Source organism: Centroberyx affinis, unplaced genomic scaffold (assembly GCF_046629955.1).
Source record: "Centroberyx affinis isolate AG114_WGS23_722 - 3 ecotype Tasmania unplaced genomic scaffold, CSIRO-AGI_Caff_v1 ptg003711l_1, whole genome shotgun sequence".
Classification (NCBI taxonomy): domain Eukaryota; kingdom Metazoa; phylum Chordata; class Actinopteri; order Beryciformes; family Berycidae; genus Centroberyx; species Centroberyx affinis.
In genome coordinates, this window is record NW_027281601.1 from 174,178 (window position 1) to 316,732 (window position 142,555).

General features: G+C 43.5%; 8 protein-coding genes across 14 annotated transcripts; 3 read left to right on the top strand and 5 right to left on the bottom strand.

Moving 5' to 3' along the window:
- The first annotated feature begins 10,080 nt into the window (after window positions 1-10,080).
- Window positions 10,081-79,568, top strand: elmo1 (engulfment and cell motility 1 (ced-12 homolog, C. elegans)). 3 transcript variants are annotated; one of them, XM_071540747.1, is made up of 23 exons: window positions 10,081-10,294; window positions 18,570-18,727; window positions 23,962-24,002; window positions 24,313-24,385; window positions 24,511-24,561; window positions 24,810-24,979; window positions 27,838-27,873; window positions 29,743-29,842; window positions 30,949-31,100; window positions 31,240-31,318; window positions 32,634-32,675; window positions 33,038-33,088; window positions 33,672-33,794; window positions 34,684-34,812; window positions 36,334-36,438; window positions 37,732-37,840; window positions 52,755-52,891; window positions 69,099-69,262; window positions 72,529-72,641; window positions 76,605-76,712; window positions 77,145-77,227; window positions 78,454-78,531; window positions 78,855-79,568. In XM_071540747.1, the coding sequence occupies exons 2-23, from the start codon at window positions 18,650-18,652 to the stop codon at window positions 79,053-79,055; spliced, it is 2,223 nt and encodes a 740-aa protein (XP_071396848.1). In that variant the 5' UTR covers window positions 10,081-10,294; window positions 18,570-18,649; the 3' UTR covers window positions 79,056-79,568. The 3 variants fall into 3 exon arrangements, with proteins under 3 accessions (XP_071396848.1, XP_071396849.1, XP_071396850.1); XM_071540748.1 differs by lacking the exon at window positions 32,634-32,675; XM_071540749.1 differs by lacking the exons at window positions 27,838-27,873; window positions 32,634-32,675.
- Window positions 79,569-91,832: 12,264 nt separating this feature from the next.
- On the bottom strand, window positions 91,833-109,418 carry LOC139662132 (calaxin-like). Of its 3 annotated transcripts, XM_071540739.1 has the most exons (28): window positions 109,346-109,418; window positions 108,967-109,125; window positions 108,629-108,733; window positions 108,367-108,518; window positions 108,103-108,207; window positions 101,941-102,087; window positions 101,706-101,789; window positions 101,326-101,440; window positions 100,254-100,993; window positions 100,000-100,119; window positions 99,703-99,823; window positions 99,395-99,501; window positions 99,132-99,217; window positions 98,860-98,992; window positions 98,351-98,447; window positions 98,076-98,246; window positions 97,804-97,958; window positions 97,520-97,706; window positions 97,180-97,346; window positions 96,735-96,869; window positions 96,569-96,633; window positions 96,246-96,388; window positions 95,932-96,035; window positions 95,548-95,724; window positions 95,077-95,325; window positions 94,490-94,684; window positions 93,781-93,911; window positions 91,833-92,283 (listed from the first exon to the last, which is right to left on the bottom strand). In XM_071540739.1, the coding sequence occupies exons 1-28, from the start codon at window positions 109,410-109,412 to the stop codon at window positions 92,202-92,204; spliced, it is 4,299 nt and encodes a 1,432-aa protein (XP_071396840.1). In that variant the 5' UTR covers window positions 109,413-109,418; the 3' UTR covers window positions 91,833-92,201. The 3 variants fall into 3 exon arrangements, with proteins under 3 accessions (XP_071396840.1, XP_071396839.1, XP_071396841.1); XM_071540738.1 differs by lacking the exons at window positions 108,103-108,207; window positions 108,367-108,518; window positions 108,629-108,733; window positions 108,967-109,125; window positions 109,346-109,418 and adding an exon at window positions 104,896-105,060; XM_071540740.1 differs by lacking the exons at window positions 91,833-92,283; window positions 93,781-93,911; window positions 94,490-94,684; ... (18 more) ...; window positions 101,706-101,789; window positions 101,941-102,087 and adding an exon at window positions 107,950-108,000 and having other exon boundaries at window positions 109,346-109,412.
- Window positions 105,996-107,885, top strand: rbm48 (RNA binding motif protein 48). Its single transcript, XM_071540766.1, has 5 exons — window positions 105,996-106,121; window positions 106,408-106,598; window positions 106,747-106,892; window positions 107,018-107,580; window positions 107,700-107,885. Exons 1-5 carry the CDS (start codon window positions 105,996-105,998, stop codon window positions 107,760-107,762), a joined length of 1,089 nt encoding a protein of 362 aa, XP_071396867.1. The 3' UTR covers window positions 107,763-107,885.
- A 1,427-nt stretch (window positions 109,419-110,845) lies between the features above and the next one.
- On the bottom strand, window positions 110,846-112,560 carry LOC139662133 (zinc finger protein 135-like). The gene is made up of 2 exons (XM_071540741.1): window positions 112,364-112,560; window positions 110,846-111,868 (listed from the first exon to the last, which is right to left on the bottom strand). Exons 1-2 carry the CDS (start codon window positions 112,554-112,556, stop codon window positions 110,910-110,912), a joined length of 1,152 nt encoding a protein of 383 aa, XP_071396842.1. The 5' UTR covers window positions 112,557-112,560; the 3' UTR covers window positions 110,846-110,909.
- An 839-nt stretch (window positions 112,561-113,399) lies between these two features.
- Window positions 113,400-121,911, bottom strand: sytl1 (synaptotagmin-like 1). Of its 3 annotated transcripts, none has more exons than XM_071540756.1 (15): window positions 121,794-121,911; window positions 120,006-120,129; window positions 118,798-118,949; window positions 118,566-118,689; window positions 118,432-118,489; window positions 118,275-118,311; window positions 118,158-118,198; window positions 117,834-117,950; window positions 117,453-117,619; window positions 117,205-117,307; window positions 116,625-116,786; window positions 116,121-116,199; window positions 115,862-115,961; window positions 114,838-115,043; window positions 113,400-114,190 (listed from the first exon to the last, which is right to left on the bottom strand). In XM_071540756.1, exons 2-15 carry the CDS (start codon window positions 120,125-120,127, stop codon window positions 114,048-114,050), a joined length of 1,611 nt encoding a protein of 536 aa, XP_071396857.1. In that variant the 5' UTR covers window positions 120,128-120,129; window positions 121,794-121,911; the 3' UTR covers window positions 113,400-114,047. The 3 variants fall into 3 exon arrangements, with proteins under 3 accessions (XP_071396857.1, XP_071396858.1, XP_071396859.1); XM_071540757.1 differs by having other exon boundaries at window positions 121,799-121,851; XM_071540758.1 differs by lacking the exon at window positions 121,794-121,911 and adding an exon at window positions 121,667-121,723.
- Window positions 121,597-126,104, bottom strand: cd164l2 (CD164 sialomucin-like 2). Its single transcript, XM_071540733.1, has 7 exons — window positions 126,026-126,104; window positions 125,478-125,564; window positions 125,145-125,237; window positions 125,029-125,055; window positions 124,580-124,739; window positions 121,799-121,940; window positions 121,597-121,611 (listed from the first exon to the last, which is right to left on the bottom strand). Exons 1-7 carry the CDS (start codon window positions 126,102-126,104, stop codon window positions 121,597-121,599), a joined length of 603 nt encoding a protein of 200 aa, XP_071396834.1.
- A 5,284-nt stretch (window positions 126,105-131,388) lies between these two features.
- On the top strand, window positions 131,389-132,381 carry gpr3 (G protein-coupled receptor 3). Its single transcript, XM_071540726.1, has one exon. The coding sequence runs from the start codon at window positions 131,389-131,391 to the stop codon at window positions 132,379-132,381; it is 993 nt and encodes a 330-aa protein (XP_071396827.1).
- A 1,167-nt stretch (window positions 132,382-133,548) lies between these two features.
- Window positions 133,549-142,186, bottom strand: wasf2 (WASP family member 2). The gene is made up of 9 exons (XM_071540732.1): window positions 142,074-142,186; window positions 140,762-140,925; window positions 140,293-140,427; window positions 139,532-139,685; window positions 138,591-138,708; window positions 138,248-138,369; window positions 136,913-137,071; window positions 136,071-136,558; window positions 133,549-135,262 (listed from the first exon to the last, which is right to left on the bottom strand). Exons 2-9 carry the CDS (start codon window positions 140,892-140,894, stop codon window positions 135,105-135,107), a joined length of 1,467 nt encoding a protein of 488 aa, XP_071396833.1. The 5' UTR covers window positions 140,895-140,925; window positions 142,074-142,186; the 3' UTR covers window positions 133,549-135,104.
- Between the last annotated feature and the right edge of the window lie 369 nt (window positions 142,187-142,555).

Here is a 142,555-nt window from a genome sequence, read left to right on the forward strand (position 1 = left end):
AGGAGCAATTTGCATTCACTTGCAGGCAGGCAAAGTACGGTCATGGATCTTCAGATTAGATTTTAATTAGGGCTGCATGATCCTTTTTTTCTCCTTTTTTTTTTTCAGACGAAGTACAAGTAAGGGTAATTTATTTTGAGTACCTTTTTTAAAAACATTTTGGATTTATTTTTTATCAAATGGAACAATGTCTGTGGTTCTTATCAAATCGAAAACATTTTGGTATTGTAAAACAGTTGAAACGCACGCGCCCCAGGCTCCAGCCTGCACCCAAGCGTACGCAACCTACAGTATTGGATTTCTTGGCATCGGGTCATTTCAACGATGCGATGAGTACTTACATTTTAACATGGTATTGGCCCCAGTGCCGATACCAGTATCGCTGCACCCCCAATTTTAGTGATTTGATTGTAATACTGGCACAACAGTGTGCCTTGGCAGCAGAAGCACTGCTATAGTTGCAGAGTTTAGCTGATGTGTAGGCCTTATCATGCCCTGTAGACCTTGTCCTAACAAGCCACCAAAATACCACAAATGCTTTCTGTGTATAGAACTACCATGGGAAAATCTTGTGCATGCAAACAACTGGGTAGAATATACACCTTCTTCCTGTGTGTAGGACTAATTGAGGCTCCCTGATACGATATGGTTTGAAAATGATCCTGGTTGTGTATGTTTGTCTAACTGCTGAGCAGGATTGAGAGTCTGGCCTTGTTGGCCTGGCAGTCATTTGCAGTGGAAATTCCCTGACCCAGGACAACCCAATCCTTCACATCCCATTTAACCTGATGGAGTGCATGTTAGCCGTCACCAGCAGTATGAGCATAGGGAGTTAAGCTCCTATAATGTAACAAAGTAGGTCTGCAAAGGCTTTCTAGTCATCAACGTACCACTAACCTTTAAGCTTAAAACTCCACTGAGACTGTATTCATAACCGTAATACTTGCTGCAATAGGCTGTTATAAGAAAATGCTCAATGTGTCTCTGCATCTGTGTTCATTCAGTTGGAAAAGCAGCTTGTTTTTGGACAAGATGTGCAAAATGACACATGAAGTCTAACAATTACTGCCAGTAATGTCTTTGTTTGCCCATTCTCTTGAGCAGAAAAGGTCTCTTTTCTGGCTTGTATTGTGTGAATGTCCCCTCACTCCCCATCCAAAATGAGTGAAACTAAGCCTTTAGCTACAGTATTGTTCTTGCATAATCCCCGCTGCTCTATTCTGGGTCCTACACACAATGCAAGCCTGGTAGACGGAGTGCTAGGGCTCTTGTTGTGGGTTTGTGAGTGGGTGCTAGGATGGGTGCTAGTAACTTCCCATAGCACCTGCCTTTTGATTTTCATTTAGCACAGATAAGCTGTACCATCATTATCCTCCACATGAACAACGGTAATCCAATTAAGGAATGGAATATCCCTCAACAGCCATATTGAGTTGGCCGGGATGTGATAACCACTGTCTGTATTTTATGAATGAAAAGCCCCTCAGATGGAAACATAAGATCTTTACCTCTGTTGTCTGTGCTTCCATACATGCTCATGTGGTAATGTGAGTGTCTGGAATAACCCTTGGTCTGGTACAATGTGTTTTTCCAGTGGTCTAGGGTGTAGGCTAACTTTAGCGCTTTGAGGAAGTGGGATTTCAGACTTGTTTATTTTTAATCTTTACAATGGTTGAATCAGGAGATACTTGACCTTGATCCTAACAAATTGAAGGGTAGGTGCCAGTTTCAGCATACTGAACGTGTGTGTGGTTGATTTCTTCGAGTTTGTACTGATAAAGATTGATGCGATATTCAGAGGGTTGAATGGAAAATTTATTACGGGCTATTTGGTTTTCCTACTGCTACTTTTATAATGATTACTTTTTATTTCCATAACAGAGTTTTTAGAGTGCTTTTGACTTGGATGTATGAGCCTGGCTGCATAAAACATGCATATCATGAAGGGAAAGAGGTATTGATTTGCCCTACAGTTACAGGGTTTGATTAGTTACACAATGTGGAAAATGTAGCCAGTCACATTATTACTTAATGCCTGTTTTTTCAATGAAGGCCTTGTTTCATAACCTGAACTGTGTCAGTGTTTTTATAGAAGACCGGCAGTTTATAAATGTTTATTTGGTTGTTTGCCTTCTCTGAAATGCACCCACTCAGAAAGAGAGGGGGTGTGTGAGAGATGCACCGATGTACTCGCTGTTCTGGTGGAGTAGTCAAGGTCACTTTATGATGGAGGCGTTTTTCTGCTTGTGAATGGAGAATGCTGTGCTGGTCCCTCCTGATGCTCCAACGCCTCCCGCTTCCTCCAACATACCCCCCCCCCCCCCCCCCCCCCCCCCCACACACACACACACACACACACTCCACACTTGGACAATGGGACTATAGACCTGTTTCCATGACTTCCTTCTCTGACCAACCAAAAAGCGCCATTCATCTCTTCCTGGGTCATGTGACCTGGCAGGGTTTTTGTGTGGTTCTTGCCCATCCCCTCCACACACGCACGCACACACACACACACAGATAGGGGTCCAGTGAACATTTTCAGGGTGGCTTGTCCCTTGAAGCGTGCCCCCAGAGGCTCCAGTCATTGAGGCTGGCTTCAGTGGTCAGTCAAGGGGAAGTTCTGGTCATCGAAGTCGCCACTTAAACATTCCACGTTTCTCCCCCACCCTCCAGTGCTTTTGAGGAATTGTGTTTTGATGTTTTTTAACATCATGAAATGTTGTGTCTTTGGAAACAAGGCACGCTTTTGTGTGCATTTTTTTTTTTTGAGTCTTTTGAGCACGCTCCAGTTTGTAAGATTTGATATTGCATGCTATCAAGCAAGGGACTCCAGCTTTACTTTTGATGACAAAGTGAGGTTTAAGTGAAGGTTTAAGATCCCACAGTGAAATAATTTTCTTTGTAGTTCTTTCTTATCACACTACAATGCTATTGTATGTCCCAAATGGCAATATTAGCTCTAAGTGAGTTGTATTTCTAGGCCTCAACTTCAGTTTGTATATGAATATACAGTCACTTAGTGAACCATGTCCAAGGTAATCTTATAACTGGGGGATATGAATTTTGATACATGTGGACACAGCCCTTTATACATAACTTCTTTTTAAGTGCATTCTGGGGTTGGGTGAAATCAACATGCTAATGCTTAGGATTTGAAAATGAAAGGTTTTAGAATAGTGTAGGCTTTCATGATCTGGAAATAACAGTAGGCAATATTGCAATTTTGCTTCTTTTTTTTTCAATTGTGCAGCCCTAGTTGAAACCCTATCATGAGTTTTTCTGTGACTGTAACCATTGGTAAGAAATGGAGAATATTTGAGTAGTAGCCTTTTTTCAGTATCATGCTGGAATGAATGTATACCACAATAAACATTTGGTTCCATAGTCCGCATGGTGATTGGATCCAGACCCCAGTGCTGCTGTTTTCAGTATTAAGGCAGTCGCATTCCTGATTCCAATCTATTCCTCAAGCATCCTGGCTCTTCTCTCCAGCTTTGTTCTAATGGTGCAGCTATGTAAGTTGATTACTCCAAAGACCCCAAGAGCCTGCAGCCAGACCAGCCGCCACAGAGTCTTCTGGGGACACACGCGGCATAGCAGACATTTTTATCTCCCTAACCCGCATCTCTCCTCATGGTTAAGATGAGGTAATTTGGGGTATAAAAACCACCGTTATCAGCCTCAGAATTTGATCTGAAGTCCATAAAAGCCTTCTGGCGGAGAAGGTCAGAGTGGTTTGGGGAAGAGTATGTAGAAGAGGAATGATTTTTTTTTTTAGGGGAATTTCACGGTGCGGTGTCCTCCATGGTAAACTAGTGCTGTGTTAATGAATTATGAAATTCAAGGTTAAGTCCTTTCAATCCTTTCTCATTCTGCACCCATGCAACCTACCACTAGAATAGATACTAATAATGTGTCTTTGCCGATTACACTTGCCTCCAGTCAGCATGTATGATGTATTTACATAATAGTATATTGATTGTTATCATCACAGCCAGTACTGTGTATGTTCAGACAATTAAATGTTTTCAGTTTTGTGAATTTGTGAGTTCCTGTTGACGTGTGAGAACACGGACAATATTTCCATAACAAAATGCTCCTATATCTCCGTCAGTTTGGAAAACACATACTGTAGAGTGTGGGTGTTTGACCTGGATAGGCGGCTTCCAACTGGGCTGAGAAGCCTGAGAGCAGAAGGTCACACTGTCAGTGACTCACTAAGCCTGTGGGCTCTCTCTCTCTCTCTCTCTCTCTCTCTCTCTCTCTCTCTCTCTCTCTCTCTCTCTCTCTCTCTCTCTCTCGCTCTCTCGCTCTCTCACTCTCTCACTTTCCCTAACTGGCAGTGAAAAGGCTCCCAGGGTAAACACCTAATTGTGCTCCTCTTTTCTGTTTTTAAGCTCTCACTGCCGACCTTGATTCTGACTGATATTGGGTTATGTATGGGGGGGGGGGGGGTGGGGGGTTGGCATGTTATTTTAAAGCTAAAGAGAAAAGAGATTGCGTTTGAACAGAGCACAGTGCCTATTGTGTTTCGGTTAGCAAGGCAATGGAGGAAAAAAACAACATGTGTAATAGTCACCTTACATAACACTCTTGAATATACAAACTGTAAGTGCAACTGATTTTTGCATTTGGATTTCAGAGGATTAAAAGATAAGCAGGCCCATTTTACAGTTTCCTTGAAATTAACAACTCTGGCTCGAAAAATTAGTTTTTTGTTGTTTTTAACAATGGAGTTTGAAAAATGTCCTAATCATTGAAATGTCATGAATTGAGATGGATCAGGATTAGTAATGAAGCTCAATTATGAACAAACTGTCAGCATAAAACTCCCATGTTTCAGCATTTTCAAACTCAGATATCTACCTCAGAGACAAAAAAATGCATGATGATGATGGTGATGACAATGATGATGACAAGCTTTCATCTTCTGCATCTTTAAAAGTGATCAGTATTGGCTGATTTTCTCTCACTGTACATGCAGATTGCAGAACAAGCATGACCAGTTTGCTTTGCGTCACTTTGCTCTATCAAAAGTCATCACTTGTAGGCATCTCACTGGGTGTGTTGGGTCAAGCATCGGGTTTGTTTAACATTATTTGACCATGTAGACCTATTTTGTATTATCATTTTATTAATTTCATGATGCCCAAATAATATTCATAATCATCTGCAAGACGTAGGCTAATCTTGAAATCTGTTTTCTCTATCGAGCTATAGCTAAGTGGCCACAGCTATTTTGATGTGATGGGATAGGGAGGCTAGCAAGTAAACTTTAGGCCAACAATCTTCGTGCAAAAGTGGAACTAGGAACAAAAATAGAGAGCTAGATTTTTGCTCAGATGTGATTGGTTCTTGCATTGCAACCGTCAAGCTCATTAGCATAATATGTGTTTTTTTTTATTTCAACTTTTCTCCTTGCCTTGCAGCCTGTTGAACAAAACAGCCTAGATGGTTGATGGTCTGAGCTGTTTTTTGATGTGCACTGCTCTTTTTTGCTGCTCTTAGCATTTTATGCTATTTTTTTTCAGCAGGCTGGTTCGCGATGCCACTGTCCTGTCATGCCGTACACATGAAGTCAATGGCTTCTTATAGAAAATCAATGCAGGTTGTTTGCCTCATGAAACTGTGTCTGGTGGCAGTCAGCACATTAGCTTCATGAATATGTACCAATTATTATTATCACAAATGATCAGAGCGACTAATTTGAGGATGCTTACACAACCCTTGGGCAGTGAGACTCATCTCATAGTGTAGCTCTGGCTTTCAGGCAGTAAGATGGACCCTGTTGTTGTCTTGGCTCTGGCCCACTTGAGTAGCTAGCTAGCAGGTTGTATTATACCTGTTTTTAACACCTTCGCTCTTCAAATGCAGGCTGTGGCTGTTGTCTCCTCATCAAAAGCCCCTTTCAAACTGTATTAGTTTTACTGGGGGAGTTGCTGTAATTATTCTATTTGTCTGTAATTTTTACAAGTCCAGAAAGCAAGAGGGAAATTAAGCCACCTACCGTTTTTGGCAAACTAAATGGTAATCTTCACATCAAGCTGGTTTCAATTGACGACTGTGTAATGTAATAAAGGCCCCCACACCCCAACCCGCCCAGTATCTTCCTCGGTGTGGGAATGAGGGACTCTATATTTCTGCAGGCTAGTTTGTTTGTCCTTGTAGCTTGTGTTTATTCTTCATTAGTAAGAGCTAAGAGGACAGCTAGCATATGTCAGCTTAGTGGCTAGCCACAGGTAGTGTTAGTGAACAGAGCCAAAGGAGATTGTTCTGTTTAGAGCTTGGTTGTTTTGGGAAGCAGGATATGCTGTGGTTATACACCTACTAGCAAGGTGTTTTTTTGCAAGGCACTGTGCACTTTGAGATGTTATAGGATACTAAAATGTTAATGTTATCCTATTTTCTGTTTTCCAGGGTATATCTAATACAGTCCACGGTATGTTGAAAAGTTTCTACATGGATCAACCATTGGGGTTTAATGATTACTAGTAAAGCATGTTTTTTCTCTAAAACTGGAATAAATTTGGATCTGGTATTGAATAATAGATAATCCTCTGAGGTGTTGTGGAAGATCTTTGTCTGACAACCTGCTCTGCAAGCAGAATGTGGTAATGTGCAGTTTCACTTAATCTTCAAAAATGAAAAAAATGTCTCTGAATGAGAAAAAGGGTTATGAAACACAAGCAACAGAATGTCATCAACACCTGCCTGACCTCAGATTCTGCATTTACATTTTGCATTTTGGGTATTTAGCTGACGCTCTAATACAGAGTAACTTAGAGTTAGTGCAGTAGAATACGTTTAAATCCAATAGTAAGGAGTGCAATTGTTTCTTCAATTGATTAATCGACTTTATATGCAAATTACTGACTTGCATTTGATTAAGGGCTACAATACATAGTTCAACTCAAAATAAGTCAAAATAATTTGAGAAAGAAACTACTCCACATTTTTATTTTTCTAAATTCAATTTCACTATAGCACACTATGCTACACCACTATCCACTATATATACGCCTCTATACACACACAAATTTAAATATTGCATGTCTTTTGAAATTTCAAAAACAAAATACATTATCCTCAAATGAACTTTACTCACTCCAGCCTCTGTGTTTTGTCAGTCAACAGTATGTGTTTTGTCAGTCAACAGTATTTGATTTGAAAAAACACAAGCCTTCATGTTTGTTAATTATTACGTCTAATCAACATTAAGCTCCTTGAACATGGCTTCAACACAGCCAGCCTTACACACTAAGCCTGAATAGCTCCTGATTGGAACAACTTATGAATGAAGCACTAGAGATGTGCATTCACTCACAGGCTTGTGTACTGTCCAAAAAGAGTGGCAAGCTGCTGCTGCTGCCCCTGCGCCAGGCTGAACAGAAAATAATTTAAGTGGCCCGACTTTATAGGACCATGGAACTAATGGGGGAATTTATATACAAAAAAGAACAACTGACTTACATCTATATGGAATAACAGTTAGCAGTACAAACAGGTGGCACCCCCACTGATAGAAACTGAAACTAACTTTATTGCTTATTACTGCAGTCCTGCTTCAACATTAAAGCTGTTTCTTTACCTGTCATAATAAAAATATTGAATCTAAAGTTATCTTGCACTTTGAGCAAGAATGCTAAGGCAATGCTACTGTAATATTTACACATGCTATGATGATCCTCTGCCATCCTCCGCACCAGGATGTTTTCTCTTCAACATCCACGTTCAAGTGCATGCACCTTTTACTGCCATGAAAAAACAACTTCACATTACATTAGCAGCAGCATTAGAGTTTTTCCTGGTGTTCCCACACTTTGCTGTGCTTTGATGTCAGCCTCATATGATACACTGTAAAAGTCCAAAGAAATAAGAGCGGAGAAGCATTAGAGAGGATTTTATTTAAACAAGAGGAGTAGAGGAGGGAGATACAGTGAGGGTGATGTGATTCAGTGACGATGGGACATGAAATATTTCCTGAAGAGATTAGTTTTCAGGTTATGACAGAACATGGAGAGAGTTACTGTCCTGACTGGGATAGGAAGGTCATTTCACCAGCCAGGAGGGAGCAGGGAAGGGCGAGGTAAGCAAGCGGTAGTAAGGCTGGACTATAGCCTGAAGGTATGGGGAATGCAAATCCCTCAGAAGCACAGGCAGCCAGTGGAGGGAGTGCAGGAGGGGGCTGACATGGGGGAATACTGGGAGGTTGAAGACGAGGCGGGCTGCAGCATTCTGGATGGGTTGGCGGGGCTGAAGAGAGCACTTAGGCAGCCCAGCCAGGAGGGAGTTGCAGTAGTCTGGATAGGAGCTGATGACTAAAGCTTGAACAAGGACTTGGGCAGAGTCCCCGGGGACGAGTCTGACTCAGCGGATGTCGTAGAGTGCAAACCTCATTTTCAGGTTGTGGCGGCGATGCGGGCCTCCCATGACAGCCGGTTGTCTAGATCACACCGACGTTCTTGGCAGTGTGGGCAGGAGTCACCGTGTCTGTCTCCTCATCTTCTAAACCGTTCTCCTTGCTCAGGTCTCCATGGCTTTAAGCCTTGGCTGTAATAACACGAGCTAGCCCGCTGGCAGCCGCAGTAACCACGATGGCTCAGCTCAAGCACCACTCCTGCCTTCTCTACACCTCTTAGCTTGGCTCTGAGAGGCATAGGATGGATCGAAACTCAAAATAAGGATTTTAGGTTTGTATTTCTAGTAGGGCTGGGCGATATGGACCAAAAATCATATCTTGTTATTTTTAGGCTGAATGGCGATACACGATATATATCTCGGTATTTTCTACGAAGTGGGCTAAATGTTCAGTTGTAAGTCAAAACCACATGTGAGATGTCACAAGCACTTTTATTAAAACAAGAAGGGTTTCCTTCCCTGTTTTAGAACAGTCTGCTAAGTTCAGAAAATGACATCACTTTACTGTAATGCAGCCTTTAAAACCAGGAAAAGACAACACTTATGCCATATCACGATATTACGATATCCAAAATCTAAGACGATATCTAGTCTCATATCATGATATCGATATAATATCGACATATTGCCCAGCCCTAATTTCTAGCTTGTTGCATTTTGACCAGTGCTGTCAGTCTCTATGGGAGTTTGAGTCAGCACTCAAAATGTTGGATGTTTGCATACAAACCAAGGTTGACCTCAGCCTGGGTGGAGTAAACATCTGTTTTGTGTGTCACTTGCACAGATGGCCTTTGGAGCCCTAACTCGGTCCAACTGAAGATGTCATCCCAGATGCTACAACAGTAAATGCTTCATTTAGGCATTTAGCCTCTTAGCTCATGATCAGTGTTCTTTTGTCACAATATGTTAACTGTCTGACTCACTCTGTCGGCGCCCGCTGCAGGCTCCACTGACCCTGTTGCATCAGCAGTGATGGGGGGAGCCAGAGGTGGAAGTGAAAGCATATGCTGTGTTGGTTGAGTAATCGCCTATTGTCTGGCAGTCTTTGAACAATAATTTATCTTGGTTATAGAATCCCTACTCTATTACTCTAAATTTGATCTGAGAAATATTTTTAGAATTTGTATTTGGTTTTGTAAAGAAGTTTTCCTTTTGTTTCTGTCTCCTGTGGTGTGTTTCATGTCTGTTTCGTGTCTGTCATGACATGAGTGGTAGGTATCTGGTCTGGGATTTCAGTGGAATTTGTTTTCAGGGCAAATCGATGTTTAGGTTTCAATAGTTTAGACTGAAGTCAACGGACTGTCTTGCAGTTGTCTTTGGCTTGCTTTATTAAGGCACATATGGCTCCATCATCAGTGGGCATATTGTACAGCAACAATTTGTTTGTGTAGTTCAACAGCTTGTTTAGCCTTGAATGTCAGAGCTTGTCATTGTGCAGAGAGAGAGAGAGAGAATTAATTTACATGAACTTATAGAGGCCTTATGGCTTCTAACTGCATATGTCTGGATCTTTACTCTATGCCCCAGCTTCCTCTTCCTGCTTGCAGTCACCTTATCTTTGAATTTTGCCGCTTTTTTAGCTGCAACAGACCTGTTTCCTCTTTTCTCAACAAACGCCTACTTCCTCCTTCTGTCCGTCTCTCTCACTCTCTCTCTACTTTCTGTCGCTCTTCACCCAAAGCGAAGCACTGCAGAAACCTTGTGAAGTCTTTGTCTATGGCTTATGAAGCCAAAGGGACTTCGCTTTCAGGCAGCTAGACTACAGTTACTTTGAAAAGAGCCGCCCTCTTTCTCCACTTTTAGCAGTTGTTTGCACGGGAAGCAGGTTGATTTGGAAAAAACAACGAGGCCACTTGGTTGTCAAGGTTTCCGGGTGAGTCCTCATCTCTTCAAGCTGTTTTTTCCCCTGTCTTCTGTCAGTAGCAGGATGCAGCAGGCCTCAGGGTGTGGCTCTCTGTGTGCTGGGCTACTCTCTCCTGCCTCCTTTCCTCTCCAATGTGTCACCAGTGGGCACAGACAGATTGTGGTTACATGTTTTCAGACTGAAGCGGTGAATGTTTCACGCTGGTTAGTTGCTCCAAGATGAGTTGTTGTCCTGTTTGCTGTTGCGTAGGTTGGATAGATTTGATCCTGATTGGGTGGGTTTCGCAGATCCACCCTGAGAACAAAGGAAATGTAAAAGGAGTGACTTGTTTTAAAACGGATCCAGCATTGTGACCATCTCTGACAGGTTATTACATGCCTAGTGGTTTTGGGGGGTGGAAACATAGTGTCACTAGTTTATGATTTTGGAATTGATACAGAAAAAAACAAAGGTACACAGCTGCTAAGTCTTTGCTTTTTCCTTTCTTTTTTCTGCTGTGTTAGAAAGTAATTGCTTGGCGCTATGATGGTTCCAATACAATACACATTAAGGATTAGTTGTGTGCCTATGGGCCTAATCTTGCCTCGCAGATTATTTATTCTTTTTTTTTTTTCTCTCCATGTCTCGGACTGTTCCAATGTTTTGATTCTCTGGGTGTTCTGAATGCCATCCAAGTATCTCTAATTGTTTCTGACTCACTTGTTTACCTCAAATTGCTGGCTTGCTCTGTTTGCAACACACTAATTAGGCTAGACTTGTACCTTGTCCAGCAATATGTTGACGCTCCATTCTTCACTTGTTCCCCTCTGCATGCAGCCTGAGGAATAGACACACACATGCATAGGCTCCAGGGGTGTATGTACACGGTATAAGTTTGTGTTTTCAGAAACGAGAGTCGGCTCGGTGTCCCGTTAGTGCGTTTGTTTCTGAGGCCTCGGCGGGTGGCTGCAAGGCTGTTAATTGCTGTTGAGAGTTGTTGCAAGCCTCTGGCAGAGACGTTTGACAGGATATCCTGGTTGCAGCGGCGCGGAGAGAACCAGGGCAGGTTTGTGAAACAAAGAGCCCTGCTGAGAGGCAGCCAGTCACACGCTGGCCCGGTGAGATTCACACAGCGGAAAGTCACTGGGTTCTGTGGTGGTGGCAGTGCGTGCGCCAGTCCAGCCTTCAGATTTCAGAAGATGTCCTATTGAGGCCTTATGACACGGCTGTTCATATGGTATCCTGCTTTAGTGGTTGTTTGTATGTCAGGGAATTATTTGTCTGAAGTTGTTTTTAACTTCAAACATGCTGCCTGTGTCTCTTACAATATGGCGGTTCTCCCTTTGTTTGAATCTCTGCCATATTTCTTAAACCCCCCCCCCACCACCACCCCTCTCCTTTCCCTTCCTTTTTTTCTCCTTCCTTCATTTGTCACCATTTTGTCAGCCTTTTGTCTTACGGCCAAAGGCTTTTCCTAAGGGATGGGGGGGGGGGGGGGGGGGGGGGGCATAGTACAGAGGCATGAGAAGAATCTTAGTTTCAATTAACTTTCATCAGGCTTTTCCTCTGGGGGCCATGGTGTGTTTTTGTGTGAATATTCTGAATAAACTGAGAGAGAATCTGAACACATGCATTAGTGAAAACAAATACTCCCAAAAGAGCAGTGAGTATATAGAGGGGGGTATTATATAGGGGGTGTTTGTACTTCTGACATGCACACCACTCCTCAAGGGTGTAACAAGACCCTCCTGTGGCGTGTGTGTGTGTGTGGTGTGTGTAGGTGTGTGAAGGCGTCAGGCTCGGAGCAACAATAACTCTCGGTCCTCAGCACTGTGTCAGTGGCCTTTTGTCTCAGCTCTCAGATAAAGGATGGTGCTCTTTTTGTAGGCTCTCTCACACTCACACACACACTCACACACACACACACACACACACACAGGCCCCCGCGGCGAGGCGGGCCCTTTGTAGAGGCATCAGATGAAGAGCTAGAAGGGGTCCTTTTGAAATCCACCCAGCACGTACCTTAACACAGACACGCCCACACACACGCATAGACACAGACATCTACACACACGTTTTTTTTAAATGCACACACTGAAGCACAAGTGTGCACACAGCCCGCATATACACACCCATACACTCTCCCACACTCAAATGCACACAAAATCATGAAGCGTGCAGGCGTATACACACTCCAGGCACACTGGAGGCTAAACACTCGGCTGTGAAAGTTTAAGAGGATTAATTTTCACAGTGTAGGAAAACAAGGAGGGAAGGAGAAGCCTGTGAGAAATTGATTGACGGGTTGACCTCATGGATTGTGGCTGGTTTCATGCTCTGTGTGGGATGTAGGGGCCGAAAACTGTACAAGAACTTTTTATTGCCTGTCCGTTTGGTAGCCCACATTGATCACATACTATCGTTGTTTTATGGAATGTGTTTCTCTGCAAATGCAGACCAAAATTATTTTGACATGTGAATATGGAGGAGAGTTTGTAGGCATAACTCTTGCTTTCAAAGTTGCGCTTGCGCTGCTTTCTGAGTTTGAAGTTCATCAGGGTTGAATGCTGGTTGGTCACAGTGACATTGGCAGTAAAAAAGTGCAGCTTCATGTTCTCTCACACCATTAATGCTGCCACTAAAAGGTGCCAGGGGGAGCTGGCAGGAACGGATGTGCTTTACTTAGATCATGTTCCCCTTGATATTCTCTCTCTCTCTCTGCCTCTCTCCCTCTCTCTTTCTCTCTCTCTTTCTCTCGTCTTGCGTAGTTTCACCAAACGATGTGAATGGGACCAGCAGTAGTCAGGTCAGTTTTATATTCTGAAATTGTATTACATTACTTGTACATCCAGTTGGTCACATTAAATTTGACACACATGCACTCTTACATTAATGCAGAACAGGGTCAATACAATATACCAAACATCATGTTCCTAAATATTAAATTTTTTGGTGTCCTTTTTCTTCTACTTCTCATTTGTAGTTTCTCTGTCTTTCTCTTGCTTTCTTTCTCTCTTCTCTGTGTAGCTTTATTTTGCCCTTACTTTTTTGACATTTTGTAGTATTATTCCCCTTATCATTCCCTCCTCTTTTTTCTGTAATTTCATCCTTACCATCTTTCTATACCTCTATCCACTCTCCATTGCATCACTTCCTTCTTCCCATTCTCTTTCCTCTCACTTTCCCTTGCATCTCTCACCTTCACTCTTCCATCCCCTCTCACTCTCTCTCTCTCTCTCTCTCTCTCTCTCTCTCTCTCTCCCCCCCTCCCCCATCCATCCCTCCCTCCCTCCATAGAAGACACGTCCGCTCACATTACCCATCATGAATTATTGAGGTGAAACCCAGCACTTTTCTGCTGTTCAACAAATCACAGGCCCTCTCTCCCTCTCTGTCCCCTCTCCTCTTACGCTGCGGTCTCTCTTTATCGATGGTTTTGTTCCTTAATTCTGACCTCTGGCAGCAGATCAGTTCACCAGTTTTAGGGGGTAACATGAGATTTATATTTTTTTCCACTCTTTTGGAGATAATCCTTCAGAATTATGGCCCTCGTGACCCAACGGCACATGCCTCTCCGATTATGGCAGGTGGGCGAGCGTTTGAAGTCAGATTAACCGCACGCACACACATGCACATGTACATGCATACACACACACACACACACACACACACACACACACACACACACACACACACACACACACACACACAGAGATTAGAATAACTTTCTGGACTGGAGCCCAGTGCGACTAATGGTTTGATGGTTTCTGCAGTGTGCTATTGCACATGGTGCATTACTGTAATTAAAGAAATGGAAAGATTGTGAATGTGTGTCAAACCAATGGGGGAGAGGTGTGTGTGTGTGTGTGTGTGTGTGTGTGGGAGGGGAGGGGGGGGGGGGCACTGTTGGTCTAGTCTGTTAGGATTTTACTTGACTTTGCGTTCCTTTTGCTCAGATTCTGCACCCTAATCTCTTCCTTGAGTCTGAATAGAAAGAGAGTTGGCAAGCAGGAGAGGAGATTGATGAAGGCATGAAACGGAAGATGTGGCAGGGGGATGGATAGAGAAGGAGGGGGAAAGAGCGATTGGGCAAGCCCACGGGTGAGGGATGACAGAGACGCAGATTGGGGGGAGATGAACAATCAGAGGAGGGAAAGGAAGCAGGGCCATGTGGAAGGATCCTGAAAAACAGGCAGAGTTATACTTTGAATGGAGAAGATGGAGTGAGCTCTGTGCCCTCTTTAGCCTCTTTCACCCTCTGGCAGAGCGAGAAATAAACAAAAACACACACACAACCGCACACACTCAACTAAAGCGGGTTGCGGCCTATCAACTGCTCTGACATGATGAGCTTTGACAGCAGCTAGCTCAATAACAAGGTTCCATTTACAGTGTAAAGAGGTTGGGATGAGATGCCTGAGAGACAGATTGGGAATTGATATACAGCCCCCTGGGCTATAGTAAACACCCACAGTCACACAGAGAATATATGGAGACATACACACACGTAGAAACGCACAGCTGAGCATTTGCTGGTATGTAACATGATTGGCCACAAGTTGATCCCTACAGCAGTGTGTAGATGTGGGTAACATTTCAAATGTTGAGGAAAAACATGTTGATGGAATGAGTGTTGGATCATTTGTGGCCTTGCCCATGGTCTGCTGGTGTGTTGAACCACAGTGTCTCTTGATTACACTTCAGTCCAGTTTCAGGGGATTTACTGTGGTTGTCAGCAATGAGACGTGTGTGTGTGTGTGTGTGTGTGTTTGTGTGTGTGTGTGTGTCTCCAATCAATAAGCCTCAAGGCCGTCCATCTCTGAGTCATCTGTAGTTCTCAGAAGATGATGACAAGGTGCTTGGAACACACACCCACACACACACACACACACACACACACTTACACTCAAACACACCCTTGGACACCCAAAACCAAACCCTCAGTCAGCTTCCAAAACACAATGACACCATAAGAAGAGCAAACACAAAAGCAGGCTCGTATCTTGACTGCACACACAGACAAATACATGCTCAATTTTAAGTTTACTCTCTTTTCTCCTTGTGTTGAAAGCTCTTGACCACCGACGGTCAGAGTGGCAGCTTTACAGCTTTCATTCACCGTCTCTGGTCAACATTGACAAGGATGGAAATCTCTGTATACTAGATGACTAATATCCTAGAATACAACTGAATGAATCACACACTTACACATTCTGTGTGCATGTACAGTAAGGCCTCTTTGTAAGACAGTGTTTTCAAGGCAGTGTTGTTATAATGCCGACCATGGAAACATTAAAGTGCTGCTAATATTCGTACTCGTATAAATATTCCTTGCCCTGTAAATGAGCTCCGATTAGTTAATGGATGGATGATTAGCACTTGTGCTCATCCAGACAGCGTTTGTGTACGTCTACCTCCATGTTATCCTTTCTTTCTCTCTGTCTCTGTCTCTGTCTCTGTCTCTGTCTCTTCTCTCTCTCTCTCTCTCTCTCTCTCTCTCTCTCTCTCTCTCTCTCTCTCTCTCTCTCTCTCTCTCTCTCTCTCTCTCTCTCTCTCTCCACTTGTTCTCTGTTTCATTCCCTGCTGCTTCACATCTCGCCCCCCACCCCGCTTTTCTAAGAATGGAGACCAAAAACACAATTTTCTCTGAACGAGGTTAAAGAAGTGAGAGGCAGGCTGAGAGAGAGAGAAGAGAGATACACAGCTGCACGCATTGAATGACGCTAAAGGCAAAGTTTCTCAGAAAGTACTCAATATGTATGTTATGTAACCACTCTAATCTTCAATTCAAATACACTTAACTCTGTCTTATTTCAATGGAGAAATTCAGATCAGAGGGGTGGAGTGACTCATTTTGGGGAGTTGTGACAAACAAACGTGACTTGAGTATGATGACACGCGCTTTGGAAAAAAAAGATGCAGCCACCTCGCTAGCTATTGATGCAGTAGCTGCCATGGCAACGGGCCCTTGAATAAAGGCTATGTGGATTATTATGGGGTGAGTCACACACACATGCCAGGCCAGACTGATGGCATATACTATCTTTAAACGAATACGTGCTCCTCACACACACACACGCAAACACACATACACACACACTGTCACACATATATATACAGTAAATAGCACACACAATCTGCACCGCTGTCTTGCTCACACACACACACATGCACACAAAAAAATGTGCCTATGCATGTGCACATGTACACCATATAGCACACACACAATGCTGTTTATTAGTTGTCTGTCAGGAATTAGTCCTAGCCTGTCTTCATGCAATATAGATGGAGATTAAATATGTAAACCGTCTTCTCCACCAGGAACTAGGATGATCCAAGCTTTCTAGACAGACTGAGGAGGTGAATTATTGATGGCTTCCTCAGTGGTTTTGGGGATATCTATGCTACATCTTCCACTTTAGAAGTGCGCAGTGGTGATGGGTTTCACTAGACTAGACCCCCTGCAAACACACAGATGCTGCGTTGCCCCGCTCCCCCCTGTGTGGTTTAGAGTGACATAGTTGTGTCTGTGATTCAGTGTGCGCCGCTTTTCCACCACTGGACCTCTAACTGGCTTATCTCAGAAAGCCACAGGGTTCCAGGTCAATCCAGCTGCCTGTTCCTCTGTCAGGTACCATCCTTTTTCTGCCCTCTCAGGAGTCCTCAGCACAGAGAGAGAAGCCAGGGAGGAGCCACCCTGGATTAGAGGCTCAGGCCAAGTGTGTGTGTGTGCATGAAAGAGGAGTGAGTGTTGGGTGTTCTTGTTGGTATGTGTGTGAGAGATTCAAGCGTATTTGTCCAGTGAGAGATTATGAGAGGCTATACTGTGTACATGCGTACTGTCTGTACGCATGGGTTAAAGAGAAGCGGGGACCATAGAAGTTAAAGAAAGTGAATGTGAGGGTGAAAGAAACGTGCATGACGGTTTACTCTGGTGTGTCCGGGTTCCACACCTCTCTTAATACCCCACTTCTGTGCTTCACCAAGCCCTCCACACATCAGAAACCGGGTGTCAAATGAATGTTCTTATCTCTCTCTCCACTCTCTCTGCCCATTGCTTCTCCCCCTCCTTTCACTTTCCCCAGCATCTCTCTCTCTCTCTCTCTCCTCTCTCTCTCTCTCTCTCTCTCTCTCTCTCTCTCTCTCTCTCTCTCTCTCTCTCTCTCTCTCTCTCTCTCTCCTCTCTCTCTCTCTCTCTCTCTCTCTCTCCCTCTCTCTCCTCTCTCTCTGTCTCTCTCTCTCTCTCTCTTCTCCCCTCTCTCTCTCTCTCAAGCCAGTGGAAATGGGGGGGGCTTAGGAGAAGCTCTGGACTGTGACCTGCTGAAGACTAACTCTTTTCCGGTTGAGATCTGCGTGCTTACTGGCTATTGTGGGATACAATACAGCATGTAGCTACATCACTGCCTGTATTTCAGTAAAAGAGAGGGACTTGCTTTATCGCTCACACTCACAATGTTTTTTTGCGTACTTTCAAAAGGACTTACAAAATTAACTGTTCATTTATTTAAGCAATAGTTATGCAAACTGTTTACTCTGGAAGTTTGTGTCTTTATGCTGTGTATAAATGACTTGAAGCACAGTGGATCTTTTAAAACTTGTAACTTTTTAATTCGCTCACCTGCTGTGACCTCATTAGTGGTTAAACTTTTATTTTAATTGCACCCTTGAGTCTATTGTCATCACTAACATTTCCTAATGTTCTATGTGTCAACAACTGCAAACTAAATTAGGCTACCGCTGGAAAAATGTGATCTCAGAGGACAAAAAAATCTTTAGTTGATATATGTGTGGTAGCAGTTGGATTACATTTGAATATGATTTTAAGGCTACCGGTAGGCAAGGAAAAAATGTCATGTGTAGTTGTTTTAATGTTCAATATGTATGTGTGCGTCACCTTGTGTAATTAGGCCAATTAAATAATTTCTTCCCAAACTATAAATGTTATAGGAAAGTGAAGTATTGGTTCAAGGGGTACAGCCTGTACTGTCAGTGTGACGTTATCAGTTGCTCATGAGCAGTCCCTCGTGTGCCACACTGTTCTCATATCTTATGAATTTTTCAGCGGTGCCCTTGTCGACCTTTCCTCCTTACTCATACTGTATGTAACGGTCTGTGAATTTAGAGTAGGCTAATGGATGCACACCATCATCTTGGATAACTAGTCCTAGTTCCTGACTAATGTGCCCCATTTTCTGTCTTGTCCCCCCCCCCCCCCCCCCCCTTTCCTCTTTCCGTCATCCTTCCTCCATCTCTCCCTCCCTCCTCTCCTCCTCTCCTTCTCTTTCTCTTCCCCCTTGTCCTGTAGGTTTGGATGAGCCTCCTGCAGCAGTAGTGATAGCGGTGTGAGGCAGCGCCCCCACACCAACCCCCCCCCACCCTCCAGCCATGCCGCCGCCGGCAGACATCGTCAAGGTGGCCATCGAGTGGCCGGGGGCCTTCCCCAAGCTCATGGAGATAGACCAGGTAGGTGCCTGAGCAAAAAAAAGAAAAAAAATAGAGGAAAAAAACAACATCAATCAACTTGGGTGGGTGTAGCAGTGCTAATGTCAGTCAGTGGTACTGGTACTGGAAACTGGATCTAGTCTCTTCCCTCTTCACGTACCTCCAGATAGTTCTCCCTATAGGCGGTTGGGCAAATATCAAAGGTTGTGCATAGATATGAGTTTCATGAATTCTGCCAACCCTGCTGCAATTTAAGGAGCCATCATATTATTAACACCCGTACCTTCCCTTCAAATCCACAGAAAGCAAAAACATCTGACAGGAAAGTGCTCAGCAACTATCACCCAGGGCGATTATCACCTTACAGATAGTTAACACTATGAATGCGGTGCATGTTTTGTGTGAACGCAGCTCAGTACAGTAATCCCTTGTTGTGTATATTTTGCAGTAGTTGGGTGTGTGTATGTGTGTGTAAGGAGGGGGGATGGGGGGGTTTAAAGGTAAAAAATGTAGACTAAAACATGATATCTCAGACTCCACTGGTGCAATTTTGAGGCAATTTGGATGTATTTTGGCACTGTGTTCTGCTGTTTTAAAAACATTATGCTCATTAGCCAGTGTGGCGGATCAGTGGCGTCTGAGATATGACACATGACAGCATATAGGTCATAAAAGTACTGCTGGTTTTCTATTCTGCCAGGTAGTTTATATTCTAACCATCTGAACATGGACTCATTTAGACCTGGAAGGGTGAATGCAATTAGCTATCTGGCAGAGTAGAAACCTGGCAGTACTCTGGTTCCTGATAATTTTAAATGATCAGCCCAAACAATGACTGCATCATGCGTGGGACACGACATGTTTACTGTTGCCTTGTTCGATTACAGATACAGTGTGTAAAATGACCTGTTCGCTGTGGGTGACTCATGGATGGGCTAATGATTGTACAAGCTATGAGTCACCGTGGCAACTGGAGCCACGATTGCCCCGCTGACTGGATGAACTGTTGAATGAAACACTGAACTGTCGAATGTGTGCACTTCTGTATTTGCCACCAAAGTGCTGTAACACACACTTTGTGGCGCAGGTTGAGGGATGTAGCTCTTGTTTTTAGTGACCTTTCATCTCATTTTCCCTCATTAAGCATTGCTCTTTCAGCCTGAATTGTAAACCTTCTTTCTCTCTAGTTTATCTCTATTCTTTTGCTCTTCTTTAGTTCTTTAGCTACCTCTCTTCCGCCCCTTCCTCCACTTTTCTGTTTTCCCCTCTAATTCTCTTATCTCTCCTTGTCATCTTCACACTATCTTTCCCCTTGTTCCTTCTATCCACCGCCTCCTCCTCTCTCTCCTCCACGTCCTTCCCTTTCTCTCTCATTCGTTCACCCTCTCACTCCTCCTCCCTGTCTTTTGTTGTAACTGTGAAACTTACGCTCTGCCTCCTGCTCTCCTCCTCCACCATCAACCCCCACCACCACAACCACCTCCTCCTCCTCCTCCCTCTGCGTCTCCTCTGTACAATAGGCCCTGCAGCAGCATATGGCTGTCTGAGTCACGCACTGGGGAGTGGGCTTCAGCCGCTCGTGCTGTCAGGAGACCCAGAGAGAACTGTCTGTGTGTGTGTGTGTGTGTGTGTGTGTGTGTGTGTGTGTGTGTGTGTGTGTATTTATTTTTACACTTGTGTCTATGTTGTATGAGTATTTGTGTTACTATTCATGTATGGGTGTACACTTGTGTCATTTTATATGTGCATATCTATATGTATTTTTGATTTCTCTTAGCGCATATATTGCTCCTCTGCACTGTGTGCGTGTGTGTGTGTGTGTGTGTTTACATCTGTTTCAGTGTGTGTGTGATTGTCTCCGCATAAATCACACTGTGATTGCTGTATCTCTCCAAACATCTTCAGTGCCCCAGAGGCACAGAAGTCCAACATTTGTGTTTGTACGCTGGGGAATTGCTACAAGTGTAGACAATGGTACTGAGCGTTTCATTGTTATTGTTTGTCAGGAATGCAACAGAGAAATGGGTGGAGGAAAGGGGGGGGCGGTGCCTGATGGGGGATGAGAGAAGAGAAAAGAGCAGAGGGAGGCAAACTGATTGCAGCTAAAAAAAAAAAAAGTTTTAGAATCAAGCATGAGACTTTTCATATAGCCTAAGTAATATTCAGCGTATGAGTCAAACTGAAGGTGGGAGGCACGCTGTAAAGGCCTGTTGTCTATACTGTTGTGCTCTGTCATTTTTTGTGTGGTAACTTTTGAAACATTTCACACAGTTTGGTCTGAGACAGTATAGAGTTGCATTGATTTTTGACCTCTGTATAGGCCTTTTTATATTGTTGCCTTGTTCATGCCATGGGTTGTTCTGTAGCAAATATTGTAACACCAGTCAACTGAATTACATTATTCTTTTTATTTTAAATGATTTCTTTTAATCTTAATTTTTTAATTTATATCACTCTACTTTTTTAAAAACCATATGAAACGGTTATCAGCTGATGAATGCAGTTTGGCCTAGCTTAGAGTGCCAAAAGTGACCATCAGTAACATCCAGAGTAGTTTTCAACGTGTTTCACTGCTAGAGCTGAATGTTGTAGTTTAATCTAAACATATTGCTGCTGTCTGGTAAAAAACTGTATATCTCTAAAATGTCAACCTTTCATTGCATTGCATTGCACTGGGAATGCATTTTGAGTTTATCCAATTGGTTTTGAAAGGGTTTCATTAGCCCAAGAGGTTGGACAATTTCCTCAACCTATAGAAGACCTTCAACAAAAGTGAGAACATGAAAATCATCAAAATCGGAGTTACGAGGTTTTCACATAACAGCAGCAATATACAACATGCATGTGGCGCATAAGAAACCCACAATGAGAATGAATGAATTATTGCCCCTGAGGGACTTTGCCTTGCATACATAATGACTACATAATAGCACTAAAATGAAATGGGTAAGAAGTAGGAGGAGATCAAATGCATCCCATTATGTAATAATAGTTACAAATGTCTGTGATTAAAGTGCAGATAGTGCTGCTGCCAGCAGTTGTAGTTGGTTAAGTCTGCCTGTGGACAAACTGAATGGCCCTTAGAAGAAAAGAGGTGATGCTCTTGGTACTTGGTACTGTGAGAATAGCGGGAGCTCAAGAACTGACAGGTAGTGTAGGACAACTGAACATGATAAAGTCATATTGTAAGGTTTTATTATAGTTTCTGGCTGACTGCAAGAATTCCCATATCACTTCCCGCCTTTATGCCTCAATCAGACGCTACACAGGTACCAAGTTTCATTCTTGTATTAAAAAGTTCACCATTTCTTTCCCATTTGTACTGGACTACTGTAGGAGAGGAGAGAGTAGTGAAGGTGATGGTAGGGGAGAGGAGAAGAGTAGAGGAGAATAGTAGAGGAGATGGGATAGGGGGGGATGACTTAACTCCTGGATGATGAAAGGGTAGGAAAGAGGGACGTGTATTTAGACCTCGGGGGTAAAGAAGGGATAAGAGTGCAGACGGAGGACAGTGGAGGAGGAGAGGAGAAAAAGAGAACTGGGGAAACTTCACCTAATTTGAGGTGTTGGAGGATATACAGTTGACTGCAGCGTTTAAGTCTGCTGCTGAGATTCAGTGGCAGCTGTGTGGGTGTTTGTGTGCATTGGTGTTTGCAAAGGCTATCTGCCGGTCCTTAAAAAGTCTTAAATACAGTTATTAGAGGTTTGTTTGTTTTTTTTACCATACAATGACAGGTTTCTTTGCAGGTTTCTTTTGTTGCTTAGTAGTGCAATATGCAAAACATTTTTTCCCGTTGTATCTGTTTTGCTAAACACATTTGGACTTCATGCCCCTTAGCATTTAATTTCCGGGTGTCCTTTTTCTTACACTGTCCTTTTTACAGTTATAGAACTGTCATTATCTATGTACAATGGGAAATAGGCTGGTTTTGCCAGTTTTTCTCTTTCATTTTGATTTTCAAATTGGTCTTAAATTCAGTTTGAGGTAGCATTAAAAAAGGCATTTTCAAACCTGCAAATGCCCTGTGTAGTATGGTGTATTTTAGGTGTGTGTGTGTGTGTGTGTGTGTGTGTGTGTGTGTGTGTCCCAGAGAGTCCCAGAGAGCCCAAGGAGTACTGCAGTGGAGAGAGAGTAGATATTGAGTTAATACTGACTGGCATTACACACACAAACACACAAACACACACACACTCCCTCTCTCTATTTGTCACCTCATCCTCGAAATGCATTTTGCGAGCTCTTCTTTCCCTCCCTCTGCTCTCTCCAGTCGCTCTTTCTTTCTATCTGTTCAACAGCCACACTCTTGCCCTCTCTCACTATTATCTACTAACAGCCACTCTCTCTCGTCCTCTCTTTGCTCTTTTCCTGTCTTCGCAGTGTGCATGTTTTCCCTCCATCTTCCTCAATGTGCTTATTTCTCACTTTTTTATTCTCTAGCCTCTCCTTTGTTCACATTACACCCCCCTCTCTTATTCTGTCTCTTCACTGCCTCTCTCTCTCTCTTGTTTGTGCCCACTGTCTTGCTGCTATTATGTTCTCTTCTTCACTACAGCTTTCTCTCTTTGAATCTTGAAACAGCCTTCTCTCTCTCTCTCTCTCTCTCTCTCTCTGTCTCTCTGTCTCTCTGTCTCTCTGTCTCTCTCTCTCTCTCTCTCTCGCTCTCTCTCTCTCTCTCTCTCTCTCTCTCTTTCTCGCTGCCTAGGGGTAGACCCTATTGAAACAACAACAATACAATCAAATTATCCATGGTCCTCAGTATATCGTAATCGCATGCAGATGTTTACCAACCCGCTGCGCATGTGTGCTGGCGCGTGCCGTTGTGTGTATGTGTGTGTTTGTGCACATGCTGGTGTGCCTGTGTGTTTTTGAAAAGATTATCCATCCCAAACCATCCCAAACCATCCCAAACCATCCCAAACCATCCCAAACCGCTGACCGAGGGACACGACTCCACCCTTTTGAACTGTTTGAAATGCAACCTGGGCCGGTTATACAGAGCCAGCTTTCCATGAGTCGCTCTGCTGATCTGATCTGGAAGCAGTTTGGCGTTTCAGATGATGACAAATGAAATGGTGCAAGGGACCTGGTCAGCGATCCCACATCAGCACTCGGACAAGTAGGATAAATACAGGCTCCTGAAGAACGGTCTCTCATTGTGCCCGTCCTGTAATATAAAATAATTGTAGCCCACTGTAAGCTGAGTGTTGTTTTAGGAACTGGGGACGTGGACTAAATGTTTTGCTTTTCTCCACAGAAAAAGCCTCTCTCGGCCATCATAAAAGAAGTGTGCGAGGGGTAAGACTGCATGTGCTTGTTCTTGTGTGTGTGTGTGTGTGTGTGTGTGTGTGTGTGTGTGTGTGGGCATACTGTATGTGTGCCTTTGGATTTGAATATAATTCCAAGGACTTCTCGCAAAAGTCTCTCTCTCTCTCTCTCTCTCTCTCTCTCTCTCTCTCTCTCTCTCTCTCTCTCTCTCTCTCTCTCTCTCTCTCTCTCTCTCAGTGTTTGAATTCTATTAGCTGTATTTTACAAAGGATGTTCTCCACTTTGAATACCAAGCATGCAATGTTTTTTTCTACTTTTTTTTTCATCCAATCGCTTTTAGGTGGTCCTTGGGGAACCACGAAAACTTTGCTCTGCAGAATGCTGACGTGACAAATTTCTACATCACAGAAAAGGTTTGGTTATCTTTTTCAACTCCAGCTGTATGATCAATATGCAAAAAAAGGAAAAAAACATTCCAAGGTAAAATTATACCTTAAGTGCTTACTAAGAGGTGCTGTTTCCTGGCAATTCTCCACAGAATCGTAATGACATTAAGAATGGCTCAATCCTGCGCTTGACCACCTCTCCTGTAAGTTGTTTTTTTGTTTGAAATAAAAAAAAGTAAGACTTAAACTTTATGGACACACAGACAGATGCTGCTAATATGTGTATTTGTTGTATTCCTGAGGTGTATAGGTATGTGTGTCTGAGAGAGAGAGCATATGCATATTGTTTGCATTTTGTGTCTGTCCATGTGTGCCTTTCTGCCTTGTGACACCCATGCATCTCCCTCTTCCTCTCCCTCTCCCTCTCCCTCCTCCTCTCCCCTCCCTCCAGTCCCAGAGGGCAGCTCTGCTCCATGAGCAGATCCAGTCGTCCAGCATGGACGTCAAGCTGGAGGCTCTGAAGGACCTGGCCAACTCGTCCCGGGACATCACCTTTGCCCAGGAGTTCATCAACCTGGACGGCATCTCCCTGCTCACTCAGATGGTAGAGAGTGGAACTGAGTAAGTCCATCAGCGGCCTCCCTGTCCATCCGTCTGTCTCTCTCCAGCTGCTCCGGACTTCCTCCTTCCCCGCCCCAGTGTTTTCATCCCCTCACCATTGTTTCACATGCCTCTTTCTCTTTCTCTGATAGATATGATAGGGAACAGTAGGGTGATAGGAAGGATATGGATTTCCCATTTATTCCTTTAATATTCCACACATCCTGATGCATCTATGTGGATTCAATATTAGAGCTTGACTCAGGCTCCCCAAGGGATATATCCTTTTGTGATGCCAAACCCAACTAATGCCTGAAATTGCTAATTAATTTCAATTGATTAATTGCCAACAGTACTATTTCTCAACAATATTTGTGAAGCCTAACCTAAAAAATTGAGAATTGCGTGAGAATTTCAGCCCAACCCAACCCAAATCCATCGTGGGTTCGGACATGAATGTCAAGCTCTATGTGATCAGGTTGTGCTTTAAAGTGTTAAACACACCCCATCTACACAGATCTGAGGTCAGCAAGAATCCAGCAGCTCTTTGGACTTGCACTGTGCATTCTGATTGATCCAGGCAGCTGACTGACCTGCTCTCAGTTCAGTAACAAAACTCGAATCATGGAGTCGAACTGTGTTTGTTATGGGCCAGAGAGATGGGGAGCGGGGTCCATCTGTCTTTGTTGACTAGACCATGATAGTGCTATTGCATACAGCTGGGAATAGGGCTTTGTACTGGCTCCTGACTGCCAAGCAGATTCAAAAGCTTACTGCCTGTGTGTGTGTGTGTGTGTGTGTGTGTGTGTGTGTGTGTGTGTGTGTGTCTGTGTGTGTGTGGTGGGGGCCTTGGAGACCGTCTCAGCTGAAGGTTACAGTGAGGTCAGATGTTTTTCGCTGAGGTGGAATTTCTCAGCCGTGATGCTAGGGGGATGCTGTGTGTGTGTGTGTGTGTGTGTGTGTGTGTGTGTGTGTGTGTGTGTGTGTGTGCGCCTGTAGCATGCTGTTATGCCAGCCAGAGTCAAAGCCCAGAGGAGAATTACAGTGGGAGTGCACACACACGCACAAACACACACACACACACACACACACACACACACACAGCAAACTGGCAGAGAGGGCAGCAGCAGCCAGCCGTCCAGGACGCACTCGTTTTCTGCCTCATGCAATTCTCATTATTCATCCCTTCTTCCTGGGGAGAGACGGGGCAGTTTGAAGAATTGTTTGCTTGCATATGAAGCCGCTGCCTGTTGGTTCCAAAGACACACTTGTGTTGTAACCCCACACTCACACAAGGTCAAATGTGCTTCTGCTTCACTAGAGTCAGAACCCTCACTGGCGCGGAAGACCCAAACACTTGTGTACTAGACACAAACACACACTGACGGACTCGGTTCCTGTCCGTGTTATGACTCTGAGAGCCCATTACACCAGCAGTTAACACCCCAAAGGAACTTTTAAAGGATTCTTTGTGTTCCTTCATGCTCCTGATCCACGGGTATACATTGTTTTTGCCGTTTGGAGCCTATGGGTTCAGATTCCGGTCAGATATTTAATGTCTGCTCTTCAGCAGAAACCACTAAATGACTTCCTATTTCTGGGTGTGGGACAGCAGGCCCCTCTAGCATTACATACATCATACATTTCTACTCTTTGACAGGAAATCGTTGAAGCCTCTCCTCCTTTTTGCATATAATGTTCTAATTAGCAAATATTTGACTCTGTTTGATCTTTCTGCAAGGAGCCGGGAGAGGGAGAGGGAGGGAGAGAGAGGAGAGGGAGAGGAGAGGGAGAGGGAGAGAGGGAGGGAGGGAGAGGGAGGGAGAGAGAGGAGAGAGAGGGAGAGAGAGAGAGAGGGAGAGAGTGAGGGTGTGTATGTGTGCTTCTGTTATGTTTCATCTCAACAAAAGGAGCTTATGAAACACAGATACACACATAGGTATCTGTGTCTGACACACACACACACACACACACACACACACACACACACACACTCATCAGCATGTCTGCCAACCAACTTGATGTAATGTAATTATTCAAGAGGCTTAGTGCTGAAGACTCTTGAGAGCAAAGAAGTGCTGTGATCTAATGCTTCACCCGGCTGTGTTGTATTGTATTCATGTTGTTGAGCTTTCTGTGGAGATGACTTGGCTGCTGCTGCCTAATTGGGCTCCAAAAGTCAAAGTCAGATATTGCCCTCTACTGGCTAAAACCTGGAACAACCATTTCTCCATGTACTTGCTGCACAGCAGTTCAGGAGGTACAGTGCAGCTTCAACTAGCTTATCAAGAAGGGTGGTTATTTATGAAAACATAGGGAAGTGCTTTACTGTTTCAAGTGAAATTCAGCTGAAGTAATTTTTTTTCCTTGATGAATGAAAGTGTTGTTTGGTCATTTCTGTGCACTGTCATCATTGCAAGCCAAGCTTGCTGTGTGTGGACCAGTAAGGTTGGTTGACTGTGGCAACAAACTGCTTTTTCAACTATTTCTGCTTTGCATGCTTTCAGTGTCTGTGAGTTACTGGTTAAAAGTCCTTTATAACTACTATCAACCTATTTACTCTTACTTAGTATAAACTTTATCACATCAAAGTATGAAAATAATTTTCTGTTGAATGAAATGTTGACATTTAATCCATTTTACTTGTCTCTTTAAGTATATACAATATGAAATAATTTGTGTGATGTTTAATAGTTTGGCATGCAAAGTTGTAGCCTGGACAGTTCTTGTGATGGAGTCTGGTCTCATTTTCAAGGATGTTTACGCATTAAACCTGGAGGAATGTGATGTGTCTTGTTCCCTGCTCTGTTCTGGCTGAGACTGAAAGGTTTCGTTGTTTGTTTCCCACCTTGACACCAAAGTTTCTCAAATCTTTGCAGGCGCTATCAGAAACTACAGAAGATTATGAAGCCCTGGTAAGCCCCTCCCCTTTCCCCCGGCCGGGTAACCTCATTGGCTCTGTGCTCTTCCTAACCTGCTGGCCGAGTCTGCATGATTAAGACTCTGGCCCGGTGCCTTATGGGAACATATATATCTGTATTATATAGCCACTTACAGGCTTCCATTTTGAAATCAGTGTCTCTCTCTCATTTTTTGCATGTGGTTTTGGGCAGCAAGGTCAAATTGGAACTTTCTAACTCTGGTTTCTTGGGGTACACAAACTGAAAGAGGACCAAGATTTATCTCTGAAAACCACCTCAAATAAGAAATTAACATTTACCATGAAAGCTGTTAGAAGCTTCTAAACAAGTATCATTACTTCCGGTACAAGTAGTTGCTGTCGAAACTAAATTCTTGGTGTTCTTCACAAGGTGGTCCTGCTCTGGGTGAGGGGATTTTCCATGGCGTTAATAAGTTGATGGGCTTCCTGCGGGTCAGTTATTCAGCTGATCAGAGCGTTCCTCATTAGTTCACTGCACTCTCTCCTCATCATTAGCCCATCCAGTAGCCCTTATCACCATAGCTGGTAATGGGAACATCACAACATCCATCAGCAAGGTTTTCTTGACCACCTGCCTTTTGTAGTCTACCTCCCAAAGTCAAAATTGTAGGATTTCATGTTAGCGCCGTGTAGTGATCTATGTCATCTAAATGCCCAGTGCCATCTGCAAAAGCTTCCTCATCTCTGGACTACTAATTATACCATCTGACTGTTCACTAATCACCTACCATGCCGCAACACTGACCCATGATGCTCTCTGTTGACCCGCTGTCTCTGTAGGACTCTGTAGGACTTGTGTCACTGTCCTTAAAACCCATATCTCCAATTTTTACTTTTTTTTTTTTTTACTTTTTATCAAACTATATAGTCAATATTGCTCCACCTGGGACAATTAACCCTTTAGAAAATGCATTGTAAACTCTTAAATATGTGGGGGAATCAACAGGAACATTAACCAGTTTTTCCTCAATAACTGAAAAGTTTAGATGTTGGAGATACTTGGTTTTTGCTGGATACTGTTGTCTTTGGCACCGTTGCCATCTTGATTATAGTTCTGTAGCTAGGATGTCAACATTTGCACCTCAGCTTGATGAGGCTTAAAAAGGATAATTAACACATAAATGATGACAGGCTGAATATAAGTGCTAACAGTAACAGGCTCAGTGCAGTATAATTCTACAATGCCAAAATTGAACAGTAGGGGTCAGTATTGTAAAATGTTTTGGTCAAGTCATAGGATGCCGGAATAGTTGAGGCTCATTGAACAGTTTTGAATACAGGAATAACCCCAAAGTTTCTTTGCTAATGAAAACTAATTTCAGCTTTGATTATAATTCATAAATTATCTGAAAATTTCTCATTAAATATCTCCAGTACTGTACATGTCTTTTGGATACAACAGCTGTTTTACGTGTACCTTGCTTTGGCCTCCTGTGACTCTTGCAGAGTGACTGTTTCTTCCTGATATCTGTGTAGCTGCATGACGGCGCTCTGTACTGTAGCTCTCTGGTCCTGACTGAACGCCACACTGCTGCCCGGCTCCTGCTGGCCCTCCGACGCTCCCTGCTGTTTCTCCAAGACTGGGCTGTCAGCAAACCTCTCCTTTCCATTTCTTTCTCTCTCTCTGTCTCTTTTTTTCTCTGTCTGTCTTTTCCTCAGCAAGCCTGGTTGTGGCATTGAACCTCTCTTCTTCTGTCCCTGTCCACCTGCTCCCTCTACCGGCCGCTCTTTCCTCTTTCTGCTCCGAGCCAGCTTGGCTTTGCAGCTGTACACAACTCGAGGCCGTCAGCCACAGGGAGGTTTCCTATGGTCTGTGTGTGTCTGTGTGTGTGTTGTCTCGTAGCTTCGGGGACCTGCTGTCCTTCACTCTGACGGCCTTCGTGGAGCTGATGGACCACGGCATCGTCTCCTGGGACACTTTCTCAGTGGCCTTCATCAAGAAGGTCAGCCAAGCAAAAGGCTGTGGTGCTGCCATATGTTGAAAGGCAAAAGCTTTGATTTAGCAGCCACACAATAGCTGTGATGGCTTATGGGATAAATACCAGGTTGAGCACATACCTGCCACTGTTTTTTGTTCATTGTGACATTTAACAAAACAGTCAGAGCTCTGATACAGTCGTTAAGCCATCCTGTGGTGTTTTATGCTTATATCAAAGTAGTTTTATTTGATTTTCTGTATGATTTAGTCATCTTATATTGTCCTGCAAAGACAAACAACAGTAACTACTTTATGTGTTTAAAAGTCAAAGGTCAGGGGTTGGGGTCAGATTGCATGTCACCAAAAATTATACCACAAATGTTATTAAATGATATACAGTCCTCTTCTGCAGTAACAATACTTTTGCCACAACAGGAGATAAACTTGTGCTAAAATACTAAATAATGAAGCAGTGTTAGGTCGGAGGACTTTAGTGTTGAACTTTATGTGATAGACATGAAGGTAAGGAGTAGACGATGGAGAAAGTTTTGTACGTTGTGTTATAAATAAAAATTCCCTAATAAAAAAGCCCCTCAGCTTCAGGTATCATCTCTTCCACTACTGTAATGCTAACTTTTTAATGATACCAGAAGTAAAAACTGTATGTAGGCAAGCAAAACAAATAATCTATTATTATATTATCTATTACTACTAACAGATTGATAGCCCTTGATTCAGTAATCCATGTTAAGATTGCTGAACACATTCTAAATATTATGTGTTTTTATATGGTAATGGTGCAACGACACATTATTTATTGTTTTAGCATCATGATACTTTAGATATGAAATGTCACAACTAAGTCAAAGCACAGCTCTAAATTGGACTTTTATTTCTGGGTTCCAAAAGGATTCAGACATATTAAATTCAGTACACAGTTTTCATAAGTCAAAAATTGTCATTGTAGATTGATGTCTAAAAATCTACTGTCCACTGTCTGAATGCATTGCTGGAAGTTTTTTCTTAGCTGTCTTCAAGTAGATTCAAGTATGATTTCATTTAATAAAGTATTTGGAGTGTGTGATACAGAGTCCTACCCCAGCTGATCTCTCCTGCTCTGTCTCCATGCAGATTGCCAGCTATGTGAACAAGTCGGCCATGGACACGGCAGTGCTGCAGCGCTCCCTGGCCATCCTGGAGTCCATGGTGCTCAACAGTCAGGACCTCTACCAGAAGGTGGCGCAAGAGATCACCATTGGACAGCTCATCCCACATCTTCAGGGGTTAGTAGAAAAACCAGACTGGCACTCCATTGTGTGTGTGTGTGTGTGTGTGTGTGTGTGTGTGTGTGTGTGTGTGTGTGTGACTTGTGTTCAGTATTTATGCATTTAGTGTTGTTTTGTTTGTATTTTCCAATCCCAGGACCGACCAAGATATTCAGACCTACACTATCGCCGTCATCAACGCTCTCTTCCTCAAAGCCCCTGAGGAGAAGAGACAGGTAAGGCCACAGTATGCACACACTGCATACACACACTGTATGTGCATCAGTTCAGGATGCACTGAGCTTTACACTGGAGATTCACATGTTTAATCATTATGCATGTATAAAGATCATGGGAACATATTTACACTTCAACAATACTACAGCTTTTTACTCATTTTTAGACAACTTAATTCTCATATCAGCATTTTTTACTGTATGTAACTGTATATTTGGTGTGTTTGTGTGTTTGTCAGTTATCATGTCTATTGAGGTCTCTACAGTATACAGTAAAACAGTAAAATCTAGCAGCAAAGTAGTGATATAAGTGACTCTAAATGCCCCACCAATCCTCCTTCCCTTTCTCCATCTCTCCCTCCATTCATTTCTGCTCAGATGACATTTTTGCTCATCCATGCACTCACTTCTCCACTCATCTCTCTCTCCTTCTCTTTCTCTATCTCTCTCCCTCTCCCTCTTTCTCTCTATCCTACTGTATGTCACGCTTTGCCCTCAGCTAATCACATGATCCCTTGCATCAGCACCATAGGGTCCAATGGTGTGATTTGACATTAATAATGAATGATGCTAACTCACTGCTTTCCCCCAGCAGCATACAAATTTGAAGACACACTATGCAGGAACAAGCTTTACCGCACCACTGCATACATAGCATACTCATCCTGGTCAGTGCTACATTTACTGAGGCTAAATAAGCAAATTTTGACAGTTTGTCAATGCAGGCTGCACAAAACACATTGGAACATTGGAGGAGTCGGTTGATAGCAATTGTAAGCAACTTTATTGGGTTGTTTTAGATGATAAGTGAGCAATGTCTCCATTATCTCAGGTGCAGGCGTGTGTGGCGATATAAGTTTATGGCAGTCCGTTCCATTTCTGCAGAGAGGCAGTTTTACAATGTGAAGTTATGGGACCGCACCTGTTCATCATGTCAGCTACTTTTATACGTAGATACATCACAGATGACACATTTTAAAACAGGCTATGGGCTAATGGCAGTATAATGGTTTTCAGCTTTTCACCGTGTGTGTTTCTCTGTGAGTGTGAGTGAGAGGGACAGATAGATAGTCTGTGAGTATGTGTGGTAAGGAAGCGACTATCAGCAAAGCTGTCATTACGATCCCCCAGTCTCTCCGTTCTGCTGACTCCGATGCCTTCCCCCTCTCCACAAGTTGCACCACTGACAGAAAAATCTTCTTCTTTTCTTTTTTTTTTAACCCTCCTCTCAAACTCTTCCTCTTTTTCCACATTCATTCACTCACCCTCTCTCTCTGTTTCTGACTTTGTTTCCTCACTGCACACGATATGGTAGTTTGATGAGCACAATGTGGACATCCTTAATTGTCCCCTGACAGTAAGTGCACCCTTGATTAGCACCCTTTGTAGTATGCACTGTAGAAGATATCAGTTAGTGCATTAAATCTCCCTCTTTTAATTGAGTTCTATTTTGGGATGGCTTTCTCTTTTCTTTTCTTTTTTTTATGGCCTGTCACTGCGTACTTTGCAGTGTTGCAGTGGCAATGTTAGCTCTTTTTTTTTTTTTTTCCTTTTACCCATATTCATTTGTCATTTCAAAATAGAGTTTGGTCGGTTTGTTGTGACGTACTTGTTTTATCTTGTCTCATCTTCTTCCTACTCTCCCTTTCTCTCATCTTCCATGCTCTCTCTCTCTCTCTCTCTGTCTCTCTCCTTCTCTCTCTCTCTCTCCCTCTGCAGGAGATGGCCCATATTCTTGCCCAGAAACAGCTGCGCTCCATCATTCTCAGTGTAAGTCTACCTCATCATACCCTTCCCCTCTCCACCTCTCCACTGCATCCATCTCTCTCTCTGTCTGTCTCTCTCTGTCTCTCTCTCATTTCTCTCTCTCTGTCTGTCTGTCTGTCTGTCTCTCTCTCTCTTTCTCTCTCTCTGTCTGTCTCTATTTCTCTCTCTCTCTCTGTCTGTCTGTCCCTCTCTCTCTCTTCTCTCTTCTCTCTTTATCTCTGTTCGGGTGTATGCCTCTGCACCCGCATGATGCATGATATAAAAATGGAAAATGACACCTGCCACGATTGTGTAACTTCTCCCTCTATCTCACCTCTTTGGTTATTATCTACTGTACTCGCTCTCTTACACCTGATCCTCTTTTTCTTTTGTGTCTCCTCTCTTGTTTTGATCTTATTTCTCTCTCCCCTGTCCCCTCATCTGCGTCTTGCTTTCTAATCCTCTTCGCTCACTCCTTCTCACTCCCAAATCCCCTCATTCTCCCTTTCTGTCTCTTTCTAAAATCCATGTCTCCCCTTTCCACCCTACTCTACACCACCCTCTTTGCTCACCTAACTTTCCTTCCCCCCTTCCCTCCCTGGTGCAGAATGTGATCCGGAGCACCAAGCCCATCAACGATGAGATGGCCCATCAGCTGTACGTGTTGCAGGTCCTCACCTTCAACCTGCTGGAGGACCGCATGATGACCAAGATGGATCCCCAGGACCAGGTAGGGGCCGGGGAGGACACAGACAGGATTGAGCGATGGATGTAGTGATGGGTGGTTTGGATGATGGATGGATGGAGGGGTGGATAGATGGGTGGATGCTGGAAAGAGAAAAGAGGAAGATTCATTTCATCTTTGCAGCTAGTCAGAACTAGGGGAAACACACACACACACACACACACACACACACACACACACACACACACACACACACACACACACCAGTGAGATGTTGCAGATTGGCACTGTGCATGTGTTGGACCCCCCACTACTAGTCATTCTTCCTCCTAGAATGGCTTGAGCAAGTAGGAGGATAATAAGTTAACAAGATAAAATGCTTTGTCTCCATCAGCTCCGTTCAGCCTGACTTGGCTAGCCGTAGTGTGCTTGAGTGTCTCCATTAATTAGCAGAGCTATCCAAAGAACTTGAGGATGTGAAAATAAAAAATAAAAATAACAAGTGCATCTCACAAACCTGAAAAAAAACCTAACTTATTTTCAGCACTGGAGTGGAAGAACAGCAAAACAATGCAATGAATTTTATTGTTATTGTTTTCTCCCGGTAGCTTATTTTATTAAAGAGATATTAATAGCATTATGAAAACTAAAAACTTTAAAACAGCAAATACTCTTTTTAGAGTAAACAATCATTAATCTTTTGTGTTGTAGCTTGTGGCCAGGTTTGGACAAGTCTGGCAGGGTTTTGAAAACCAGCAAGGTTTGGCCATAAAGTAATAAGAACAGTGGAGAGGCTGGCTGTTGGCCAGATGGCCTCGGGCACAGCTAGACTCCAGCCAGCGGAGATGAGGCAAAAGTATTCTTCAATTATAAAATGGTGGATGGATGGATGAATTTATGAACAGCGCTTTAATATTCTTCTCTGTGTGTGCAGGCTCAGAGGGACATCATCTTTGAGCTGCGGAGGATTGCCTTTGACGTGGAGTGTGAGCCCAATAACAGCGGCAGCATCGAGAAACGCAAGTCCATGTACACCCGCGACTACAAGAAGCTGGGCTTTATCGTAAGTGTGTGTGTGTCACAGGGCGTCTAAATGTTGCCGTTCTCTGAGAACATTACAACGTTCTGGCTCAGGTGGCCTCAAACTAACCACACACACACAAACACACACATACGCACACACAGCCTCCTCAAGACTGAGATTGGTAAGGAAAACATGAGCTAGTCTGTCCACAGGGGACGGCTGTTAATTGGTTTAGAACAGAGATGATTGTCCTTCACTTGAAAATCTGCAGATTAGATTGTGTGTGTGCTGCTGTCTAGGCATGCCTGGAGAGATGGACTGTGAAAGTGTGTGTGTGTGCGTGAGTGTGTATGTGTGTATTAACAATACTTTTCTCTTACCCATCTTATTAAATTTCTTACTTATGCTTCTCATCTTTTCCTCTCTCTCCCTATTTCGTTCTTTTGTTCACTTCTGCCCCTCTCCCCTCTTTTTGAGTGTGCATGCTTGCATATACTGTATATGTGTGTATGTGTGTGTGTTGTATGCAGTGGTCTAAGTATAGCATGGGGGACTTATACTAAACCCATTGTGGCCTAATGTAAGCCCAAAGCTGTTGAGGGGGTCTTCCTAAGATCCCCCCATCCCCACTCCCACTGCAGTGTGCTCAGCAAAGATAAGGCCTGTTGGAGCGCCTTGCCTCCACTAGTGTGGAGAAAAACCACCCCAAAATCCCTAGTCCGCTTTCCACGCTAGACTGCTCGCAGGCACACACACACACAGACTCTCACACACATACGCACACACACAAGCTCATACCAAAACTCTCTAGATAGACCTTATCATTGGCAAGGTAATTTGTTTGCGTTCTAATGCCTCTGGGTTTTTTAAGTAGGGATTGCTGCACACACTGGAATATTATTGGTGTGTGTGAATGTTTATATGAGGGAGAGAGTATTTTTGAGATGTGTGTGTGCTGGGGGTGGGTGGGGGGGGGGCTCTGTTCCTTTTTTAAGTCTGGTTCATGTCAGGCAAAATTGCACAACTGATGAGCCCGATCCCAGTCTCCTCTCCGTTCCACTCTCTTTTTCTGTTTCTCCATCTCCTCCTCCTGTCACTTTTCTCTTCTCTCCATCCCTCCTTCTCGCCCTTAAAAATGCAAGGTGAGCTCGTAGTGAGTGTTACGTGTGTAGCCATGCGTTTGATGTCTGTTTGATGTCTGCCTGCATGCAGTATCTGGTAGGATCTAAGTATCTTAAGATAGCACTGGCAGTATCTATCTGATACTATAAGATACAGTGAGTAGATGTTGGGGGAAGTGGTAGTCTAGAGGTTAGAGAAGCGGGCTTGTCATTGGAAGGTTGTGGGTTTGAATCCCGAAATGGAAAATTCTGGGTGGGGAAAGTGAATCAGTAATACTCAATCCTGTGCAAGGCACTTAACCTCCAAATGCTTGAATATCTCTAAATAAATAAAGGCCTGGCAATATCTGTTTAAGTATCTAACTTCAACAATATCTCTCTCTCTCTCTCTCTCTCTCTCTCTCTCTCTGTCTCTGTCTCTGTCTCTTATCTCTATCAGAACCATGTGAATCCGGCCGTGGATTTCACCCAGATTCCTCCAGGCATGCTGGCTCTGGATAACATGCTGTACTTTGCCAGACACCACCAGGACGCCTACATCAGGGTGAGCACACACACACACACACACACACACACACACACACAGACACACGCAGACACTTTCATATGAGCTTATACCTCTTGAAGACACACACACACACACACATACTAAATGGCTGCAGCCCAGTGAGTCCTACAGTGTTGTTCCTCCTCTCCTCCCTCTACAAAAATTCCTTCTGTCCAGCTCACTCACCCATCTGTTCGTAGATTCTGGACCACACCCAAATAGTCTTTCTAATAAACCTGCATTTCTATATGTTGCCCGTTCTATACAATAGAAATGATGTAATTCAGTTCATTCTTTCAGTGTCGGTCCCAGAGTAATAGTGGAATGACTTAAAGCGTTTGTGTCATTTTTATACGACAGTCATCATGAATTTATACTCCTGGTAAATTGACTTATATAATTAATGTTCGCTCAACTGCAGGTGATTCTGTGGGGTTGGACGATATCCATTGGCTTTGGTGATTAGTGTGTGTGTGTGTGTGTGTGTGTGTGTGTTTGAGATTCCACTTGCTAATTCAGGTTAGTTATAAGCACTAATCAGTATCTGGCAGCTCTCCAGCACTCTGCTGTGATTAAAATTGTTTGTGTGTACGTGTGCGGTTGTGTAAACTGCACATGTGCATCTGTCTGACCACGCACCTGCAAATATGTGTGTGTGTGTGTGTGTGCATGTGTGCAGGCCTTATGTTAGCGTGGAGCTACCGGTCTCTTCAATTAGAAGTGAGAGAGGAGAAGGGCTCTGTCCTAATAGTGCCGACTCAGCCCTTATCAATGGACCGCGGCTGACAAAACACAGACTCAAATTTCCCAAATTAAACTGTCACCCGCTGGAATGATTGGGACCCTGATGGCCTCATTTATGCTGCACCACTGCCATCCACATAATTAGAGAGAGAATTCATTTATGTTTTTGCACTTTTAAGTAGGCAGTTTAGGGGTTCAAATCAGGTCAAATAATGACTGATAGGTGGTTTCATGATGGCAGTGTTTATAGAGAAAGGATGAGTAGACAATGTATCACTGGGGTGAGAATTTAAGGTGATTTGAATGTACTAAAAGAAGGTGAAAGTGATTCTAGTAATGTAATCGTATGTATTTCAGTGCAATAAATGCTTATTATTTGGGCTGCTTGTGTCAGATATTTTTCTATTCACACTGAGAATGACAGAGACAGTAAATTCACCATAATACATCATCAAACACTTTACATGTCTTCACTCCAGAGGAGATATTCAGTGCACAATGGTGGACTTGATATATATTCTTCATATTTCTGTTGTGTGTTTCCAGATCGTTCTGGAGAACAGCAGTCGTGAGGACAAGCACGAGTGTCCGTTTGGCCGCAGCAGCATCGAGCTGACCAAGATGCTCTGCGAGATTCTCAAAGTGGGCGAGCTCCGTAAGTCGGCATCTGCACCCAAACACACACCTTCCAGGCTCAACGCGGATGGCATTTCTCCTTAATCTCACTTTATCACATTATCTTCAGAATGAGCGTATAGACGGTGGAGAAATAGCTGAGGGAGTATTTTACCCGCAGAGACGCACACACTGTATAGTTATGTGCACAAAAACACAAACATGCGCACAAACACACTCACAAACTTGCACACAAATACACACATTCCCCCACTGTTAAGATGAAAGCAGCCTAAATTATCCTTAGTAATTGTGCTGCAGGGAGTTCATTATTTAGTGATGCCTGGCCCCCACCGAGCCCCCTCCCAGCCTAATATACTGCCTCTGGGAGGCTCACTGCTCAGGGAAGGAGATGCTGTGCCCACATCCATTCCAAATTGATGTGCCCTTTTCATTTGTCTTTTTTTTGTTTAAATGGGCAAGTTGGTCTCAGTTGCATGCCAGATTGACCCCTGGTGCTCTCTGTAGGGAAGGAGATGGCATTCTTAGTTCAATTTAAAACTGATGTGCCCTTTTCATCTGCCCATGTCTTTTTTTCATGGAGGAGTTGGACAACGGCTGCATTGCAATGCTCTTTACTCTTTGCTACCAATTGCAGCAAGGGCAATAGCCTTTATTCTATCCTGAAATTATATTGTCTACTCCTGTATCTTTGCCTATGGAAGTGCTCAATAGGATATCATCCAAATGTTCTTTTCTCCCATTTGCCCATAAAAGTACTGATAGAAGTGCTAGGCTAGGTTTCATTACAAGATAAGGACAGGCCATAATCATTTTTAAAATTTCTAAGCAATATTGTAATTTTGCTGTCCTCTTTTTTTTAATATGCTCTTATCTCTGCCAGACTCTCTTCTAATGCAAAATGTCTCCACCTTCCTCTCCGCCCTAAATTCTGAGCACACAGAGTTGGTGAAGACAAATGCAGTTAGATCATTCTTTTTACCAGAAAGCTGCTGTCCACACTGTTTTATTACACAAATGTGCAAACGGACTGGCATGGCTTCACCCTGAGAGACAGAGAGGGTGAGTGGAGGGTTTTGGGGGACAGGTGAGCGGGACAGGTAGGCGTTCGCGTCCCCTAACGGTGCAGTCTGACTCTGCGGTGCTGTTTGACGTGTGAACTGGAGAGTGCAGAGACAGAAAGCCTTGCTCTTTGGCTGGCAATGACCTTGCTGACACACACATGCGTATGCACACACACACACACACAGCTTCTAGTTTGACATGCTGCAGTGATCTGGCAGCTCTGTCACCCTGACTCGGTGTGTGTTTGTGTGTGTGTGTTATTTTTACAGTGTGTCTCGGGGCTTCACATTATTCAGTGTGTCTGTCTCATAAGGTTTTATCTGTCTTGAATGTGCAGCTCCACTGCTGATGCCCTTCTGACCCGCTCTTCTGGTGAATTGAAATTACTCCCAATCTCCCCGTCTTAGAAATACAGTTTTGACCTCAGGCACATCAAAACGCTGATTAAGTAACCAGACTTGTCCCAAAATAGGAAAAAGACAGCATCTTTATCTCTGCTGCTTTGCAAAGCATGTAGTGGAAGGCTTAAGCATTAGAGCTAAATCCCCAAGGATGAATGCCAGGCCATCATTTATAAATATGAATTTGTTTTTAAATGACTTGCCTGTTTAAATAGAGAGAGCCGAGTGCAAGTGTGGAGCTTCACATCATTTACTCATAATGATGTAAACAGAATATGCAACCAAACCTAGACCCTCTGCCCCAAAATATTCTGTTGTAACTAACCAGCTGTGATCCTCTTGGTTTTCATGATATACATTGCAATGTACAACATTTTCAAATGACTCTGATGGTGTTGGTGTATTATAATGAGACTGGACTTACCCTGCAGGACAGGATGCTAGTTGAATCATAGCAGTTGAATCATATCATGACCTTGATTCCTAGTACTGGGCCTTTCTATTCCCAATGGCTGTATAATGCCCTCTTTACTAATATACTAATATTTATGTTTGCATATGGTGCGTGTGTGTGTGTGCGTGTGTGTGTGTGTGTGTGTGTGTGTGTGTAAAATGGAACTGAGGGAGGACAAAAAAGAATTGGCAAAGTGAACCCATAATCTGCAGGGAATGACACATCTTTCTGTCTGTCTGGAGATACTGTATGCTGCCATAATGAGATCATGGTCTGTAATCAATAGCTCTGTAATGAACACTCCACACCGCGCGCACACACACACACACACACACACACACACACCTGGTTCAGACGTGATAGGATTCCCATTTACACAAGTAGGTCATCTATGAGAACACACTGGAAAACATTATTTGCATGCAAAGGAGATACAAAAACAAAAACAAAAAAACCCCCAAAAAAATCAGATGCAGCTAAATCATCAGGGACAGGAGACGAGAGAATATATTCAGATTTATTTATATTTACCGTGTCCCAAATCCTAATGTTCCCATTCATCTCTGTCACAAGTTCAGTAAATATTTACACACACACATATATATACACACACACACACACACACACACACACACACACACACACACACACACACACAGAGCATATTATGCATCTCATCCCTATGGGAGTGGGCCAAAGCGTCCCACACAAGTCATAAGCTGCATTGTCGTCTTCCCTTGTAGAGCGCTAAGTGCATTTTCATACACACTCCATTAGCCCTGCGTATATTAACACACACTAATGAATGTATGAGGAGGATGAATGCAATGTGGGGCAGACAGGTGTTGTAGATACTTAGTGAATAATGGCTGGGCATTAGTGGAGAGAGTGTGTGTGTGTGTGTGTGTGTGTGTATGAGTGTGGCGTCAAATGTGATCTCAGGGACATGACCATGCATTTCCCAGTGGTGAGGAGGGAGAGAAATGACGCTCGGTTCTACATTGACTGTCTGTCATCATTTAGTTGACCTTTTAACAGAGAAACAGTGAAATAGCCGGCGCTAATGAAGATGTGAGAGGGGTGTGTCTGTGTTTTGTCAACTCTGAAGGCGTGGTATTTGAGTCATAGTAATATTAGAGACCGTTATACAGTATCTCATAACATAACAAAGTGTAACAATGACATTTTGAATTCTAGCTGGTTATTTTTCTTCTGCACACATGGAAAAAGTCTCTATTTTTGTCCTCCAGTCTCCTCATTTGGAAGGTTTACAGAAATGATGAACACTCTTCTCCTTTCACAAATCAGCCTTGTTGCTGCAGCAGAGGTAAAGCGCTGCTATAAGAAGGTGATCCAGCCTTCTCGGCAGCTGTACCCTCTAAATGATTCATAGTGCAGAGCAAAACCACGATGCAGTCCTGCTGGTGGACACCCAAAACTTCATTAAACCACCTCAGAACGGAAGCACTCTGTAATTCTCCATTAAAAAGTCATGGTTGCCTTTTAAAAACGGTTTCTTTAAAAGCTGTCCAAACCCCTGGTGCAGAAAAAGAGTTCTGTTCAGCTCTTTTTTTTTTTTTTCCTCCTTTCCGCTCCACATCCATTTGTGGATAAAGATAGAAGAAAGAGACAGAGGATTAATCGTGACGGCGGTGACTTTTTAGTGGATCATTTGCTCTCCCCGTCTGTGTGAAATGCCAGTATGGCTCTGGCAGGGGCCAGGCGCTCTCTTCTTGTTTTCTCACGAGGATGAAACGCTGAGGGATTCTGGATTTGCCGGGGGCTGTTGAAGTTGCTTCTCTCCCCCGCTCGCCTCCTCAAGCTCTCTTTCTTGCTTAATTTTTTTTTTTCACTTTTATCACTGTTCTTTCTTTCGTTTTGGCTCATTCTTTGTTCTCTCTGGGTCTCTGAAGAACATCTGTCCCTCTCAGACTTGTAATCCTTTCCCATGCTGTCATGCTCTCTCTCTCCATCCGTTTGAATTTGATGGAAATGACACTACTACAGAAGCAAATGGCAACTTACCATCTTCATAAACAACAGAGCAAGCGGCTCTTTCCGAGCCACTCGACAGTCTGATGCCATGACAGATGTCTCAGTGCTCTTTCAGGGGAAAACAGTTTTTTTCCATTCCACTTGAACTTTTCCATCCGATCCTGACTTCAATTAACGACACCACAGAAAGATGTTTTGACATTTTTCTTTTTGAGATATTTCTATGCAGATTTGGTGTGGAGTGGGGAGGGGAGGGGGCTTGTTTGTGTGAGTCAGCTGTCAGTGCTGCTAGACTGGGAGGACACGACTGCCTCTCTCTCTTCCTTGTTGTTACCCTACCGCCGATCCTAAAAGATTAATTGTCCCACCATGTTCCTCCTGGAACACGTGGCTTAATGGAATCTGCATCGGTCAGGCGCCAAGCCGTGACTTGTCCGACTCCCCTGTTAAGCCGGCCCATGGAATATTTATGGAGTTATTTAGAATGGCCCGGCATGGTGAGTAATGGGCCTGCTTAGTGATTCACCGTGTGGCGTCTCTCCGCCGAGATGGAGAGCCGGGTGGTGAGCCACGACAGCTCTGGCCATGGACACACACATGCTAGCGCTCACACACACACACACACACACACACACACACTGTCGCCCTCAGATGAAACCCTGTATAGCTGCTGAAACGGACCACACACGGGCATGTACATGCACGCATCCACACACACACACATACAGGCAGGCTGGCAGGCCAGGACAGGCTCCAGACTGACAGTCTTATGATGTTCTTATATTCATAACTGTGTCTCCCATCAGAGAGCCATCAGCCAAGGTCAGAACAGAGAGCCATATTCGAGTGCTAGACAGCACCATGGACAGCTCTATCGCACAACGCTGCTCATCAGCGTAGTACACTAGTGCAATGCATCATGTGGAATAGCTCCATTTGGATTGATTTTCTATTTGGGTGTATTTATTGATTTTTATATTGTCTCTGTTCAAGGACAATATTAGCTTTTATGGGTTCCTTTTATTTAAGGTGTTCCAATATGGGCCTTGCGTCTGAAAATGATGACAATAGAGAGTTGTGATGTCCGAAAAATAGGGGTCGTTAAACTTTATCAGTCTGGGAACCAAGCCGAGCGAGTTCAGTCTTGTCCTCCAGAAGATGTTGCTACTTATCCATCTCTGGTGGCTCTCGCATTTGCCTTGCACTTGTTTCACCGTTTGACCATTGCAAGAAAATCTGAAGCCGTGTTTGTGTCTTTCTGTTTTGTGCCATAAAGCAATCCGGTAATTATATGAATGTCTGAATATTAAGGTGGTAATCAAATGATCAAATTCTACACAGCGCCTTTTAAACTATATTAGCACTAAAAATAAACAAGCAACCCATTTTGGGTCACAAACCATAGTTTGAGAAACAATGGTGTAGAGAGGGTAACCTACCTTATCAGTGTATTCTATGTAGGAACCATGTGATGTGTTTGGTTAGTTGAGGTTGATATTTTCTTAACCATCCAGTCACTCTTTTCTACAACAAAAGAGTGACTCTGTGTGTGTGTGTGTGTGTGTGTGTGTGTGTGTGTGTGTGTCTGGGTAGGTGGGTGGCGTAGGTGTGTGTGTGTGTTCATGTGTGTATATGTTGGAGCCCAGCAGGTGGTTCAGAGTCATCCAAACTCATTAACTGGACAACTCCCTCTGTAATGACATTCCTGTGATGCCTGCTGTGCCCAAAAAACACACAAACATATGCACACACACATATATATATATATATACACACACACACACACACACACACACACACACACACACACACACACACACACACACACACACACACACACACACACACACACAAGCTCACAGACGTACACACATTCTTCTCCAACCCCTGAGAAAAGCCACGGTGTGAGATTGAAATGCTGTGATGTGTTTGGACTGGCCCATAAAAAGCCATAGGGATATACTGTTGTAACACACACACACACACACTCACACTCATGGCCAGAGTAAGATGATATGTTTGGACAAGACGTCAGACATTTGGAGTTGAAAGCGTATAGCAACTGATAATGTAATAACTGATGGATAATTTAATAACCTGTGAAAATGTAACAACATCTCCCTTTAAATGGGTTGAAAATATAACAAAACCAAAATGCAATACATTGCTGTATAATGCAGTTACATCACATTATTACACTACCTGGCAACTAACATGATTTTAACTGATGGAATAGTAATATTGACCAATATTGTCTTGCAAGAATGAGAAGACTGTAATATTTCAAGTTATTATGTTATTAGTCATTATTATTATTTAATCATCAGTTAAGAATATGTTACAGGTTTTATAAAATTTCTGTCCCATTTAGATTGAAATTTTTCTTACATGCTGACAAGTCATTGCATCATGAGGCAGTCATTATCAGCTGCTACAGGGCAGAACATGTTGCTGTCAAACTATGAAAAATAGAGAAATAAAGTAAATAATTTGTTGAATCATCAAAGACCAAGAGTAAGATTTCCTAAGAGGACAGTCTTAGGATAAACTTAATCTTCCACATTTATTTTTGAATTACTGGCAGTCCTTAAAGACGTATGTATGGCACTTTATGAAGGAATAGCACACTGAATTATAGTGTATTCAATTTATCGTACATGTTTTAATATATGTTTACATCCTGTCATGCATCATTTTCAACTGGTTCCCTCCCTAAGCAATTACTTCCACTAATGAAGAATGAAACCCTTTCTTGAGAAGATATCAGTGGGCTGAGGATTTATTTCTGGAGCCTAATATTAGTATGCTAACATTAGCATTAGCTGAGCATTAGTTTGGAAACTGATCCCATTTGAAATGACTTGCTAAGTCCCAAGGTTTTAGCTGCTAATCCTCCTGTAAGTCTCCCTCTTTGAATCATGAGAGAAGTGGATGATGGCGAGGGCCGGAAAGGCCAGCGCTGAATTCCAAGTATCCCTCAAGCCGTGACATGTGGATCTGTTTGCCAGTCGGCAGCCACTTCACACAGATGTCAGTTGCAGCCCTGTGTTTAAGGGGAAACTTTCTTCATGGGTTTTCTACTCGGTAGCCTCAGGCATACACCAGCGAAAGGTTTTTAAATTGGAGTGAGCAAATATCAACAACAAACTTGACAGATGGGTGCTTGAGAATCTGAAGTTTGGAGTGTCCTTGGAGGTTTTCAGACGCTCCCTTCTCCTCGTCAGCTCTCACCAGTCCTTGCTGGACTGAAGTGGCGCGGCTGGTGGAGGAAACACAACCCGCTCCATGACAGGAGATGCCCAGTTTCATTTTACTTGCATGTTTTCATACTGTGAGCTTCTTGGATGCAACGCGGCATTGATGTTTCTGCAGTAGCGAGACCGAAGATTCTCTTTGTCAGCTCACACCGGCCTGTCACCACCACTTCCACCAGACTTTTTTTTTTTTAAACTATACACCGTGTTCCCAACAAGCCCAAGCTGTTTTCCCTAAAGGCCTTTAATACTACACCTTGTCGAAGGGAAGTTTAGCTTTGACGTTTCTCACTGTACGCCTTTCACATGTGTTTTACACAAACACAGGCACACACATACCTGCATGCGTGCACACACACATACACACACACACTGCATGACATGTTGAATCCATTTATCTGTGTTTGACTTCTGGAAGTAGGAAAAAGTAGGTTGTTTACATTGTTTTGTTTGTTTTGATAAATGATTCTTTAAATGATGTATACATACATTTATCATTTATGCACATACAGTAGCTATCCGTGTGTGTGTGTGTAGAAGCATGTGTGCATGCGTGCGTACGTATGTACATATGTGCATGCCTACTTGAGAATTCTGTGCTGTTTTGGTATGATAAAATAGTTCTGTTTCTGCGTTTGGGCGAACTCTCACATTTACGACAGATTGTGGTGAGTGTGTTTGTTTGCGTAAGCATGAGTCACACTGTCTGAAGATTTGCCTTCGGAAGTGTCTGGCATGAGGGGCATATTGTCCTCCGTGCTGTAGCCCACATATCTGATATATCTGAGTAAGAGATATGAGCATGAGTTGTATTTAATATTTCTACTAAATATGACATCTGGTAGCACTAACTTGATAGAAAAGTAGCAGTCAGATGCTAATGCACCCTGATGGATTTGAGTAAATAGGAGTTCTCTGAGAGAGCAGATGTACTACTAAGTAGGTTGGATACTTGTCTCAGGCTCTCAGGCCATGTCTCTGACAGATTCACTAGACACACACACACACTGCTCCCCTATCCCTCCCTTTCCCTCTGTCCTCTAATGCGTCTTGACCATTGTTGGGGCTCTGCTTTCTAAAATGGTTTAGTTATGTAATGAGAAGAACCACTGTGGAAATAAGGCTCAGACTTTGCTCTGTTTTCATCCTCATCTACTCTCCCTGCACTTGCATGAACTACTTGCTATATTTTAACTTTAAAATAAATCAATGCTAGGGTAATTCAAAAATACAGTGAACAAATGGTAGCTGATATATTTCTACAAGTGCACTTGTTATGCTTATTTTTGTTCTTGCTGTAGCAGCTGTGATAGAGTTCTGGGTGAATTAGATTGGTGTCATGGGATAAAACAATTGAGATACCTTCTAATGCATTTTTCTCAATTAAAGCAATCCGATTTAGTGAAAAGAGCAGAAAATAGGTTGCTTTTCTTAAATAACTGACATGTTACTAATAGCTTATTTTAACCTGGAATGGGCCCAATAGGCGTGACCAGCGCCTGCACGGTCCTGCTGCGGTGTTGTTTACTGTAGCATGACAAGCACACAGTCAGCTAAGTCATCCAGCCAGCCGCCGTTTGCATCGCCCTCCATACCTGCTGCCTTGGCTTCCTGCACACACGGACAGTGACTGGACCGGAAAGATGGTGCTGACGCTGCTCACTGGAGACACACACACACACACACACATGCACACACGCACACTCCCCTTGTCACAGTTGGACATCAGGGCCTGCTGGTATGGTAATTAGTGTGAGGATGACACCTTTCACTGTGTATTCATCATGTTGCATGGCTGCAAGGTGACTCTGAGGGTTGTTTCTCTTACTTTGTGCTCACACACACACACACACACACACACACACACACACACACACACACACACACAAATACACACATACACACTTGTCTCATCTCGCTGGACCTTGACAGATGTCAGGGTGGCACTCTGCCCACACATCTTTCTCTTTCTTTCTCTCTCTGTCTCTCATACACAGGGACGGACACACACACACACACACAAAAACACACAAAGCTTAGTCACCTCTCTCGTCCCCAGGACTCATCTGTGTGGTGGCCAGTTGAGTAATTAGCTCTTAGTTGACGTCACCGAACCCTCAGAGCCTTCGCATTCAATGGACTCCGATAAGAGCATGACGGGCGACAGCTGTCCCACACACAGTCATGCTTAGATTCACACACACACACACACACACACACACACACACGCACACAGCCACACAATCACTTCGGGGAGCAGACAGTGACCTCTGACCTCAGCCCACCCACACATGTCCTGGGAGATGGATGGATGGATGGAGAGAAAACGGATAAAATGAGGAGAGGAGAACTCCCTGAACCCTGTCGTGCCTCCATCAGGACATGGAGTGGTGTTGGGGAGCGAGGCTTTTCCAACGGTGCTCTAATCTAACTCTTTATAGTTCCGACCATTGACTTGTAACTCAGTATGGACAGGAGGTATCTTACTAGCATTATAGGCGTATAGGCATTATAGGATTATATAGATACATTATAGGTTATAGGTAGGAAACATTGCCACTGTTGTGTGTAAACCTCAGTTCCCCAATTTCTGCATTTTTGTTTGGTTTTACTTGAATTGAATGTCGACATTGCTGGTTTCTATCCTTCAAATTAGTTTATTGACCCTTGGGCTAATTAAACCCATTCAGAACCTTTTGTAAGTTCACAAGAAGCCGGCTAGCCGGCTAGCCGTCTAGTAGTGTGTTCAAGTCCCTGTGACAGCAGGCATCCACCCTGCTGAAGTGTCCTTGAGCCAGGGGATCAATTGAACATTACAAAAAAGGCACAGACATTACTGGGGAAAATTAGCTATTTTTTTTATTTCCCATTCCCTGCCAAATCTGATCTATTTTTCAACATTTGTGGCATATGGTCATAAAATGTTGTCCCTTAACGGCAGAAGACAAAGGCTGCTAAGTCGGCTGTTGGCAGAAGTGCAAGATCTCTGTGGGCATATGGTCCAGCAGAATCTAAACTGGTCATCATGGTGTCCTGTTACCTGGTTTATGGGTGGTACAGACATTTAACATCTGGCTGTGCAGATGGATGAAAAGCATATAAGATAAAGTATACCCACTGCAGTCCATTTTCCATCTGTGTAAATTGTCTGCTCCAAACCAATATGCTTTGCCCGAAAGAGGCATAAAAATAACTGACATTTTCCGACTGTGACGTTTATGGCTGGTTGTGACTTAAACTGAGAGAAAGTCCATATCTACCCTGCTGTTCTGTGCTGTGTCATACGGCTAAAAGTGTGTGTGTGAGTGTGTGTGTGTGTGTGTGTACGTGTTAATGCCCCTGGCCCTGTGACTCATCCATCAAAACGCCTCGGCCTCCTCAGGCAGTTGATGTGTCCAGTCGTCCACCCCATCGCCCGACCGTGTCACACTGGGATCTAACTGCGATGTGATGGAATGCCATTTCTCAGTGGAAGGAAGGAAGGAAGGAAGGAAGGAAGGAAGGAAGGAAGGAAGGAAGGAAGGAAGGAAGGAAGGAAGGAAGGAAGGAAGGAAGGAAGGAAGGAAGGAAGGAAGGAAGGAAGGAAGGAAGGAAGGAAGGAAGGAAGGAAGGAAGGAAGGAAGGAAGGAAGGAAGGAAGGAAGGAAGGAAGGAAGGTTTTACAAGCACGGTTTCCACCAGTTTAGAGACACAGTAGATGGTCAGATAATGTAGCACAGATCAGAATATTGTAGAAGTGCTTAACCAGGTGTTTCTAGCTGTTTCAGGACATGATTCATTTTTTTTTACATATATACGTGTATTTATTTTCACATGATTAAAACATTAGAATTTATATATATAATAGCGATGACAGTAAAAACAACAAGAAGCAGGTGCAGGGAAAGCCTAAAATACTTGGTCACGTGGTTCTCATACCAGATACATGTGACACTTCGTCATTTAAACCAGACATTAGACATACAGGCTTTGACATTTCATTTCACAATCTGTCAATTAATTGAATATGTGATGCATGCACTTGTTTAACATGCATACTGCATCATTTATCAGCATACTGCTAGTCTGAGGTACAGAACAATGATGCCTTGAGCCATTTAAACGGTTACTGTCTAACCACTGGTTTCTGTCTATCTCCTACTGTTACTGTTCTGTATGCAGCGTAGGAAATTAATTCTTTCAACAAGGTGACTTTTTTTCACTCAATTGGAACTATTTTAAGGGCATTTATCAGTGTTAATGGGGCAGTGTCATCATACCCCGAGCCATGTTTAATAAGAGATTAGCTCTCACGCCAGTGTGAAAATTATGGCGCTCTGTTCTACAAAAATGTTATGTAGCATCCTGTTTCGAGGATATTCTTGGCATCCATAATCCTAATTTCAGGAGCAGCTAATGGGAGCATTTTTGCCCTGAGCCCCTGTTGATTTAATACATCTGACTGTACAGGGTTGTCATAGGGTGCAACGAAACGAAAGTTAAGATTCTAGGGATCTGTCACTTTTCTTGCCAATATTTTCAATCATGGATGTAGTTACCACCATGTCACTGTTAAAGACAGAATCTTACACAATAGCCCTTCAGGTGAAAGACATCTTTCAGTATGAACAGAGAACTGTCCCCTTTCAAGCAATCTCTCATTTTCTCCTCTCCTTCTTACTTGAGTCTTGTCCTTTTGCCCCCTTACAGAATGCCTCACTCGAACATAATTCTCACAGTGAAGATGGTAATGGCAGTTTGTGGTGTAGAAAGTGCTCCCTATGGTTCCCCGTTGTCCCATCCATGCATACCCCACAGAGGCCGGGGTCAGGAGGGCTCAGATTAAGGTCATGTTCAGCCTAATGACTTTGAGCCAGAGTAGAGAGGAGCTTGGTGTTTTTTTTTTCAGTCCAGCTGCAAAGCCCTGCCAGACTGACTGGCATCAATCTCCCGATCAGTGGGATGGGAGATATTACTTGTGCAGCAGATGTTTTCATTTCATCATTTTAGCATCAGTGTCAATCAGAATAATTCTGAAGCATTGCTCTGGTAAAAAAAAAGGCCCTTTTAAGGTTACTAAGCCTTAAAGCAATAGTTACCTAATCACAGTAACACAACTTTCCACTCACACAGTGCCATCTCCGTTCATGCAGATAATTTTAAGTGCATTTGTGCAGTGGTGAGAATGATTCAGTCGTGGTATTTCAGCTAGGAATGCTACAAGGAGCTACCAAATAGTGTTGATTTTTTCCCCTCATGTACCATTCATTTATATTATTTTTATTTGTATCTTGCATACAGTCAAACAGTAGATCAGTCTGAAAGGCCTGATACTATAACATTAATTCTAGGCCATACCATGATTTTCTCACAGTTACTAGTATCCCACTCCATACATTCACTCTAGTCTTCTTCATCTCGGGAGTCTGCTTTAAATGAAGCTCAGCTGTGGCCCAGATTGCACCCTCTTTAATTATTTGCTCAGTGTAGGAGAATTATGTTTGTTTGATTAAATATTCAGAGATTCACACTGTAACCATTTGGGAAAGTTATTCTACTTGGCAGTAAGAGTATTAGAATGCGGAACAGTGTTTGTGAGCCTCAACGTGCTCTGGTGTTTTCTGGCCTCATCGTTGTGCTGCTTCAGGTCCTGCTGAGTCCTGCGAGAGGTAATGAAACTCTCTGCGACTCAGCATGCCTCGCAAAGCCTCAGGAAGGAGAAATTTCTGCAGAGCCCCATGAGACTGCTCGCTGTCTGTATCTCTCAAATAAGCCTTGACATGTAATTCCCCTCACCTTGCCACCTCAGGCCTCTGTTGGTCCTATCAATAAACAGCCCAGTTAGCCCAGAGGTCACTCCTAGCTTCAACCCAACCACCCACTCTACCAGTTGGCGAAAAAAGCAATTTGATTGAGGTAAGACGTTTTTTTTTTTGGTATTCACCCTTCCTTCTTTTTTCACCTCTCCCCTGGTTTTTCTGTCTGTCTCTGAGGGCCATGTCCTGTTGACTAAGCAGCCAGTCAGCATCTGTTTTGGCTCACCTCCATTAGTTTCCTGATGGACTGACGGCACCGGTAGCGCAGCTCACCGGATTTCTAGCCCTCTCTTAATCCCCCATCCATCGCTCCAAATCAAGGCTGGGGTCCCAGTGCCCCTGGCCCACGGGTATCATTCATTATGCTGTGAAGTTTCAATTGCCGCCTGACCCCCTCCATCCAATTTCATGGCTGCTTGTGGAGGGCCGGTGCCCCTGCTGCGCCGCTCTGAGACTCTTTAAATGAAGCAAATTTTGGCTCAAGGCTGCCTCTCATCTCACTAAAACAAGAGCGAGAAGAATTTAGTTCAAGTGAATGTCAAGCCCTGTGATTGTACTTCTTGGTTAATATCATTTGGGCGCTCTATCAAGAGCCTCTCAGTTCTTACTTATCTTCTTCCATTTTGCTCTTATTCCAAACTCACACGCAAACACTGGTGATTGAAAAGCTTCAATACATTGCTAATAAAGAAAACACGGCACCTCTGGCTTTGGAAAATGAAAAATATCACCCTAATCCAGTTGGAACAGTGTTGGGTCACGATTTGCCTCCAAGGGCTGCTTTGTTGTTGTTGTTGTTGATGATAAGGTGGTAAATTTTCAATAACTCAAAGGCGTGCACAAACTGTATCTCTGTCTCAGCAGGGAGTTTATGAAGGAACTCGTAACCCTTTAAACGCATCAACTTCCTGCCCCGTCTGTAATGCGCCCCACACACACACACACCCCCAGGCCAGAGTTAGATTATCTCTCATGAACAGCCTGTCACATGTTGTATTCCTCAGTACTCCTCGTCTTCTGTATGTGAAGGACCAATGTAGTTTGAATCTGGATCTCTAGCACGCACAAGCCTGATGATTTAGGCTTTGGAGCTAAAGCCTGGGAATCATTTATCACGATCACAAACCACATTATTCACTTTATCTTAGTGTAATACAGAACCTTTCGGCACTACTATAGTTAGGTAGAACCTACTCTCTGTTGGAATATTATCTTCAGTGGATGGATGGATTTATATTGTAAAATGAAACAGAACACCTATCCAAGTCTTACAGTGAGCCCATGCTGTGTGCCAGGAATTTACCTGATTGAGAACTGTATCTGTGATGTTGTCTAGTTAAGCGATGTGTGTTTGAGGTTGCTGTGTGTGTGGGCTGCTGGTCCCTGTTGCTGTGCATTAGTCAGAGGTGTTCAGGTCCAGGCTAAGGCCCACTTTCCTTCAGGCCCAATTAGATATTTATGAATCCAAGGCAGCCATATGGCACAAGATGCTGAACGGAGGAGAAACATGAAATGTAAATGGTTGGACCTGGGCAAGCCGACTGGGCTCAGGGTCAGACTTTGGGATAAGACTTGTTGAGCTCCGATAAAGAGGGTGCACTGGCCACATGCGTATACATATACACACACACACACACACACACACACACACACACACACATACACACAGACATACACACAAACAAATACACACATACACACACATACATACATACATACATACATACATACATACATACATACATACATACATACATACATACAAACGTATTTTATTTGAATCCCAACCCCCCTGCCCCTCACAAGGCCTGGTGGACTAACATTTAAAAAAATGTTTTGTTCCTAGGAAGGTTAATTGACCCTCCTGATTAAACAAAAATAAAATTTGATGGCTATCATTCACTGGCATTAGCTTTCATCCTAATTTCGCTGCTCCTGTAGGTGACGGTCTGTCTCTCTTGTGTCCACAGCCAGTGAGAACTGCCACGACTTCCACCCCATGTTCTTCACCCACGACCGCTCCTTTGAGGAGTTCTTCTGTATCTGCATCCAGCTCCTCAACAAGACCTGGAAGGAGATGAGGGCCACAAGTGAAGACTTCAACAAGGTATGCTGCGTGCGCGTGTGTGTGTGTGTGTGTGTGTGTGTTGTGTGACTCAAATAAAGTCAGTTTCTTTAGTTGAAATTTCAGTTTTAAACAGACACAAACTTGATAAATTACTCTTGCTTGCAACACAACAAAATTTTGTTCAGAAATAAGATATCCACCATCCTTTCAAAGTAATTGATGGCTGTAATAATAGTAGCTAAACAGAGTCTGTGATTGACAAAATACAATTTTTACAATGGGGCATTTTTGCTATTTTAAGGTGTACTTCAACTTTTCCATGCAGGATCATGGCACATTACGCTTTCTGTCACGCATCATTGACCTTGTACTTCTGTGCTGGACGTTGGCGGGCAGCCGCACAGTCACATAGCTCACTATAATTACAATTATGATAATCATATCTCCAGTTCTGTAAGTTATTAGGATGGCACAGCCTACACACACATGCATATATATGCCAACTCTCCAGGCCTGATTAAGATGCGCAGACATGGAAATGCATTTTTTTCTGTCTGCTCAGATGAGCATGCTCCAGGCATTCCTTTTTCAGGGAGGAGATTGAGAGAGGGAGGGAATTGCATACACATCTCGGGGGGCTTTCTGGATTCTTCATTTTTCTGCATTGTTTTCTTTTTTTTTTCTCCTACTGACATAAAACATTAGCTGCCTCTGTCAGCTGTGCCGCTGATTTAGCTCCCACATCTTCATTTGGAGCTCAGTGGAGGATTAAGATGAAAAAGTTCTTCTAAGATGGCTGATGTTAAGTAGGCTCATTCAGGAGGAGTCTGCGTGCGTTGCCAGACACTGATAGTAACGGAGTGTTTATGACTGATACTGTTGTTGATGTTGTGAATCCAATTGGACTTCAGTTGTAGTAGGCTTTTCCCTGATTTGTCAAGCAAGCAATAATCATTATCTTACTGTGTTAAACACCACACACAGTGACACAAGGTACAAACCGCCCCGTTTCCTCAGTGTTACACAGGCATTTGTTTTAGCCCAATCCTCGAAGAGCACCGTGTTCCTATTTGCTAGCTTTGATCTGGATTTTAAAGGGTGTCTCACATAAGAGGGAGCCATTTCTCACCTCTCTGTTAGCTCTTTGCTCTGCAGGAGCTCTACTCTTAGCAGCCCCATTTGTCATACTATTATTCACATATACATATTGTACGACATGAAGGTGACACTTTAAGTGGGAATAAGTACTAATTCAGCATCTAGCGCCCCCCGTTAATCATTGCCAGGAGTGTGTCCAGGTTAGGTGGAGAGACGGTGAGTGTGCACAAATGAAGTTATACTGGAGTTGCATCATCTTCTGTTATGACGCCGTAAGGTGAGTGATAAAAGACAGTGTGACGTTTCATCAGCCAAACTGATTGATGCTAGCAGCGTTAGAACTTTTTGAGGATAAATTGGATGCTTGCTCTCGACTTGGAGGAAAGACATATATATTGATATGAAAAATGTATTGTTCTTTTGACACCCACTAGAGCATTTTTGATCTAAGAGGCTCTGAATGGAGAATCATAACGTATTGTACCCAAGTTCAGACGCATAAAAAGCGAGTGATCTTCTGTAACGGTTGTTGAATAAATGTTAAATACACCTACAGTCGACTGAAGTCTTCACAAAGAGCCAGCTGTGTTTTCAAATAAGCCAGTAGCTAAAACCTTTGGCAGTGATATAACTTCTCAGCTTGAATGTGTTTTTAATTTTGTGAATTCAGAGCAATAACTAGGAAATACTCAGTCTGTGTCTCTTTGTTTACATGAAGGCTCAGCAGAAGCCGTCAGTGGGAACAGAATGTATGTCAACTCAGATGTCTTATTAATGAATTGAAAGTTTGGGTGACTTGGTGATAGCGGATGACACCAGTAATAATTGGCTTTGGAATGACAAGCACATCTCATGCTTAGCACTAGTTCCGACTACTTGGGGGAGAATTTAACACACACACTCACACACACACACACACACTCACACACACACCTCTCGAGGCCAGGAATCCTATTATCCAATCTCATCCCTCACATCCGTCCCTAGAAGGCGAGAGTCAGTTTCGATTGAGTTGGGATAGATGAGGCTCCTCTCCCCCATCTCATCCCTCCTCATGGTACCTTTGGAGCTGAGCGGTCGGAAATTCAGCAGCCAGCAGCAGCTTGTCAATAGTTAGACTATTTGGTCTCAAGGGCTTCCTATGGGCTAAATACAGCGCTTTCAGCCTCTAACGCAAGCCTCAGTTTGTCAACTTATAAACTGTCAAGACATCAACCCCTCTGATGATATCTGAAGCTGTCATCCTCCACCCCATCATATCCCACACACGCCAAAACATATATCAACAAGAATCTAGATTGTTTATCTGTAACTGAACCAGTCATTGATATTCTTAAGTTCTGCTTATCCCATGAAACAAAAGCCAAACACAATTTATCTCAAGAAGTTTAGATGGTAGAGAGGAGGTAGAAGCCCAAAGTAAACCACACTCGAGCTCTGGTATATGTGCGGGCAAACAACATTAATAACAGTAATAATAACAATAAACTTTATTTATATGGCACTTTTTAAAACCGTTACAAACTGCTTTACAGAGTTATTAAAAGAGATGACAAAGGAAAGCAAGGAATAGCAAAAAAATGAGCACACGAAAAGTAATTACAGACCTAAAAACAAATTTAACATAGGGATAGCAGAGGGAATCAAGAATAAAAGATAGGCTATAGCTCGTAAAATAACAAATAAAACGTAGCAAGAGGAACACAATAGGACATTATACAGAACCTCTTCATAAAAGTACGTTTAGAGGAGTGATTTAAAAGATGATACTGATTTGGCTGTAAGCACTGACTCCCCTGAGTCAGTTATGCAATACTGCCATATACTTACAGTACAATGATGTGATCGTATGTATCGTATGTTTTTATACATGCGTTGTTTAACCATTTCATCATCATTATTGATGAGTGTGATTCATGTTGTTTACACGTGTGTTGGTATCTCACAATACACAGAATTATGTTTAATGCTCTGAGAAAGACTGATAACCAGCATAACTCCGTCATTCCAACTGGTTTATGGAACTTTCTAGCGCAATTAGTTGATTTGTGTTGATCTGTGTTGTAAAAGGCCTCAGTCCAGATATTATCAATATAATTGTCAAAGACTACATATCTGTCATCCTCTCCATATATATTATATTGGTCATGCTAATATTTCTGCAGTAATACACATTATTAAGATTTAGGTGTATTTAGGTGCATTCTGCCTTGCCATCTGTACATCATGAGAGCCACAATGGGAATAAGTTTCTGACTTTAGTGTAGCATCTGCACTCATTTTATTTATCTTTGTTATGTTTTTTAAGTCATATAATGAAATTGTGTTCACTCATATGCCTCTCTTTATTTAAGAAAATGTAATAATTGGCGAAATTATTTTCTTACACAAATATGAAAAAGTCGGTGTGATTCAGCCTGCATCCAGGACACGGATGTATTCCACTCCCAAACTGGCATGTGTACACCCATGTGCATTTGTCCAGATGTGTAAATATGGATGTATATTGTGCTAACATCCGCATGGAGCCATTATATTCTTTATGTACATGTGTGTAGAAATCTAACCCTCTTTTGGATGTGTGGGTGGGTAATTATCTTTGTCAGGGATAATTCTGAGGGCGCCCACTTCAAAACACAGCCAGTGTTCAGCTATATTTCCCTGTAGCTGCTAGCTTCCAGACACTGTGCTATAAGCTTTTGGAGGTGTGGAATACTAAACCACCTTGTCCAGGGTTCATTGATGTTGTGCTGTGGCCTGCGAGTGTGTGTGTGAGCATGGGGTGCATTTCTAAACCACTGATGGCTCTCTCAGCGGCTGGCTCTTCACAGCTGACTGAGCATCCCCCATCCGCCCCATGCGCGCACACACACACACACACACACTCATACACACACCCATACACACAGGCACTTGCATGAATTTATGCTCATATAAGACACAGGCAGGAAGGCATTACCAAAGCTCAACATTGGCACTTAAGCCTACACGCACGCACGCACGCACGCACGCACGCACGCACGCACGCACGCACGCACGCACGCACGCACGCACGCACGCACGCACGCACGCACGCACGCACGCACGCACGCACGCACACACACACACACACACGCACACACACATACACATACACACACACACACACTCACTCACTCCATCCTATAGACATCATACAGTCTGTCTTGCCTGTCAAATGTTTTGAATAGAGTGTTTAGTAAAAGGAGGCATTGAAGAAGAGTGGATATAGAGAACGAGAGTGTATGTATGTGTATGCTGTGTACGTAAAGTGTGTGTATGTGTATAATGGAGGCAGGTCTGATGCTCCCAGGGCACAGCACCGACCGTCAGGCAACCGTTTCCCCTGTTTCCATAGCAACCCCCGTCCAATTACCGCCGCTGCGCTGCACTGCTCTGGCTCCGCTTCGCTAAGATGGAGCCACTTCTCCGCTGCATGTGTGTATGTTTGTGTTCATGTGCGTCAGTGCTTGTGTCTATCAGAAACTGTGTCTTGTACCACTGCCTGCCGTCTCTTCATCCGAACGTCTGTGCTGAGAGCTTCTCCTCCTCCTCCTCCTCCTCCCCTCCAGAAAATAGCCTCCATCTCTCTGCTCAGGCACACACACACACAACATAAAAAAATCCCTCACTGATGTAGCGGCTTGCAGCCACTCACCATACCCCTCCTCCTTCTCCTTCTCCTCCTCTTCTCTCATCCCTCCCTCCCCCTCCGTCTAAACCTCTCTCTCTCTTCACTCTCCTTCTCCCACACACACACACACACACACACATACACACACACACACACCTACCATGTGATCCGCAAGCCGCAGCCCCATTGGCGGCTCTGATCGTGGCGTGTGTCCAATCAGGGCTTAAGCCCGGAGATCAACATAAGCGGAGCAGAGCAGCCTGGCTGATGCTCTTAGAGTCACAGAGGGAGAAAGAGAGAGGTAGGAAGGGAGATAGAGAGAGAGATAGGGAAAAAGAATAGAGGAGGTAGATAGGAGACTTTGTTAGAGAAGGAGGGAGAGTTTGCTGTTCTTTTTAAAAGAGCGGTAAATCCTCTAAAAGAGAGAGTCCAGTAGAAAGACTGAAGGAAGGAGTAGCAAAGAGGAGAGACAAGAGGAGGTGGAAGACGAGCCGTGTTGACAGACGACCCCCCCCCCATATCGTGGCTAACGCTAAAGCTAACCGTCCACAATCAGCTGCACCGTTCTTCCAAGGAGCCATCTGCTACCTCCATCCATCCTTCCATCCCTCCCTGTCTCCCATTGGGCAGTCCAACTCTCCTCTCTGGCAAAAAAACAGGGATTCATCAGTCATTGTGGAGAGCATCACTCGACACTCGCAGCCATGGAGGTGACAATTACATGTAAGTACCAAGAAACTGGCTGAAGTGAGAGAGGGAAGGAAAGAGAGAGAGAGAAAGAGAGAGAGAGAGATACTGGTTTCCAATTAGCATGGATGGATGGAGCGAGGGAAGGTGGTAGTAAAGGAGGGGGAGGAGGGATTGTTTGTGTTGTTGCCTGGCTGCAGAGGAGGAGGGGAGAGTAGGAGAGAGGAGGTGGATGGAGAGAGAGGAAGGAAAAGAGAAGAAAGAGGAAGGAAAAGAGAAGAAAAGGCAGAGAGAGAAGATGGGACAGAGTAGAGTGAAAGAGTAGAAAGAGATAGAGAGAGACAGATGGGGCTGTGCAGACTCTGTGAGGCGTAAGCAGGTTAGACTAGGACCCAGATCACAGCCTTTTCATTAAGACACACACACACACACAGTCACACAAATATAATCTACTAGATTACATTTTCAACCTCTCTCATCTAACACACACACACACACACACACACACAGCTCACACTTCAGGCATTATCTGTATTCCAGTGTACAGTGTGGTGGGGGTTGGGCTTTGTTGTGAATGGGATTACTCCACATCACCAACACCCACCGTTTGTCACCAGAGGAATTCATAGCCACTACTACTGCACTCTACTGCTCCACTCGGCTTTGGATGAGCTTCAACCAGTGTTTTGGCCAGAGGGGTCCGACACGGCGTTAGATTAAGGCCAATCCCAGACTGAAGAGGAACGGCTATGAAATATTGCCAGTGAACATTATTGAAGTCCAGTACCTGGTTTCGTCTGTGTTGCACAGTACACACCACCATTGCATGTGCTTACTGTCATTTTCTGCCTGGCCTTGTACTGTAAAGCTACGTTTTGACTGTGGTTGGAGATACTGTGCCATAACTGGGAGGTTATGGTACAGTACGGTCAACAGCCATTGTGTCCTGTCAAAGCGCCCTTGAGCAGAACTCCAACCTGCTCACTCACTCGAAGTCACTCTGGATAAGCACATCAGCGAAATGCCTGAATTGTAAAACCAAAGGCCTTCTGTTGGCGTTTCATGACATTTCTGCACTGGCCTGGGGTGATGTAGAGTACAGTAGATAATCTGCTTTGTTCAGCCATGTTGAAGAGTGACCTGCCCATGTGGGATTATTCACATGGCAATCCTCAAAGGCCCCAGTGGGACGACGGCTGCCGAGCGACCCTGTCCTCAACCCTCACACACCCCCATCTGCTGCCGGCTGCACCATCACTACACTTGGCCTCTGGTGAATATTTAAGGCCAGCTGATTTGCTATTCAGCGCAGAACGACCATTTCAGTTTAATTTAAGGCTGCGCAGCACAAATCAATTAGGGATGTTTAATGCAAATCAATGCAAATGATTTCTGGCTTTGTCCTTTATTGAAGTAACAGGACAGTGCTACCACTTTGCCAGAAGGTTAACATGCACACATACATGATTAATGAAATGGTTGCCAGCGTGTCCAATCAGAAGCGACGTGACTACAATAATGTGAGTGCAGGTGCCTCCGTTATTGGGCGATACTAATGCCAGGAAGCAGCTTGGGGCAGTTAGTCAAAACGCAGCACACGTTGCCATATGCCAACCACTGTGACTACTGCTGTCGCGCTTTGCATGAAACACTACATCTATGACTGGTATCAGACCACAGTAAACCAGCCCCCTCCCCCACTTCTCTCCTCTTCTCTCCTCTCCTCTCCTCTCCTGCAACGAGACCTGCCGTTTCACATTCCACACAGGTTTTATTTACCTCTCCTACTGTCTCCATCTTCCTGCCCTCTATGCCTCTTTTCCTCCCTCTCTCCTTCAACCCCTCATAGCCCTTTCTTTTTATTTGTCTCTCTCTTTCCTTCTCCCATTCTCATTCTCTCTCAATCTCTCCCATTTTCTCCCATTGTATTTCCCATTCTCTCTCTCTCCCCACTCCCCTCTCTCTCTCTCTCTCTCTCCCCCCCCCCCCCCTCTGTGTCTCTTGACCCCCTCCACCTCTTCTTTCTTCCATCCCTATTGTTAAATTCAGACAGGCTATTTATATCTTTCTGCCTGGCTGCCTCACCTCCCACTCCCTTAACAAGGTTTGCTTTATTGTTCTTGCACGTGTGCGTGTGTGTGTGTGTGTGTGTGTGTGTGTGTGTGTGTGTGTGTGTCTATGTAAGGGCTTGTATGTTTTTATGAGTTTGTTTTTGTTTGTATGCTTTGTTCAAGTGTGTGTGTAGAGGAAGGCAAGAGTGTGAATGCTTTACAACTGCACTGTGTGTCTATGCAGGGGCTTGTATGCTGTTTCTTACTCTTTTTGTCTGTTAGCTTTTTTCCCAAGTGTGTATGTGTGTGTTTGTGTGTATGTGTGTGTGTGTGTGTGTGTGTAGGGCTGCACTGCGCAGCCCAAGGGAGCATCTCTGATCTCAGGCAACGCTGGCCCACTCACACTGAGAATGCCAAAGCTGAGCACACTAATCAGACCGGGGAGATCATCAGCCATTAGCATCAAGCCATCAGAGCTGCATGAGCGGAGATGCAGAGCTAACGTTTTGTTTCGTCGCGCGTCTAGATAATGATACTGTTGTCGCATTTCAGCAACAGCTCACTGGAAATCAGCAGGGGAAGTCAATGGGATGTATACTCAGGTGGATTGGGGGGGAGGGGGGGGTTATGATGTGTGTGTACATGACTGTTTGGGTAGTAGTAGTCCAAAATATGCATAGGCTTCTGTACAGTAGGAGTGCAGCTGTGACCCAGGCTAGCTCCCCAGTCTTGTTGTTGTATCATGCTGCGGTTGCGCAGAGGAAGGTGGACCAAGGAGAAACACCATGACCCACAGACAGGCAAACTGTTGACTAATGGACATGTTTGTCACAGTCAGTCTCCTTGCCTTACAGCACTGAAATTACTCACTTTGCCTACCTGGCCCAAATGGGTGCCGTTTACATTTTTATGGAAACTTTGCCTGACTCCACTGTGCCTGACAGGTCAACCCCAGAAAGGTAATAAAACATATTTTTAGACAGCGTTTCTACCCAACTGTGATGCATTGTGGGTACACTCTGAGATACATATAGTCTTTTGATGAGAGTTATTTCATATAATGAAATAATACCTGTTTTGATGTCCTTGAGTAGAGATTAATCTAAAGCATTTTAGTCATCCCAATGGGATAATTATGCAGAAATTCTCATATTTCATGCAACAGCTGCGCAATATTATTACACACTCATTAATATATTGCTGTACACAAGCCAAGGTCAACGCTTGGCTTTCATCGGCATTTCTTGATAAATTTACAGCAAGTGCCCTTTCCCAGGGGAGTTTGCTCTTAGATCATCCATATGGCCTGTGCTGCATTTCACATGGAGCTGATTGTTGAGAAAGACCTCCTCTGACAGTTTGTCTGGGCGTGCAGCACTGGCCCTCTAAATATGGCAACAACAGCAGCTAGCAGCAACAGCCAGAGCTACGCCTGCATCACTCATGCAGAAGGAAGAATAGGAATGATGGAGGGAGTTCTCCAGGGAGCCAGGCAGGTGTGTTTTGTGTGTCTGTGTGCATGTGTGTGTGTGTGTGTTCATATTTTGTGTGTGTACATGACAGAGGGAATGAGCGTATGTAGAAGTGCGTAGCTCAAGTGAGAACATGTGTGTGTGCCCCTGTCTTGCCTACAATATGTGCTGCTCCCTGCAGTGCAGAAATGCTGTCAAACTGCTCCCTAAGGCATTCACATACAGAGAGAAATAGACTTTTCACTGCACTATGAAATTATATTTGCCCCGTACGACTATATTTTATTGAAACAGTCGAATACAATGCCTGTCATATCCTTACATCCAAACCATTGGGGTAGATATATAATTTAAATTTTAATGGATGGAGGTAGTGCCTCCACATTCAGTTTCTCCTAACAGACTTGGCAAAAAACCATGACAAAGTTGTCAGGAGAGAGGTGAAGATGTGAAGAGATGTGAAGTTAAGAGAGAATTGAACACAAGCTGCTTTCATTGACAAATTGGTAACCTGGCCATTTTGCTGCTTTTCCAATGGTAAGTTTGTTCATGCCACCACCTTTTCACCCTATGAAATTGCCCCCTGACTGTCTCTTGCTTGGTATTTTCATACCCTACATTTGGTCACAAAAGCAATAGAAAGTTGCTACCACAAAAAGCTTTGAGGTAGACCAACTGAGCTTTGACATTATGGAACTATGGAGTGTCAAATCCTAGAGATCATGATACACAGGGAACATTTTACAGCAATGCTGATGGACAATTTTGACAACAGTTGTGGTCAATATTATTTCTTTACTGTTTACTGTTTACCCAGTTGACGATCCCCATCCTTGCTTAAGACAATATTAGCCATCTATTTTGGGAAAACGTTGCTCCTGTATCATTGCCAAGTTCCTTAAAAGTCTTCTCTGTAACCATCAAATCAGTGACATCCACAGCAGTTGACATGCAGAACGTTATGGACTATGGGGTTAGAAAGGCCTTTTTTGAAGCCGAAGCCGGTGGGGGAGCATTTGAAGCGCTTCACTGTGTTGTGACCAAAGCAAAGCCGGCGTGTGTGCTCTGTCAGCCTGTCAGACGTGGATCCCTGTTTTGTTGTGCCTCCCCAAAAGTCCTATCACACAGACCGCGGGGGTGACAGAGAGCAAAAGCTGGCACAGTTGGCATTGTTGGCACAGATTAGTGTCACTACCATTTCATGAATAGAAACCAGAAGTAAACAATATCTGGGTGCCTGGTACTAGGGTGAGTACACATGCAAAGGAAGCAGACCAACAAAGGCTCATCCTTTCCTTATGAATACATGGGAAGATTTGATCCAGTCTAGGCTACTCTCTGGTTGGAAGGCCATTGGAAAGAGAATTGGGATGAACAGACAATGTACAGCCTGATATTATTCAATGGGATTGATGTGTTTGTTGTTTTTTTTGTTCAGTGACATATTAATAATAGTAATTTAACAGTTTTAATAGTAATGTAGCCTTGACAAAGGCAGATTTGCCATTGAAATGTTGGTTTTAATAAATGTGTACATTAGAGGCATGAGACAGCAACCACAGCTTTTTGTTTAAGTTTTCAGTCTCATCAGCTCGCTCTTCACTGGCACATTTTTGCATTTTTATGCAATGCATTTTTATCAGTTTCTAAATTTAATACAACCCATACCCACCCCCTCTCTCTGTGCTCGGTGATAACAGAGACAGGCAGGCTTTCATGTCCATCTCTGTGGCATTGTTTCATATTTAATGACAGCATGGTCAACTTTGAAGGAGATAATTATTAACTGAACACGGGACGTGGTGGCAGGGAGAGGAAAATAGAATTACCATTTCAATGGCAGCGAAATGGATTCCCTATATTCTCTTCGTCTGCTCCTTATTAAAGAACGGGGCGCTCCCAGAGAAGTGTGAGAGTGAGTGCCTCATCTTTGTGTGAACCTGTGTGTGTGTGTGTGCAAGAGAGTGTGCGTGCATGCTTGTTTTGCCTACTTCAAGGCCGAGGTGTGGCCATAAATACAGGAACTCACTGCAGCGACGGTCCCATCATCACCAGATGAGATTGACTTTTTGATTGCTTTCAGGGAGTGTCGGCAAAGTCATTATTCTGTGATTACTACCTGATTATTTGCCCACCAAAGTGCCTCTTCAACACAATCTCCAGATTTCCCGCCTTGGCTTGAGTGGCGGGTGGAGCGTTTGACTGACAGCTGGTAAACGATGTCATTAGCATCCTCTTAGGTAAATGGAGCAGCGGCGACAGTCGATTGGCCGGTGAGAGGGGACAGTAATTTGTCACGGCTGATGCATCGTTGATGATGGATGAGGGGGAGACTCCGGGAGAGGAAGTGTCCGACTGTCCTGTATGGGTGGGTGGTGCTGGTGGGGTGGGGTGGGGGGGCAGAAATAGAGGGAGAGAGAGAGAGACAATGAAGGAGTGTGGCAGAGGAGTCAGTGTGGCCAACTCCTCATTACGTGCACTAGTCGGCTCATGGGACACCAGGGTTTAATTACTTTTGCCGACACTTTGTCTGCTGTCTGTTGCCTATAGCTTCCCTTCAAAAGAGCTGCAAGAGAGAGTGATGGCTGCTGACTGAGAAAAAGGAGGGAGTCTGACAGGGAGGGAAGAGTGAAAGACTGAAAGAAAGAGTGACAAGATAGAACGGGTAAATCTTGGATCAACACCTCTGATGATTGTTTCAGGGCAAGGGAAAGGACAAGCAGAAGGTGAATAAATCTGTGCTAAGATCATCTTTGTTTGACAGCTAGAATGTCGCTAACGCCAGTCAGCTTTCATCCCTCTCCTATAGGATACGCTGGGAATGGTACGTAATGTGGCCGGGATGGTGTTCCTTCATTGAAGCAACATGAAACCAGTATGACTTCTCTTCATTAAAGAGTAGAAATGCTCAGGAAAAAGCTGAGTCTAAATTTACCCACGGAGCTAACTCATCCTGCAAATTTGTATTCAGTGTTGACGTCATCTCACCTCTACCAAGGTGCTCTCTGAGCAATCAGTGGATGAAAAAAAAATTGATAAAGATAAAATATTCATAATGACCCCCCTGCTGTGAAGGGACCATGTGTTCGTATTAAATGTGATGAATATTCGCAGTGTTAATTAGCATGAGTGCAGCCACATGGGCCAACAGAATTGTTTTCCTGCCGGAGACACGGCTGCAAACAAGGCATATTAATGAACATTCCCCAGGGAGGGCGCTGCTGAAATATCAAGGGCTCTGTGGTAGCTGGTCTCTGGAGCCTTCACAAGGATCTGGAAGGAAGCTACAGATGAGAGCGGGACTCACCTTAAATAGCCGAGCACATCTGAATAATATAAAATTCAATACTAGCTAGAGATAGATAAAGGCCAGCAGAAGTCTTGCTGTTTAGAATTTTTTAGAAGCTTTTTGGTGTGGGTTTGCCTACTGTGTGCAATTTGTCAAGCCTTTGTGCTGCAGTCTGATTATATTTAGTGTAAATGATGAATAAACTTAACTAAAGCTTGTGATTTTCACCAGTGATCTGAGGTTATTAAAGCCCATTCTTTGTTGTATTATAATATAATTTGCTTTTGTTTTTAGATAACTTATTGAGGAGTTTTGATAGTTCCAGCCCTGCTGTGTTGTGCAGGAAAAAAATGAGAATGGTTAGCCTACTGTTACTAGACACAGTGACAGGCCATTTGTAATCTTAATGGGAAAATTAACTCGAGACTTAATTATTACCGTGTGTGTGTGTGTGTGTGTGTGTGTGTGTGTGTGCTGTAACTCTACTGTTAGGTGGACACCTGTTTCTCTCCATGATGATGTGGCATAGATATTACAGAGAGGCAGAGAGAGGGACAGAATACATCACTGTCGCCCACCACCCCTCCACACACAAATACACACACACACAAATATGTATACAGAATGATGGAACAGGACTAAACTTGTGTAAGGATGCTAGTTATTTTTCCCATGGCACAGGACCTGTTCGTCAGGGGCTAAATTGAGGTCAGTCTGTCAAGCGGCACTCACTCAGCTCATACTAAGTGAAGCTCGCTCGCCCGCTGTTACAGTCTTGCCAAGCAAAAGGAATTTTTGCCAGCGAATGCTTTGGTTAAAATTACACTGAGTTAGTGAAGCAGTTTTGCCAAACAGATGTGGGATTTATTAAGTTTGGGCAATGCTAACAAAACATTTTGGCTAACAGACTGCTATGTTATGATACTGAAAGACAGCTAACCTACTGGTGGATCTCTTCTTCTTGACAATACATTGGTGAGGTTATCCTCATTATTCCAGGACTGTAATAACTTCAACTACAGCAACAGTTGATGAACACCTAGCTAGGTGCTGTGGGACTGCACAGCATCTGGACTTGTCTGTGTATTTGTTTCCATATGAAGTGTGAAGTAGAGTAATTCAAAGTGAGTCCTCTTTCTGCTTTGGTTGAGGCTCTATCCTTTGTGCCGTAAATTAATCCTGCACAATTTGTGGGAAATTGTACCTGGGGACACAGAATGAACACTTAGAAAGCAACAGAAAGAATAAACCAATTTTCACGGCCATTACACTATCCTATCAAACTTAATTAGAGATATATTGGGTAAATATTCTACATATAGGGGCTTCAACCTAGCCCAAAACTGTACTGTTTTGTTGCTGATGCTCTGACTGAACCTCTATAGTGGTTAGATTTGGATCACACTAGAGAACAGCTCATGTAGCAGTGATGTGATCCTGGGTATAAGCTCAATCAGTGAAGTGTATCACTGACACTACAAGGGTCACGCAGGTTCAACACCTGCTGTTGCAACTTCTTCTTAAAATACATCCACTGATGAATCATCAGTGGCCAAATCTGGTGTATAATAACATGTGCTGTAGTAGGTAACTGCAGAGCTCAGGTGTAGCGTTGGCACAGGTGGTGCCACAGGTGTAGCATTGTTAACAGTGGTGCCAAAAGGCATTCACATGCTTGCTGCTCCAAATAACTCCTGACAGCACTGTTTTCTATTGTGTTTTCCCCCGTTATCGCATGTGCTTATTTTCCAAGGTCAATTTGTTGCCAGTTTTTTAGGCAATACACTGTGATTACCGCCTCTGAACATATTTACATCCCAAAAGATAATCCTGGATTAAATTGTGTAATCAGTTGGAAAATGACTGCGTTTCTTTTTTTTTTCTTTTTTTTTTGTCATTTTTCATTCTGTTTTTGTGGTGGGAGCTGACTATTACCTCTAGGGTTTATCGGATCTAGAATTAGAAATGGGTTACTCCTTTTTGTCGCGCTCTCACCGTGTAGCGCCAACTTCCCAAATAGGGACTTTGAGACCAGGCCACTTCTTTACGCGTTTTATCACGGCGAAAGCGACGCTGATTCGAGAGGATTATCCTTGATCGCCCGTGTCGTCTGAGGTTTTCTGCTTTTTGGCGCAGGGTTGAGGTTTAGGCTTTTCTATATTTCATTTTCAGCGACTCAGCCCATCTATTTTTAATGCTCTCTCCCCCTGGCTCCGTCTGACTAGTGAGAGTCCAGTTTAAGCTCCAGAGGTTAGCGAGTTGATGAGTAATCGCCTCGCAGTAAACACAAACAGCAAGAACAGTATTACATAAGACTATGTTTGGTATCTTAGCTCACTGGGTTTTGGTGAGGTTGTTAAGGTTGTGTTGAGCAGGGTTACAGTTTAGATGAAACAGAATGATAGAGAAGAGGAGCAGTGAACAAATTACAAGGAATTTCCATACACATCTACACTTACTTTTATCCTGAACATACACTCGCACACACACACGCACACACACACACACATACACACACCATCCATACCCAAAGCCTTATCGTCTGTCATGAGTTGACATACTGTGGAGAAGCGTGTTTGCAGCTCTAGAGGTTGGCAATAATTGTTTGTCCTCAAGCATCTGATCACCAAGGCAAGTAGAGAATAGACAAAATACAATACAACAAAATCGAAGAGAACTGAAGAGAAGACAATCTATTTCTTTCTGTCACCTCAGTTTGAACAGTGGATCCGATTCAATGAATCAGCATCTGCAGGCCCAGAGGCGGCTGCTAACAAGGCTGATCCATAATCAGGGCTGCTTGTCACTTCTGCGCTATCTTCACTAACTGAAAGAGCACTGCTCGACTTGGGTAGAAAAATGTTTTGAAGCCTCCCTCTGTTTTGAGGGGAAAGCACTTTTGCAGGGTTATGTTGCATTGTGTTTGAATAATTTCAGCATTTTTGGAATGATTTTTACTCTCAGCCAAGCCCCTTGCGTATAGTTTGAATGAAATCTTTTCACAAAAACGAGTCTTTCTCTGAGTTGTGTGAGTGTTCGAATTGTAATTATGCAAAGCGCAGATAAATTCTCAGAGTACAAGGCAGATGAACGCCGCAACATCTAGACTGACAGGTCCTTTGTTGATGTGCAGCATCGAGGGTCTACCCTGCAGGCTCTCATTTCCTCTCTACGCCAAAACACACAGGGGTGCAGGGCTGATTGGCAGAAAAAACTAACAATGACCACTCTGTTTTTTTTTTATCTCCAATTAATATGGATCTAATCTGTGGAGAGTGAATCAAAGGAGCTAGGACTGTAGGATGATAATGGCATGGAAGTGGCTGTCATTGAAGATTTCAGCTCAACACTGTGTTTGGGCCTTTGGGCTAATTCTGTTTTCTGCTCAAGTTTTTTGTATCGGAGGTGTGTGGGATGGAAGAGGACGTTTGTATTAGGGAGGGAATTAGTGTTTTATCCACTGTGTTAAGGAGCAAATTAGTGCTGTCATAAAGTAGCTCAAACTGGGGTTTAAACCCATCATAAAGAGTTTGTATGCTGGTGAGTGAGGCTTTGTTTGGCTGGTTTTGGTCATGTCATGCTTCTACAGCCACAGTCAAACGAATAGGCCCAGCTGGGGTATTATGGGCGAGTTCTGTAAATGCTCTCCACTGATGCATGATACTGGGCCTAACAGTTGACTTGCTACTATTGAATTATTCCCCTTTGCTCTTTTCCTGTTAAGGCTGAATGCACTAGACTGGATTACAGGCTCCGGCTCTGAAAAAATGCACATCATTAATCTTGTCAGGGGTGGAACAGAACTTTATGCGCTTCCCTGACCTCATCGAAAAGGGAAGCGGTTGGTTTTGACCTGACTCCGTCTTGTAAACCACTCTGTCTTTGGCTGACATAATCTCACACACACACACACACACACACCTACTCTATGCATCCTCTATGGCCCCTGCGTCCGTGCTGATGTCATACCCTCCTCCTCTGCCCCTCTGTTCTGTAGGTAATGCAGGTGGTGAGGGAGCAGATCATGCGAGCGCTGACTCTCAAGCCTAATTCACTGGACCAGTTTAAGAGTCGCCTGCAGAACCTGAGCTACACTGAGATCCTGAAGATACGCCAGTCCGAAAGGATGAACCAGGAAGACTTCCAGTCCCGCCCCATCCTGTGAGTCGACCAATCAATGATCAGTAGGATGGTATCCTGCGTGCTAGGCAAAATCCAGGGATGCACACAAAGGGTTTTTAGTGGTTGCCTGATCTTGCCTGGCTTCTTGAGCCAACTGAAGTGTCCCACAAAGAGCTTGTTGGGCAGTCTAGATGGGGCTAAGAATACGCTGAATTCAATTTGAATAATTGCAGCTAATATTTTATTTATGAATAGGTCTGACAGTTTTGTTCCCAGGAAAGGCCACAAGAAAATGTAAGACATTTTCTGTGGAGTAAGGCATAGTGAATTTCACACTCCATTTTCTCCATGACTCTCATGTCACTGCTCACCACAGGAAGACGTTTAGTGATATTCATGTAGTTAATAATAATTCCCCCTCTCCCCATCTACCTCAACAAGTATACAACCAAAAACAGGAGAAAAAAAATCACATCTGCCAAAAACATTAATAAGCTCTGAATTGCTTCTCTTTATTACTTGTTCTCTTTTTCCATTTGTCAAAACAAATGCCAACTATTGGCATAAAGCACGGTGCACCTGTGCTTTCATTTTGTGATTGAAAATCTGCATTAAAATCAAATTTTCAGCAAATGGCATTCCCAGTGAATACTCCATTAACGACCCTCCAGCTCATTAAGCTTGGAGAGTCTCTAATAGATCATTCATTGACTGATCATGATACAGGCCCTGTAATGGAGAATGTTGTTTTGTCCTGCCTTAATTTTAATGGAGTAGCCAGCACTATTGAAAAATCGCTTCACTGGGAGAGCCTGTCCCTTTGAACGGCAATCAATGCTAAGCCAAGGGCTTATTGAATCGATATTGGAAGGGTAGAGATCAAACTTTAGCAACCAATTAATGCTAGTGGAGAAAGTAAAGTAAAGCAAAAGCAAAGAAAGTAAGGAAAAATCCACTTTAACACACTTTAACACTTAAAAAAACAATTAGCATTCCTGGGCCCTGGAAAAGGAACAACAATTTACAACCTGGTTTCAGTATTTTGAGAAATTATTTTTCTAATGTATAAACATTCATTCAAATTTGTATAGCTTGTTTCCCAAAGGAACTAGGTGGCATAAGAACAATATTCTCTCAAATACTGAAAAAAAAGTGGTTGTAAATGTTTTTTCCTCTTCCAGTAATCACAAATATATTAATTAGGGTTGGGGTTTTTTATTGGTTTGCTTTCCAAGTTATTGTAGGTGGAATCATAAATATCCACAGAATATCCAATATAAAGCTAACTTTACTGCGGTCACATACAACCCACAGCTGAATGCAACAAGCTCACAGCCCTTCACTGGGGGTTGTCCAAAGGCATTCTGGGAAATGTAGGAAATGACTAACTGAAGTGGAAGTAGAAAAGCCAGGTTGAGGGAAAGTGGTTACAACACAAATGACAACACTTTATCACAAAATACCTCCTGGAATGCATTAAACATCACAGATTAATGATGTACTGTAACAGTGTAGGAGTCCGAATGCAGAGTTCAAGTAGTACTGCACAGTTTGATACTATTAGTTATTGTTGTTGACTGACTTTGGACATTTAGAGATGCAATTGTTCAGCTGATGTGGCTCCTTTTACATTTCAGATTAAAGCAGTGTCTCCTGTAGAATGTCTACATTCAAGGCACAACTTTATTTAGTTTTGGTTCCTGTCAGCAAATTTTGGCATAATTAGAAAAATGTGGGTTTTGCAATTTGTGTGGGAAATGTTGTATTTGCATAGTTGCTTACACCAAAAGATTTCAGTTTATATAAACAGGATATTATCAAAGATTAATACAGCAGGTCTACTCAGAACTGCTGAGGAAACATTTATGAGAAAATGTTAATACACAGTTTAACTTTAATGCAGTCTCCAGAAAATTAGAATGGGAAGTGGTTAAGCTTAATTCATTATTGATTCCCAATTCCACTTGTTCTTGTGTAATATTTCACTAATATATGTACTGCCAGTACCTGCTCATTTCCACAAAGCTGTAAATGGATTTTGGTGCCACTTTCACATCTGAGTGCCCCACTCTTTCCACTCCATCTTATAATGGGAACACTTGATACTAACCAAAGAGTGCTTCCCTCGCTGAGGTCTGCCAGCACAAGATCTCAGCCCTTTAACTCAACTGTCTGTGATTTTTCACAATCGCAGGATAGAATCAGTTCCAGTGAAATTATTTTCTGAGATGACCGAGCAGCCAAGCCATCTAAAACTCACGGATGAAAACAATCTCACCCACATCTAGCTCGGTCAGACCAATAGTACATGAAGCTGTTAAGTCCAGCTATCATCATCAATCCCTGCTACTAAATCTGGATGATGAGCCTCGCCATCCCAACTAGCTGTCCTCTTAAACGTGTCAGACTGAACGCCCAACCACAGATCAGTGTGATGCATGGAGTCCATTGATGAGGCAAACAGGGAGACAAGAAGAGGGAGAAGGAAGAGAATGAAAGAAAAGGATATGATCAGGAACACATATAGGGTGGAAATACGACAAGAAAATGGTAATCTCTCATTAGAAATGAATAGCCATTGTGTGTCTCCTGACAAATCCTGACAAAACATGATGCAAAATCACATTTCTGAAAGAATAAAAAGGGAAATTAGGAGGGAAAGAGGTAGAAAGGGAGAGGAAGGACTTTCAACCATGATGAAGGAAAATAAAGGATAGAGAGAAGCACTGCTAGGGGAGTTATTATACATAATTCATCCGGACAAGGGCTGTGTGCTTAGCATTCATGTGCAACACAGACGCACATACATGTACATGCATGCAGAAATGGCGGAGATCCAAGCAGGAACCGGAGCAGCACAGATTTTCACTAATGAGACTTTTGGGGAGCTACATGATGTTTGTGTGTGTGTGTGTGTGTGTGTGTGTGTGTGTGTGTGTGTGTGTGTACTTGCATGCGTGCGTGTGCATGAAAGCATATCTGTGTATTTGGCATGCGTGTGTTCGCAGCCCATCTACCGCGCTCCCTCCTGACAGTCATAATCCAGGGGATTTTGTCAGTCAGATGAATATTTCATGCTGACAGCAGACGTGGTGAATTGTAATAGAATTCACTTCCCTTTCTTAGAGCGTCTGCTAGTCCGCTGCTGCCTGCTTGCAGCACCAGATGGGTGTGGTTTACAGAGCTCGGATAATTCTCCTGAACCAAGAATATGCGTGTGTGAGTGTTTATTTGTTTTCTGCTTTTCTCAATGGTGTGTGTGTGTGTGTGTGTGTGTGTGTGTGTCCCTGTACTGTGGTATACAGGGAGCTGAGGGAGAAGATCCAGCCAGAGATCATGGAGTTGATCAAACAGCAGAGGCTCAACAGGCTGTGCGAGGGAACCTGCTTCAGGAAGATCAGTAGCCGCAGGAGGCAAGGTGAGACACACACACACACACACACATACACACACATACACACACATATATACAAGCATGCAAGCACCAGAGGTTATCCCGCCTCCATCCATAGCACATAACCACATGTGCTTTGAAATCCCTCCACTGTGTCCATGAGGGACCCTCCTCCTCTCTCCTTCCTTCTGTCCCTCTCTCTCTCTTCGTCCCTCCTCTCTGCACCATCCCTCCCTCCCTCCCTCTGTTTGTTTTGTGAGAGTCCCACTGGTATCTCAGAAGATTGTTGAAGCCACAGACTGCTGTGAATCCACACTGTCTTAATAGCTCCCACCGATTCCTCTGGCTCTCTCAGCCTTTGTGGTTTGGGCCATTTAATGACATACTGCCACTCCTAGTTGAACACATGCAGACACACACTACTTTTCTCTTTCTCTCTCTCTCTCTCGTATACATACGCATAGAGATGCACAAACAACTCTCCTCCCTCTTGCCCCTACACTCACAGATAAAAGGCATGCAAAGAAATGCTATGATAGAGAAAGGCGAAAGAGGTATAAACATGCGCATTCATGTACACCGTCGTCAAGATAAATGCCAGAAATTCAATAGAAGCCTTTGAGAAAGGTATGAATTGAAAGAATGACAAAAGAGCAGACTTCAGTAACCTCAGGACCTACAGCATATGGAGTGTGTGGTGAAAATAACAAACCAGTGTATTATCTGTTGGGAGGCTCTTGTTGTATTGTGTTTAAGCATCCGTCAAAGGCTGGAACTTTTAGAAGAAGATGAGATTCTCATGCTTCAGGTGAAAGGCAGTTAAGGACTTCTGATTTGTTTGTGGTGCAAAGCAAACGTTTCACCTGCACTCACCACCACCTATAGACACACACACACATAGAGTATACATTCATCCAACATACTGAGCATTCACACCCACTCAGACTCGCTCCTACACTCCCTTAACTTAATTTTTTAGTGTAAGTGGAGAGAGTATTCCTTCTCAGTGATTCACTGGAGGGGAGAGGAGGAGAGGGATAGAGGGAGAAAACTCAGCAGCCACTTCAGATCGGAGCGTATGGGAATCATCCAGCCTAATATCGTGTTTCACACTTGCTGCCACAAGAGAGAGAGGGAGGAGGAGTGAGAGGGAGAGAGAGGAGTAGCAGTGGTAGCGTTTAGCCTGTATAATGCGCTGCTCTTCACAGTCAAAGAGGATTTAATCTGCCTGAGACCTGATCCCTTCACTCTTCTGTCCTCCCTCTTGCACTTTCCGTCACCCCTCGCTGTCATTTTTCTCTCTGTCTACACATACAAATACATAGAGAAATAAAAAAACCCCACAATGATTCATTGTAGGAGTGCTAACAGAAATGATATTGCATTACTGTCATCAGTGCCCCACAGAAACCTAGTATCTCCAATAAGTCAACTTAAATTGAGGAAAAACGGGTTGATTTTCCCTACTGACACCGATGTGTTTTGACAGTTTACAGCGCATTATCGCTGATTTGTCTTGGCAGCTGTCATCTAGACATTGTCAACTCTGGATTCCGAAAATGGAAAAATTGAAAAGAAAAGCAAAGACGGAGAAAATAGATCGAGCGAGTTGCGAGGTTTCTGCAGGACAGGCGTGCAGGTGGAAAGCATCGCCCAAATTGAATATCTGATTGTCTTCGCTGCTTGTGGTCGGCTGATTTATGCTTGTCTGGCTTTTATGCAGTGGCATGCTGTGAATGGAGTCTCATATTACCATATCATGGTTATTACTTTGGAGGTAGTAGAATGCTTGTCAAAGGAATTGAGAACACATGCACATACATGCACGCACCCACACACATAGTAAACATCAAAACAAAGAGGCATTAGCCATTCAGAAGCGGTAGTATGCAGACCCCCACACACGCCGTATATAACCCAGCGCATGAGCCCCACAGGATTTAATTTAGCACTCTAGCCTGTAGGATTACACTGCCTTTAATCTGCAGCAACAGCACACAGTCTGTAGGCGAGTCGTCTGCCTCCTCCGAGCTGGCTGTCTTCGCCTTGGAGGACACATGAAGGAGTCATTCTCAAGGGCGTCCCACGTCTCCACAACACTCTTGTAACTCCTTCCCTATCTGTCACTCCTCTCGCATCCCACCTCTTTTTTTGGATTCTTCCGTATCACTCTCCTTGTGCATGTGTGTGTACTATTTCCCATCTTCATATGCCTGTCCCTTTCTAATTTTCCGCTCACTTCTATTTCTCTCCCTCGCTCCCCCCTCTCTCTATCTCCCATTCATCTCTCTTCTTCCACCCCTCCATCCATATCTGTCTATCCTTCCCTCCCTCTCCACTCTCTCTCTCTCTTTCCTTCGCCTCTCAGCTCAGAGTTATTTCTCAGCCTTTGTTCTCGGGGCGGTACTTGCATATATCCATGCGTTGACAATGTGAAGAGCACTTTGCCTTAGAGACCTGAGGCAATGCTAGCTCTGAACAGGGATAAAAGGAGTCCCATAGCTCATTGTGTTCTGCACTCGGACCCCTAGTTTGATTCAGTACTGGGAGGTCAGAAGAAATGGGATGTTAAATGTGTCTCCTGCATATGTAGTGCAGAATGTTAGGATATGACCTTGGATTATCATAAATCAAAATATTGTTATTGTCTTTTGCACAATCCTGAATCATACTCACACAGTCCTCAAAATTCACAGATATATTAACTCTCCATCTACTGTTAGGTGTCTTCGCCTTTCATCCATCCTCCCTCCCTCAGCATCTTATCCGGCTATTTCAAAGTCCTTCAGCATGGAGAGAATCCTTTTAAATCAAATTCCTACATCAAATATTCATTTAGCTGCTCTTCAATGGAGATGACTCTTCTTTCTGCCTGCCAGTCTGCCCATTAGAGGGGGAAGTTTCCTGCTAAAAGCCCAGACTGGTGCTGTTTTGAAGATAGAGTACCTGTACACGCAAAGTCTTTTAAGTGCAGTGTACTAACAGGTAACAGAACCTGGAGTACAGGCAATTGTGAACAAGCAAACACAGAAATGTCTGTTGAATCTTATAGTTCGTCCATATTCTGGCTGTTGAATCAATTTTAGACAGTTGTGGTTTTAAGTGCAAATTCGATACAAGAGTGATACTAATGAAATCCAAGAGAGGGGATGCAGATGGCAGCGTCTTTCAGACAAAGGAAAACACATATGCGCTTGTGTACACACACACACACACACACACCAGTCAGGCTGTCAGTTAAGCTGAGCTGAGCAGTCAGTAGTTGATACCATCCTCTCCCTGAGCCCCCTCTCCTCACAGCCGCCACACACGTTTCTACCCGCTCCCCATGGACTAGAGCCACTCTGCACCAGCCTGCCGCTGCCAACTGTCTATTTTCAGCAATTAGGATTTGGACTGTGCCACCCATGCGTGCGCCAGCCAGACCTCCCCAGTCTGTGCCCGCTCTCTGCCAGCTCAGCTCAGTGCCCACCTTGGCATGGCACCACTAAAGAACACCAGGCTCACCGCTGAGAGCGTGGTGCCCGATGCTCTACAGACACAGCTGCCAGTCGCAGGCCTCCGCTGCTGGAGGCTCACTCATGCCATGGGCAAAGAGACAAACGCACCCAACAGGATCAGCAGTAATGCTTTAATAAGGCAGCAGTGGTGCCCTTTGTTGATCTTTACTTGAAAGTCTTTATTTTTGCTTTTGAATTATCATAAAATGATTGATAATGGTCTAGAAACTTTGTGTTTGCTGTCTATCAAAATGTCTTCCTCATGCAGAACATCATAGCCATCTGGATGTTCCTCATTGCTGATTTTTTCATCACAGACTTTTTGCCATGCTAATTTTCTCTCCTGTACATGACTCATGTAATCCCATATGATGTCATATGCCAGCTACTGATGTATTTCATAATTTCTCTAAATCTGTCTCCATCTCTCTTCTCCTTTCACCCTTCTCCTCCCCCCTCTCTCCCTTTCTCCCTTCTCTCCTTCCAGATAAGTTTTGGTATTGTCGTCTGTCTCCTAATCATAAAGTCCTGCACTATGGGGATCTGGAGGAGAGCCCTCAGGGCGAGGTGCCCCATGATTCTCTACAGGACAAACGTGAGTGACCAGTGAAATGATGAGATTTGTTATTGGGATTGATTCCTAGTAGTGCGACACAGTATTTATTTTCATTGTGCTTATTGTGCCTTGTAGCTCACTATATTGTCCACATTTATTTCCTCCCAGTCTACAATCCCCATCCCTGCTGAAGGCATTACTACCCATATAGATGGCCCCAAAACGTTGCCTTATGGGAGGTGACAAGCGATTCTGTCTTGACTGTGATATAACAGCAGTTGGCTTTAAGACGACGTCAACACGGGTTTCAGTTGCGATACATGCACAGTGACAGATCTAGGGAGGATTTTAACTTTTAATCACTCCAGATAAACCAGCAACCCATCTGGGGTGACACAGTTGTCAAGGAGATGTTGTTGTTGTTGTGGCTGTTGTTGTTGTTGTTAACAGAGTTCCTCTGTCCTTCCACAGTGCCTGTGGCTGATATCAAAGCTGTTGTCACCGGCAAAGACTGTCCTCACATGAAGGAGAAAGGAGCCCTGAAGCAAAACAAGGTGTGTGTGTGTGTGTGTGTGTGTGTGCGCGCGCATGCGCGTGTGTGTACACGTGCATGCGTGTAGGTGGGTGTGTTGGGAGAGAGAAAGTGTTTGTGTGAGAGTTACATAACATGACGTCAGTTACATAATTTGGCTTTGGGAAATAACACAATAACTTGCATCTCAGCGCTTGGGGCTTAGCACAGAGAGATGTATCCATCAGCACAATTGCTTAGAATAAAATCGCAGAATAGTCCTTTAGCTGCCAACACGACATCACACAAGAGCCCTCAAAAACGTGTTGACCACTTTTCTTCCTTGTTTAAATGTCGAAGCAACGCATTGCCACGCTCTCTGTGGCACCTTAACCAGGATGAAAGAGCCATCTCGTCTGTGTCTGTGTACACATCAGCCCTTCCTCCCGCACTTTGCCTCTCCAAACCCTCGCCCCCCCACCCACGGGACTGATATATTGGATCTTGGATAAATAGCCTTCAAGACAAAGGAGCTCGCCTCCTCCTTGGTTTGTCTCCTTTATTACCTTGTCGATAAGCGCGGGGCTGGAGGAATGGCCTGAGGGGGGTCTGTGGGCTGTCTACCAGGCCGGTCCTATGGGCTTGTGAATGAGAACACAAGCACATTTCATTACTCACTGTTACAAGGCCAGCCAAAGTCACCTCTGCAGGGTTTAGAGCAGACCGGGCATGTGTACCATTTGTGAGACACGGAGACAGAGGGGGGGGGGCGGGGGACTGACTTGAATTTTGCCATATATGCATGACTCTCCAATAAGATGTCTTGTATTCACATGTTCCTCAGGGTTTTTTTCCTAGAGTAACCCACAGTGGATTTTCTAGGTATTCTCCCCATTTCTTATCATATCGTATCGTATCCCCAATACCCCAGGCATTTTCCCTTATCTTGTATCTCAAGGCATGCCCAGGTATTTCTCTCTCAGATTGGTGCACCCTTCTCCGGTGAGCTGATGAAAGTGACTAACGGAGGGCAGGAGATGTAAGAGGGGAGGGAGATTGCACTGGTTTGGTAGCTTTGTTGTGTAAATCTCACCTGTTTTTCCTTTGTTTTGCTCTTCCTGCACCCGTTCTGTCTTCTACCTCTCCCTGTCACCTCCACCATCTGCATCTCTTTCTTTCCCCTGCGCTCTCTGAACCCCATTTTCTCACTCCTCTTCTGTCTTTCGCTGTTTCTCCTTTTTCTGCATCTCTCTGCCCCTCTCTCTCCAGGAGGTGTTAGAGCTGGCCTTCTCTGTCCTCTACGAGTCTGACGAGTATTTAAACTTTATTGCTCCTGACAAGCATGAGGTAAGCACACAGTATCTGGCCCTGCGGTCGCTGACAATGTCAGACAGAATGAACACACATAACAGGCAGGAGAGAAAGGGTTTCCATTATTGTACATGATAAAGGGGAAGCTGTATGTTGGGATGTCATCACTGCAGTGCATCTAAGTATGTTGGATTGATCTCTCTCTCTCTCTCTCTCTCTCTCTCTCTCTCTCTCTCTCTCTCTCTCTCTCTCTCTCTCTCTCTCTCTCTCTCTCTCTCTCTCTCTCTCTCTCTCTCTCTCTCTCTCTCTCTCTCTCTCTCTCTCTCTCTCTCTCTCCCCTCCCTCTCTCCCTCCCCCAGTACTGTGTGTGGACAGATGGTCTGAACGCCCTGCTGGGTAAAGAGATGACCAGCGACTGCACCAAATCTGACATGGACACCCTCCTCTCCATGGAGATGAAGCTCCGCCTCTTGGATCTAGAGAACATCCAGATTCCTGAGGCTCCGCCCCCGATTTCCAAAGAACCTAGCAACTATGACTTTGTTTATGACTGTAACTAAGCAACCAACCCACAAACCCAAACCTACCACCACCTACTGTACTCACTGGACAAATTCCCTTTCTTAAATACTGGAACATAATGAGTAATGAATAAACCATATTGTAAGATGAACTGTGATTGGAAGGAAAGGATCTATCGAACTATTTTCCTCTTGCTTCTTGCTAGATCTCCTTTTTAAGAGAGAAAAAGGTGCATATTAATAGGCTCGCTGCACTTGAGGGACCCGGGTCGATGCGGCTTTGACGCAGTACTTTATCACGTTGCCATGGAGAGAGAAACCTGGAAGTATTCGTTTGGCCTGTCGGTGGTCGTCCTGCGTCTTCTTCCTCGCTCTCGTTTGTGTCTGATGTTGCCAACTCAATACTCGCTCACGTCTTGACTGAAAGCACCCGCTGTCATTTTGCTTGAAGATTGTTGTAGAAAAATTCTATTCGATTCAGCTTTCTGGTTGTCTTATTTTTTGTTTGTTTTTTTATGTTTATTTTATTATTTTTCCTCAGGCTGTTTTGGGAAGGAGGGGGGGGGGGGGGGGGCAGGGATCAGGATGGGGTGATTCGCTAGTGGCTGTGTTGTTTTGGGAGCAGGGAGGGACGGGATGCCATTTTGCGGTTTGTCATCAACTCTCCAACAGTATTTCTTGTCACATTCCCACTTATTTGCGGCAGCTATGTGTCTCCCCAGAGGATGGAAGGAAGGTTCAAGTGAATCTAAGAAAAAAAGTTCAAGTAGGCCTGTGTACTTCTTGAAAATTGTCCCGTATTTCCGCTCTGTCCGTGCTTCACATATACTGAAGACTGTTACAATAAGTGAGTCAATCTTGAAAACCCAGGCACTGTAATACAGTAACATGCCTCTCTTTTAAATATTCTAATGTTAATATTATTACCCCACTCCTGCTTACAGCATATTGTACACACATATACACTGGCTTTGCCAAAAACACAACTGTAAAAACACCACCATTGCGAAACACCAACACACACACACACACACACACACACACACACTCCTCTCCCCCTCATTGGATTCTCTCGTTGTATTGACTGCTGTACACAACATTCCGAAGCAATATTTGAGCTTTTTTTTTGTTTATCATTTGTAAGATGGGCATAATTTAGTGATTTAAAATTGTGAAACTGCCAAGTAGTCGGTATTATAAAGAGGATGTTAGTGTTTTGGTCAAGGGAAGTTGTCTTTTTTGTGTTCAGGACTATATGGCCACAAAATTGAAGGTTTATGTATTTTTTTAATTTAAAACAGATCATGGTTGTTATTTCTAGTATGATTTATATATTTTCTCCTTCCTATTTAATACCTTCAGATGTTTCTCTTTAGGTTTTTTTAAAGCCCCTCAAACTGCTGTTTACATTAAAGATTTAAGGACCGTATCACTTTTTGCTGTTTCTCTCTTCTATCATTACTACATGCACTTTAAGGACCATACCAGTATTTTGGAAATCCAGGTCCAAGTTGAATCTTGAGCTAAAACCTCAGACCAGGGCTGGATTAACCAACCACAGGGCCCCTGGGCACACATTTCATATTGGGCCCCCCACCTCTCGGTATGCACAAACAATACAAACGTAAACCTTTTACAGGTTCAAAGTAATCTGAAACTCCGATTTAGCTATTGCAAACTGCCATTCCTTCTATCTAGAGCTTGCTCATTCAATTTGAGAGTGATAACATTTGTCCAACCCCAAGGCAAGCTTAAGTTCCTAGGTTTAGGTGGTGGGGCTTCCGTTTGTTTACATTTGGATTGCAGGTTGTGGTTTAAGGAGGCGAGGTGATAGGTGGCAAGAATGAAGGACCAAAAAACCAAAATTTATTGAAAAGGTTTGACTGTCTGTACCTAGACCCCCCTGCCCCACCAGTATATAATTAGTGCTCTGCATCTTAGCTGGATGATACTCACTAAATGCACTGCTAATAAAGAAAAAGGAGACTTATAGGGAATTCTTCACACAAATATTGCAATTATTTCCTATCAGACATTGTTGGAAAAAACTGACTACTTGGGCAGCTTAACTCTATTCATATACATGTATTATTTCTCTAATTTCTCTAATTTCTCTGAGTTTGCTGCATTTATCCTGGTGCAGCTGGACAGGCTGGAGGCTTGGTGGTGTATTTATGCTTCAAGGCTGTTTTTAGGCCTATATCACACACAGACACACACACACCTAAGAAGCATGTGACATCCAATTGCTTTACCAGGGGTAAAGGGTGTGGGTGCTGCCGCTGCTGCTCCTGCTGCTGCAGCAGTACCGTTAAGCCAGGTGGTAACGTTAGCTAGTCAGTAGTGGCAAGCAACAACACTGCTGCTGCTGCTGCTGCTACAGCTGCTGCAGCAGTACAGGCCTAGTAGTGGTACTTCCAGTAGTTCTCATTACAGATATATGAAATATTTTAAAGTAGCATTTTGGCTAGTCATAATGTAATGAGAGATATTGTAAATTAGCATGTAAAATATCTCTCATTACATTATGACAAACTGAAATGCTAATTTAAGATATCTCTAATTACATTATGACTAGTCAAAATGCTAATTTAAGATATCTCTAATTACATTATGACTAGTCAAAATGCTAATTTAAGATATCTCTAATTACATTATGACTAGTCAAAATGCTAATTTAAGATATCTTTTATTACATCATGACTAGTCAAAATGCTAGAGGTATCAAACACAAGGTAGAGTCCAGTTTGGGATGAGGTTGGGATATGATTGGCATGCTTGGTGATTGATGACATATGTGGTTTCGATAGTGAATGTCCCATATCACAAACAAACTGAATAAGATTGAAAATGAGATCCATTTTGTTTTGTATTGCCCACATTACCACGATTTAAGAATGAGACTGTTTAATAAAGTAGAGCAGACCTCTGTTTGGGATGTGTTTCCACTACTGAGATACACTGTATTTAGACATTCTGAGCTGATTTTCCACTCCAATAGGCTTCTAGGGATGGACTATCTATTTAACCCTTAGAAAGAAAGAGATGGAGATAGATTGGCATTTTGATCATCCTAGAGGGAATTCAGTTTTCACAGCAGTACACTTGAAACACAATAACCAAACTAAAGAAAACACAAAAATAAATCCCTTAACCATCACCTGACCTGTTGACATATTAACATATAGTGTATGACACAATAGTCACAGTAAGCAGTACACAATGCAAATTCTATGTCCTCCCCCATATATATTTACAAGAGAGATATTGTTCAAATCCATACCCAGATATCGACATGTAGTGCCAGTCCACATCTTGATTGTGCTGTTTAGTCAGCATGTTGCACCTCTAGTGAACTGACCATTGCTTTCACATTTAGTCAAGAGGCAGTTGTTCAACATCCTCCTGTATAGCTGAGTCACTGGCTGTCCTGTATGGCAGCACAGGCGATGTGCACAAAGCAAGCAGCCGCTGAAGGTGCTCCTCATCACGCACAGCTCATGGTGGAGTGGAGTGGGTGGGAGGGAGGGAGGTGTTGTCCATAACACACTCTCTCTCCCAGCACTGCCGCCATGGAGTCCAGCTTGATCCCAGTGACAGAGCCAGTCGTCCTGTCCAGCTCCTGCAGCCTGGGGCTTCCCCAGAGCTGAAACTGCTGCACATCTGACACTGGCCACGACAGACCCGGTGAACAGCATCTGATGAAGATGCCGTGCTAGACTCCTGGGTGTCACTTTCTGAGATGTCATTTCTGAAAAGTTACTCCATGATGCCATAATACAGTCTCTGAGGAAGAGATTTCTCTTCAGACACTGAATTCAGGCTTCAAGAAAAACAAGTCATCTTACAGGTTAGTTTAGCATTTTCAAATGTGAGTTTCCTCAATTTTTAAGGTGTTAAATAAACACAACCCATCGGAATTATAAGGTTTTATCTGACATTAAGCTCAAAAATTTGTTCTTGATATAACTTCACTCAGAAAGGTCTTTTGAAAATGTTAAAGTGGGCACAAAATGCTAATTGAAAAGGTAATATTAGCTTCGCTTCATGGACTCTGAAAACCTTAATGCTCCATATCTCAATGCTACACTGAATGCAGATGGAGCATTATAATATAATTCTGAGCTCAAAGTATTTTTAGATGCACAGGAAACCTGTGGCAGGGATGAATCAACACAAAAGCTGTCATCATCTTTCTTTCGTTTGGCTGTGTATGTGTGTGTGTGTGTGTGTGTTTGCATGCATTATAAGCTCCAAGGCCTTGGTTTCGGTACCTGAGTTTTCCCATTACATGCCTGGCTGTGTCAAGGGATATTTCTTTCCCAACACACAGGTCATAGCAGTCCCCTAACCATGTGTTCCCTGCTCCCCCCATGTACTCCTCGGTGTGTGAGGATTCTCACACCATTTACTGCTTGACGGCTCTATCTACCACCCAGCCTAGGAAGCTCCATTGGGTACAGTCTTTAGGGAAAGACTGTTCATTCACTAATGGATACCGATTCCCCTGAGCTCATTAGAAATGGTTTGGTATTCAAGTCGGCGTCCGACAACATCTGTCTCGTACTCTCTTGGGCAAAAAAAAGCATGCACACACGCACACAGACACACACAGACACACACACACTCCTGCCTACAACCCAGTCTTTCATTCACCCATCCTGTCTCTCGTTCACACACACTCACACACGTACACACAGCCCACAGCTATTTGAGCAGTCACACCTAAATGACTCCGTTCCTGGGAGGGGTAGCTGCTGTGTTGTGGGCCGAGCAGAGCCAGTCTGTTAAGTGGATTACTCACTGGAGTTGATGGCCCTGATGAAACTCTATTAGCCACTTGTTAGCAGGGGTGGAGAGAAGAGAAAGAACAATGGAGGAGGAAAAAGAAACAGAGAGAGGTAGCAGGAGGGGGTGAAGGGGTGCTGTCTGATGACAAGGGGTTGGCCGGAAAGAGAAGGAATTGGTCAGAAGAGAGGACAGAAATATAAGTATTCTGTCATGATCTCACTAGGCCTGCTGCAGGTTAGTCATGGGTGATGGACGGTCCGCTGGCATGAATCTAGATCCCCTGAATCCACTGACATATAATCAAATGCAGGTTCAACCCCGGATATCCACCAGAATGCCTTTCTGGGACTTTGATGGCTACCCACAGGGTAAGTTTATGTTGATTAGCCCTTCACCACATTAAGCCTGTGACGGGGCATCGCTTCATTTAAAGGAGTCACGAGCCAAAAAGATTGAGAACTACTGACTTAGACTGTGTCTTCTGGGGTATAGGACAAAAATAAAGAATTATGTTGTACATATGAACCTCTCTGGTGCATATTTTTTATGCTTAAATGCTTATATACGTAATAATGTATTTACTGATTGGTCTAAAGCAGGGCTGTACATAGCTAAAAAGATCTTGAGCTACATGAGAGCTAATGCATGGACAACATTGAAATCACGTCTTGTGCTCAGTATGTAAACTCATATCAAGTAACAGTTAATTAGTTACTCTGTGTGTGTGCCTGCACTGCCCAAGCTGTGTGAGAGAACAAACTAGGAAAGCTTCAGTGCAAGACAAAATAACATCTATTTTTATACTTGCCATATCCCCAAAGTACTCATTGCCAGCTGTGTGTGTGTGTGTGTGTGTGCGTGTGTGTGCATGCTTGCGTGTGCTTCCATGCACCCTCGCCTGTGAAAGACAGGGGGGAAGAAAGACTTGGCTGGCCTCATTACAAGTTCTAAGAGACTTCATGCAGAGTGTGTGACAGCAGCCTGAGGGCTAGAGCCAGCAGGGTGCAGCTACTCTCCCCTTACAGCAGGACACACTAATCAAATCAGATTAAGCCTGGCACTGATTATATGGGCACACATTCTTCCACAGCAGGCTCACAGACAACTTAAGTTGGCACGGCACCCAGAGTACTCAGCCTTCTGCCCTCGTTAATGTTCACTTCACAGCGTCACCTTTCTCAAAGTTGGAGGAGATCTTGTGCTGGTGGTTACTGTTGTTGTCCTGTGGCTAATCCCATAATAACACAAGTCTCAGGCAGGAAAACCTGGTAACAGAGCTGAATATTCAATACGACATCATCAAAATCTCTTCAAAGTATTGAAGGGACGTGTGAGACCAACACCAAAAAAAGAAACAAAAACAATGTTCTCACCATTTCTCTTGTCTTATTATTGAATGGGCTGCCATAGTTCAGTCGTTCCCTAAGGGCGTTATTGACAAAATGTCGTCTTACTCGAGTAAATCACAAATCTGGTAGTGCCAAAATGGGAGCTTAGGGTGCAGCGGGGGGAAAAAAGGGGTGTGAGGGCTTTTCTGTTTTCCTGCTTGTCATTTGTATTGACTTGTTTTCACAGCTTGTGCTCTCTGGGTTTAGTCATTACTGGAGACATTTGTTCTATTTAGGCTTCGCAGAGGCCAGAGAGAGGAGTTCTGTGTCTACACTGATGTTATTGATGACTGGAAGGACAGATCCATATCCCTCGCACATTATTATTCACCTGACCCGAGGGCAACAATCTTCAGTCAGCGTGGAGCAGACTGCCTGGTGCTGGTTGCAGCAATTTCCTAGTCAATGTGGAACACACCTCCAGGTGATGGGTCTGAATAGAACAGTACATTATTGATGAATAAGTCAGCCTAAAATCTCAAAGGACCAGTGATACATAAAGGTTTGAGTCTTTTTTATGGAGAAAAAAAATGGCAACAGAAGTGCCAGGTAGGTATTATGGCATGCATGGGTATATAGTGGGTGTTTGGCTTCATTTTGTTTCCACTACACAAGCAAATGTAAAATCATCACCTCAAGTGCTTCGACCCAGTGGTGTAGAAGTAGTTGAGGATGAGTAAACTGTATATTCTGTATATTTCAATGTTAATTAGGTGAATGTACTTTCAATAACAAGACAAAAAGTGTGTGTATACTTGGTTTACCTTACCGTGAACCTGGAGTCAGTGGGTAAGTTTCCTCTTTGAAGAGACACATCCAGCCATAACTTTCCCTGCTCTTCCAGCTGGAGCCCCCGGGCCCTCGGCCAGGATTAGCGGGGCGAAATGATTGCATTAACCCAGACAAAGATCATCCTGGCAGAGCGGGAAACTGTGATTTAGATAAATGGATACAACTCTGAAATTGATTTCCATGTCTGCCCAAACAGTTGCTTAATCTCAGCTATCTCCGTGGTGAATCTGAAAGTCTTATCTTCTCTGGTGGTGCGGTGATTGATTGAGAGGATTCTCGCAGAGGCAGCTGAAGTCAGTCGGCTTGTACAGACGTTATACAAGAACATCAGGGCTGATGCATTTCCAGTAGCTTGCAAGATGCATGGTTGGCAAACAGTTAAAGACTTAGTCAATTTTCACACTGCTTGGCTTGTTGAACAATTTGTAAGATGCTAAGTAAGGCAGAGAAATGTATTCCTTGTATAAATAGGAATTTAAATAGGTAGGTATGAACTGTATGAACTTCACATCAGAATGTGCTGGGGAAATAGTCATGCCAGAACTTGTGTTTGTCTCCTAATTATAGGAGCTTAAATATCTAAAGGGCAAGATTGTCTTTATTTTTAGAATGCCTTACTGTTTTTTGCAGCTTTTCTGTCACATTGTTCTTGTGTGCCAGTAAACGTACCTGTCATGGAGCCAACGAAACTAAACAAATCTAAAATAGTCCCAAAGTCATCTGTCATATTTTTCTCCTTTCTCGTCTCCCTCTCTTACTTATACACTTTAGTTAACACCCCCCCTCCTCCCCCTCAGCGCCTTTCTTTCTCTTTCATGTCTGTCTTTCTCTCCATGTCACCAAACCACCACTGTCTCACTTTTGCTTCATCTTATACCCCTCCCCTCCCAAACATACACACACACACAGGCACACACACATCACAATCTTGTGTTCTATTTTGGAGAACAGCAGTTTCAGCAAGAGAACATGTCATAAGTCCTTTGTTCTTCTCTATATTCCTCAGGAACTAATTCTGGTGAATGTTGACGCCTCTTGATGTTGTAAAATGGACAGGTGCTTTGTTCTAAACCAGAGCCGCAGCCCACTTGGGATGGCTTTGAAGAGCAAGAGCACCACTGAAGGGGGGAAAGAGAAGAAGAAGAAGGAGAAGAGACTGTTGTGTGACAACAAATGGGCTGAACTTTGCCTCCGGTGTCTCTTTTTGGATCGTGAGGTTTGTTCCTCTAATTGTTGCTGTGTTTTCCGAAAGCCACCGTATGTTTGGTGCTGTCGGGCTTTGATCCCGGAGACTAGCGTTCCATGTGGGGGGGGAATGAGAGATGGATGGTGATGACGTGAAGAGCGCAGGGATCTGTCTGATGCACCGATAAATCTTCTGGATCACCTCCGCTACCTACTGCACCCGCAGCTGCAGCAAATGAAACGAATGGCTGGCAGGTGGCCTGATTGGTAGAGAGACTGTCCTTCAACTGGATGACCCTGCACTTTTCCTTAGCATTTAGAGAATTCAAACACCTCTTATCATGTCTGCCACTTAGATACTTCCGGGTCATTTCACTCAGTTAGGAACCTTCCTAAGCAAAAAAGACAATTCAACCGCAGCCCTGGGGTCAAGAGTCATGTTGGCACGCATCCGCTCTGCTGAAGACACCTGTGCCAACTCCAGGCCTGCTGTGTGAAGAGCTTCTCCACAGGGATCAATAAAGCATCACATAGTTATTAGTTATAGTACTGTTGTCGTTGGTGGCCGTCTCACTAGCATACTCCAATCACCTTGCCCTTTAGATTAAGTCCACATCTGTTCTAGGTTGATTCTGACCCAGACTTCTTCTCCTCTGGCCTTCAGCACAGCCTGGACACTGGCCTCTCTCATGACAGCAACCTGCTTCTCTGCAATGTCATACATGCCATCTTTGTTTCTCTCCCTGTCTCTCTCTCTCTTCGGGTCTATTTTAGAAGAACAATATTTTTCAGAAGAAACCAGCTTCTCGCCCCATTTTGTTTCATCAGGTGCGTGTGAGAGAAAGCGAGAGAGATCGATAGAGAAAGAAAGAGAGAGAAAAATCTCCCTTTGGGCCAAGTGCACAGTTTTTTCATGCTGCATTGTGTGGGATTGACACAAGACTAAGGCGAGCCAAATCCAGGCCTGTGCGTCTATATTTACCACTGCAGAACCTGCCAGTGCCAGTGTGTGTAGGATGACAGCAGGCATATTGCTTCAATAGGAAAATATTTTCAAGACAGCTCACTGCAACAGCCGAGGAACAGGCCCGAGACTACTGGTGCAATCTCAGGTAAGACTTTCAGCTGCTCAAGGTGCCCTTGGCCCTTTCAGTCAAGAGTTATTGAGATCCAGACACATCAGAGAGTTTCCTCTCCAAAAGTTTAAGACCTGGAAAGTAACAGCTGAACAGAAGAATGGAGACAGCAAATCCTCCATCGGGCAGGTACCGAAATTCTCTGTAAACTCCAAGGGTGCGTTGGCGAACCATCAAAAGAGCTGCACAATCTCCCTGTTCTTGTTTTTTCTTACCTTCTACCTTGCCAGTAACTTGCTCCAGTTAATTCCTGCTGAGGGCACATCCCATGTTGTCTGCAGCCTTTGACATGTCTTCTTTTTTTTTATTTTTTAAGGTGCAGGTTGGTCTGATATCCTTCATTTAAATCTCAGTTCACTTCAGCAGGTAGGCTACAAAAGCGTTATAAATATACACATTTTGGGTGATGTTCACAAAGTTTCTTAGATTAGGAGTGCAGATCTAGCATCAAGATCTATGCTGCATGGCCATACAAACTAAATCGACTTCAGGGGCAAACTCAATAGGTAAAGTAATACTTTAACAGTATTACTTTACCTATTGATTTGTTTATATTGTTTTGTTCTTTCTAAACTTTTTTGGGGGTTTTATTACACTATATTGTAATTATGTATGATTGTTAGTAAGGGAGACACTCCATAAGCCCCTCGGGGTTTCTTTGGTCTTCCTTGCACATGCTCTTTATGATGTTGGTATACATTATGGATATTTTGTTTGAACTACTCTTTTGTGCTAAATAAATTTAAAAAACAAAAAAAAAACAAAAAAAATGGTCTTAGATCAGCGCTAACTATTCTAAGTTAGTTTATGCATACAGGCCCTGGCTTCCAAAATGAAAAAGTCTGTAGCTAAAATGAATGAATCTTTTCCTTACAAGGCTGCACATTTGGATATGTAAAACAGTTTGTAGTTATGGTTTATATGCTAGATTTCTACTACCTACCTGCATAACAGAGAAATTTGCATAGGAGAAAAGGGATTACTTTGAAACCTGGTCCGGTATGGAACTTGTTTGAAACCCCCATTTCTTTTTCCATTGTGAAATGGAGTTGGCTCTGGAAGAGCCTTTTTAACGAGCTCCTAGATCTAAATGTAGAATGTGAAGCAGGAAAGTGCTGGAACAGAGCATACATGCTCATCAAAACCCTCATTTCATAAATAAAAGATAAAAAATCCTCATCAATTATTATCACCATAGACACAGAGAGCTATCAGAGAGTCTCTATAGTCTCTATAGTCCAAGTTTAACCTGTTAGCTACTGAATGATACTGCTTTAGTCAATGCCACAGTGCCAAGACAGTGGATCTGATGGAGACATAATCAAAAAAGTGTTAAAAATATTTATAAAATATCCCATCTACATCGCCTTAAATACCTTTATCCAAGTATTGTATATAATATACTCTATATCACAAAGAAACACAAGGAATTCTCAATTCCATGTGTTTAGAGTTTAATTTAAAAAATAAACTAATGATGCTTCTGCAAGGGTGCAGTGATTACATAAAATACAGTGAGATTATATCTTGGGACAGTAACAATTTATTGTTAAGATCATCCAGTTTTGTGTTTGCACAAAAAAACACATTCACTTAAATTACAGTTGGCTCTGTTCACACCTATCTGAATATAGTTACAGTTAAAATAAGAATGATTTCTGTCAAAACATCATACAAATCTTTTAAAACAGTCCTGTTGCTGTCGATATTATTAGAGCTTCTTACTGCAGTTTATGAAAGAAAATTGAATGGCTTCCATGCCCATGCAGTATTGGAAAAAATAAATTCCTATTAGTCACCGCTGGCTTTGTTAACAAATACCAACAAGAGACTGTTGGTAGAAACACTTTGAATATCCCAAGAGGGAACTTGGTTATTGATCAATAAGATTGGCTAAGAATCTTTTTTTTTTTTTTTTTTTTTTTAAGGAATATCTCGTTGAACTGTCTGGAAATTCCCTCATGACTGCTCATCGATGTTTTGTGAGTTATTTCCCTGATTAATGATAAAATCAAGGTGTTTGAAGGCAAATATTTGTTCCATTATAATGACATTTCCTTTATAACTGCAGACACTGTTTACTCAGCTGGACTGTTCAGGTCTTATTAGACAAGGGATATAATGACCTTCTCTCTTTACTTCCACAGCAAAGTCTACTTTTTCTTCTTCTTCCTCACCTCCCACAACCTGGATCTACCCTCCACCTCTCCCTCACTCTCATTTTATATTAATGTGTGGGACCATTAAATCATATTAAGAATACCCCTCTTTCAATGAAAGATGTGGATTATAAAACTTAGTTTCTGTAATAAGATAACTGCAACCCGATTGATGTTACCATTAACTTCCCATTAAAATGCATCACATTCAACAGTAGCAGTAGGAAGAAATTACTATTATTAACATTATGTATGAGAACGCTGTATGAAAGGACTTCAGAGGGTCCAAAGCTCAGTTTCAAAGGCAGTTAAGTCTAGTGCTAAGACTGGGAAATTCAATGATGTCTCCACTGCCATGAACGTTTTATTCTAGGAAGCCTCTTTCAATCATAATAACTGGTTTAACATCACAGAACAGATAAAAATATCATTCCTGTTCAAACCAATATTCTCAGATGGTCCTTTAGCAGGTACACTGGTGCACCCATAAGACAAAGACATCACTAAGGCATAAATAGACAAATGTGTTTGATTTCATAAACAAAAGCAGAGCTGACTAATCCAGTAATTGGCATTAGCATCAGAGTAAATCAATGATTCATTACTGCATAGCCATTTCATATTGCATCTTGCTGTGCATCCAGAGACATTTCCAGAGCAACATTTTAAGGCTGGATTCACACAAGGCCAAACAATCAGACTTTCTGGTCATATGTAGCTTAGATCAAACTTTTTTCATTGGTGTCTCGGAAAAATATTTCAGGATCGGATTTAAAAGAGGCTCAAGTCTGATACAGATCTGATAACTACCCAACCAACTTGTATCTGGACTGGATCTATTAGCCTTGGCAAAGAAAAGGAGGACCAAAGTTAAGCTGCCTCATTTCATAGCAAACCTATAGTCTAGGCCAGTGATTCTCAACCTTTTTCATATCAAGGACACTAATTTAGTACACATTAGGGCCACGGACCCCCATTTGACGCGAATTTGAATTGTGAGCCAGTTTCTCTGTGTTGATATTTAGGGTTTCAAAACACCATCTGCTGACAGCTCCTAATGAGTTAAAACACATGTTGAACTCTCCCATATTCCTGCAGGGATATAAGAATTTATGTGAGGTTTGGGAAGTTAAACATTTACTTTAATTTATATGTGTGTAAGTATGACCAAATTTGTGTCAAATAATTTTTGGACAGTTATGACTCATGACTGGCCCACCTGACATTCAGTGCAGTTCAGTGTGACAAGGTGCCATCATCCAACACAAATTTGCATTTAAATAATTCTGGTAATCTAATTATCAATCTAACATTCACATAGACATACTAGCAAATCAAAAGCGCACTCAGCTCATGTTTTCATAGGGTCATAAAATTAAGCACAGTTTATTATGTCTCCATCCAGTGGCTGTTAACAGAACATCATGAAAGGAACACAATCAGTTCATAAAGTGATACAGGTCAAGATATCTGTTCTTAATTCTACCAATAATTATAAAACTCATTTTCTGACATTATACATATGTACAGTAATTACATTATACATAGTTAAATGTATTACATTCATAATCAAGTCAGTAGGAAACCTTAAATAATACTCATACCAAACTTTTAATGTACATTGCCTTTTAAGCTCTCAATTATTCACAAATTACATTGCTAACTGTATTATAAATAGCTCAAGCATTAAACATCCAAAACCTAATTTGATGAGTGAAACAGAAATGTGTTTGATCAAGCTAGGGTCACACGCTGTCCTGGTTTGAACGTGACGCTCTGAGATTTCCCCTCTCCTGAACCGCCAAAGGCTTCATACCTAGAAAGAAATTATGTTTAAAAAACAATGTATTTACTTGTGTTTTTGTTGTCTGTATTTCTTTGTGTTTCCATTTTGATGGGCTATCCTATGGCACTGAAAACCAAACTTGAACTAAACTAAAGCTTTTGATGGAATCAAAGACAGGGAAGCAGCCATTTGTCTTGTGTTTCGCCAGCTTTAAGACAGTTGTTTATTGTCTTTTACTTGACACCTTAGAGGTGAGTCAACAGTATTGCAAAACAACTTCTCTAAGTTGGCTCAGCTGTAATTCTTGTGAGTTCCACTTTTCAAAACAAGTATAACAGGGTGATACAAGTTGAGGAATTCCTGTTGAATACTGTATGAAACAGAAACCTTTCACAGACCCAGTTGCTTTAGAGAGAGAGAGAGCGAGAGAGAGAGTGAGTGAGTTAGCAGTATAGCTGTGAACGCAGCAGTGTGTGTACAGTTTAGTCTATTTGTCAGTGAATAAATGCTCCTACTGTGCATTTAAAAATGTTTCTGGTGGAGCGGCATGTCTGCCCGCTGAGCCCCGTTAATCAGCACGAGCGAATTTTAAACCCTTAATTACAAACCAGTTTGCCGTCTCTTTTCCATGGATCTGACACCCTGCATCTCCGTTCTCCATATGGTACATGGTATATAGTACATTTATTCGTTTTTATTAAATAATTTCTTATCTGTTAGCATTTATTTGATTATTATAGACGTTGTTAGAATTTAATTTGGATTGAAGATTTTGATTAATCAGCTTGAGCGTGGCTCAGCGTCTGACAGAGCTTTGAAATAAACCTTTAATATGGCTTTATGAAAGCAATACAGTTAAAGTTACGTGAATAAACATTTACAAAAGAGTGGGAACATTTTTTTTTAAATATTTAAACATTTTCAAACAAAAAATTCTATTTAATAACAATGTCTCCTCTATTCAAGCAACGGCTCCCTTTTAAAAGTCTGTGTGTCTGTGCTTGGTGCGACAATATCACAGCATCAGCATGTTCAGTTTAACATTATCTTATCTTTAATATCACAATCCAAATCATATCCATAACGTTAACTACTCTTATGGAGCGCAGAGCAAAGTTTTGGTGAGTAGGCATATGGAGAACGGAGATGCGGGGTGTCAAATCCATGGAAAAGAGACGGCAAACTGGTTTGTAATTAAGGATTTAAAATTCACTCGTCACTCGTGCTGATTAACGGGGCTCAGCGGGCGGACATGCCGCTCCACCAGAAACATTTTTAAATGCACAGTAGGAGCATTTATTCACTGACAAATAACCTAAACTGTACACACACTGCACTGCTGCGTTCACAGCTATACTGCTAACTTCATACTCTCTGCTCGCCAGCCTCACCGTCACACACACACGCTCTCGATAGGACGCAGGACAATAGGACGATCTGACTATGGACAACATCGCCCAACTCTAATGTGAGTATTGCCTTGACAGTTGCAGTAACAGCGATCTCGTCTGGTGGACTAATACTCACAGGTTTGTGTATCTCTTCCAGTCGGCCTTGCTGAGAGACGGTCTGGTAACAGCCAGGGCCGAGTTCACATGGGCCTGACACAGCAGCAGGCCCGGCTGGCTGGAGGCTGAATGGACCCGGACACACTCCTCCTGCACACACACACACACACACACACACAGTATATTGCATAAGCAGTGTAACGATTCTTCGTATTAGACTAGCACAGAATAGAGAATACAGTAGTATAGAATACAATAGACTAATATTAGAGTAGTATAGAATAGACTGAGATAGAATAGAGTAGTATAGAATACAATTGAGTAGTATAGAATAGACTGGAAAAGAGTAGTATTGAATAGATGGAATAGAGTAGTATAGACTATAGTATAGACTCGTATAGAGTAGTAAAGGGTTGAACAGAAGAGTAGAATAGAGTAGTATAGAGAAGAACAGGTCAGAGTAGTATACTTTTGAACAGAATAGAGTAGAACAGATTGGTATGGAACAGAGTAGCGTAGTATAAAAAAGAATAGAATAAATTAGTACAGAATACAACAGAGTAGAATAAAATAGGAGAACAGAGAAGTATAGGATAGAACAGAGTAAAATAGAATAAAATAGAGCAGAATAGAGACATAGTATAGAACAGAGTAGACTAGATCTGTATTTTGTTTTCCCATGTTGTCTATCTTTTGTCTATCTCATGTCCTCTTGTGTTGTAACTCACGTTGGCTCTTCTGCAGTTGTTCTTTATGTTATTAATGTCCTGTAGGAGGCGCTCCAGCTGCTCCTGGCCCAGCTCCTCATAGCCGTTCTGGAGAGCGGACATGTAGGCCGGGGGGAGGGAGCTGCCGGGGTCGCGCACCGACGCCCCTGTAAGGTCATGGGTCATGGAGCTGGGCCCCGAGACACACTGGGAGTTCTGGAAAGGCAGGTGGAAGAGAGGAGTCACACACACACATTGGGAAACAATACAATTATAAATAGAGGCCTGTGTTATATTAATGCATTTATATGTGCAAGTGTATATCTTCATGTATATGTCCACGCATGTCTCCACAGTTCATATTTATTATCATGACAGCCTCTCACCAGTGGTGTTGTCACGATAACTGAAATGTCAATACTACTTTGATACCACTGCAAAAGATTGAACTCAACACTGAACTTCATAAACGTTCAGTCAGTGCTTTGACCAAACGTGTTCTGCAAGCTTCAATTCCATTTCAACATCACCTCTAGAGGCTGTATACATGTGGATTAAGTTAAATGTTAAAGAAGTAAACTTTCTGGTATCTTGACAACACAACACACCAGTCCTGAAAGCGATGGGTTCCCCAGCTCTGACTCGTAGGAGCTCCCAAAGTAGAGTCTCCAGACGTTGCTGCGTTGCAGTTCGGGTTCTGCTTGGAGCTCGCTGTGCTCCAGGAGAACCATGGACTGCTCCAGCCCCAGACCCAGGCCCGCCTCGCCCTCCCCCGCCGAATCGTCTGAGCCGCTGCTGTGGTTGAGGAAGATCATGGAGGACAGGCTCATGTCGCTGTCTGAACCGGAGGTCAGCTCCTGATCGCCACGCAGGAATAGAGGACCAAAGTTTAGATACACAACTAAAGGATAAAATTATGGCATTGCTGATTTGTCAGAGCAGACCAAATGATGAAAATACATCACTTGAAAGTGAATTATTCTATTCCTGCCTTCCTCGTCCATTCTAGCTAGTGGTAACCCCCATCCCCAACACAGTCAGCCCATCAGTGTGGCATCATTCAAATACACCAGACTGACATGCAGTGTGCTGGTCCCTAGGCTGCTGTGGACGGCCTCCAGCTGGGCGTTGTAGAGCAGAGCCTTCAGGTCGGCCCCGGTGAACAGCTCTGTGGCTGCTGCCAGCTGCTCCAAGTCCACATCTGCAGCCAGAGGGACGCCGCCACTCAGAGCCCGCAGGATCTCCACACGAGCCTCCTGGAAACATGGAGAGGAGAGGAGCGAGTTGCTTCATGGTTAATATACTGTATGGATTAACACAGTGGACCTGTCTTGACTCATCACTGAGGATTATTTTGTTTCTTTTAAGGATTTATGGACATAGGCTTCTGTGATAAATTATAAAACCATAGTGTGCTACTGGGTGATGGCTAGAAGTGAATGAATGATGTTAATTAAACAGACCAGGTCAGGGGGAGGACAGTAGAGAGACTTGTCCAGTCGTCCAGGTCTCAGCAGGGCCGGGTCTATCAGGTCTGGACGACTGGTGGCAGCTAGCACATACACACCTAATAATGAACACAGACACAGGGAGAATTTTCAGTCATTAAAATTAAAAACATCACCAAGACTACTGGCAGTACTGACAAGTGAGTGTAGCACTGAAAGAAAATCAGTTATGTATACCAAGACAGTCTCTGACTCAAATACAAAGGCACATACTACTGTATATTCCATAGCAAACATGACAAGCTATATGTATTGCTGTGTGACCCTACCCTGCAGTCCCTCCACCCCGTCCAGCTGGGTGAGGAGCTGGTTGACCACGCGGTCGGTCACCCCTGTGCTGTCATGGCCCCTCCTGGGGGCCAGAGAGTCAAACTCATCAAAGAACAGGATACACGGCTTGGCGGCCTGCGCCCTAGAATGGAGGGTGGAGGGCACAGTCAGACAGAGGGACGGAAACTGTTCAAACAGTTTGAAATGTTATTAGAGTGTGGCTTATACAAACCTACAAACACACCTACCTACATGCCTACAAACACACATTAGACGCTACCAATTACAAATCATGCTGCTGGGAGTGGAATTGTGAACTGACCTCTGGAAGACATCCCGGACTCCCTGCTCACTTGCTCCAATGTACTTACTGAGAAGTTCAGGTCCCTAGGAGGGGAAAAGCAAATACCCTGTGTCACTGACGACATGGGTCGCTCTAGTAAAGACCTGGTCTTCTGTTTGACTATCAGAGCCAAAGCCCAGCCTACCTTGATGCTGATGAAGTTCATACCACTGTCTTTGGCAACGGCCCCTGCCAGCAGGGTCTTCCCTGTGCCAGGAGCGCCATACAGCAGTATCCCTGAGCGGTGGCGGATAGGAAGACTGGAGAACAGGATGGGATACTGCAACATAAAAAAGACCCACATTACATATAATACAGTACACAAAAAATCATGAATGATTAACGGCAAGTGATGAAAATGGCTTTTTGACCAAATCACCTCTTTTTAATAAAATCTGTGGATTTATCTAATCACTTCACAATTACCACTCAATTTTTAAATTCCCATTTCCCAAGCATTTTCTATTTTTATGATTTAATTTCTGTTCCTTCCACACCTCACATAAGGCACAGTGGTACGCCCAGTTAATTGGAAAACAGACCAGGTTGTCTTCCGATTGGTTGATAGTGAGACTGATAGTGAGACTGACCTTAGCAGGAAGCAGGATGGTGTCCATCAGCTGCTGTCGCACCTCTCTCAGCCCACCCACCCTCTCTAGGCCCACCCCACTTGGGGTATGAAGATCCACCCCCCACAGTGAGGGAGGGGTGAATCCCTTAAGAGCCTGCAGGAAGTCCCTCCAACACAGACACACACCTACGAGGTGCAGAGCACAAACAGGAAATGTATGAGTGACACAGTATATCAGCATCAACTTTATTAAAAGACACAAACTGATAGAGGATTTTGACGACTTAAAATTGATCTCTGAATAAACATTATGGGCAAATGAGATAATTTTAGCTTAGTGGAACCAAAGTCTTTGGTACCCTGGTCACTGTGTCCTCTTTGTACAATGTTTGCATGGACGGCCCTCTCCAGCAGCAGTGCCAGGTCTCGGGGGACGTAACCCTCTGTCTCCTTGGCAGCGGCCCCCAGGTCCAGAGTGTGTAGGGTCTCCTCTGATAGGCTGTTCTTCCTGAGGATCAGGCAGCGCAGGATCTCTGCTCTCTGGGCCTGAAGGACAAAAGCACACAGATAGACAGTCTTAACTGCTGGTTCGTTTTGGTACCATTTTCTGTGTGTGTGTGTGTGTGTGTGTATGTGTGTTAACCTGGTCAGGGGGCTGGATGTGTGCAAAGCCCTGGATGAAGTGGGATCCCTGCACCTCAGTCAGTGAGGGGTGTAGGGAGAGTTCAGTCTGGCTGGTGATGATAGTACACACCAGGCTGGAGTGAATCACCAGCTCATCCACCGCATCCTTCAGACCTGCATGGACACAAAAACAGAGCAGAAGCATCACGTTATATCACTGTTGTCTGTGATCGTACATGACGACGGATATGCTCAGTCAAACTCAAACACGTAGTGTAAAATTTATTTTACTCTGTGCAATGTGCTGTTGTAGCAGCGCCTCAGGGCCATGCTCATGTTCTGGTGAGGTTGGTGCCCCCGTCACATGATCCAGGTCATCAAGTAGAACCACAGAGGGCTGCCTCCACGCTGCCTGTTCAAAAATGTCCTGCAGCATCTGTCTCACAGTTTCTGCCCTTTTGCCTAGGGAAAAAAAACCTTTTTGTCATGAATAAAATCAGGTTGTGTTGCCTATTTGGCTACCATTAACTTGCTTTGATCCTAGGTGTGTATATGTGTTTTCCAACCTTGTAGCTTTTTGCAGTCCACCACCTCCACATGTGCATCCAGATCTTCTCTAGCTTTCCTGCAGAGGGCTCTGGAGAGAGAACTCTTCCCGCTCCCCTGTGAGGACACAACATAGCACACAGCATGTTAGACAGTGCACAACGCTGGTTAAGGTAAAGGTGCTGCTCAGATAAAGAGAGAGAATTAGACATAGGAGCTGTGTAGAGTATCCTGTAGTGTTGATCGGACCTTTGCCATCAGTGCTCCGAGACCCGAGGAACTTAGGCTGGCTAAATTAGTATCATCACCATCAGTTCTTTTTTACTTGTTTTCATGATTTAATTGGCTGTTCTTGATGTCCCTTTTTATGTATTGCTTTCATGTTCTTCCTTTACTTCAATGTCTTTTGTTTTGCTTCCATTGCTCTTTACTTTGTACTTTCGTTCATTTACACCCCATTAAGTGCTTTGTAACTATGTTTTGAAAAGTGCTGTGATTGTGATTATGATTATGATTATTATAGGGGTACCTTGGCACCAGTGATGAGTAGAGCTCCACCTCGGAGTCCCCGTCCAGTGGAACCCAGCTCTCGTGAGAGGGGACTACCCAGAAGGCTGTGGGAGATGAACTCAAATCCAGTCCTACTCAGCTCCTCCATCCCACTGGGGAAAGTGGAGTGGAGTGAGAGAAATGGAAAATGATGAAGGTTGAAGTAAAGGTCTTATCTGGCCACTGTTGTGTTAAACCACAAGCACTTAAACTGTTCACATACAAGCTCACAAACAGTAGGAACTGACTTACCCAAGAGTATTCAGAGATGGAAGCTCTGGGTTTGGTGTGTCAGCTAAGACTTTCACGGCTGGCGTGGTTACCGGCTTTCTGTCGACCTGAATGTGATCCGTAATGGGAACTGTGAGCTTTCTGAAAGCTTGGTAGCACCACAGAGGATTTCTAGCAACATTCTGCTTTATCCATAGTCCACATACAATTATACAGTGCTATGAATTGTTATGGAAACCACATTAAAATATTTATGGACAAATTACAAAATGAATGGCTATTACCTCTATGTCTGCCTTCTGGATGACAGTCGGCGCAAGTAGAAACAGCTGGTCCGGAGGATCGCTCTCTGGCTCCGGCTTCAACACAGTTAAAGCAAATTCTAACTTTGCTTTAAAAAAAAAAAAAAAGGTAAAAGGAGAAAACAGTGTTTTATTGCAGCACAAAAGAATTCTAATATGTTATGTATTATCTGATTTTTAACCTCTTAGAATGGTATTCAACATGTCAGGGACTTTATCGCACAGCTATATGTTTGCATTCAGATGATAGTTTCCAATAAGCTTGTGAAGGAAATGTATGAATGTCTCACCATCAGTTCCGTGTAGGAGGATGATGCTGGAGTGTGCGGTCAGACAGGCTAGTGGTTCATGACTCTGTGTGTGCAGCCAACCTAGGAAAGCTGTCTGGATCTCATCATCATCCTCTTCAGCCTGAAGAAATGTTGTCAAAGATCACAAGGAAATAAGGGAAAGTTCTAGGTTATCGTACAACTTTTACAATTTTACACACTTGTAGTTAAGTGAAATTAGAAGAACTCTGTTGAATAGGTAAACGACTTGATCATTAACACCATACTGTCACCTTAGAAGTCAACTCCAGCACTCACCAGTGGTTTTAAAGGCTGTAGGCGAATAGTGGAGGCTACTTTGGCGGTTGAAGTGACTGGCTTAATTCTTACTGTTGAATGGGGGATAATATTCAGCCTTGTCGCCAAGTGCTGTGGGATCTGAAAAATCACAATTCTTGTAAGAGATATAGCAGCATATAACCCGGTTGCGCATTGAGCAATGAAAGAGCCATAGTTAATCTATTGTCACAGTAGATACATGGATCATAATCACCTATAGACGATATACTCACCCAGACTCTTCCACAATGGATCTCTCCCTTGTTGGAACACCTCTGCTTGCCTGCTAGCTTCTCCATGTGGTGGCACACCACCCTGACCACCGTGGCCTCCTCTTCCTTCACCTGCTCTCCTCCATCGCCTGCAGTAGCAGCAGCAGCAACCTTGGAAACACCTATGGTCTTCTTTTTCTCCATAGCCTGCTTGACTCTGTCCCTCACTTCTTTAGGGGAGGGGACCTTGGAGATGAGGCCATATGTCACTGCAGTCTGGCCTCCAGTCGACCCAGCATCCATACCATGGCTCCAAGGAAACAAATGAATCACCCCAGTTGCAGCATTACTTATAGTGCAAAGAGAGTCAGGAGGTGCACTGCATACTCTGTGGACAGAGTCAGTAAGGAGGCCAGGGATCTCCGGGACAGGAGGCACCTCCTTAACAGGGTCGTAAGTACCCTTTAGCATGTAGCGTAGCAGGCTCTTTAGGTCAGCTATGCCACCCCATTGGTGGCTTTGAGGGATAGAAGAAGCACAATCAACGGAAGAGTAAAGACTGGTTTCCTGAGCGCCACTTTCTAATGATGACCCTATGGAGGGGAAGAGGCCAGAGTTTGACTGGCTGTGAAGATGCTGGTTCTGACTGGTTGTGAGTGGAAAGCCAGTGAGGCTGCCAGTTCCAGTGCGGCTCTTAGGAGAGACGACTAGTTCTGTGAACTGCTCCAGGCGACCGTAGGACACAGATGGTGAGAGAGATGCTGCAGGGAGTTAGAAACAGATGATACACTTGTTCATGCATACTGTCCATGGCAAAGCCCAGGTCATAAAATAAAAAAAAGAAGCTTAACAAATGCCATGCTAAGTACACAGAACCATAGTATTTTAGGATTATTATATACTGGAACATTATATTTCTGGTCTGCACACATAGGATCCAGCTATCAAAGCCTATGTTTAGTATCTTTTTTCCCTATCTCTGTCTCCTCATCAAGTTCTCAGTTCAGTACAAGAAAAGGCATATCAAACAGACTGTCATTGTTTCGTCCTTTGAGAAAAGAGCGGTGTAATGAATTAATGCAGTAACTCTGACCTATTCTGATGTAGATGGCTGTGCGGTGGTCCACCCACACGGGGAACACGGCATCATGGAACACCACTCTGATCTGATCCAGCAGCTGCTGCTCCAGTGCTGCACTGTGGAGCTCCTGAGTGTGTCACAGGTTATAGACAATAAATAAAGCAATGTTTCTTAAAATATGGTTTTGGATCATGAGCCTGTCACTGATGAGTCTCCTCGTAATAACAGCAACAGCAACTTCTCTTAGATAAAATGGAGTGCTGCTTTATATGAGCAATGAGTGTTTTTTTTTTTTATTTAAACAAACCTGTCAATGTCAGAGACCACATTTATATGCCCCTGCCATGTAGGCATTAGCTCACACATTACTGTAAGTCAGTATGCAAACTCACCAAGATCTCCCAGTCATCAGAAGACAGAGGCTCCACAAACACTTGATGCACTGATGAGACCTGCTGACATGGCCTCAGGAAGCCCTGAACCAAACCATACAACCAGTCATTACAAACAGCTCGCCAGCCTAAATTGTGGCTCACAACTGAGATTACCAGTTTGCATCATACAGAGAGAATGGACTATTCAGATGGAAAAAGGAGCAAAGAACAAATTCCTCACTGTGGACCCTACCTGTTCTCCATCTTTTAGTCCCAGCTTCTCTCCCAGTTGCCGACACAGCTCCACTTTATGGTTCTCCAGGTTAGAGGAGGCTCTATTTCGAGTCCAGCTGAGGAACACTGAAGACCCATCGCCCCAGGATAACTCCAAAGCCTGGTTCTGAAACAAACACAAAAACACACAACATATTTTTTGTTTCTGGTCACCTTAGCACTTCATCCATTTAATTTCTCTATTGCAGGGTTTCCCAAACCTCTCCTCGAGTACCCCTTGTCCTGCATGTTTTAGATCTCTCCCTGCTCCAACACAGCTGATTCAAATGATGAACTCTTTATCAACCCCTGAAGCTGCTTGTTAACAAGCTGATCATTTAAATCAGCTGTGTTGGAGCAGGGAGAGATCTAAAACATGCAGGACAAGGGGTACTCAAGGAGAGGTTTGGGAAACCCTGCTCTATTGTAATCATTCTCCTTTTTCCAACAGTGAGCAGGTTCATCTCTTCTTAGTTGTCTTTACACAGCATATAAGAGATTAAAGGTGGATCTGAAGGAGGGTTGAAAAAAATCTAGCTCTGACCCAACTCATGACCTAGGCAAAAAGCAGGAGAAAAGCCTGTGCAAATGCCATGGGAACCATCTCATGCACTCTACTTTTTTACAATACTACACAACAGTCATCCATGAGGTAAACCCAGATAAGTAAGACAAAAAAGAATTTAGAACATTTAAAGTTGGTTTGCACTGCTTGCTACCACCCACAGTGTATTGTGATGGAAGAAGTGGGGATAAAAGGCCAATCAATTTTAAAAGTTGAAATTTTAATGAAATAAGTGCTGCTTAGTGGATAATATGTATGTCGATTTTAAGAGCGGCACCTAAAAATTCTGTAAAGGTCTTGAGTCATATTGTAAGGTGTATGCACCTATGCAGGTAATCATAGTCACATTGAATTGTCAGATATTTGAATGGAGTTTGGTATGAGCTTCTCATCATATAGAGAGCAGTACAGTGGTTCCACTATGAGACAAGCAGTAGTTATTGTTTCATGAGATGCAGTGATTCCCACGGATGTCCCTCCGTAGTGTTAAGATGAGAATAACAGGCAAAGCTGGATAAAGAACTGCTGTGGAACTGATCATGATCAATTCTATTCCAGCTCTGCTACAGCAAATTTACCTGGTAAGCAGTGTAAAGAGAGCTCTAGATACATTTTGCATTGTCTGGAATTTATGCACCAGTGAACGACAATTATACAGGCTTGACTTTGAAGCCACTCAGACAAACTCCACCATTTGTTATAAGGATACTAATGGACCCAAGCAAAACAGGATGTGAGACTTTTAAGTGACAGTGCATTAAATTAAAAGAATATATTGCCCTTTACCCATTCTCCTGGTCCATTTAAAATGTAATGCTTTGTCGCCACCATGTGAAATTGAAAGGGAAGTGCTACAACACTGGTAAAAATGAGGCAAAATGGAAATCAACGGTAGAAATACTGATTACCACATTAATTTTATCATGGTGATAACACCCAGCCAGCTTGGCTCATTGCATTCCTGCAGGACATTCCCCAGGAAAAGCCACTTAGAATAGAGATTTCACAACAGCAGCTGTATGACGATTATTGTTTCTATGTTTATGTATTTCTGTGAATATGTATTACCAAAACAATATTATATCATGATTGGATTTAAAACTAAAACGCACAAGTAGGCCTACATCATAATATGGTCAATAGAATTTTTTCTCACATCATCCAGGGGACAGAGCCAAAACAATATTCAGACCAATGCAAAATGCATTAGAACTACAAACTAATACTGTTCAGACATGTTTGACAGTTCTTCCATCCATACAACCCAAGCTTTCACCAAGGCCTCTTGAGAAGGGACAGAAGAGGCCTGTATCCCCTGACATCCTTGAAAAGAATATATTTCATGTATTGGCCTACTGATAGTTGTTACTATTGTATTATGAAACCCCACAGGAGACCCCAAGAGCTCAATCCTGGGCCCCCTCCTCCTCTCTCTACACTAGATCACTTGGCCCCCTCTGCCATAACATCCCACAACTACAACCACTGCTATGCTGATGACACTCAACTCTCTTTTTTCCATCCATCCTCCCCCGTTAATCATATCCCCTCTTCTCTAAATGTCCTCAAAATCCCTTCTATCTGTCTTCTTGGCTCATGTTTTATTTCTTTTCCTTGCACATCTCTCTTACATGATGAGTCTTGACAGGACTATTGTCAGCGCACTATGCTGTCCTGCAAAGCTAAATGACAATAATTGCAAAAGACCAAGAGAGAGTGAAACTGATTAAAAATGACTTAATTATCTTCATCTTCACCATCTGTCCTGAGTATTCTTGGTACGGAAGTGGACAATATATGTTGTTTAGCAGCACCTATTAGTATAATTTTAGTGAAAATGAAACCTAAACTTGAGTTGTGACATTTGACCTTTGAAACACACAAAAAAATAGTTCCTGCTGTTTACCTTTGAAAGGCAGCATAGGCCTGACCATTTACTGGGCACTCCTCATTATTGGTTGGCTGTAATTTTGGTGATCTATGAAGTGTAGCTTACTCCACACTACTGCACTCGCGGATAAAAACGTTAGCCAATGCCCCAAAAAAATGTTGAATTGTATATGTCAAAAAAATGATGAGAAGGTTCACACGTGAGACTTCGTGCGTCGCTGGGTTTTACATAGCTAGCTAATGAAACGGTTGATGTCAGGAAGACAGTATTCAAATTACGGTAGACACCAGTTAACACACGAGACTGAGAAGTAAGTTAGTACAATAACTAGGTTTTTAAAAATGCAGGAAACTGAACAATATACTCTCAAGAAATGTTCTGCAAGAAACATGTCATGCTATGCTAGCAAACATTTTGTTTCCCTAACTTCGACTAACTTGGCGTTAGCTAACGCTGGCTGGTTAGCTAAGCTAACTTACCTCCTGCAGGGAAAGATGTGATATCAAGTTCGAGGGAAGGTGAAGAAAGCAGTTTTTTGTGTTGTTAAAAACCACGGTAACAGATTGGATGCCCTGATTGCCAAACATAACTGTCACATAACCGTATAATATGAGTGCCAGTGAGCTTGCTGCACTAACTATATACTACAGTCATGATCGAGCGATGTGCTCTGGGTTGTACACTTGTGTTCCGACAGCAGCCTAAATAAGAATAAGACTTCCGGTCCCATTTTTCAGAATAAAAGCGTAATTTTTACAAATCCACAACACTCAAACATTGACTAAAAACACTTATTTTTGCACAACCTAACCCAAGCTGTTCAAGAAAAATCATGGCAGGCCCTCAAAGTCAGCCATACTGTAAACAATGTGACATTTTCTGACTAAACTGGACACGGTACAGTTTACTTTTCATTGCTACTGCACAAGATATGTGTCAAAACACTCCTACAGACCACTACACACTAACATTTAGGCCCAAGCTGTTTAAACAGTATGGCGAATTTTTAGGGCCTGACATTTGTAGAATGAAGTAGGTACTTACACTGACAAAGTGTGACTGATATAAAGAAAACGATACCACAAATAAGCTATGAAATAAATAAATAAGCATAAAGAAAACAGCTGGGGTCCCTCTGCACCCTAGGTCATAGCAGGTCAAAATCAGCCAAATTAAATTGAAGCCATCACCACTCTGTTTGTAAATGATCCAAACTCCTGTTCTTCTCTAAAGTCCCTGAAAAGAGTGTACTCTCTCAATTGCTTTCCCACTTGAATCTTAATAACATCCTTGATGAATTCTAATCTCTGCTAGTCTGTGTTCTGTATGTATTCTGCACAGTGTAATATGCAGCCTTTACAGTTACAAATGGCACATATTTTTATTATTATTATGGCATCAAATATTAATCTGGGTGCTCACTAATTGGATTGGACATTAAATAGAAATTAATTGGCTTAAAACAGCATTTCTTAAAATATTGCGCTTTTATTTTGAAGGCTGGGCGCCAAAACCGGAAGTCGTACTTTCTAGTTATTCTGGCTATCTTAACGCATCTGGCTGGCGTAACACAAGCAACATGGCGGCGCCTGTCAACAACTCAGGTTGCTGGAGCACTCCAGAGATTTACAAACACCATGAACAGCAGAAAGTGTGCATTTCTCGACCAAAATATAGGGAGGGAAGGAGAGCTAAAGCAGTTAAGGTAAGAACATGCTGCCAACTACAGCACGAAAAACGCTGTGTACCTCCCACCAAGAGGGAAAACTATTATTACTACTGTTTAAAGTGTGGGCGGTCGGAAAACAAAAGACAAATATCATAGTGTTCTCATGATGGTCCTGCGTGCATCTCGTACCAGTAGACCACGTCTTGGGTGAATGCTGTGTTTTTTGCCTACTAAGATATCCTAGCAGTCAAATGATGGATATAGTAAAACAAGTGTTTGTCACTGGGTAGGCCTACATCCTGTTCGTCTTGTGTGTTATCAGGTGTACACCATCAATTTAGAGTCTCGTTACGTGATGGTGCAAGGGGTCCCAGCCATTGGAGTGATGACAGAGCTTATTCAGCTCTGTGCCCTGTACGGTGTGGTGGAGGAGTACAGGCCTCTGGACGAGTATCCTGCTGAACAGTTCACTGAGGTCTACCTCGTCAAGTTCCAGAAGCTCCCCAGTGCCAGGTTCGGATGTAGCTGACTTCCTGAATTTCAATCGATCAATAAAGTACTATCTTATCTTATACTTACCTTGTGGGTTATACTGCAGAGGCAAATTGAGATACAACTGCTGAATAATTCTGCTGCTAAACCTGAGAAAACTGTGTTTCAGGGCAGCCAAACGATACATGGATGAGAAGAGTTTCTATGGCGGTGTGCTACATGTGTGCTATGTTCCTGAATATGAGACTGTGGAAGACACCAGGCTGAAGCTGCAAGACCGGAGGAGATACGTGATCAGGACTGTTCAGAATAAAGGTAGGCTATGTTTTAGTTCATACGAACAGACATGGCATCCCTCTTAAAGAAATGAAAACACTGCAAATCAATAATTGACATTCATTATTCAGTAACACAATGATTTTCTCGGTATTGTTACAAAGTAAGGGAAAAGGAGCAGAAGAAGGAAGTAAACAAGGAGCCCACAACATCTGACACAGCCGCCACATCAGAGAGGATCACCTCAACATATGATCAAACCTCTGACAACAGTCATACAGGGGAGAGTTCAAGTACCAGCCATTATTTAGGCTTTCCTTTATTGCCATTGCCTCCTCAAGAAGAATATTCCTACAGACGTATAAATCCACACAGGACTATACCTACAGAGGACAAAATGGGGACATTACATAACGCCATCACTGACACAAAACAGCAGCCGGCTCAGAGTTCAAGCTCCAGCCGAACCTCTTCTAATGGAGACGGAGGCGTAGAAAGCAGAGTGACCTCAAATCAGGCTTCTGCGGTCAGATTTGTACCGAGGACCACACACTTGGAGGACAGGAAACGCAAAAGGCAAAAGGCCACGGACTACCTATTGTTTGACGTTGCGGGGGGGAAAAACGAGCCACTCATTGGTCCAAAGCTGCCAGCACCACCTAAACTGGACATGAAGGATGAATCCCTGAACATGACTGTCGGCCTGATCAGGAACACGATGAAACAGGTAGCCATGTCCGACATTCTGATATGAATTCAAAACAAACAGTTACAACAGTACTTAGTCTCAGTGTTATAATTCATGTCAGTCTTATTCAGTATAATAAAGTTTGTCATTATTCTTAGGTGGCATCGGTTCCTGACATCAAACCAGTGGAGAAAAAGGTGAAACCACGTCGCCGGATTTGATCAAGTCAGCTGTCTTGGTGCTGGGCATCTCGCAGACATGTGAACTACTATTGTGGTTTATGACCCTTTAGACTGTTCTTGTCAGCAGCTTGTTTTTATTTACACATTTTGAATCGGAATACAAACAGCTATTAACATATTTTTATTAAAGAAAATGCAGCTGAAAATGCAAGTGGATGTGATTTCTTCACTGGTCAAGTGGATCCTGAAATGCATGCTGCTCAAATATCAGTATGCTCTGAAACGGGAAGAAATTACAGTGTAAGGCAGAGAGCAGAGTATTATTGATCTAGGATTTGAAGTCATTACAGTTTTACAACATTGTTTACATCATGATTACCTTGGCATCAGGGAGGCAGGTTCCAAAAGCTTCGAGCAATAGGTTCTCCTCTCTCACTGCCTTCTCAAAGTCCGCATAAGAGAGCCTGCCATCGTGATCGTGGTCCTGTGAATGGAAACCACATTAGCTCACTTCTTGCCTCCTCACAAAACACACTAGGAATTTGACGTTTGTGTGGTGTTTTGAGGAGGTAGTGCAGAGAGTGTATACAGAACCAATCTAGATATGACTACACACAGAGTACAATAATGTTTGAGCAGCTACCATCATCTTGAGTGTGATCTCCACCAGGTCTTTGACCCCTTCGTCGGGGTCCTCCTCTGTGGGCTGCCGGATCAGACTGTTCTTCAGCATGTGAAACATCTCCTCTCTGGAGATGTAGCCGTCGCCGTTCAAGTCGTATACATGAAAGCAGTCTGAGCCACATAAACAGGGTTAGTAGAGTTAGTAACAGGATGACAGCTTGTAACTCTAGTGCGTGTGTATGTGCAGGCTTAAGCCTTGAAAGAAAGATTAAAAAAGTTACATTTTATTTTTTCATCCAAGGTCCCACGAAGAAAAATGGACAGTCCCTCAATCCACTCTTTCACGCTGATAAAGCTGTCATTGTCTTTATCAAATGCCCTGAACACTGGAGGATATGACACCAACAAGAAGCTCTTAATATTCAGCCACTGCCCTTGCATTTAAATGGCTTCTGATTATCTTTGAGTGTTTATGTTTTAGTATCTGTTTTATGCTAACGCTGTTATTTAGCTCTGGAAAAAAATAAATGATAATCTGCACAAAGACTAATTGAGAGCACTATAGTTGTACATGCCAAGCAAAATGTCAATATTATCAAATGAGCAGTGGACAAACTACCTCTGTCCATGATCATATCGTCAGTCATGCCAAAGGTGTTGTGCAGGATGTTCCTGAACTTCCCTCTGTCCAGGCCGTGGACAACTCTCCCAGCCATAGTCTGCTCCCCCAGCAGCCCGTTGAACAGTCGGATTAGACACTCAGCCTCTGTTTTAGTGACTGGGGTCATAATGATACAGTGAGACGACTCATTTGCTATAATAATATCAAATAACATAATATATTATTCATTTAATTGTTTGGACGGCTTCTGCTGCCGAAAGCTAACGTTAGAGACTATGTTGGCTGCATTTGAATTCAAGCGCCGAAAACCAGGAGCGTCGTAACGTCAAATGAGTTAGTTTAGCATAAGGCTGAGATGATCAAACTGAATACTTACAGTGCTTCACTTGTTTAGAGATCGTTTCAGCGAGGGTTTGTATCAACTTTCTATTCATAGCAGACATTTCTGTCCTTATAAACGGGGCATTGGCAAAGCAGAATGGATAGCAGTAGATCTGAACTCGCCGACCTGGACGATGTTGACATTCCGTCACCATAGCAACCACAGTCCTATCTCCCAGTTACTCCCATTTACTTCTAACTGTATTTATTCTTCCGCCAAAGTTTTGCAATGTAACTACTTTTGAACTGTTTAAACTATCGACGCCGTTCAAACTTTAAAATGTTCAGCATATTCAGGAATGGTGTTCCTGAATATAGAAACTTACAACATTATTACCTATCCTTCCGTGTATTAATAACTACAGGGCTTTTGGCTGTCAAATCAATTGCTTAAGATCCATATATTCAACTTTTAAAGACATTTAAACTCGTCTAGCTTTTCAAATTGAAGCAAGTACACAAATGTTCTTCTGAAAATGTAACCATTTCTAGTTTTGTACAGTATTACACAAAATTAGCAGCAGTCGCTACAGTTTGCCTGAGCAAATTCAAAGATGCTTAAAAGAGAAAACTGGTGAGAGCCTAACATTCTAGTCTTCAACAGGCACAATATGCCATTTTTCTATCACAAAACTTTCAACTGAAATTATAATAGCAATCAGACAACCCTGAGGAGTAAGACTAGGCCTATAGATTTCTTTCTTTTTTTTTCTTTTTTTTAGCTTCAATTTACAAATAAGACCGCCTACTGAAAACATCATTGTATGCATTTCTGTCTTGATCTGTTTGGATCCAAAAAGGCCCCATAATGTGGAAGAGGAAATCTATGGTGGACTAGCCTAAGTTAAAGTTCCCCATCAAACGTTGCCATGTATTTGCCTGTATGCAAAATTGTACCCGTGTTCCAAACGTTTCATCCCGTTTTCAGCGTGGTGCATCTTTTTTCTATTCTGGCACATTATCAAAGAAAACGTTCTCAGAGAACACCTGGTCAGCCTGTCACATTCAGCTCCTTGATGGAACTGCATTCATTCCAAAATTCATCAATACTGAATTATTGCAAATTTCTGCTCTAACAGTAGGCTAATAAATCTTTGAAACAGTGTTTTCTAAACTGTATAGAAGTTAAGGTGCAGAATCAATTTGAATAGTTTGGGTTTGGTGACCGGTGAGATTTTCATCAAGGACAACATCACAGTTAACATTAATAGCCCATCAACGCCTGCTCAGTGTCACTCCTACACCTTTGAGCCACATGATCCTTGTGTTGAAGTCTGCACAGTTTGCAGCTACATATCCACATTACCCATTAAGTGTAATCATGACTCTTGACCAAAGTGAAGGGTTTCATTCCACAATACTAAATAACCATTTTAAAAAGAAATATGCTACCACAAAGTTATTAGCATTTCATAACTTTATTCGTAACCCATAGTGGGCTTTACTTTCATACCAGCAATCACTTTGTAAGAGCAGATGTGACATTCTTCCCCCCAAATGGTGGATCTCTCATTTTAGCACAAAACTCTTCCAGCGTTTTACTCGGAGCATCCAAACTGTCATGGAGGCATGTGGACCGAGCCTCCCCCCCCCACGCTCTTCACACCTAAACTCTTTTCACCTGTGTGTACTGCCATGTGGTTTGTCATCAAATTATTTCTACTGAATTTCTTCCCACAGACTACGCAGCTGTACGGCTTCTCTCCCGTGTGAATCCTCATGTGGACGTTCAGGTTCCCCACATGGCGGAACTCTTTGCCGCACAGCCTGCAGCGGTACGGCTTCTCCTGCGTGTGGATCCTCATGTGCACGATCACGCTGTTGCCATGACGAAATTCTTTCCCGCACACCTGGCAGCTGAACAGCTTCCCCCCCGTGTGGATTCGGGTGTGCGTGGCTAGATGCGCGCTGTGGCTGAATTCTTTGCCACAGATGCGACAACAGTACGGTTTGTCCCTCCTCTTCCTCTCTGGTGGAGCTCTTATGTGCAACAGCTCCAACTCACAAGCTTTGGTGAACGGGATATTCCCTGTGTGCGTCCTCCTGTGGAATTTCAAGTCTTTGCTGATACTGAAGTCTGTCAGTGTTTTTAAACCCAGCTCAGGCTCTGTGTCACTCCGAGTTATAGAACAATCTGGCAAGATGGATTGACATTCGCCGCTCGAGTCCGAGTTTCCATCAGCCGTTCTCTGGTCTGTTGAGGTGCTGGGTAAAGGCTTCCTATCTTCATTTTCCACACCGTGGGTTTGAAACAGAGTCAAGTCTGGATAAAAGCAACTTTTCACGCAGGTGGGAGTGAATGTGAAGTTGGTGGGATCAGCCTCCTCCATCCCCGGCAGCTGTTCTCCCTCTCCTGGACTGCTCCATGGTTCCTGCTGCTCCTCTTTGATGGCCGGGGGCTCCGGGGCCTCCTGGCCCACACCGGGGTTGTCGTAGCCGCTCTTGGGGCTCCACTCCTGCTGATAGGGTTCCTGCTCCAAGGGAAGCTCCCCTGCACAGGCAAAGAGCTGGGAGGAGGCTGTGAAGAGGGAGAGGCAAGAAAAAAAGAAAATCAGACACTCAATAGGAGCCAGGGATGTATAGTGGAGGATAAACCCACCTAAACTCAGTTTGCCCACTTTTTTATTTGTGGATTAGAGTTTACCCCCCTTTTTAGCCTGAGATAGGCTACATAGATTCATTCAAAACATCTAGTAGGTAGTATGAAACTGAAGTAAGGTATATAGCCTCAAGATATAGCCTAGTTATTAAGGATAATACCATGGAAAATAATGTTTTTTTTCTGAATGCAGTTTTGTTTATATCAGTGGTTGTTTATGTAGGTTCACTGACTGGATGCCATGGTTTATCGACTTTTATATATTTGTTACTACAACACTGCTGTAGTTCCATCTCTGACAGGCTGAGCTTACAGCTGACAGCAGCAACGTTAGCTTGAAACAGACTTTACCACAGAAAACTTCAATAACTAACTGAACTGCTGGACTAAAGGCTGCACGGGGGGGTATCAAACCTTCTCTGTGTAGTTTTACTTCTTGTTTTAGGTCGACCTGAAGAAGCCCCTGTTGATGGTTACTGTCCTGTTGGGAGCGAGTCGCTTCCTCCTCGTACTCCGCTATCGTCCTCTGCACCGCCTCAAATATCTCCTCTGCCGCCGCGGTCAGCCGCTCGCTGATGAACAGCCTCAGCAGCTGTATGTGAGACATTCTGGATAACTACCGACCAACCAGCCTCCCGGCAGGTCTGACACCATGGAGAAGAATGACTGAAACCAGTTACAGAATCCTATCAGTGACAAACACCATAAAAAGCGTACATTCCGATCATCACTTTCAAAATAAAAGCCTTATTGCCAAACATGGTTACATTGCTGCAAAATTAAGGATGTATTTGAGGAGAAATCTGTAGTAAATTTAAATGCTTTTTATGTTATTTTTTTTACACATGTAGTCATAGCTATATAAGTCAAATATTCATTTGTTCATTCATTCAGTCATTCATTTATGTAGCACTTATAGCACATATATTTATTATGGTTATTATATTATATTATAATATCTTAATTATATAGCCAAAATGCCACATACATAGAGCTCCAAAAAAATAACAAAGAAAGCCTCAGTCAAACACAAAACCAGACAGCTTTGAAGGATGTTTAATACTTTAAAAAGGTCCTTTTAAGCCTATAATCTAATAACACTTTTATTTTGGAGGCTACATCGCTTAACTTCCGCTCTTGTTCCTGCCATCTGTGTCTTTCAGCGGTTTTGATTTGTGTCTAAGATCGCCATCTGCTGGAGAGGAGTTCAGACCCGATATGATTAGAGGAAGTTTATCACTCCACTGCTTCTGTTTTAAGAATCTCCACGAAGTCATCTGTCATGGAGGAGATAGATACAGGATGAAGAGTAGTGAGAGAGTACAGATTACAGGACAGTGTCTTTCTCTCCTTGAGGTTTTGACCTTATTTGTTAGTTGTGCCTTCTGCAATTTGCCCGAAAAGCACATAGGATAGTACCTAGTCTGACCACAAGGTGGGAGCCAGCATCAGCAGGGTTGAGGAGTAACAGATTGCATGTAATTGTGGGCCTAATTACAAAAATGGCTTCCAAAAATGGCTCTAGTCCATAACACTTATCAAAATAATCAGATTACACATGCTCCCACGGGGTAAAATACTGATTAGGTCCATTTTTCTGGCTTAGTCATAAAGGCATTTGAAAGGACAAGGGCATTTTGCACGTGTGGTTAGTAATCTCTCTGTAATACCTTTCAAAAATAACTTTCCTATCTCTGTCTATTTGATGTCATCTCCTAATTATCCACATAGATTAGATAAATAAGAACACTAAATTATTCATTAGTCCAGGTTGAATGTTTAATGACTAAAGTACAGCAGGATTACAAAGGCATTTCTGGCAGGTAGGACACTGGACTAAAACAATACATATAGGAAACACATTTAAATGCAGACAGATTGGTTTTGGTTTCACAACTAAATATTCTATTTATGATCTATACCATTGATTCACGATATTGCACCCCTACCTGACTCCTGTGTGTGTGTTCGTGTATGAGACGGAGAGAGAGTGTGTGTGTCACTGTGAGACAGAGGTTAATTCTGACAAAATGTTGAGGATGTCTATTCAGTCCATTAGATTAGTTGCGTGTGCGTGTGTGTGTGTGGTATGTGAGAGTCACTCGGACCGGTGTGTGAGGTTAGTTCTGATTGGTAGTGTTGTGTCTATCCAGTGGTTTGGGTTTTGGATCATGGAGGTCCAGACAGCAATCTCCTCTTCTGTGGAGTCCATCCAGCTGACGGCCTCACCGTAGCTCTGACCTGCCATACGCACGCGCACACACACACACACACACACACACACACACACATGGGTTATAAATATATGCACCAGTTTTTGTATAATACAAGCATCTGTGATACATGCTTATATAAAACACAACACTCACAATGAGGATGTGCATGTTATGGGAAGCAGCTGGAAGAAGCTGGAGTCTACATTGAGTGACTTTATTATTACAATATGTTGAGCCAGTGCCGACATTGAGTTCAAAACACCAAAGCAATGACCAATGGTGTCCCCAAAATCAAGAAAAACAAGAATCTTACTTTTTTATTAAATTATTACTTTTAAAGAGTAATTAAACCCTCGACCACTTTTGTGGGTTTACTGCCATCTAATGGTCAAAAGTGTACTTTTGCAATTGCCATCTGCTATTAGCTGATCTTTGGTGCCAGGTGATGTTACCTTCTGTTGAGTACAACAGGTGGTGACATCACCAAAGATCAGCCAATGGCAGATGGCAATTGCAATAATATGCTTTTAACCATTAGATGGCAGCAAACCAACAAAAGTGGTCTAGTGTTTAGTTACTCTTCACCCTTCTGTTCCCTCCTCATAGGGAGTGAAGCCTTTGATTAAAGTGTGTGTTCCGTGTGTGTGTGTGTGTGTGTACAGTATCTCTCACCAGTTCCGGGGCTGAGGCGGACCCCTCCCAGGACGTGCGTCTTTAACCCTTCGCGCTGGCAGACGGTCAGCTCAGCGCAGGCCTCTCTCAGGTCGCTGGTGTGGAAGCCATCATACACCATGGTGTGGTTGTAGGTCGGGCTGATGGAGCGCTTCACCACCCGCGTCTTCTGACCGCTCTGCCGGCTGGCATCTGGGAGTATATAGCTGGTGGGGCGTACGGTAGGATTATGACCACAGTCTAATTCTGATTCAAACCAGGATTCCTTTCAAGGTTGAAATCGTGGGTATATATACATCGGCTCCATTTGTAAAGTGACAGTAAAAAATGTCTTAGACGTTTTTTTTTTAAATCCAGTTTGCCTACTATGAACAGAAACTGTAAATACTCAGGTGGTACTTAGGTGGTGAGATTATATTTGTATATTTCTAGGCTACATTTCACACTTGAGGAAAAGAGCTAAGTCGGCACAGTATTATACTGAGTTTATTCCCCTCTGTCTACTAGAATTGACTTGGCAGTGGTCCCACAGTTTAATGTGGGCTGTGCTCAGTTCTGCTTTTAAGTCAGGTGTCAGACTAAAACATGCTGATCACAAATATGCATGAAGTGAATGGAGAAAATAATGACTCACCAGTGAGTTTATATATCATGGACATGCACAGTTGTGTGCTTGTGTACTAGAACTAAAATTGTTTCCAAGACACATAACTTATGTTGACTTTGCTTCTTATGTACCTCCTTCGATACTGTAGAGGCACACAGCTAATCTGACCTCTGACCTTTACTGTCTAAATTCTAACCTCTGACAGAGACAAGGGGTCATGGAGGATCAATGGAGGAACACATGTAAAAATATTACAAATTGAAATATTTCAGTCGTTGGAATCATCTATGTTTTTGAAACATATGGACTGATGAATTTCAGGCAACATTTTTTTCCAGCATGGATATGGATCATTTGGAGTGACACAGATTGGCCTACTGATGAAACATCAGGGAAAGTGACGCAGAAGTGATGTACCTTTTGACATAAGAGTCTACAGAACCGCCTTTGTTGGACAGGAGACCCTGTGCCTCCCGCAGCCAAATATGAAGCTCTCCTGTCAGAGGCAAACCGGCACCTTCACACATGCAAAACACACACACACACACACAGACAGACAGGGAGTGTATGAGTGTATTGAGGTATAGGAAAGAATGTGTGTGTGTGTGTGTGTGTGTGCGTGTGTGTGCATGTGTGTGTGTGTGTTTGTGCATGCGTTTGTGTGTGTTCTACTCACCCTCGGATCCCTCTGGAATGAACTTTATAGAGAGCAAGATGGTCCCACGACTGCTAATGGAGTCCGGACTCAAATGAACCTGCGAGGGAGAGAGGGAGGGGGAGTGGGGGAGCGGGGGGGACAGAGGGGAAAGGGGGGGGAGGGGGGTTGTCGCAGGGAGACAGAGGTTACAGAAATGAAAAAGATAAAGGCAGAGGGGCGGATAAAGGAAGAGGGAAGGCGAGAGAAAGCAAAAGGGAGGGAGACAGGAGTGTGAAGGGAGAAAAAGATTAAGGTTACGTAAAACCTTAGTTGAAATTCACAGCATGTCTCCCTCTGCCTTCAGCTCTCCCAGACAGAAGAGACACTCCTACCACATATTCTGTGTCTTCCACTTGGCTGTACAAACTGATGTCTGCTGCACAGACACTGAACAAATGTAGTTATATGCCTCCAATTTGCTGGCGAATGTTTATATTGTGCATGCAAATTTGTGTGACTGTGTGTGTGTGTGCTGCTCCCTACCCGTGGCTGCAGGTCATGCCACAGCGGCTGTGAGGAGGTCCAGTCCCAGAGGCCCAGACCCACCTCCACCTCCCCCAGGAACACGTTCCTCCCCAGGGACTCGGCGTGCCACACAGACAGGTTCAAGGTCCGACCCCGCAGCTCCCCGACACGCACCTTGTACTAGGATGAGAAGGATCAGGATCGCTTTAATTCCTCAAGGAATTTGACTTGGTTATAACTGGTACTGGCACATTACAGCACAGTTACATAACAGAGGCATTACAGGACCTCACATATACGGAGGTGAAAACACATATATAATGTAATTGAATATAACATTTTTAATACATAATATGCTGTCTAGAATATACAGAAGTAGCCATTGTTCCCTTTTCAGCCGTCTGGTAAGTGGAAGTTTGAAAGATTCTATCTCTATTTAAGATTTTAGAAGGAACTGGTGCCTGTTGCCTGTTGCAGGGCTGGTGGAGAAAAGCTGCAGGATAATACAGGATAATACAGGATGAGGGACTTCTATGATGGCTGCCAACATACAGTATGTAATATATGAATGAGAGAGAGTAGGGGAGGAGTTCCTCACTCGGAGCGTCTGATCGTAGACTGGGTTCAGCGTCTTCTTCTTCACCGAAGTTTTCTTCTTACTGTGACTCGACTTGTCCGGCAACAGATAGGTTTTTACATATCTGTGAAACACACACACACACACATCAAGTGTTTTTGACTGATTTTGAATTTGTGGTATTGTTGCTGTGAACTCGGGAGCATGCAATATGCACACACACACACACACTAACATACACACACACACACACACACACAGTCCCTCACGGGTCGGTGCGGTTCTTGCGCGCCGTAGCGAGGTCCTCACAGCGATACACTCTGACTTGTAGCTCCTCCTTCGGGGTGTCGTAGACCAATGAGAACTGGATGCGGCCCCTCACTTCCACCACTCCAAACTCCCCAGAGCTGAACAGACTCATCATGCTGCCGCTGAGCTACACACACACACACACACACACACACACACACACACACAGCAGAACAGAGAATACATACGTCATTGCCCTGAGCTGAGTCATCTTACGTCACTAGTAGCTAGTCAATTAGAGGTGTGTCTGTGTGTGTGTGTGTGTGTGTGTGTGTGTGTGTGTGTGTGTGTGTGTGTGTGTGTGTGTGTGTGTGAGAGAGAGAGAGAGCGTGTATGCATACCGTGTAGCTGGAGTGAAGACTGCTGACGGAGCTGCTGGTTTTCAGAGAGGTTGGATCCGGATCTGTCACACTGCTGGACAGAGAGTCAGTGTCCCCATTGTGACAGTCAGAGTCTTCCTGTACTCACACACACACACACACACACACACACACACACACAGCAGCATTGTTCTCAGATACAGCGTCAGAGAAAAGAGAAAGATATTATATATAGTTTGAGAAAAGTCATAGGAAGTGGAAAAGTTTAAACCAGCAGGCATCGTACATAGACTCTATTCACAACAGTATTGGTCATTTGTGAGTGTAGGTGTGTGCTACAATCACCTCTGTTTCCTCTGGGTGGCCATTACTCCTGCTTACGCACTCTAGTGGAGGAGAAAGATGAGTTAATAAGGAGAGGAAGAGAGAGAGACACGGAGAGTGACAGAGAAAACGTCATACCTGTGGATGAGGAGCTGTTGTTTGTGTCCTGAACTCCCTGGAATTGAAAAGGATTGTTCAGCAAACATTATGAACGACTTTTTCAAGCATGGAAAAAAAACAGACACGCACACACACACACACACACACACACACACACACACACACACACACACACCTGTGTTAGTGGGCTTTTTGTTCTGGGTGTGGGTGTAGGTTTGACACGTTCCTGACTCCTGAAACAAAGGTAGAAGTTATCAGTAATATGAGTAATATCACAACCAATGTACTGTAATGCTTTCCCTCACTAACCCTCCTCTCTCCTCTTCCTTGCTCTCCTCTTCCTTGCTCTCCACATCAGTGGAGGAGCTGTTGTGGGCGCTAGTGGGCGAGGTTTCCTCTGTCTGTCCATTGAACAGTCCAGTCAGGGGTGGATCTGTTACCACGGCAACAACCACAGAACAATCACTGGGATATCCCTATGACATGAAGAAAACAACCCCACGGGGCGATGATAGTAATACCGCACGGGCTGACGTCTGACCTTTGCCCTTTGTCCTCCTGCGGCGTATGGTGGCATGGACGAGGTCACAGCTCAGCTTCCGATCGCGATGGCGTTTACTGCGCTCCTCGCTGAACCACGACCCCGTCAGAGAGCGCAGACGTGTCGGGTCTGTCTCCGTCTGCTGCAGTGTCCTGCAGGGTGGACACAAGGTCAAGTTACACAGCAAACACCCCCAACCTCCTCGCTCCAAAAAGTCAATGGAATGTTTTAGTTCAAGTAAAAAAAAATGTACATGGTTTTCATGTCACAGCAAAAATACATTTCATACACTTTTCCTTTGATATACCCACTAATATGACATTCATGGATTGAGCAAGCATGATAATGATTCACTTCATTAGTAGGCATGATAATGATTAGATTAGACCAATCATGCAATGCTATGCTGATCAATTACACAGAGAAAGGATGGGAGGTGCATGTCTCTATCATTTATTAGTTTTAGCATTGTTTCAATCATTGGCTCAACAGTCTATGATGAGCTCACATCAGGGGGACAATATATCTATCTTGACTACTACACTTCATTCATAAAGGTATATTTCAAGCAAGCATTCAACTAAGGACCAGAGGTTCTATGGAGTTCTCTGAGCATAACCGCAGATTGGGAATTATATAATTATTATTATTGTTATACAAACATTTCTTGGAGGTAAAGCTGTCCTGGAGGCAGAAATAATCTCATTGGTTGAGTTACACCTAATTGGGCGGAGCCAAAGAACTAAGCAACATTACATGAAGCCCAGTGAAAAAGGCAGGAGGTAAGCTAATATTATGAAGCCTATAGCACTCTTGCTACTGACTGAAAAAATGCAATCTAGCCATACTTGTCTATATCTATGTAAGCTAGTTACCCTGCTAGCTTACATAGCATGCTGACCTTCCAACATCATGAATGTCATGGTCATGAATAAATGAAAAACAGAAGTCACTGACATGTTTTGTTTTGTTTCTTCGTTGCCATTTCACCTTGCCAGTTAGCCAACATCCGCTCTGCTCCCACTCCACTTTCATCCACTGATGTTTAATTCAACCAATAAGACTATTTCTTCCTCCAGAACAGCTCTGCCTACATGAAATGTTTGTAGAACCAAAAGTCCAATCTGCTGGTGAACAGGATTACTACAGCACATATTATTGTTTTTGGACAGATCAGGCATCTAAAGGGATAAATAGTCACCTCTGACCTTACACGGCCCTCATCACAGCGACGCAACTCCAAGTCACGTTGCAACACTTGCAGGATGGTTGACTGCTCCTCCTCTGTCAGGTAGCTCAGATCAAGCAAGTCATCGCCTTCTCCCTCCATCCCTGAATGAGAAGTAACAACAACAAAAAGCAGAAGAGGAAGCAGGAGACTGTTCAGAACACGCACAAACACATGCTAACCATACTGCGTACTGTTAGTACTGTTTAATTACAAATAAAAATGCTATATTACAATTTCATTCAATTAAATTCAAACCATATTCAAGGCAAAACTCTGTCTATTATTGTCTATTATGGTCATTATTTCATTTAGTGTCTTTCCAATATCGAATCATTCAAAATCAGAAGACATTTCAAGTAGGATAGTGGAGTCAAATTTTCCAGCTAAACCATCCAGTACGGTTTGAAACCCTGTGTGCTCCAGTTGCTCTGATACTCATCAATTCCAATTCAACTTAGGAAATTGAATTTGAAAAAACCAACAGGAAACAGAATTGGAATCAAATTGGAATTTCAGGAAGTTGAATTTAATACAATGAAATTCAGTGAAATTCCATGTTCCACATAGTGTTATATATTATATATAATTATTATATTCAATACTGAATATCATAAAATGTTAAAGGGACCTTTCAGGTGGTATTTGATGCATAACGTGATCGTAATACATGCATTCTGATTGAATGTATTTGATTTGTTTAACTGTCTTTTATTTGATTCATAATGTTTGATTTATAATGTTTAGCAAGTCAAGACAACCTCTCTTAGAAGTAGAATTTCATGGAATTTAATGGAATTCCGTTCTGTTTCCTGTGAAATTAAATTCCAATACTGTTCCCTACAGCTGGGTGCAATTTCAGATCCAATTCCAACTCCAGGAATTGAATGCATGCATGCATTCTCAATTCAGTTCATGAATGGCCCCAGCCCTGGCTGTGCACATGCAGGTATTCCTACCTGGCTCAATGACTTTCATCCCCTTCTGCTATACTGTCTTCTGAGTACTGTCTAATAAAGCAACAACAAAAGGTTTAAGGTTTAAAATAACCTTTAGGACATATAGGCAACAAAGATGTAGCAAGCTACTATATGTAATAAGATAACCTGCTGGACCACAATATAGCCTGTGTGTGTGTGTGTCCACTGCCTAACCCTCAACTTCCCTCAGGTGCAACCTACTTACCTCTGAATAAATAACGCATGCGCAAAAAGATTCTCTCTTGTCCAAGCGGTTGAGGTGTTTAGCAAACAGGATATGAATGCAACAACTGGCTCACACAGCTTTCACAACAAGACCCTGACGAAAAAGCGCTATAATATTCATATTATAGTATACCTGTGGTAGTCGGTAACAATAGGTTACAGTGACCTTTTCCTGTTGTTTTTTTTGTTTTTTTTTGTTTTTTTATCTCCTACGACCTCACTACAATACTCCTATAGGGAGTTTTTGCTGTGATATTTGTATAGTATCCATCTAAAATGTATTTATTGCTCTTTTTTAGGTGAGACTATTGTAATGCTTTAATGCTAAATTCTTCAAATACCAATGAGGTGTCTAGACATGCTTAATTACATGAAGTCTCCCTGGGGGAACACATTACAGGCCCGTGCAACACATTTAAAGATATATAATCCTCACCATGCACACCGCGAGAGACGGGACACCTGTCGACACTTTCCCCTCTTGGATCAAAGGTTAAACACTCGCCTCTCACTTTCATAAAGACATACACCCCCCCTCTCAACAAAAAAACAAACCTCGTTACCTTACTTCACAGCGTCCGAAAGTTCCATCTGTGAGAAGTTTGGTGAAAAGTTGTCCCGAGTGCGGTGCGTGGAGGCTGACGCGGGGTGTGCTGAGCAAACTCAGTGAACACGCCCTCCGTCCGCACTGAGCTGCACTCAGCTGGGAGCTAAACACGAAGCGGAACAAACAAAAAAATACAGAGGGGGAGAGTGACACTGTGTGTGTGTGTGTGTGTGTGTGTGTGTGTGTGTGTGTGTGTGTGTGTGTGTGTGTGTGTGTTAGAGCTTTAGTTTGATACGGTGTGTTTGCCTGTTTGTGATATGGCGCATACACACGGATGTTTTACCAGATGGCTGGGTGGAGGCGCATGGGACAACTTTACTCCTTGTAGCAGTCCACACCTGCTAAACACACAGTCAGATCACACTTAGGCTACCGCACCTCCTCCACTGTGTACACAGACACACACGCGCACACATAGCCTACACATACAACAGACCGCTATACCTGTTTTAAAGGAGAAGAGAGAATAACTAACAATGTATGAAGCCAACCTCAACTTAGATGTGGACTTGTGATAATGTAGGCCTATGTGAGCTGAACTTCCTTTCTCTAGTGTAGTGTAGTGTGTGTGTGTGTGTGTGTGTGTGTGTGTGTGTGTGTTGGGGGAGGGGGAGTTCAGAGAGAGAAAGACCTGTATTCAGTCCTTTGTCAAAAGACTTGGATGACAGCCATGTCTCTGCCCCGTTGGGAACCGTTTTATGTGGGTTCATTCAAGCCTGTGTGCATCCTGGCTCGGCGGAGGGTGCACCCATCCAACCAGCCTGCACCCCATCAAGGCCTCCATCACGGCTCTGTCACTGCTGCACACCGGGGTCCATGATGGCTCACAGATTTGTAAGGAGTAATAGGTGATTCTTATCTGCAGATCCTGTAACTGCTCCTCTGGTCGCACCCAGATTACAGTGGAATCAGCTCATTCACTCCGCCGGCATATTGTACTTAGGCAAACATGCACCCAACAGGCCAACACATACTGTACAGTCTCTGACATTGATGAACTGGTGTCATCCTCTCATCCGCATACAAGAATGCACACCCGCAACGCGCATTCACACACATGCACACACTCAGAGAAACTATTCCTATTTAGTCCTCAGTGTGTGAGTTTATTCAGGCTGCCAGCCATTTCAAACATTTTTGTTTTAAGAGCATCAAAAAAAAATCCAAACAGTTCAATCACTCTGCCCATCCTGAGCACAAATCACCACACTCATATTAACCCAGTTCACCAGCATTAACATGAATAAACAGGACCACATCAAATCAGTTTGAACACAGAGACGGGTTTAGGCTAATATGCATTCAATATAAATGTGAATGTGAGCGATCAAAACAGAAATCTCCCACATGAAAGGCAATCTATAAAAAAAGACTCAAACCCATCCGCAATTTCAAACAAAAATACACACAAAGACAAACCAAGTTGGAGCCATGTTGGAAGTCTTTACAATGTTTGACAAGTATTGAGTGTCTGCAAAGTGTAATTCTCTATGGGAATGGTGCCCAAAGTGGGGTCTGGGGACCTCCAGGGGTCCTTGAGGGGGTCCCATGGGGTCCCCAGACACATATGGAATAGAGTAATGTCACTATTGTTTCACTCACTACAAGTTAACACAATGAGAGAAATACTGTATATAAGGATGACTATTTTAAATATAGGTTTCACTGCCTCTTCCCCACATACAATAGAAAGTTATGTAATCCTATTCTAAATCACAAATACATACAAACATATTCTCAGATTGGTTCTTTGGGACAAAATCTTATCAAATGGAGGTCCAGGGTGTAACACATATGAAAAGGTAAGTAACTTGTCTGACTTCCTTTCAGCAGAATCACTTATAACACTTTAGATTACATCTCCTTTTTCCCATAATTACATTTTATTTGCACAGTAACTAAATTTGAGAAAGCTGATTTGACACAGCTAATTGTGTTGTTGTAATAGGCTTATCACTCAACTGTGAATAATTATTGGTCAGACTTAAAGTAAGACTTTTTGGTGGGGTTGGTCATAAAAATACACCATTGCAAATAGGGAGAAAACCAGAGCCCAGTATATGTCTCATATTTTGTTACTGTCTAGGCTCTTCCTCTCTTTTGTCAGATTGTATGAATACTAACAGTAAAATTGCCTCTTAAATGAAATGTAAATACCACATGAACACCATCACACACATGCACAAACACTCTTTACACAACGCAATATTCTAAGAAAAATTCCCACTTATCCCTAAATACTTCACAAACACACCCATCCCACAGGGGTAAATATGGGGACCAAACCAAACAGGATGGGGCCTAGAAAAAAAGACTCCTGTCGTCACCACACGATGAGTCACTGCTCCGCTCTCCTCCACCCTCATCTCTGTGCCCTTCATTCACCTTGTCTTCACTGTGGCTGCTCTCTGCGAAGGGAGAGAGAAGTTTGAGACAGACAGATGGGGCGAGCAAGGAAGAGAAATTGAGGTGGGGTATGAGCAGAATCCTAAAAAGAAGAAGTGTAGAGTGGAGGGTGTGGAAGGTGAATTGCGTTGTATTTTGGATGCTGTGTATCACTCCTGCCACCAGAGGCCGCTGTGGCACCAACAGACCATCTGCCTCTTACACAACCCACAACACATTTGCATGCACATGTTTGAAACTGACAGTCACACCAAACTCTCTCTCTCTCTCTCTCTCTCTCTCTCTCTCTGTCTCTGTCAGTCTGTCTCTCGCTGATGCCTACATGCACAAACTCACATGGGGTCGTAGTTGCTCTGCTCTTTAGATTTGAGGAAGCGCATGGCGAAGAAACCCCCAGCCTGCACACACAGCACCAGGATGATGCCCCCGATGAAACTGGACATGTCAAACTTGGCCTGGGAGAAGTCTGGTCCCGACTTGGGGCTACTGCCATCATCTGGAGGGAAAGGGCAGATTAGGTCACAGTGGATGGAAGATATTTTGGGGAGAAAGAAAGGATTTTTTTTTTCAAAGAGAGGGGCAGTTTCTGTCTTCATAGAGAGGGGAGAAGCAGGGAGGGTGAGTGACAGGGGTTTTAATAATAGTTGGAGATAACTGCCAGGCTTTTGGGAACAATTTACTCAGCTCTTATGGGAACAAAAGATGTCTGACGCAAGAGAGGGGGTGGGGGTGGGGGTGGGGGGGTGCTGAGTAGAGCCGGTGCAATTCACCTGAGTCACCTCCACCTCCTCCGTCAGCTACAGTCTCTACAGCTGGAACAGACACACAAAAGAGTTACTGAGGTTGCAGACAGAAATCTTGTTATCTTTGTATCGGTATTTGAAAACACAGTTTGTCCCACCTGTGCAGAGTTCAGAAAGTCTGGTCCAAGTACAGTTCATTGAATTGTCTGTCGAATCGCCCTCATCAATCATACATATGCCTGTATCATTACCTAGGACAGAAAGAACAAGCATTTTTGTGTGTGTGTGTGTGTGTGTGTGTGTTCCTGGCATACTGAATAATTCACTCATCTAGTACAAACCAGGGAAGCTTATGTTACAGCAGCCATGATGATTGAATTACTATCAGAGGTCAGTGGTGTGTGTGTGTGTGTGTGTGTATGTGTGTGTGTGTGTGCGCATGTGTGTGTGTGTGTGCATGTGTGTGTGTGTGCATGTGTGTCACCAGTCACCATTGGGGCATAGCCTCCAGACACAGCCAGTCAGGTTGAGGATGGAGTTGCCAACACACATGTCACATGACTGAGCTTGAGAACAATCTGGAGGAGGGACAAAAATGACAGTCAATGTGAACTGTCGGTCAATCACATTGATTGACAGACACACAATGATCTTCCCACAGAAAGTTCTAACGGGCTTAAATTAGCGCAAAACGTCACATTAACTTAGACAATGCCGGTATTAAGTGACTTGGCAAAGACTGACTGAAGTAAAGCTGAAGAAAACACATTAGATTCTCATTCACTCCTCACATTTACACTCCTTGTCAGTTTGTCAAAAAACATTGGAGGTTCTCACATCGGACCATCTTCACAGTAAAGTAGATAAGAGGAGGGATATTATCAAGGATGGACCTTTGAAGTAGCTCAGATCAGACTAAAGGAGACAAGGACAGAAGTCAAAGAAAGGAGAAATAAAGTGTAGGAACATACTCTGACACAGAAGTAATACTGAGAAAGTCAAAAGTAAATACGTATAAGACACATGGATGCACCCCTACCTGACTGTGAGTATGCAGCGGTCACCATTGCTAGAAGCAGCAGTGTGGAGCAGAGGGCCTTCGGCACCAACCCTCGCATCCTGACAGCCACAAGTCAGTGGGTCTACTGACAACACCCACACCTACTACTGAGCAGCAGTTAGCGGATTAGAGTGAGTGTCAGCAAAAAGGTTGTAGATTTAGATATCTTCAGTAAGTCTTCAGAGAGTATCCAAAAGTTGTTAATGGAGATGATAGCTGGGGAAATGGTTCCAGGCTAGGACAGAGAGAGAAAGACAGGAGACACAGAGACCTGTGTAACATGAGCGACACCCAAACCTGGTTCCCTGGCAACCGGCCGGCCCAGCTCTGCCCTCCTGAAATACACACCGCCCTGGACAGACTGACACCTGTTTACTTCAACAGGCTGCAGACAGAGGGAGAAATGTATGTATGCACACACACACACACCTGTATTCACACATAGGTCCCCATAGCGGCAGGGGGGTAGGGGTACTGACTACCCAAGCTGAGGGAGGGCCCCTAAAGTGTCTGGACTAAAATGCCTTTTGTGGTCGTCACATATATATTTATAAATATTTTATACTTAATATTCACTGTGCTCTGGGTTTGGTTGCAATCTACAAAACTGCAAACAAATAAAGCTTTCTCAAAAATATGATACAGCATCTGTTATTTTTCTTTTTTTGCAGTGCAGACTAAAACATAACTGTCCTCTCTAGACAGATTTTGAACTGCATCCATGGGGACTACTGGTGAAAGTTTGGTTATGACAGCTGATTAACGCTACCATTGTATTGCCCAAAAGTACAGTTTCGATTAAGGATGTGTCCAATCATTGCTCAGTGAATGAATGTGAGGAAGTTGAGTTGTGAATGGGTTCACATAGGTGTTTATCATGGAATAACAGTGGTGTGGAGATGAGAGGATGAGAATTATGGGCCCCCTCTCAGCATAGGGCCCGTAATTCTTAGCTACGCCCCTGCACACACATACGCAAATAGCCTACACCAATGCAAGCGCTACAATGCATTGACCTTCAAACTGCTGCTGCGTGATGCAAACTTAGATGCACTGAGTCATAGCCTTTGCCAAGCCCTTAAATCAGGTGTATACTCCAGCATCACGACGCTGTTACAGCTTTATGCAACGAATCCCACCACCTCCTCCTCACCTCCTCCACTCACACAGACGTTGCTCACGCACTCCTACATGTTTCTTTCGGGCAGCTCCACACTCGCACCTCCTCTCTCACACATTGCCTGGGTATTTCTATGCTGCTGTGTGTTGCAGGAGGGGGGTTGGTCTGTGTGTCGGTTTGATAAAAAGGGATATTCCGCAGTAGGCGGTAACAGACACGATCACCTCCTCCGGTGCTCCCACTGCTGGTAAAAATCGATACACCGGCGACAAACAAGCTGATAGGGCTGCAGTTTACAGTCCGGGCGCTGAGAGGACCAAAATATACATGAACAACAGAATAGACATTAAACATAAATACATCACAATGTGCAATGCATTAGACTCGAAGAACTGACAGAATATTCCTATGATATTCCTATAGTAAGTTATAGTGATCACAGGTTGTGGTATTTGCTGTGATATTTGTATGCATTTAATTCATTCATTTCATCTTTATTGCAGACTCATGGTCCATAGAAAAGGAAAAAAAAAAATAGAATGAATAAAATAAAATGTAGCCTACATGTGTTATAATTACAGTTAATTTGGTATGGGTTCCAGATTTGACATTAACAGGTCTTTAAATGCTGTGTCTGGAATGTGAATGTAGCTGTGATTTAGAGCAGGTCGGTAATGTAGGTTATTACTGGAGGTGACTTGTCTTGCAGTGACGTAGCGCCGGGTTTCATCGACCGGAAGTGTGTCCTAATATGGCTTCAGCAGGATGAGATTCCCCCAGTTAGCGCATTGATTTGCGCGGCCACGTAGCAGGCAGTCCAGCCCGTCCTGCAGCACCCACGCGCGCTATTAAACCGGGGAAACCATGAATTCCCTGCTGCTCGCCGCTGCAGGGGGCTGTCAGCGGACTGATGTCATTAAGATGTATAAGATGTGTTTCTGTGATATGCGAATCAAATGATAAATCATAGAGGTGTGAATTCATCAAAGTTAGATAAATGTCTCTCCTTAGGTCTGACGTTTTGTCGGCTTATACACAGCAGCCTCTACAATGGCCAAGGAGTATTCATTTGGCCCTAAAACTTTCAAATGACTCCAGGACTAACTGATCATAGTCACCTACACACACTATGAAACGTCCAACGTTAAAGGTAGTAGTAGTGATAATAATAGGCTAATTTATCTCAACTTGTGAGCAAAACTGCTCTTTATACTCATTTAGGTGGATAGTTTGCACTCCAAGTGTCTAACATGCACGACTAAATGAATCCGTTTCCCTGACAGGGCATCACATAACAGTATGCAGCAGATCCACGCAACGACCCTATGAGTCACAATGCTGCGTTTCAGCACCACGGACAGCGCCACGCGTCCCAGCCCGGAGCTGTTTCCCCATGCGGAGCCCCTCCCGCACAGAAAACAACTTCCTCCCATCCATTCATCTTGGCCCCGAGTCTTATTAAGAATTACAATTACAATTTACAATTTCCCATTTGGCAGACGCTTTTATCCAAAGCGACGTACACATGAGATTTTAATACAATATAAGCAAGGTTCTAGTCAGGAGAGAACAACGAGAGTACGTGCCACAAAGCTAAGTTCTGGTCCAACAGGACATAGGTGCAACGAGGCAGTGCTACGAGGCAATGCATAGAGTGCATAGAGTGCATAGAGGCAAAGAGTTGTTGTTTTTTCGGTTATACGATTGAGAGGGACTCTGCGGATCGAATGGAGTTTGGTAACTCGTTCCACCACCGAGGAACCACAGAAGAGAAGAGTCTGGCTAGAGACTTAGGACCTTGTTGTGGTGGAGCACCAGGCGCCGCTCCTTGGCAGAGCGTAGTGGGCGGGAGGGAGCGAGCAACAGATGTCACATGCTCATTAAAGGTTAGTTCGTCATCAATCATGACACCCAAGTTTCTGGCAGACTTTGCGGGAATGAGCTGAGCTGATTCGAGCTGGATACTGATCTGTTGTTGTACAGAGGGACTGGCTGGGATGACAAGGAGCTAGTCTTTGACAGGTTAAGCAGAAGGTGGCGTTCCTTCATCCATGCCGAGATATCGGCGAGGCATGCCGATATCCGTGCCGAGTCTCGCGGGAACGATAGGTATCGTCAGCATATGAATGGTATGAGAAGCCATGTGAGCGGATGACTGCACCAAGTGCGGTGATGTGTATTGAAAAGAGAAGGGGTCCAAGCACTGACCCTTGAGGTACCCCTGTGGACAAGCAGTGGGATTTAGACACTTCCCCTCTCCAAGACACTCTAAAGGAAATCCCGTAGGACTCAAACCAGTGGAGAGCAGATCCTGAAAAGCCAAGCTCAGCGAGTGTGGTGTGTGTGTGTGTGTGTGTGTGTGTGTGTGTGTGTGTGTGTCTGTGTGTGTGTGTGTAAGAGGAGAGGGAAATGGGTCCATTGGTGCTCATTATTTACAAGAAATGAGAGCGAGAGTGAGCCGCAGTGGGAGGGGCGGGAGAGATGCCGCATTTTTCTGAATGAAATTACTCCATACACCCCCCTCCCTCCACCATCCTCTACGCTGGCACCTCATTGGTCAAGCCTCCCAGTCGCTGACGTCAGACAGGCTCTCTTGTGGAGGTGTCCGCACGCAGGAGCATCCAGTCTGCCTCCCTAAGCGCTCTGGAAAGCTTGAAGAAGAGATGCAAGCAACGCGAAGTGAGACCTTGGTATAATTTCGATAAAGGCAGGGATTCGAAGCTGTCTAACACACCGGGACTATCGCCGTTATTTAAAGTGATACCGAGCATCAAAGCGGATAGGCATCACGTCCCCTCCATCCCTCGGCTTGAATCATAAAGGGTGCTGATCTTTTGGAGTCTCGGAAAGGAATCAACGAATCGCGTTCATAGGATAAGGTAAGATGAGCATTTCACAGCATCTGTATGTGTGTGTGTGTGTGTGTGTGTGTTGTGTGTGTGTGTGTGTGTGTGTGTGTGTGTGTGTGTGTGTGTGTGTGTGTGTGTGTGTGTGTGCGTGCGTGCGTGCGTGCGTGCGTGCGTGCGTGCGTTCGGGACATCCTTTGTGGTGTAACGAACCTGCGATTGTATTATACAACGGGATCTTCCGCACCAGGACGTGGGGTCTTCCCCGCTCACTGGGATGGGAGGGAGGGAAAGGAGGAGCAATGCTTCTAGCCTACCGCACAAACCGCACCACTTGTATGACCAAAACAAGAATAATTGGAATCTTAATCCAAAACAATGTGAGCGTATTACAGCTTCATTTATTATGATGTGGAATGTCCGTTCAGTACCAGCAGGGAACATATCGGCGTGCACTGCAACGGAACGAAGCACGGACAGAGCGTGCACCAGAGAACAGACAGTACAGGCAGTGTAAACAAACTCATTAAGAGGCCGCTTTGGCGAGTGAAGACCCAAATAAAACCACCCGAGGACGTGAAATTAGAGTAATAGGTTCATATCATTTTCAAGACATGCAGTAGGATACAGTGTGCCGTATAATGATTCAAACCGTCCACATAGTCAAGATAAGGCCCCGGGATCACTAGAGGAACATCATGTTCGGACATCACGAGGAGGCTTGGTCGGGACCGATTATCTGGTAGCGTGAGGAGTTTTCAATCTTAACAACACAGATCTGAACCACCTTGATCATATCAAACATGTTTGGTATTTACAACCCGCCCGGCCCTGAAGTGAATGAATATCACAGGTTCAATTCAAGAATGGAGACCGCCAATAGCCAATGAGAGCCCAGTTTACAGTGAGGGGAGGCAGAAGAATGCTATTAAAAAGTTATAGCCCAATGATAATACTTAATGATAATAATGCTGGGATGATAATATGGGAACTCCTGACCTACAATGAATGTAGATTGTTAGCCTAACTACCATTCCCTTTGTTCTAATGAAGCCTACTCACCTCCAAATAAAACCTACAAAACAAAAATCAGTGAAATCTGTGAAATATCAGTCAGGATTTTTAAAGTCGTGTAGTGTGTTCCCAGCCTTAAGATGACCGTGTATAAGATCTGAAGCTTCTCATCACTCTCCTCATTAAGTCTTCTGCTATGCGTGATGTCACATCCGGCCTCCAGCACCTAGAGGCTGAAACCACTAACCAGACAGGAAGGGCTGCTAAATGGACAGATGGAGTGATAATGACCCACTGGAGCTAATGTCAGCATCTTTCTCCTTCTTCTCTCTCTTTAGGTGGTGTGTGACCGCTGACCGGCCATGATACTGAATGCCTCTGATCTGGGCTGGGAGGAGTCTTCAGGCGCCGGCCCGTCCCTCTCTCCGGACCAACCTGATAACTCGCCTCCATACCAAGTGCCCCCGCTCAGTGTGTGGGGCGTGGCCCTGTGCGTTTCAGGAACCCTCATCGCCGCTGAGAATGCAATAGTCGTCACCACCATCTTGGCCACGCCCTCTCTGCGCGCCCCGGTTTTCCTGCTGCTCGCCAGCCTTGGACTAGCGGATCTCCTGGCAGGTGTGGCTTTAATCCTGCACTTCCTCTTCCTGTTCTGCGTGGAGCCCAGCGATTGGTCTGAATTACTGACCTCAGGACTGCTGGTGACATCGCTGACCGCCTCCCTCTGTAGCCTGATGGGTGTCGCCCTGGACCGGTACCTGTCTTTAAGCCACGCCCTCACCTACGGCTCCAGCCAATCCCGTCGCCGAGCTGCCATCCTGCTGCTGCTCGTCTGGGTGGGGGCGTGCGCTATAGGGGCGGGGCCCGCAATGGGATGGCACTGTCTGAGAGAGCCAAGTTCCTGTTCTGTAGCACGACCTCTGACCCGGACATACCTATCGCTGCTGTGCAGTGGCTTCCTGGTGGTCGTCATGGTAACCTTACAACTGTACGCCGGGATCTGCCGCGTCGCTAGGCGGCACGCCCACGCCATCGCCACCCAGAGGCACTTCCTCCCTGCCAACCAATCATATGCAAGCAAACACAGCAGTGGGAGGGGCTTCTCTCGGCTGATCCTGGTGCTCAGTGTGTTTGTGGCCTGCTGGATGCCCTTCTCCCTCTGGGGGTTGCTAGGCGATGCGTCCAGCCCTCCGCTCTACACCTATGCCACCTTGGTGCCAGCGGCAGGCAGCTCCCTGCTGAACCCCCTGCTCTACAGTCTGAGACACAAAGACATTCGCAAGGTGCTGGTCCAGGCGTGCTGCCCGCACAGATACACACACAACACACACATACACCACCCTGTAGATGTGTAGACTGCCAGTCCATCGCCCACAAACTACACCAGACATATCACTGTTTGCCAAGATACACACATAGCTACATAGACTGCCGTCTAGACCCAGAACATTAAATCAGTTTGGATATACACACACACACATTTGTGCACACACACACACACACACAAATTGCACTTGTCCAAGAGATGGAGTCCATCTGTAAATCAGAAGCAATCAGAATGTACTGAACTGTCCTGGCTGGCAGCCATCTTGGAACAGCCACAGAGACTGAATGTAATGTCTTGTGTACTTGTGCCTCATTCTCTGTCAATTGTAACTCCACTGGATCCCCAGACTGAAACAATCACAGGATCCTTTATATCTGAATGCACCCAAAAAAGTGGATTGACCATCTGCACTTTAAGGAAAGGATGGGTTTAAGTTTAAGCCTATCAGTGTAATGACATCAGTGATCCAAAGGCCAATTTTATTTACTTGAATGCCTAGAAAACACAATGTTCTAGAACTCTGAGATTCTATTTTGCACATGCTGTAAAAGGCACTTTGAAGTTACTGACCATATGTTCATGTTGCACAACCTTTTTGAAATGACTGAATATTTTATAATGATGAATAATAAATATGCTTTTTCTACCGGGTGATGTCTGTACTCTCTCTTGACTGGTGCTGTGGCTTTTAGAGTGTTTCTCTCACTCTCTCTCTTTAACTCGATTAAGAACAGACTGATGTTCCCTATTCTTGTATCCTAAATAATTTGGTGGTCAAAGCAAGCTTCAATGTTATTACCATCACTCTGCACTCATCATGTCCTTTTAAATCTACAAAACCAATCTTGGAAGGAGGACAGAGCGATTATGTAAGATGGATTTTTCTCTCCTCCTCCTCCTCATTTTCTCAACTTTTTTCCAACAGTCGATTCGTTTTCACTCCCCCGGGCCCTACACAGTCAGCACTGGGTACATTTGAAACGGTGCAAACCATTGACATTAAAAGGATGTATCATGGACGAAGAATTTCTTATGATTCTTTCGGTCATCTTGGATTAAGGCTGACAAGTTTGAGAGCCTGTGTTCTTTTACAAAACGTTATTCAATCATTATTGAAACATCCAGCCACATTTTCATCACAGCAGATGTTCTATTCAACTATTCACATGGAAAAGAAGAAAATCCAAACAATTACTGTCATTCACTCCATCTTTATTGATATAATAACTATAATGATTTAGAATTTTAGAATTAAGGCAGGAGAAGCAGAACTTTGGCTAAACATGCTGTGCCATTGTGCCTTTAACACAGGCAAGACTTTAGTATTAAAATAAAGGCACTTGAACAATATATGTGGCCCACACTGATCAGCAGTCAGTTCTATATTTGACTCATCAATGGCAACTGTTATTATTTTGGAAGAGCAGGCTGATGAGTGATCAGTGTGGATAATCAAGTTAAACCTGGAGACACTGAAATACAATATAAAAAGGCACTTATAAAGGAGGCAGGATAAGGTAGAGAGCATCTCATTCTAACCAGAGCACAGTGATTGAAGGGGTGCACCTGTCGCCTAGCTCTCACCCAGCAAGACAGTTCAACATGGAAAATTGCAGAAAGAAATAAGTAACAGAGCTGTACAAACATTGTACAAAATGACTCACATGACTCAAAATGACTATCTAAGTTGCATGTCTCCATATGCTCAGAAATGTAATTTCATCAAACACCCCAGGCATCTGACTTGATGATGCTGCAGGTGAGCCAACACTTCCCTATCACAATGAATAATAAATTCATACATTAATTTATCATCTACAGCCATTACGATCACTCAGCCGTCCTGAATTCACCCCTGTCGGGAAATGCGTCTCTCATCCACAAGGCAATTGTTCCCATGACAACCACAGAAAAGGATAGGGATAGAATACAAAAGCGAGGAAAAATAGCAATAAAAATCTGTGCTTTAGGTTTCAAACAGATTGTATTATTTTTAAGTAGATATGATTCAATATGTCATACCCACCATAATCTTAGCATCTATATAATCTATCTATGAATGTGTGCAAGAGTGACAGAGCGAGAATGTTTTGACGTCAATTTCTCGTCAAGTGTCTTCCACTGAGTACATATAAATACTGTGTATGTAAGAGCTTGCTTGCATGCGCATATGTGTGTGTGTGTGTGTGTGTGTGTGTGTGTGTGCTCCCTCTCCATCAGCCTTTACCGGAATACAGTATATTAAAGCAGATAAAAGCAGGTCGTTAGCCGACAGCAAAGGGCGCTTCATTCAGACACTGACATACAGACTGAGATATTAGACTGTGGTGGGTTCACACATAGACTCAGCAGAGACAAATCAAACAACCTTCTTACATTAATAACAGCGGTGTGTCAGCCGTTGCAAGCGGTGGAAAATATCAGGAATGGCACATGCACACAAGCCGGCACACACACTCGCGTCTTTGGACTTCTGCACCTCTTATCTTTGGAATTTCGGATAAATGGAAATAAATGAGTTGAGGAATGTGACTGATAATTAAAAAGGAGGAAGAGTGAGGTCATGGTACAAACACACACACACACACACACACACACACACACACTCAAACTCTGACTCTCTCACACACATACACACCATAGACCTCTACTCCATTGGTACCAGAGAATGTAATTTGAATGGAAATGCTCAGATGTGGCTGTAGGCTGAGGAAAACTACAATGGTGGTGGCGAGGATGAAGAGGGGGCAATCATTCAGACCACTCATCATCATCAAATTCGGAGGAGTCGTCCTCGCTGTCGCTGCACTCCACGGCGATACGACGCGACAGGATGGCCGCCACGTCGTTGCCAAAGTGGTCCCTCTTCTCCTGCTCCCGCTGCTCCTCCACCTTCCGCAGGTTGAAGCCTGGGAGGGAGTTGGCGGGGAGAGAGAAGGTCACAGTGAGCGTGTGTGTGACTACCAACTTTTACATCATCATTCACAAGCAGCATTACTTCACTGCGGTCACAGACACATTCAGATACCTTTAATAATATCCATAAATCATTGACTGCTATGATTAGTCTTGAGTCTTAATCAGGGAGCTGGTGGGTGATCTCTCTTGTTCTCTCCTGGTTTTTATTCTTATGCTTTGAAGGAAACTTTTCAGGCAGTATACAAGACTTGGTAGCTGTTGTATAAAAGCCATAATTAAGGACAAAGGTACTCTCTTGTGCCTCATACCTATCGCATCGCTGTCATACCCATAATCATAGTAAAAAACGCTCTCTCAGGTATTATTGCTATATTCTTGCACATTAGGCAGCATGAAAGAGAGTAAGTGCGGTGCAAGCACTGTGTTACAATGTAAGCCACAACAGGCTGAGCAAGTGTTGCTAGGCATGATATAACGTGGAAGTGGTGGTAACACACCACAATAATAATAAAATAATGTAAATGCTTAATTGATCTTTTATAAGCAATAATAATTAAATAATTAAATAATTAAATGTTATACTTCTGCCAAGCGATACAGTTATATATTGGTATGAGTGGTTATTTTCAGTTACTGCATTAATATGCAATCACAATAACGATAATATACAATATAGTATATGTAATATTCGCAGGAGTATTTTACAGAAGCTTCAAATGCGATTCAGCCAATCAGCACTGAGGACCATAACTATCCATTTAATACTAATCCGTTGTCCACCAGTATACAGTGTCTTACCTTGTCGGATGGCCTGCAGCAGGTCACTGCGAGCGTCACCGACGGGCTCCGGCTGAGCCTTAGGAGCAGAGCTGGGGGCCACCGCACCACCAGAGGAGGGCGGAGGGGGAGCAAGGGGCCCAGAGGACGGGGGAGGAGGGCCAGGGGGAGGCGGAGGAGGAGGAGGTGGCGGGGGACCCCCACCTTGGGGCAGGGCAGGTGGAGGAGGAGGACAAACAGAGGACATGGCGGGAGGAGGAGGGGGAGCAGGGGGGGAGGGATAGGCATTGGGGGAGGAGGAGAGGGGAGGAGGAGAGGGTGGGGAGTCGAACCCGGGGGGAGGTGGGGGGGCTCCAAACCCGGAGGGGGGAGGTGGGGGAGGAGGTGCGGGGGGAGGGGCGAGGTTGGGGCGGGAGTTGGCCGGGGGGGAGGCCATGGGAGGAGCAGGAGGGGGGTGGTTGGGACTGAGCACGCTCACACGCTTCTGGTTTTGTCCTCCGTCATGATGCCTGCCAATGACAGAGCACAAGGATATCATACATAGTAGACTATTGACCCTTCCGTAACTGTGTTTTTTTTCCAGAATCTTCATCTGAAATCCTAATTCCTTTGCAACTACTAACACAGTAGCTCATGTTTATTAAAGAAGCAAGGACTGAAAGTTAACAGTGGATATCCCGGTGGGGAACAGTGGGTGTGTAATCCAGTTTGGTAGCAGTGGACCCTTGAATTGTGACGTGTGTCTACGATTGCTCTGCAGCTGTACAGTGTACATGTGTATGTGTGTAGTCACTGCTTGTTGGAAGGTGGAGGTGGGAGTAGCAGTGTGTATATGTGTATGCAGTTATACGTATGCTACTTACGCCATGTCTGGTGGCGGTGGAGGCAGGAAGTCATCGGGGCCAGGCGGAGGGAGAGGGGAGCCAGGCTCAAAAGCATAAGAGCCTGTACTCTGCTCTAAGCCATCAGAAGTGAAGCCTTCTCCAGATCCAATACTGCCATTCAGACCCTCCAAAGAATTCCTTAATAAACATTTAAGACATCAATATCAGCTCAAAATATTCCATCCCTATTCTCTGAAACCTCTCCATACAAAGGACTTTGAATAGTAAAGCATTTATGGCACAGCAAATGATCATTTATGGACCTAATGAGCTTTTTGTTGTTGTTTTGTGAAATCACCCTTAAAAGATTTAAGAGGAACTGTCAGTCTTTTTTGGTAGCAATGCATTTAGAACATTTAGAGCAGCAAAAACACTAGGAAAAATGACAGTGTTACATTTATGCAGTTACCTTGTGCTCTTTGGTTGATACAGCTATAAAATATTAATAATTCATAAAATAGTATTGTGACGTGCACAGCAATAGGGGATTGGTTTGCCCTTCAACTTGACAGTTTGACAAATATTCCGACCTAAATAATGATTTTTCCATTAAGCTGGGCCTATGATTATCTAAACAAATGAGGAGGCAAATTAACTTTATGCATACCGCCAAGGCAGCATCACAGGAGCTGGTAAATCTTACAAAACAGATTAAGACACTAGCCAAGCACATCGCTTAGTCAGTCTTGCACATTATGTCTACTGCTTTCTGCAGTGTTGGTGTGCTGCGTGATCATCAAATACTTTTCTACTTGCTATCTACTCATAAACTATTTTTGTCACTCAACATTTACACATGGACAAGCTCTACTGCTGTAACTGTACTTTACTCTCTGTCTATCCTGGATGATGCATCGTCGAGTCTTTTTTAGATTTTCATTTTAAATATATGATCATCATTGATCAGTAGCAATAATAATTAGTGGATAGTATTATCACAATGTTCCTGACAAAAGGTGAAAAATAACCATCAATATCCAAAATGACTTTGTCAGACCGTAGCAGAAAAGGGCTAGTGCAACTTCACTGCATTTTGCCAAGGACAGCCACCCCTACGCCCACCCCCCTGAGAATATTCTGATGTTTTTAGACAGGACATACCACTGAATGGCATATCTCTGTCTACAGATGGGTTGATAACAGTGCGGTGAGTGAAATTCACCATCGGAATACCCATTCTTTAAGCGTGCGCTCTCATTGTGTTAACTAGAGAAAGAAATAATAAATCAGTGGACAACCACCACTCCACGCCGACACAGACCCCCATCACCCTCTGGAGACTTCAACCTCTCCTCTCTCAGTCTCTCAACTTACATCATGTCATTCTTTGGCACCACAAACTCCTCCCCCATCTTGCGGCGTTCCCATTCCTCCTTCCTGGTCTTGATCTTCCGAGGATTCAGCGTCCGTGGGTTCAGATTGTCCTTCTTCTCCTTCTACTCAGAGAGGAGAGGAAAGGAGAGGAGAGGAGAGGAGAGGAGAGGAGAGGAGAGGAGAGGAGAGGAGAGAGAGAGAATGGGTTGGATCCAAATGCTTTCCTTTGATGTACTGTACATATGAATGATTCACGACTAAATTAATGTTGTCTCGTTGTTTCAACTCAATGACTGTCAAGTTATTTGTTTCGTGTGTTTGAGTGTGTGTGTGTGTGTCTCACTCTGTGCTTGCGTTTCTCCTTCATGATGTCCTTGGTGTCCTGCAGCATCTTCTCCTTCCACAGGTCAAAGAAGTAGGAGGGATCGGTGTAAAACTTCAGAGCCTCCCTTCCATCCTCCCTGTGGACAGCCATTTACACCCAAAATAATTACACTGGGTGTGCATGTGTGTGTGTGTTCACATTGTATGTTATCTTATCTCATGTGCACACATATGAACATGGTGTGTGTTTACATTGTATGTTATGTGCGAATATATGAACATACCATAAAATTGAATTGAATTTACTGCTTTTCTGAGAAGAATTGTGCTGCTCAAATTTATATAATTGCCTACAAATATTACTGGTATAGGCAACTGATGTCTAACTGATTAACTACTTTATAAAAAAAAATATGACTTATTTTTGGTAACATACCAAAAATAGTACCACAACATACTGGTCAGCTTATAAACAAAGCATCAATGCAACAAAATGGACAAAAACTTCCAAAGCCACAAAAGTGAATTAAAAAAATCTCTCCGTCACACACTGACTAACAAACAGGAACAATGCTGTATAGCGCTCCAAGCAGTAGTTATGTTTGGTAGTCACACCACTATCTGTATCCATGACAATGAGACAAACATCAGCATGTTTCACTACATGCAATGTCTCTTTTTGGTGATACATTTTCTGATATTTTAGTAATTGTAATGATATTTTAGGCTATAAATATTGTATTAGACGCTTTTATGGTAATTCTGCCATATTTTTTTTACTTTATTTACACATACACAAGAATACACCACAACAATCCAAACCACTATTTGAGATCCAGTCTTTATCAGAAGTTTTGCAGTATATGCATCAGAGAAGAGGGGATGAAGTGGTGGTTCCTTGTATGTTATGCTGATATGAATGATTAAGAGCTATGAATCTGTGTGTCTGCAGGGTCGTACCGGTACTGGCTGAGGTTGTTGAGTGGCGGGGGTGGGTTACAGAGGGTGTAGGTGTCCTGTACGGGCATGGGCAGAGACGGCCTGGTAAACAGCTGCTGGTCCTGGGTCAGATTACTGCGAAAGGCCTTACGGGTAGTGATGGCCTGCAGAGAGACTGAGAGAGAAAGAGGGAGACAGAGGAGTGAAGTGCTAATCAATATTTACCGTACCGGAGGAGGTGAAGTGATTTTTTTTTAAAGATTTATTTTTGGCATTTTATGCTTTATTAGACAGTTACAGTGAGAGAGAGACAGGAAGGTATAGAAGAGAGAGCGAGGGGAGAACATGCAGCAAAGGACCACAGGCCGGATTCGAACCCAGGTCGCTGCGGGAAGGACTGAGCCTTATGGTACACGCCCTACTCGGTGAGCCACCAAGGGCGCCCCAAGGTGAAGTGATTTTGATGATGTCACTATGATGTCATTTTTCACAGATTTTAATCAGAATAATCTGATAATAATCTGAATATTTTTTTGTTATTCATAAAAAGTCAGTATTGGCAGGTAAATCTAATCGGATTTTTGCTTCACAATCACTGACATCAGTAACAGTCAGGCTCAAGTGTTTATCAGCATAATATGTTTAAAAATAGACTGAATGTGGTATGTTTCATGTGTAACTCAAGCTTAAAATGTGGGACAATGTTAATATTTAGCTGTATTCAGACTGTAGCAGTAATAGAGGTAGTAGTAATGGCAGTAGTAGTGTGTGTGCGTCCTCACCCTCCTCTTCTTTGGGGTCCAGTTGGGTGACTTTGACCTGTAGACGATCCACTCTTTCCCCCAGTGTATTTACTCTGATGGCAAATGCTCCAGCCTGCACAAACAGCTCCCCAAACACATCCTCTGCATACTTACCTACACACACACACACACACACACACACACACACACACACACACAGGTTTATAATTTACAACCTCAAAGGCTATTTTAAGTGTCACACTCGCACACACGGAACTCATATTCATAATTTACAGCTATGTGAAAAATAAAACTCTCTCACTCTACTTCTGCCTTTCACACACAGGCACGCACAGGCACGCACATGCGCACATGCACACATCAAACACACTCACAGACAATACCATTCATGTTTTTATTTTACAGACAGATGCATTGATTGTTTTCATGCAAATTTGCGCTCACACACACACACACACACACACTCAAAAGACCCAAAGACACTCACTGAGGCTGCCGAGCTGGCGGATAATGTTGGCCAGGCTGATGTTGGTGACACACTCCAGCTCACTGCGGATGTTCGGGGGGATAGTCTGGCGACACACATGCCGCGGCTCTATATTCCTCGTAACCAGAGGCATGGTGGGGTGTGATGGGTAGGGCGGCCTGGCCCTGCAGAGGAAGAGAAGGGGGGGGGGGGGTCATTTGAGTCTCAAACACAGGTAAAAACATACAAACACTAAAGGACTGGAACATAGTACTAAGGCCACTGCAGGCCACCAAGGCCAGACAGCCGCCATGTCCCACAGACATCTGTGACACACTCATGTGACACCCAGACACACGAATACACTTATATAAATACACACTGGGCCAGACGGGGCTAAAGCAGAAGCAAAACTAAAGGCTTGCTCCACTCCGCACACAACCCACTCTCAAAATTCATCAAGTTAGTGTGAACAAAACTGGACAATGTCAGAAATGCTTTTCTGGATTTCTGGAGCACTTGGCCCACAGAAGTTTAAGCACATCAAATCACATCAGACAAAACATAGTCAATGTGTATTCATGCCAACTCCCCAAGCAAAGCAGGAACTCTACATTGCAATATGGAGTCTACTTAGGAAATAACAACTCCCATAGGCGCTCAGAGAGTAAGAGTGCAGACTCTCCCTGCAACTAAGACAGTGCTGGCAGAATTTGAATATAGCTTACTGTAAGTATACTCTGCTGTGCTTCCTATTCCCCATTTTGGTTGCCTAATTACAAGTTTTTAATGTCAAGGCTTCATAGACTGGTGAGGTCATGCTACAACTGCTCCTCACTGGATTCATCTGTCTGTACTTTTCCTTGTGTTGACAGACACACAGTTTACTTACTTCCAAACACAATATAGCTAGGTCAGGTCTATTCATTTCTCCATTTTAAGTGAGGCTTGTTACAGCTGTATCCAGTTGAAGGAATGCAGCCTGCCGCTGTTAGCGGTGTGTTCGGCAACAAATCCAACTGCTCTGGTCTGTCACATTACTTAGCCTATTTGAAATTAACTGTAACTAATTAAGGTTTTAAGTTCTTGGATAATCCCTGAGCCTAGTTTTAGATACAGGAAATATACCAATATGTCGGAACCGTCGCACTTCAACACCCACCACATTCAAGATTGCGAATGGGTTGAAATGAAACTTGGGATCTCGGCCTTGTCAGAGCAGGAAGTAACTTGAAAGCGCCTCTCATATCGAAGGAATAGGCTTACAAAAAGACATTCAGATCTTTCACTTTGTAAAAAAAAAAAGCACACAGATTAAACACATTTTGCTTACCGTCAAATGCGGCAACTGTAGCCCCTATCAAACCAGCCTGGTTGTTGTTCTGTCTCAAGATTTCCACAAGAATTACTGAGCGGTACAGTATGCGGACGAACTGAACAGACAACAGAAGTCCCGGGTTTGTGAACTTCTCATTGGTCGAGGCGCTGTACTCCTCGAAGCCTATTGGCTGCTACGCCTGTCGGTTGTTTTTACCGAGAACAGGATATGGAAATTTCTACGTAAAAAGCGCAACTCCACCCTGACTAGTCGTAAACATCTGGCCGTAATTTGCGTAGCGGAGGGTGGAGGCATGAGCGCATTCCAGTGTGCGCTTGAGCGGGTTGGAACGCGTCCGAGGAATGACTGGCACTGTGCTCCGTGAATAAGAGCTCGGTATGGAGAAAGAGCACTTAAGAAGATTAATAACTGTACTGTGGTCCTTCCCCTGTGTTAAGTGCGTCTCTCACCTCAGCAGCTTTTTCAAATTGAAAGCC

What these genes read in the sequence shown, in the direction of transcription:
- LOC139662133 (XM_071540741.1), bottom strand. Translation starts at nt 112,556, where the DNA reads ATGTCTCACATACAGCTGCTGAGGCTGTTCATCAGCGAGCGGCTGACC. An exon ending in AGTAAAACTACACAGAGAAG is followed by an intron (nt 111,869 to 112,363) that starts GTTTGATACCCC and finishes CCCTCTTCACAG; the next exon opens with CCTCCTCCCAGCTCTTTGCC.
- elmo1 (XM_071540747.1), top strand. Translation starts at nt 18,650, where the DNA reads ATGCCGCCGCCGGCAGACATCGTCAAGGTGGCCATCGAGTGGCCGGGG. An exon ending in ATTTCTACATCACAGAAAAG is followed by an intron (nt 24,386 to 24,510) that starts GTTTGGTTATCT and finishes AATTCTCCACAG; the next exon opens with AATCGTAATGACATTAAGAA. An exon ending in CCCCTGAGGAGAAGAGACAG is followed by an intron (nt 31,319 to 32,633) that starts GTAAGGCCACAG and finishes ACGATATGGTAG; the next exon opens with TTTGATGAGCACAATGTGGA.
- sytl1 (XM_071540756.1), bottom strand. Translation starts at nt 120,127, where the DNA reads ATGGAGGGAGAAGGCGATGACTTGCTTGATCTGAGCTACCTGACAGAG. An exon ending in CAGGAGGACAAAGGGCAAAG is followed by an intron (nt 118,690 to 118,797) that starts GTCAGACGTCAG and finishes CCGTGGTAACAG; the next exon opens with ATCCACCCCTGACTGGACTG. An exon ending in GTAGACTCTTATGTCAAAAG is followed by an intron (nt 115,044 to 115,861) that starts GTACATCACTTC and finishes ACGCCCCACCAG; the next exon opens with CTATATACTCCCAGATGCCA.
- rbm48 (XM_071540766.1), top strand. Translation starts at nt 105,996, where the DNA reads ATGGCGGCGCCTGTCAACAACTCAGGTTGCTGGAGCACTCCAGAGATT. An exon ending in GGAGAGCTAAAGCAGTTAAG is followed by an intron (nt 106,122 to 106,407) that starts GTAAGAACATGC and finishes GTGTGTTATCAG; the next exon opens with GTGTACACCATCAATTTAGA. An exon ending in CAGGACTGTTCAGAATAAAG is followed by an intron (nt 106,893 to 107,017) that starts GTAGGCTATGTT and finishes ATTGTTACAAAG; the next exon opens with TAAGGGAAAAGGAGCAGAAG.
- LOC139662132 (XM_071540739.1), bottom strand. Translation starts at nt 109,412, where the DNA reads ATGTCTGCTATGAATAGAAAGTTGATACAAACCCTCGCTGAAACGATC. An exon ending in CTCTAAACAAGTGAAGCACT is followed by an intron (nt 109,126 to 109,345) that starts GTAAGTATTCAG and finishes TTATGACCCCAG; the next exon opens with TCACTAAAACAGAGGCTGAG. An exon ending in CTTGGATGAAAAAATAAAAT is followed by an intron (nt 108,519 to 108,628) that starts GTAACTTTTTTA and finishes TATGTGGCTCAG; the next exon opens with ACTGCTTTCATGTATACGAC.
- wasf2 (XM_071540732.1), bottom strand. Translation starts at nt 140,894, where the DNA reads ATGCCTCTGGTTACGAGGAATATAGAGCCGCGGCATGTGTGTCGCCAG. An exon ending in GGACCCCAAAGAAGAGGAGG is followed by an intron (nt 139,686 to 140,292) that starts GTGAGGACGCAC and finishes TTTCTCTCTCAG; the next exon opens with TCTCTCTGCAGGCCATCACT. An exon ending in GTGCCAAAGAATGACATGAT is followed by an intron (nt 137,072 to 138,247) that starts GTAAGTTGAGAG and finishes ATGTTTATTAAG; the next exon opens with GAATTCTTTGGAGGGTCTGA.
- cd164l2 (XM_071540733.1), bottom strand. Translation starts at nt 126,104, where the DNA reads ATGCGAGGGTTGGTGCCGAAGGCCCTCTGCTCCACACTGCTGCTTCTA. An exon ending in CTGGAGGCTATGCCCCAATG is followed by an intron (nt 125,238 to 125,477) that starts GTGACTGGTGAC and finishes TTTCTGTCCTAG; the next exon opens with GTAATGATACAGGCATATGT. An exon ending in CAGAGCAACTACGACCCCAT is followed by an intron (nt 121,941 to 124,579) that starts GTGAGTTTGTGC and finishes CTTCGTGTTTAG; the next exon opens with CTCCCAGCTGAGTGCAGCTC.
- gpr3 (XM_071540726.1), top strand. Translation starts at nt 131,389, where the DNA reads ATGATACTGAATGCCTCTGATCTGGGCTGGGAGGAGTCTTCAGGCGCC.